We start from the raw sequence: 144,179 nt of genomic DNA on the forward strand, positions 1-144,179 counted from the left end.
CTCACCATAAAATTACTTGCTATAATATTTATATTTTATTTCCTTTTTATTATGGTAATTATAACTATATCGATTATTCTGTGCCATAAACACAAGATTTGATTTATGAATTGGTTATGATACTCAAAACAGAGCTCCTTTATCTGTAGAGGAAATGTTCAAGGCACTGAGTAGATGCCTGAAATTTCATATAGTACCAAGTATTTCTTAATCCATTTGAATGTAATCCAATTACATAATTGAACTATTTATATTGTAAGCATAAACATCAACATTACTGTTATTAATATCAGTGACAGGGTAATATCAGTAAGCCAAAATTATAATATCAGTGTTGCTTCATTTATTAAAGGAATATTATGAGATGAATGTCCCAATTGACTCAAGGACATAAAAAAAATTTATATATATATATAATATATATATTATATATATATATGATAAAGTTGAATTTATAAATAATGCACAGGAAGAAATCAACAATAATCAATAATAAAATGGAATAATTATAAAAAATATGGTAACAAACATTATGTGGTTTATCTAAAAATATTTTCCTGTACTCTATGCATCCTTCTTCATGTGATGATGTGAGATGATATAATGCCCACCTGATAAGACAAACTGAGATAGATGCTTTAGGTTTGTGATGTAGTCTTTGTCTACTACATAATGGTTAATTGAACAAAAATTAATTTTTGTTCAATTGTGGTACCACAACAGATGATTTCATAAGCATGATAGCTTCTAAGTAATAAAGGAGAGACTTGCATATAGAGTGTGTATACATTAGACAAAGGGAAAATCCACATCCCAGGTAAGACAGAGAGAAAAGGAAGGTGATTTCATCATGCTATTAAGAAAAAACATACAATTTAAAGCTTATGAAATGTTTATTTCTGGAATTTTCCATGTAATATTTCTGGACCAATAACAAAAAAAAAAAAAGTCAAATAACAAATAAGGAGGAGCTACTACATCAAATAGTGATTCTATTTAGCCAGAAAGTCAACCAATTACTTTATGAATCTACATAGGAAACCAATCAAGTCCCTGATTTTTATCATTTTTTCCATACAGAAGTCAAAACTGCAATAGAATGATTGTGACATAAAACATGAAAGTATGAGTTTTATTTTAGAGACTGTGTCAACTCACTCTTTAATTTCTCTTACATTTTCAGTCTGTCTTGCAGTTTATCTATTGCCATATTACTAAATCTAGCCAATGGCCCGAGAGCAGAAATGACATATATGTAACGTTGGGACTGTAACATTTGACGGTATATATGCTTTGTTTTTTTTTCTTTTCCTGTCTTAGAAATATTGATGATTACAGAGTCCACACAAAGACTGGGTTTTCTGTGACAATGACGCTGAGATCCAGCTTAGTGAAAAGGATGTTTCTTTGCAGTCTACACATGGGTGGGAAGAAAAGGAATGGAAAATGGGCTAAGCAGAGACAGACTGAAGCTAAGATTCTGGCACTTAATAAACCTTTCTGGCAGATGAAGAGATTTAAATATATATGGCATATTCATTCATTTCACATTATACCAAAAGAACAGTACTTCAATCTTTAGAAGACACAACCTTCCTTGAAGGGAAATATGGGAAGGGTATCACCACATCTACCACCTTCCAGAACCACAGCTAAAAGATGCACAGAGGTTACAGTGGCATTAGGACTAAGCCACTGAGCTTTCAGGACTTTTGTGTTGGTTAAACTGCTTTGATATGCTCCTAATAAAAGTATAACTTATAATGTATTTTCCTTCTGAATGAATTCTAATATGTACTGAGTCATTTTTAAAATCAAGTCAGTTTTATTTGGGTCTATTCTTGCAAGAACACATTAAATAAAATATTGTTAAAGAAAGATAGAAAAGCTGTTAGCATCTGAATTTTATCATAGCTAAAGCTCAAGCTGAGACTTCTCACAAAGATGTATTTTCCCAGGGTAGATCTTTTATTTGGTATGGCAAAAGAAATGACTACTGCTTAACGAAAATCACACTATTATCATACAATAACTAATGGCCATTCACTTTGCCTGTGTAATAGAATTCAGTTTCCAGTTTAAACAATACAGAGATATAGGATTAAGAACATTCGTGCGAATTAAAAATAGCTAAAACAGATATTGGAAGGTAAATCCATTCAAATTGAGTACTGTTAGCAGATCTCCAATTACTGGTAGTTAGATGCTGGCTTTAGTTGTTAACTAAGCAACAGTAGTATGAGATGATTTCAATCTTAAAATGGCCACATAGCCTGAGTGCCCAGTGTGGATAATATTTCCCAAAACAATAAGAAGAAATTTGGGGTGCAGTGACTTTTAAACAATGGCTAAATAAGGTTATGATAAAATAAATCAGAGAAGTGAGATGGTTTAATGGCTTTTTAATGAGCCTAATGTTTTCCATTTTAATGAGCCCTCTTACATCAGTTTTAATCATTTTATGAGAATGAGAATGAGAAATGATTGAGAAATGGCTTGCATTAATTCAATTTTCCGTTTGGTCTTCCCACAAGCCATTATGGCACAGTGGCTAATGGGAGTCAACTTGGATAAGTAGGAACTTAGATAAAAGGACAAGTCTCAGCTAAATTTAGCTAGACACTTGATATGTTACCTGGTGATAAGGCTATATTTCCTCATTTTTCAAAGCGAGCATACCAAATGCCTGCATGGTGTTTTCACACTATATGCCACAAGCAAAAATTAATTAGGATAGTTGAAATGATCTATAATTTGTTCTAATGAATTCTACAGAATTGTGTTAAAATACCTACTTTTTTTTTATTAGTGGTGTATTTGTATTACCAAACTGTGTAATAAATACTTTTGAGAAAAAAAAATGGTGCTTACAATCACATTAAGCCTTTGTATTATAGAACACAGGACACAATTTATCTACTATCTATATCAATGGTATGGAAATTCTTTAGCTATATGAAATTATATATGCAGAATACCCTGAATCCTTATGAATATTCATGAAGAAGTAGTCAGTAAATACAAAAATATAAAATTAAAAATGATGGCAGGCTCTGATCTGTCAATGAGAGTTATTTAAAATGAGCCAAGAATCCACCTCTAATTCAGGTTAAAATATTTATTTTTAAAAATATAAGCAACACTGTATGACTCATAGAACTAAAAGGTAAATTCAAGAATTAAATATCGATAGTGATAATTTACTGTACCTTTTTCAGAAAGGTTAAAAGAAAATATTTTGAATAGTTTTACCAAAAGGAAATTATAATTATTCAAATGTAAATTATTATTTATTTGAACACTACATAATATGTAAATGTATAGGAACATCAAAAGGTGTGCCATAAATACATATCATTTTTTTGTACATCAGTTAAAAAATTCAAGAACAAGATTGAAATGCATAAGAAAAATTAAAAAAAATACACAGAAAAAATCATACCCAACACCTATTCCATGAGGACATCCCATCCAATAGAAGTCTGGACTCTAAAAATTCTGACTGTTCTGGGCAGCAGTCACTGCTGGTAGACCATAGCAACAGAAGTGCCTAGAACCTAGAGGTTGCCACCATCATTACTACCCCAACTGTCAGAATAGATTCTCTGCATTCATATCATTTAATACATTTTTTTACATGATATGTGATTACAGTAGGTTCTTTCTGAAAATTTCTTCCTAGGCTAGATAAAAGACAACTGCAAACATAGGCATTTGCAACCTAGTTCATCAGAGGCAGATTCTCCTCCCACACAAATTTATGAGGCAGAAAATACTGCCAGAGACAAGAAAAGAAATGATTTAGAAACTTGGAAAAAAATTGATGGATAGACAGATTATAGGATGCAGATAAATAGCAAAAGGTTAATATACAGCAATTTTAAGAGGCAAACTTTCAAAAATCTAAAGAAAAAAAAACTTTATCAACTGAATTCAAATGGAGTGTACCAGCACCATTATGTAATAGATATCGTGTTTAGCCCTATATGATGAAGCAAATGGAAGGAACGTAGAACTAATACTTTTTAAAATCTATTAAGTGATAATTATTTACTTTATCTTTTCCAAAAGCATTTGTCTTCAATGATTTGACAGTTTTGTTGGGAGACAAAATTGCTCTAGTCTTCTAAAAGCAAAGAAAAATTATAATGTAATATCTTCTAAACTCTCATAAAAATAAAAATAGACTGTGTTCAAGGCAGGTGATACATATATATTTGTGGACATGTAAGTAAAAGTTGTTTGGGTACATAATAAAATGCAAGAGACAATAAAGATATTAAAGCTATAATAAAAAATTATTTTAAAGATAATTAAAAATATTTGTTATATGAAAACCTTACCTCCTAAGAACTCTTCACCATGTACATCCCTATCTTCACATATGTGTTAAATGTTTATCCTAGTAGCCAGCTACATATGAAGAATCACAGCAAAGACAAGTAAGAAAAAACAAAACAAACCAATCAAATGAAATAAAAAGCAAAATGAAGGCAATGAAGACAAATAGCAAGGCAAAGAAATTGCAAAGCACCTGAGAAAAGTTGGCAAAATACTGCAATAGATGACTTTGTTTTCCAAATGCAAAATGTTTGAATCAATCAAAAATTAATCAATAAAAGTATTCCCTTCCCATTCTCCTCAACAATAATTCCAAATATTTATTACTCTTTATAGCCCACAGCTTTTTCAATTACAATATAGAATTTGCCCCCTATTTCACATGAAAATTCACCCTAAAATGTTGCATGCTACTACTTTGATCTAGTCTTCTAAAAGTTCCTTTCAATGTTTCAATCCCATCCACTCCTTTTTCCCTTAGGACTCATTATTCTGGCCTCCTGCATTGCCTCCTAAAAACAGTGCCTATAAACAAACTTAACTGCTTGCATTCATTCTCCACTTTCCCATTTCAAACTCTCAGTACCGGTTTTCTCCTCAGTTCTTAAAATTTGACTTCACTGACCACAGGTTTTTGAAAATAGAATCATTAAATCTTCTAATCTGCTCTCAAATACCAAGTTCAGTAGCAATTGTTTCATATTTCTCCCATGGGGCTTACTTGACACATCTAGGAAATGTCTATAACACCATCTCTAGTTGCTTAGTAAGCTTGAACTGACATGGGTTTCCTCATTGACATTAGTATGTTTTCATTGCTTTCCTGACTTCTCTTAAGTTCCTTTTCCTGTCTACCACCACTTGACACTGTTTTTATTTGCTGTGATTTCATACTCCATTTGTTGTTCTTATTAAAGACTTACTGAATGATTCTGATTCCATATATAAGTTTTATATTCTCAGCTGCTCCTTTTTCTGAACGTTTTATATTATACTTAATTGCTATTTCACCTCTGTTCCTGATTTTTACAGAGATGATACAATTATTCCATGTCACAAACAAAAGTCAGCACCTATTTCTACATCCTCCTCCTTCTTCATTCATGTTTGCATTAGTGCCACCAATGAACATACAATCACAAGTCATCTCTCTGCATCCTTTCCACACTGTTTAGTCCACAAGTCCAATAGAGTTGTCTAATAAAAACTTTTTAATGTTTTTTTTAGTTGTAGTTTGACACAATACTTTTATTTATTTATTTTTATGTGGTGCTGAGGATTGAACCCAGTGCCTTGCATGTGCTAGTTGAGCACTCCACCACTGAGCCACAACACCAGCCCCTAAATATTTTCAAATCCATCTTTTCCATCCTCACAACCCTGTTATATTCTATTCCCTCATTACTTCTCTCACTGTCATACAAAAAGATTCCAAAAGTTAACAGTGAATAATTTAATTTATAGTTGTCTATCCTACTCTATAGGCAACAGAACATATAAAACATAGTAAATGTAAATAGCAAATTCTTTTTAACTGTGTAAAAATTGTTTACTACAAGTTTAAATTTTATAAAATCTGAATTCGTATTAATGTATTAAAATAAATGAGGCATTTATATTTTAAAACTCTGCTCTTTTAATTAAGAAGCTTTTTAAGGAACATTTTTGAAATTAAGATCTATGAATATTAGTGATCTGAAATAAATTAATATCCATTTTTTAAAAAATGCTAAAAAATTAAATAAACTTGAGAAATAACCAGATAAATGAAATTTCTTTCCTACAAAACCTAGTAGAAACTTTATTATGCTAACATGTATTAAGACTTCTAAGAGGAATATATCATCTTTATTATTTCATAAGTATATTTCACCAAGGAGTCTCTTTATCATAGTATAGTTATTAACAGAAAAATAACACCTTTTAAAAATTTTAAAAACTGAAGTGTAAATAAAAACAAATTATGCTTACATATAAACAATATGAAATTTTAGGTTGTATAAATCAAAATTAATTTTATATTATTAGGTTCTTCGCTGAAAACAAGTTTCCAGTCTTTTCTAAATATACTGATTTATGAACAGCAAATTAAGACACAGAGTATGGAGAGAAATTGAGTTTGAAATCATTTTGCATATAAAGTGTGATTCCCTTTGGAATTTATTTAAATCCTTCTGAGATATGCATCCATAATATTGCTAAGAAATACAGGATTAGGCTGGAATAAATTAGCAAGATGATTAATTAAACCAGAAATATTTATCATTATTAAAAAGTGATATCTCAAGGAATTTAAAAACCTATCTTATTGGACTCTTGCTAAATCTAGACTAAATTCAATATACTTTGTATATTAAACTCTAGTTTCTTTGTAAAATACAGGAACAGGAGTTTAAAAAAGTATATGATGTGGTTTAGAAAATGGCATGTGTGGATTTCTGAATTCATGTATAATCTCTCATTTTGTCCTTCATTTACAGAAACAAAATGATCATGTGAAGTCTCCAGGAGTCTTTGAAAGGTGCAGAAAATTACCAGATAAGTGAGTCTGGTTTGCTTGATGTTTCTGTAGATATCATCTGAACCTACACTTCTGAATGTTTCCTATCATTTTGGTAAAGATGGAGAACAGTTCAGGTGACTACATATACATTATTCCTTTACATCCAGATAACTTTTTTTGAAAGATAGAGACCTGTTGATTTTCTTTTGGAATAAATTAGGCCCAAGCTATACATCAAAAAGTATAGAATTAGTAATAATGCAATGGTAGGAACATCTCAACTCTTCAAAAAAAATTACATGGGACAAATTCCTTAAATATCAAAATTTTCATGGTAAAAGTGTACTGATGACTTTCATTATAAAAAATTCCAAACATGTGTAATAATAGAAATGGTATAATAAACTCCCAAGTACCCACCTGAAAAAACTTGTGGTAAATTTTATTTCAAGAATGTCTCTGATCCTTTCTGGAATCTGAATTTTCTGGGGTAAATATAACACATTTTATCAATTTGCCTGTAAATATTTTAAGCCCATTTCTAAAGAACAGAATAATTTTATAAATGTAAACAATACATTAAGTGCTTCATATCTGTGAATTCCACATTGATAGGTTCAGAGATACAAGATGGCAACCAATCATGGATGGGAAATATTTAAAAAATAAAAAGTGTCTGTACTAAACTTTCTAAAAATAATTTTTTAGTTGCAGATGGACACAATACCTTTATCTTATTTACTTATTTTTATGTAGTGCCTCACATGTACAAGGCAAGCACTCTGCCACTGAGCCACAATCCCAGCCTCATGACTGAACTAAATTTGTAGAGGTTTTCTTGTCATTAAACCCTAAACAATACATTGTAACAACTATTTGCATAGTGTTAAGTATTTTAAGTAGTGTGGAGAGGAATTAATGAATACAATAGAATATGTATAGTTATATTCAAATACTACTTTTTTCATTTTATATAAAGAACTTGACTATCTGTAGATTTTGGTAATGTCAGGGGGTCTGAGAAGCAATCCCTTATGAATACACAGGGAAGACTTTACTACTGCCCCTCTTTTAAAAAATAAATAAATAAACATAAAGATTCTTCACTATCATGAAATACGAAACAAGTGTTCAGATTTCATGATTATGTTTCAAATGCATATATTTAATATTATAGTTTGCTTAGAATTGAATTTTAAAAGTTCATCAATTGCAAATGGCTAATGTGTCCATTAATTACTTTGTTTCTTTACCAATGCTCTTTTTCACTAAAGCCTCCACAATAAACTGAGGAGGATTGGAATGAAAGCCATTTATAAAGATGGGGAGAACTGAGAACAGAAAGCCATTATTTGGTATCCAACTTCACCATCTGCTTAAGCACTCATTTTGCTGTGCTAATTCTGTGACTATAAGAGCAAGGAAGAAGAGAACTGGAAAAGGGGTGTTGGGAGATGGGGAGGCAGAGCTGTTGAGCAGCTGAATTTTATTTGTTTGTTTGTTTGTTTGTTTATACTGTTTGGAGGACTCAAGGTATGTATTTCCCAGGAATCAAGAAGACCATGTAGGAGGAACAGAACTAAAGTTCCTCAGTCATTGTTATGCACAAAATGGTTACACACTGGGACAGAGAGCTCTACTGGCAAGAAAGCTAGAGAGATGGTTCCTTATGAAGGTATGGAGCTCCTGTTGGAGCTGAGGGAAGTATGGAATTCCACCATTGCCGCAGTCTCTCGGCTGGGCACAAATCACGAGTCTCCACACAGCTTGTAGATTCAAACAGCAATTCTTTATTCCCGAACTCACACCGGCCGTCTACAAACACGTTCTGGGGGAATCCAGGTTCTCTGCCCAAATCCAATCCGCCCAAATCCACTCCTGCCTAAATCCACTCCGCATGGGCTTCTGTCTCCCAAAATATACTGTCTGACCCTAAGCACTCAAGAGGAACTCAGCAGCAGGATACGCCCTATTCCAAAAGAGGAACACCCTACTCTCCTATTATACTAAACCGCCCTATTCTAAAGGGGAAACACCCTACTCTCCTATTATGCTAAACTGCCCTATTCTAAAGGGGAAACACCCTACTCTCCTATTATGCTAAACACGGATCCTGCCCTGGTCCTTGATCAAGGTCACCTTTCAGAAGTCCTTCCACTAGACAGCATGGGAGTAAGCTGGCAAGGAATTTGTCATACCTACTTGGCTGATGGCTCCCAGCACACCATGACCCTTCTACATTTCTAACCTATGCACTATTAGAGCAAATCAGCAACTGGGAAGGGAGGAAGAAGTGGTGGACCATACTACAGTCAAACAGATCATACATTTGTCTCTTTCCCTCTCCTTTCTCAGGCTGCAAGCACATTAAAATAAGGAGGTCTTGAAAAGAAAGGAGGAGTGTTTCTGGAGCAGAAGACATCTCCCTCTTTCCCCACCCTCCAACACTCCAGCAGGACATGGCTCTCAGCTCAAGTCTATGTGCAGAGGTGATATTCAAATGAGATGATACAAAAAAGTCTTATAATGAAGTGGATTTTAAATAACCAGAGTGAATGAAAAGTTGTGAAATCTGTCAGAGATGTCAATAAGAACATTTTGACAGATTGCAGTGGAAGGCAGTGATTGTAGAAACACAAATTGCTTCATGTTTACACCCCCCACTGAGTTGAGACTACTCAATAAACCAGTTTGATGTGAATTTCATAGCACATGGTCCCTAAACACAAGTTAATTCCTTCTGGGGCTTACCAGAGAAAGAGCAATCTGTTTTAGTTTTGGGAGGAAACTGCCAGTGTCAGCCTTGCTGAGAGACACTAAGTCTGTCTGCAACCTGGAACCCTCCTAAGGAATTTTCAATAGCAGTTTTGACCCCAAACGATGTTTTCCTGCATGCTTTCGTGTACCATGCATACCATTTGAAAAAAGCACACTCATGCATTGCTAGTGGGACTGTAAATTGGTGCAGCCAACATGGAAAGCAGTATGGATATTCCTTGGAAAACTGGGAATGGAACCACCATTTGACCCAACTATCCCTCTCCTCTGTCTATACTGAAAGGACTTAAAAACAGCATACTAAAGGGACACAGCCACATCAATATTTATAGCAGCACAATTCACCACTTGAAAATTGCAGTTTCTTGAGGACACTCTGTACATGATTCTCAATTTTTTTCAGGAAAATTAAATTCATAGTATCCTGGCTTTTACTTGCCTGACACATTGAACTTCCACAACAGAGAATATTCAGAGCCAAGGTAGTTAAAAACTAAGAATTATCATCAGTGTAGCATTTCCTCAGTGAATGTTTTAAACTTTATTCCCATTTATTTGATATATTCTGGTCATTTGTTAAGAAACTGTTTTCACAAAGATATTATCCCCAGAAAATTAAAGATATATTCTTCCTTCTTACTCAATGATGAGCTTTAACATACTTTCCTTCAACTCACCTTCTTCACACTGAGAGTTGAAGTGCTGGTAGCTGGATATTTTGGGGAAGGGCTCAATATCATAGTAACTGGTCTTAAAACCCTAGAAAATTCCCAAGGATGTATAAGAAAATTGTTAAATTTCATGTTCTCCTTCAACGGTCCACTTATCCATTAAGTAAGCATGGGACGATAAGGTCATGCAAGGTGTCTCAGCAAAAGATAAGTCCATTGTGGGAGGACTGAGTAATCTTGGTTAAACCTGAGTGCACAAGGTTTAAGGTAGACTAATATGGTTTCAAAGTCCTCACAAAACAAGGGAAATTAGTATACTTGCAGATGAGTCCTAACCATTCAACTCATACGGTTATTGCAAGGTCTTAATTGGGGGATCATACTTTGAAATATTTTGTGTAGTGCATGAGATCTCATTTAATTCTCTTTGGGACTTAATGCAATGCAAAGTAAGCAATAATGGCTTCTAAACTGTTTTATCGAATTGTGCTATATTGCCATTACCTTTCCCATAAAAGAGCCTAACGTGCCTAGTTTAACTTTCTAATTAATTTACTACAATGATAAGAACAAATACTACACTTGATCTTAGCCAAAAGGCCAAGAAGCTATCGATAATCTATTCATTACTAATGGGAATTAACAAACTGAGACAACCTGACATGTTAGAAGTACTTTTCCTTAGTATTTCTTTCAATGTTATAAAATATCTCAATATTTTATGCAATTAGGATAGGATTGAAAATCCATTTCAAAACTTCTTCATTGAATTTGCAGAAGACGCATACCCTATTCCGCAATTCAAAGAGCATCTGAGTTTTTTAATCTTTTTTAATTTTTTCCTGTGGAGGGGGTACTGGTAAATGAACTCAAGGACACTCAACCCCTGAACCACATCCCCAGCCATATTTTGTATTTTATTTAGAGATAGGGACTCACTGAATTGCTTAGGGCCTCACTGTTGCTGAGAGTGGCTTTGAATCTGTAATATTCTGCCTCAGCCTCTAGAGCCATTTGGATTATAGGCATGTATCTCAATTCCCAGCTAGTTTTTTTTTTTCTGCTCTATTTTATATATTTTTTTATTTTTTATTTATTTTTTTAATTAATTTTTATTGTTGGTTGTTCAAAACATTACATAGTTCTTGATATATCATATTTCACACTTTGATTCAAGTGGGATATGTACTCCCATTCTATTTTATATTTTATTTTTCCCCTTTTTAAAAATTTTTATTTCATTTTATTTATTTATTTTTTTATTGTTGGTTGTTCAAAACATTACATAGTTCTTGATATATCATATTTCACACTTTGATTCAAGTGCGTTATGAACTCCCATTTTTACCCCGTGTACAGATTACAGAATCACATCAGTTACACTTCCATTGATTTATATATTGCCATACTAGTGTCTGTTGTATTCTGCTGCCTTTCCTATCCTTTACTATCCCCCCCTCCCCTCCTCTCCCCTCCCCTCTTCTCTCTCTACCCCCTCTACTGCAGTTCATATCTCCCCCTTGTATTATTTTTCCCTTTCCCCTCGCTTACTCTTGTATGTAATTTTGTATAACCCTGAGGGTCTCCTTCCATTTCCATGCAATTTCCATTCTCCCTCCCTTTCCCTCCCACCTCTCATCCCTGTTTAATGTTAATCTTCTTCTCATGCTCTTTGTCCCTACTCTGTTCTTAGTTACTCTCCTTATATCTAAGAAGACATTTAGCATTTGTTTTCTGGGGATTGGCTGGCTTCACTTAGCATAATGTGCTCTAATGCCATCCATTTCCCTCCAAATTCTATGATTTTGTCATTTTTTAATGCAGAGTAATACTCCATTGTGTATAAATGCCACATTTTTTTTATCCATTCATCTATTGAAGGGCATCTAGGTTGGTTCCACAGTCTTGCTATTGTGAATTGTGCTGCTATGAACATCGATGTAGCAGTGTTCCTGTAGCATGCTCTTTTTAGGTCTTTAGGGAATAGATCGAGAAGGGGAACAGCTGGGTCAAATGATGGTTCCATTCCCAGCTTTCCAATAAATCTCCATACTGCTTTCCAGATTGGCTGCACCAATTTGCAGCCCCACCAACAATGAACAAGTGTACCCTTTTCCCCACATCCTCGCCAGCACTTGTTGTTGTTTGACTTCCTAATGGCTGCCAATCTTACTGGAGTGAGATGGTATCTTACGGTGGTTTTGATTTGCATTTCTCTGACTGCTAGAGATGGTGAGCATTTTTTCATGTACTTGTTGATTGATTGTATGTCCTCCTCTGAGAAGTGTCTATTCATGTCCTTGGCCCATTTGTTGATTGGGTTATTTGTTATCTTGTTGTCTAATTTTTTGAGTTCTTTGTATACTCTGGATATTAGGGCTCTATCTGAAGTGTGAGGAGTAAAGATTTGTTCCCTCTTTACCTCTCTTATTGTTTCTTTTGCTGAGAAAAAACTTTTTAGTTTGAGTAAGTCCCATTTGTTGATTCTAGTTATTAACTCTTGTGCTATGGGTGTCCTATTGAGGATTTTGGAGCCCGACCCCACAGTATGTAGATCGTAGCCAACTTTTTCTTCTATCAGATGCCGTGTCTCTGATTTGATATCAAGCTCCTTGATCCATTTTGAGTTAACTTTTGTGCATGGCGAGAGAAAGGGATTTAGTTTCATTTTGTTGCATATGGATTTCCAGTTTTCCCAACACCATTTGTTGAAGATGCTATCCTTTCTCCATTGCATGCTTTTAGCCCCTTTATCAAATATAATATAGTTGTAGTTTTGTGGATTGGTTTCTGTGTCCTCTATTCTGTACCATTGGTCCACCCGCCTGTTTTTGTACCAGTACCATGCTGTTTTTGTTACTATTGCTCTGTAGTATAGTTTGAAGTCTGGTATCGCTATACCACCTGATTCACACTTCCTGCTTAGTATTGTTTTTGCTATTCTGGGTCTTTTATTTTTCCATATGAATTTCATGATTGCTTTCTCTATTTCTATAAGAAATGCCATTGGGATTTTGATTGGCATTGCATTAAACCTATAGAGAACTTTTGGTAATATCGCCATTTTGATGATGTTAGTTCTGCCTATCCATGAACAGGGTATATTTTTCCATCTTCTAAGATCTTCTTCTATTTCTCTCTTTAGGGTTCTGTAGTTTTCATTGTATAATTCTTTCACGTCTTTTGTTAGGTTGATTCCCAAGTATTTTATTTTTTTTTAGGATATTGTGAATGGAGTGGTTGTCCTCATTTCCATTTCAGAGAATTTGTCACTGATATACAGGAATGCCTTTGATTTTTACGTGTTGATTTTATATCCTGCCACTTTGCTGAATTCATTTATTAATCTTTCCAGGTCCCAAGTATGGTTTACTGAGTTCTGGGTATCTGAACTTGGACAGAATATTAAAATATGACGATATGTGTCATAATATTTTCTATACAAAAGAACATTTTTCAAAATCTTAAAAGAAGTCTCCAAATTAAGCCCATATGATATTAACATAGACAGACCATATGAAGGAACCTGGTATATTAACCTAATTTGGCCCCAAAGAGGTGACATTAAATACTACCTTGTTGGAGGCTGTGAACGTCTTGGGTAGAGTAGGAAAAGGAGTCCAGGAAGGACACCTTGATACTATCTCCTGCTCCCAGATTGGTTCCTTATGTGTTGATTCTCCATTTCATTGTTTGAGAACATCTCTAGAACCAGACTTTACACTGCTCTTTCTGTTCCTTGTCAATACAATGCTGATGATATTTTGGTATGTGCTCCGTGAGCAGGGCCTGTCTGCTTGTGACATGGCTCCTGGAGGCCATGGCATTCTGAAAAGTGGCAAAGTCCCAGATTCCTGTGCCAGGTCTAAACCACCTGCACAACCCTAAGGAAATACCATCATTGTGACCTTAGTCAGCCACAGTGGAATTACACACAACCAAATGAGGAAATCCCTGTATATGCAAGAGATTCTTTAAGTAAATTAAGATTCTTAACTGTAATTTTATTTTTATTAATGGAAATAACAACAACCAATAAGACTCTTGATTATCTGTAACTTAGTCTAAAAATTGAGCAAAAGACAAAGAGTCTATAAAAATCTTTCCTGATCTCATTTTAACCTAAATCCACACCTTTGAAAAAACTTAATGAATCAAATAATCAGCAAAACAACTCACATAAAGTAATGTAAAAGCTGCTGGTACAGAATGCTTATGGTTGGGTAGGAATTATCAGCATCAGAATCTATCACCATATAAAAATAAAATAGGCTTAATTCCTAGGTATAAAATGCATTAAGTTGTTGAGATACAGAAAAAATAGAAGAAATGGGAGAAGGCCGCAAAGAACCACATTCTAAAGATCAAGACTCCAATTTACATTTGATGCCAAATAACAGAGGCTCTGACTAAGGCTGAATAAGCTGGCACTCCAACCATTCCCAGGGAAGGAAAACTTCTGTGAGTCATGTTGGAATGAGAAAAGCCATGTGTTATAAGTAAATGTATCCCACTGGGATGAAATTAAAAGGGGATGGACCAGGATTAAAAATACAAGAACTCAATAAACCTTTTAGAAACTAAAAGCTTCTTATTTTTCCAGATCTGATTGTGCAATCAGCTAGAGGTTTGTAGACCCACTAATATCAGAGTGGGCTGTACTTATCTCTAAGAAGAAAAACTATGGGATTAAGAAATGGTAGAGTTAATTTTCTAGCACTAGTGGTTTTTGCTATATGGAATGCCTTACCAAATACTCGGGGAATTATTTTGTTTATCTTGTCTGCCTTAAGTTGTCACTGAGAAATGTCAAGCCTAAATCCCCAAAATAGAAATCAGAGTCAATGTCCAAACTACTAAAGGAAAATTATTTCTCTTGGAAGGCCAAGTCATAGAAAGATTCTAATAAGCTCATTTCCTCTTAATAATCCAATGTTGATATTTTGCCTGATCACATAAATTTTCAGTGAGAAGACATGTATAATTGAACAACAATACTTATCTATTTATACTCTCCAAATGTGGTTTGTGTTAGGTTTTAGTTGCTACTATATAAGAGATCTTAAGAATAAAGAGAAAGGTGATAACTCCTTTTATTCTAACACTGATATAAGTAATCCCTCAAATTATTCCTGAAAGGGTTAACTTTTTCCTAGTTTTATTCATGCTTAAATAAATTTTTCACATGACGTTTATGAGGGATCATCTATGGCAATCATCAGGTAATACAACAACACAGCCCTCTCTTTTCAAGTTGCATACATATGGGTAAAATGACAAGTGCTTAGAGTGATTCAGTTAATGGTCCATGGCCTTAAAATTTGTGAAATATAATCACCTCATTCATCATTTGCAAAAATAAAATTTTTATCTTCTGTAACAGGAAATTAGGTGGCTAAAGGCTGAAAGTACAAATCCATCTTCAACTAATAAGGTATTAAGCGGCACTAGCAGACAGTACACTAGCTTCTCCCAGACTAGGGACACAGAGAAGTGATAAGCCACATGAAATATTCACCATCAGGACTTTCGAGGTAGGCAGATTCACAACAACAGCACAAAAGCTTTGTCAGGAATTGTTGAGAGATTGAAAGCATACTTAAAGGATTTATTAAAGCAATAGAGACAACCTCGACTCCAGTTACCGTGATTGCAGGGATTTTTATGGCCATGTGTTTAATCTTCCTGTGTTGTAACAGATAAGTTATGCTTTCCGCTGATTTGTGTACAAAGAGTTTTCTCAATCTTTTCTAGTACTATATAGTACTGAGGAATAGCTTTTTGACTTGCTAAGTGAAGCATTAATAGGACTGTCAGCAACAAGATAGAACAGGCAATAAATATTAAGGTTTAATGTTAAAATGATTTATGCTGTAGGGAATATCATCCTAGATTATAAGGTATGATTATTATCTTTCATAATAAGAAATGATGGGAGAAATAGAATGTTGGCAAAGGAAACTTTCTTAAGCTCCCTTCTCATGAAAATATTTTTTACAGGAATATATATGAGATAAGATCTAAATCTTCCAAGAGTAAAGTTGATTCAAATAGGTGCTTAATAAAATATTGCTGTTCTACTATAGGATTTTTGTAAAGGTTGACACTGGTCTTTTAATACTTGACCAATTCATTCACTGAAACTATTTCATAGGAAAAATAATTTGTAGAATGTTTTATGAATGAACTACAGATAGTAGAAAATCCTTCAGGGAATGAAGACCTGAATAAAGGCCCATGATCCTATTCAAGACACCAATGTAATGACAGGTTTATTTATAGACTTAAGTGAGCTCCAGCATCTTCCCCTCCCTGTGTACTTGCATGCTATTTTCTTCTGCCTTGAGTGTTAGTTGCCTATGGGTGTCAAACAAATTGTAGTATCCTGAGATTTATATTAATCTCACAATTACTATGTATCAAAAATACAAGCCTAGCTGAGTAGGTTGGCACATGCTGTAACCCCAGTGACTTAGGAGGCCGAGGCAGTAGAAGGGCAAGTTCAAGGTCAGTCTCAGCAACTTAGACTTAGCAGGGCCTTAAGCAACTAAGTGAGACCCTATCTCAAAATAAAATAAAATAATAAGAAGGGATGGGGATATAGCCCAATGGCTGAATATCACTGGCTTCAAACCCTGGTACCAAAAAAAAAAAAAATCCAGACTTAATTATGAAACTGCTTATGATATGGCAGTTTTCATCCCCTAGTAAAAGATATCTGACAGGGGGAGGATGACAAAGAGAGTATCCATGATGTGTACTCCAACCTTCACATATCTCAAGGTGCAAGTGGCATCCCGTGGCTTTTACAGAGTTCGATTGAACAGAGCAGCCTATGCGGAGAACAGCCCATATTTTCAAGGGCTAACTCACCCTATGAAGACCAAGAGGTACTGATCATTTGGGGTCCCACTTGGATGCCCTATTCTGCCTTGCAGTTTACCCTTACTATATCCTTCCAGTTATATTGAACTTGTAGTAAAGGGATGTTAAAATCTGGAAAGATTTGGCTTCACCCAAATAGTCATTCCAAGTTATCTGAAGCAGTACAAAACAATCCCTACTTTAGGGAGGTCCCTTTATGTTCTGGGCACAGTATCTGTAAAACATTAAGAAAAACAAGGTATGGATAAACATGTTGTTCTGATTTCCTAAGTGGTTACAATGTTCACTCTTTTGCCCATTTTTCCTCCTAAGTATTCATGTTTGTAACCCTCTGATCTATTTTGGATTTAAAAAATATATTCAGCAGAGTTACCTTTAGGAATGCCACCCAAAACAGTAAGCTTTTGAGGAGAGTGGGTCTTCTTTTTTAAAAAGCTCTAAAGTTAATTTGGAAGGGCATAGAAATAAATGGAGTGCAACAGTTGGTGTCGCCAAGAATCCCAAAGGGAAGGGTTGTGTGATAAAAGACAGTTCGAACTTCTAAGATGGCATTAAACAGAACTGAGAAAAACTTAGAAAGTGAGAACATGTTCCTCTGATTTTTTTCCTTTAATTTTGGATAAATGCTATTCAATACATAGATTTTCAACTAGGGAGGCACTTTTTTGACTGTTTACTACATTATTCTTTGATCACTAAAATGCATATCAACAATCAATAAAACTGTAACTTTCTCAATTCTTTAAGAGATAAGATCATTTATTAATCTTTTTGTAGAGCATGGAGGTCTGGAATTCATTGCTTTTCTGTTATATTTTCCCATTAGAACAAGATTGTGGAATCTTGTCTATCAGAAGTAAATAAATGCTACTTAATTATTTTATTATAGAGAACCTCCTATTCACTTCAGTTTGCTATAAATTTAATCCAATTTTATTTAATATTGAATGCCTTAGAATTTTGCCACAAAAATTAAATACAAATATTTAGTGTCCCATGTCATTAGAATTAATTATGAATATAAAGCTGTATTAAAATTCATCTATGTACACAGACACACATATTTTATACTCTCTAAATAAAAATATATATATGGCTATATATACTTAATGGATATAAAATATCATTAAGATATACAAAATTGCAAAACAGCACAGGAAATTAAGTGGTGGAGGCTTAATATGCTTTTTATTTAATAAATAAGCTTTTCCATCTTGTACTTGGAATCCATATGTTGATAAATTTTACATCAAAACAGAAATTCTGTACCTAGAAAAGAAACAGTCACATAAAGACAAGTTTTTATGCTAAATGAATAATAAATTATAGGTTTTGTGTTCCTTTGATTTTAGAAGATGCATAATTTAAAATGATAAATAATTAACATATCAAAGCATTCTAATTTAACTGATGAACAAGAACAGCTAAGGCATAAAGTTGGCTTGCCACTTTCAACACATCTTTATAGTAGAGAAATGTAACAGCTTTTTATTACCAACAATTATGCTTCCAAAGGGTAATTTCAGTTTATCACTTTAAAATATTAGGAAATGTCAAAAAGTTCCATTTCTTATTTGGGGTGTGTAAGTACACCGTGGTGAAAGACAGAAAGAGAGGCATAATTAGCTGTGTGCTATTAACAACCAGCATTTAACTTGGCCTACTTCACTGAAGCATGATTTCTGAGTGGCATTCTCATTTTCATTTCCACACATATTCCTCCTCCAATTTGAGTCTACTCTGTAAACATTAAAAAAACACTAACCCTGGCTTTGTTACCGTCCATTTGGTAGATACTAAAACAGTGCTCTATGGATGTGGTGTGGATGGACATCAATACATTTGTTTATATTTACTCTGGGGACAATCAATAGAAAAACTTCTGTGCTTTTGCAAACCAGGGATGAAGGTCAGCAAGCTAGAAACCAGGCAGACTCTCAGAATTTTTAGCTTGAAGGTGCTAACTAACATTGATTTACCTGGTGTTCTTTATATGGAAATCTCTGTGTTATTCTGAAATATAAATGTTGCTGCTACTAATTCATGCAGATTCTTTTGAGATTAAAGCAGTAATCATAGTTTTCTTTTTAACTTTTGCTGAAATACTGTTTCCTACCCTTTAAACAAAGAGCTGGTAGAGAAAATAATAATTATTAAAACTCAAAGAGGTAATTATTAGTGATAATGCTGTCCATCATAGCGCAAATGAAAGTTAGAAGAACAGGACAAAACTGACCAGGTACTATTTTCCAGGCTTAGACCAAATCTGTCAATAGTTTGGTTTTTGCATGTAGAAATACAATTTGAAGTAGAGCTCTTCCAGCTCTGATTTGTCACATCAGCAGAAATTCAAGACCTTCTATCAAAGGTCCAGATGGTAACTCTGAATAAACATATCATACCTTACAGTAGCACATGTCAGTTTAGATAAGCCACCTCGGGAAAATGAAGCTTAATGTATCGTAAGAAATATAGAAAAAATGGCACCAAAAAGCAATAGATTTCAAAATAAACTGTGCATTTAAAATATTTTCTTCTTTCCACATTTTGATGCCATTTTAAATTCAGAATTATTAACAAGTTGGAAAAAAATAAGATGAGTAATTTTACCAAACACATATAGAGTAAACCAATCCTAAAATTCATTTATCAGTTTTAAAAGCCCAAAGGAATTCAGAAACAGCTAGGGTTACTGGTACATAGGTTCTCTGATCATAATGGAATAGAACCAAGGATTAATAATATAAATTCAGTAACTTAAAAATTAATTTTATCTTTCTAGGTAACTAAAACACATTCTCAAGGCTTGAACTTATAGGCAATTCTTAGGAAATTTGAAAATACTGCGTTAGAATTTCTGAATGTGTTCAAAGCTTCAATTAGAGGAAAATTCATAGTGTCAAATCCTTCCAAATCAACACATAATGTAATTTTAGAAAACACACACACACCAAAAAAATAAGGCAAACAAAAATAAAATAAGAAAAAGAAGATGGGGAATTACAGTGCAAAAGAAAAAGGGAAACTGATGACACTATGAATTTTTTTTTAATTTACAAATCTAATTAACAAAAGAAAAAAAACACAAGTATAATAGCTTTCGAAAGATAAAGTGAAATAACAACTCTAGATTTAAAAAAAGTATCATATTTAACTTAATGCTAATATACTTAATGCTTAGAAAATCCTAAATGAAAGACTTGGGTAGAATAATTGACATTACTAAAATCAATTCAGATTGAGTACAAAACTAATGTATAATATCAATAGCTTTGTCAGAATCACAACAAAATATTTTTCTTTCCTATAGAGTTTTTTATAAATATTCTTAGGGAAAAAGTCCACTGATAACTCATTCCTATAATATAGAATAATATTTCAAAGCACGAGGAAAATGTAATAGTGTTCTTTATTTTAAAGATAACAATGTCATCATAAAAATTTTTGATGTTCACATGACACAAAAAGTAAATAATCTGATTTTCATTCATAATTTAAGTACAGATGTCCTAAGTAACTCCTTTCAAATGAATTTGTCATCATATTAAAAACACAAAAATGGGATCAAGTATGTTTATCCCAGCAAAGTAGAGTGATGTTTAAAGACTTTAAAATAAAAGTACATGTATAAAGACATGCATTGGCATGAACATACTTTATATACAAAGATATGAAAAATTGTGCTCTATATGTGTAATAAGAATTGTAATGCATTCCACTGTCATATATTTAAAAAAAAGAAAATCAATTAAATAAAAAAAGAAAATATATATTTATCATATCCAAACTTTAAAACAAACAATCCATGTCACAATCTTGCTAGACAGTTAAGCCTGTAATATTAAAATGTATATATGACTTTATAAATAAGTAAAATCATTTTTTAAGAACTAGAAAGACCTTTATTTAAAAGAATGGGATAATTAGCTGCAGTTATGGCTCAGTGGTTAAGCACTCAACCAGCACCTATGAGGCACTGGGTTTGATCCTCAGCAAAAGAAAAGAAAAGAAAAAGAAAAGAAAAGAAAAGAGAGAGAGAAAGAAAGAAAGAAAGAAGGAAGGAAGGAAGGAAGGAAGGAGGAAGGAAGTAAGGTTACTGTGTACATCTACAATTAAAATATATAAAAAAATAAAAATGATCAAATAAAAAATTATATTCTTCCTCATTAGCCTTCTATCTTCATCTTAAATCCCCTCTGTTTTTCATAAAATATAATATCTAACAAAATATGATACATATAATCTGGACAGTTATTCATAACATTGTGTAGAAGAAATGTATGATTCCTGTTTATCAAGTGTGTCCAAAGTTGAAAGCACTGTGCCTGACCCCAGCATACTGTGAGGTTAACACAGGCATCTGACCTAGGTCTCAAAGTGTTTTAAACAAACTGTTTCCAGAAAGACAAACAGTTTTAGTTTTTTATAGCATTTTAGGTTCACAGAAAAGCTAGGCAGTAAATTCAAACTTCCTCCACACCTTCTGCACAATCACAGCCTCCTGCCCAAATTTGAAAATTTACACTGAGCTTCACACTTGTTGCTGTAACTTCTATGTTTTTTGACAAATATATAATGACATGTGTTCAACACTGATCCTACAGGATGGTTGCATTGTGCCAAACATCCTCCATGCTTAGTTCATCCCCCTCTCCGTGTTTCCCCTGGTAACCACGATCATTTTACTGATCCAAAGATTTGCCTGTTCCAGACTGTCATATCACTGGAATCATTTCAGATTGGATTTTTTTTCACTAAATAATTTCTTACCTGTCTTTTGGGAACATGGATAGCTCATTTCTTTTGAGCACTGAATAATATTTTATTGTCTAAATGTATCACAGTTTACCTATTTACCTACTTAAGGACATCTTGATTGCTTCCAAGATTTGCAATTAGAAATAAAGTTGTTATAAACACCTGTGTGCTGTTTTTGTGCAAATAAAAGTTTTGAATTTATTTAGGTCAATACAAAAAAGCGCGATTGCTGGGTCATGTGTAAAAGCATGATTAGTTTCTTAAGAAAGTGCCACATGATTCCAAAGGTGGTTGGATCATTTTATATTTCCAACACTGATTGAAATTTCCTGTAGTTCCACATCCTTGTCAGTATTTAATGCTGTCTATGTTTGGAAGTTTAACCATTCTGGAGTGGATATAGTGGTATATTACTGTTTAAGTTTCAATTCTTTAATAAGATGTCAAACATTTTTTCATTTGTCATCTGTATGTATCTGTGTTAAGGCACTTGCTCAGATGTTTGCCCATTTTTTAGGCTGTTTTCTTATTGTTGAATTTTAAGAGTTCTTATATAGTTTACATAATAGTCCTTATTGAAATACGTTCTTTGCAAATGTTTTCTATCAGTCTGTGGTTTGTCTTCTCTGTTTTCTGATAGTATCTTTCAAAAATACTGAATTCTTTTTTTTATTTTAATTAAACCCAGATTATCAATTATTTCTTTTATGGATTGTGTCTTTGGTGATGATCTTAAAAAGTAACCAACAAACCTAAGGTTATCTAGATTTTTCTCTTATTATTCTACAAGTTTCACATTTTTAAAAATTTTATATTCAGATTAAGCAAATTTTTGTGGAAGATGTAATGTCTGTATCTATTTAGAGCTATATATTTCTGCATGTGGATATTGTTACACCTAAAGCATTTGTTGAAACAGTCTTTTCTAGTTTGTCAAAGATCAGTTGACTATATATACAAGCTAGTCTATTTCTGCACTTTCTATCCTACTTCAATGATCTATTTGCTGTTTCATAAGTATCACCATTGCTCTAATAGTATAGCTTCAAAGGAGGTGTTAAAGTCAGGTTGTGTCAGTATTCCAACTTTTTTTTTTACAAAAAAATCTAGTATTAGCTCTTGTATTTTCCTCTCAATACAAACTTTCAAATGAGTTTGTCAACATTCATGTAATGACTTGCTGGGATTTGGATTTTGCACTAAATCAATACATCAATTTGAAAGGAACTAATATCTTGGCAATATATCTTTCCATATGGTTATTTCTTCTTTGATTTTTTTTCATCAGTTTTATGGATTTATCACACAGATTTTGTACATTTTGGCTTTAAAAAATTATTTCTTATAAACACGTACTAATTATGCTTATTAATAGGGTCCAGTGTTATATCAATACTTTCATAAAACTTGCATTGATCTAACCAAAAAATCATTTATTTAACTTCCATAAAACACACCCTTCCCACATCCTAGTAATTACTATTCTTCTTTCAGTATAAGAGAGTACTTAGAATACATGTCTTCCAGTGTCTGACTTACTTAAGTGTCCTATAGTTTCATGTGTGTAGATACAAATGATGTGCTTTCATTTTTCTTGTATGGGAGAATAATATTCCCTTGTGTGTATATATATATATATATATATATATATATATATATATATATATATATATATATATATATCATCTTTTCTTTGTTCCCTCATCTTTTAATGGGCAACTAAGTTGATTCCATATTTTAGCTATTTTGAGTAGTTTCCCAATAAACATGGGTGTGAGGTAACTCTTTCATATGCTGATTTCATTTCTTTTTGATATATACACACAAGTTGCATAGCTAAATAACATAGTAGACCTATTTTTAGATTTTTGAGACACCTATACTAATCTGCCAGTGTTTCTTTTTACTCTACACCTTTGCATGTTTTGTACACACACGTATGTTTATAATGGCCATTATAACTGGGGTAAGAGGTTAGATAATATTGTAGTTTCATTTCTGCTTCCCTGACAATTAATTGTATTGGGTATTGATTAGATACATTTGTTAGTTATTTGGGCTTTTTTTCTCTTGAGATGTGTTCATTCAGGTCATTTGTTCATGTAATTATACATCCATCTCTTATTCTATTAGATATATACCTGTGCATTTCAATTTGGGGAGCAAATGTATATTGTATTATACTTTCATTTCAATATCCACATGGTCATTGTTGGTATTTAAGAAAGTGATTGGCTATTACTTTTTAACTTTATAGCCTGCCGTCTTGCCACAATAACATGATGGTTCCAGGAGGCTTCTATTGTTGTTGTTTGGTAAATTCTTTTTGATATTTTACATTGATAATCATGTCACCTAAGACAATTTTCTCTTTGTCCCAGTTTATGTCCCTTTTATTTCCTTTTCTTTACTTTTACATTAGCTAAGATTTATAGTACAACGTTGAAAAAGTGTGGTGGGAAGGGACATTTTTGTCTTCATCCTGTTTCATTGTAAAGTAGGATTTAGCTGTATTTTGGGGGATACGTTCATTAATACATTGAGGAAGTTCCCTTCTCAAAGTAGCTAGATTTTAAACAAGGACATGGATAAATGGAATATAACAGGTATATCAGGCATTAAAAAACATAAATTCAAAAGGTTCCAAAAGTATATGTTTAAAAATCTCCTGAATCAGAGAGATATGGAAGGAAAAGTGTTAGTAGGAAACAGCAAGGCACTCAATGAACTTTACTTCCCCAAAATCCAGTTGTTTACATGTACCTTAAAAAAAATCAGTAAATAATATTTACTTCACTATTTATGCAGGCTAGTGAGTCAGGAAATTTTAGATTGGCCTTAATTATGTTCATAATGTTTTGCTTTATAAACAATTTTGTAATTTATATAACATTTATCCTGTGTATATTTTACTGTAAATGAGTCCTAGAAAGGTAAATAAAACATTAGGATATGTCTACCTAGAGTATCATATCACACTGAAAGAGGGATAATATTTCATTCCAAATATTTCCTTGCTATTTTCTTCCTTGAATTTCAACAAAATTGCACTCTTTCAGATATCTCATAGAAAGCTAAAGAAACTACTCATTGTACAAATTCACATCAGAAAAGAACAGAAAACATCACATTATGCATAAGATTGAAAGTAGAAGTCATTGTTATCTCTATCTATACCAGTCCCTCAAATTTTTGTTAGTCCACCTGTACATCGCTGCTCATTTCTATCATTGATGCTCCTTTGACTTCCCATCCATTCTTTTATTGTTGTTGTTGTTTTGTCTAAAGAATCAAAAATAACTTGTGACTCTGCCCTCTTCCTCTCCTCTCTCTGCTCCCTTTTTTCTCATGCTCTCTGCTCTGTTTTTCTCTCTGCTCTCTTCCTCTCCCTCTCCGTCTCCCTCTCTGATCTCTTTCTCTCCTTCTCTTATCTCTCCCTCTGCCTCTCTGTTCTCTTCCTTTCCCTCTCTGCCCTCCTCCTCTCCTCTCTCTCATCTTTTCCTCTTCTTTTCTTCTCCTTTGGGCAGCCTCCCCTCAAAATCATGTTGAGTTGATTTTCTTTCAAGAAATGGATGACCAGATCCCATGATTTTAGAGACTGTCTCCTTTTTAACTATCTGCTAAAATATTCCAAAAACTTCAAAACATCATCAGAAGGAAAGCAATGTCTGGCAGGTAAAAAATAGTTTTTAATACTCTTCAGTGGCTTCCCTTTCCACCTGGAATAAATCTACATTTTACTATGTCCTAAACATTTCTTTCAATCCTTCCATCATTGCCTCATTTGTTCACAATTCTTCAAACATATTGGCCTATTTCATCTTGATGAACATACTGTACCTGTTCTCATCTTGAGAGTCTCCTACACATGATTTTATTTGCCTGAGTCACTTTTTCATATTCCTCATGGCTCAGTCCATCTTCTCTGTCTAGTCTTAGCACAGGTTTCAATTTCACTTCTTTTTTCTCTTTAAAAAGTTCAGCTTAATGGCTCAGGAAAGGCTGGATAAGAGCGTGAGCTCCATAATAAAATAACCAAACTAATGTTATTCTGTCCTCAATCATTGTGTGGTTTGAGCAACTTATTTACCTTTTCTGTACCTCAGTTTCATGATCTGTAAAGTGAATATAATAATACTTTATATAGTTTTTATTTGTCATTAACTATTTAATAAATAAGAGTACTTAAAACTGTCTAGGACAGAAGAAACATCCAATAAATCTTTATTATTAATATCTTAGCCCTCATTTGTTTCTTCCAAATTTGTTATAACTACATGAGTTTCTCTTTCAAAATCAATTTTTTGACTGCATATCATGATATATTTTAGGGTTTCTGAGAGTGGGGATTTTATTAATCTTCTTGCATGCTTGTTTGTCAATACTAGTAAGGCACATGGCATGCAATAAGGTTGATTCACTCTTCAGAATAATGATGAATGACATAATTGGGAGGTATGTCTTGTCTATGAATGATATAAGCTGGTGAATACCTTCTCTTTTGCCTCTAACCAATTAACATTTCTATTATCATTCAGCAGCATTGTTCTTTATATAAGAAATTTTATAGAAAATTACTCATCAAAATAAAATGGGTAAGGCAGTTCTTTTTTAACACAACTAGCATTTTTTACTGCATGGAAACACATGCTTTTCTGTCTCCATATATTGGTCCAGGTATATGACTAATGCTTCTAAGTGGCATAGCAAAATTCATGTCAAAATGGCATTACACAGTGCTATATCTAAAGAAAGGAAACAGTTGCCATAATAAGGAAACAGTTGCCATAATATCCATTAATGACTTAGAAAATGAACCAGGTGGGCCATAGAACTAAGTGGTAGGGATTATCTTAGCCTTTATTGTGTCCCTCTTAACCAATGTTTGTTAAGTTCTTCAAAACAAAGGAACTGATACTTGAGCAAACTGCTATGAAAGCAGAAATGGAAGGACAGTCTACTTCTTGCCCTCATTCTGCAATCTATGTTGACAGATGTCCCATGATTAGGAATCTTACCAGCCTCAAAACCCAACTGCTTTTGGACTCTAAATCTTAATGGTTGTATAGCTCAACTTTAACATGACAGCAGATTCAACTGGAAATAAATTTGGTATCCTGCCTTCTAGCAAGAAACAAGCAGCCTTCTACCCACTGAAGCTATTGTTTTCAGAGTCAATGGATTAAAACAGAATCTCAAAATGAAGCTCTTGAGATAATGGATAAATTTTAGGAAAGAGAAAATAAAAGACTGATCATAACAAAAGCAGAGGTGATGGAATAGGGAGTAATAACAAATGTTCTGAAGCTTGAAGATACATCAAATGAGATCTTGGTTTTGGTGACTCAACAAAGGAATGAACTGGAAATAAAAGGAGTGGAACTAGAGTTCCACTCCAAGTCATTGGAGAAAAGAAGTATTTAAAGAGAGAAAGGGAAAAAAGAAAAAAAAAGACAATGCAAGTCTGGTTGATAGGAACCTGTGAAAAGTAATCCTTCAGACCTGGACTTCCACCAACAGGAAGGGAAGTGTGCTTCTCCTAGGAGGGGCTTCCTCTCCAAGGCCAGGCAGTATCCAGCCTGGAGCATCAGAGACATGAAACCTGGCAAGTACAGAATTAAGGCTTCAGGATGAACAACGGGATTTATTTAGAATATATACATATAGTTTCCTACTATGCTCCTGAATATTTGATCAATTCAAAGGACTGTGATTTCTTAGCATTACCCTTTTTCCAAATGGCACTTTCACTCAGCACTATATCATCAGTAGGTTGAGTAACTGTTTTATAGATCATTAGAATATGAGGATTGACTTGTAATGGCTTATATCTTAAGGGACTCCCGAGGCCCATATGCTGAAGGCTTGGTGGCCAGTTGATAGTGCTGTTGGGAAGTGGAGGAGCCTTTAGGTGGTGGAGCCTAATGGAAGGTTACTGGGGGTTGCCCTTGAGGGAATATTGGGACTCCAGTCCCTTCCTCTCTTTCTCCTTTTGCTTTCTGGCTGCCATGAGGTTAATAGACCCCCTCTACTACATGTTTCCTGCTTCACTACAGGCCCAAAGGCTATAGCGCTAAGTGTCCATGGACTAAAAATTTGAACTATGAATATAATAAATATTTTCTACTTTTATTTTATGATCACAACAAAAAGCTGACTAAAGAAAAAAAATCCAGTGCAAGATTTCCCAAGGAAAGATTTCCCCAGGAAAGATTCCCAAAATAGTCATGTCCTCTAACTGTTAGAAGATAGTAGATGAGACTTTAAGAGGGTCCCTTTTGGCCAATGATATGTGTAAATTCCACATGTGAAAATTCCACATATAATTAAACTTACATGAATTTATGTATCTATTAACCTATCCATCTATACAGATCTGTGTTCATGTATGCATAATTTAAGTCATTTAATGAGTCATCTGAAAAGTTCTTTTGAGGAGATACCTCAGCAGGATTTGTACCCTTTACATTCTCTCTCTTTCCTGGGTTCTAGACTATGGATGAAAAGTTTGCAGTTGCAGTGACAAACTTATAGCCATGAAGCAACTATGTAAATGAAAGACAAAGAGAAGGATGCTGGACCCAAAAAGTTAGAATCAATCAACAAGTGTTATATAATTCTACAATTCAAGTTTTGATTTAAAAAAAATACCTACTTTATTTAAGACACTATTATTTTAAATCTCTCTATTAGACCCAAAGATATTTCCTAATTTCCATTCTTTCCAGTAGATGCCAGATGAAACTTTATGAATCACTGTTTAGAGATACACAAACTGCATTTCATAATTTTCTTTTCTAGTACTTTTTAAGAATTGAAAGGTGAGAGATAAGTTGGCTAGCTTATAATCATAATGATTATACTTTCTAAAAATTCCAAATATCTAGGACAATGTAAGTAGGAATGATATTTGTTGACTTTATATCTATTATAGCAATGTTATGTCATCATTATACCATACACTAATAATTTTAAGATAATGAGTATGCCGTTATACATTTAGAATAGAATTCATTTTGCTACACCATAGTTAAATAAATGGGTGTTCACATGTGTAAATATGTCCTGAGTTTCCAACCATTGTTTAATCGACTCTTTTGTCATTGTGACCAAAAGATCTGGCAGGAACAATTTGAGAAGTTAAAGTTTGTTTGGGAGCTCTTGGTTTCAGAGGTCTCAGTGTAAACACAACCAAATTTATGGATCTGAGCCTGAGACAAGGCAGGCAATCAGGCAGAAAGGTGTGGAGGAGAAAAGAAGCTCAAGACATGGCCACCAGAAAGCAGAAGAGAGCTCTGATTACCAGAGACAAAATATATACCTCAAAGTCACTTCCCAGTGAACTATTTCCTCCAGCCACATCCTTCCTACCTAAAGAAACCACCCCATTAATCCAGTCGATCAAATCATCGATTGGCTTACACCTCTCAAACCTAAACATTTTACCTCTTAACATTCTTGTATTGTATCACACATGAGATTTTGAGAGACAACCTAATATCTAAAATATATCACACATTCATATACATAGACCCAGACTTACATAGATGCAAGTAACTTATAAATTTGATAGCTTTGTTACAACTCCAGTTGTTTTAACAGATTTTTTCTGAAACCCTAGATTTTGCAAATTACATAAATCTATTAGGCCGTCACAGCAAGTTTACTTTCTAAAGAAGTGACAGGCTTGATTAGTAAGTATGCCCTTTATCTGTAAGGTTCTTATTTGTCTACCATTTCACAGCAAGCAATTCTGATGAATAGTGCAATTAAACTTTCTGTTATTAAAACAATTAATTGCAAAATTAAAGACATGATAGGGACAAAATATTAATGCATAAATTATTAAGTTCAGAAATTATAATTATTAATCCATGTACAGTAATTGTGGCATAAACAATAAACAAATTGTATGCTAAAATTTATGATTAAATTTTTTTCTATTCATTTCTTTTATGAACAAAGAGGTGAATTTTACATTGAGCATGTAGTTTAAAAGAGAAATGGTATTAGCTAAGTGCTATCAATAGGCAAGATATGACAGTAATGAATTAATACTAATTAGCTACTAAATATAAAAATCTATACACAAATAGGTGTACTTTTTCAAAATAAACATTGAGAATATATACAAATGATGCTCTGTTAATACATTCCAAAAAAATTAGGATAATTTTTCCTGGATCTTGCCTTTTACTGTAATTTATAGCTAGAAGGATAAGAATACATATATGTTATGATAAAGCAACTACTTATGATTTAGCACTAAAAGATTGAAGTTCCTAATTTTGTCTTTACTATGTTATAGAATTACTTTTTTTGAACACTGGGCTTGGAAATAACAAAATAACACTTCCAAACTTTCTCTTTTCATTAGTTTTATAATAAATAACTAATAAATGAGAAAGAACACAAATATGAAAGTATTACATAAAAGGGAATTGATATTTTTATTTAACAAAAATATTACTTTCAGTGAAATGTTGTATTCTTTGCTGACCAAAATGGTAAACATGTGTTACTCTTAAGCTCTTGAAATATGGTTTGCCTGACTGGGAATTGAACTTCTGATTCTTGTAAAATCTAATTAATTTAAATTTAAATAACTATAGCTATTTATTTATCTATTCATTTGCTTTTGTTTGTTTATTTGGTTGGTTCTGGGGCCTGAACTGAGGAGTACTTTGCTAATGAGCTACATATTCAGCACTTTTTAAAAATTTTGAAACAGGGTCTCTCAAGTTGCCTAGGCTGGCCTTCAATATTTAATCCTCCTGCCTCAGCTTCCCAAGTAGCTGGAATTATAGGCATGGACAGCCCTGTCCAGCTCTATTGTATGCTCTATACTTTTCTACCTCCTTAGACAAAAACTAGAATTATGGAGTTTTGTTAGAGTAGATCACTGACTGGACTATAATCCACAGGCCTGCCTGATTATCATGTTTTCAAAGGCTGTGCATTAACCAACACGCTAGTCTTTACACCATTTGTGTTCCTTTTGCACCAACAAAAACCTTATTAAAACAAAGCCAGTGTCAATAATTCCTAAGTCTCCTGTGTAGAGAATCAGATGTGACTGCGTTACTATTACTGTCCTTGATGGAGTTTGCCTGCAAACAGGACAAGAAAGGCAACAGCGGACATGCTTGAAAATGTGCCATCTACTGTCCTTGGGAGGGCCTGCTCTCAAACGAGGGGCTCCTTCAAAGTTTAGATAAAGTTACAGCGGACATGCTTGAAAACGAGATGTTTGCTGTCCTTTTGAGGGCCTGCTCGCAAACGAGAGGCTCCTTCAAGGTTTAGATAGGTAACAACAGACATGCTTGAAAACAAGGTGTCTGCTGTCCTTGGGAGAGCTTGCCTGCAAACGGGATGTTCTGCCAAGTGGGCTTGGAGGGCGCTGAGAAAAATTTTTTATCTGTTCTAACAAAGAGCAGAGCTCAGCATACTCCAGGTCGAGAGTAGATTAGCCATGAGAAGCGGGTCACTTCTGATTAGAAAGTAAAACTTCTGTGTGCTATGTTTAATTAGTTGAAAGACCTGATTTATTGATGTTGGAAGGCTGCCTTCTTTGTTCACAATACTATAGAAAGATTGCTTGTACACAATAAAGGACTTTTTTTTCTGCTGCTGCTTCGCTTGCTATGCTTCTTCTTCTTCTTTCTTTTCCCATGCTGACCTGCAAGTGAATTACTGCAACACTCCTGGGCATGATATTGTTCCTGTCTTGAAGACTTTATCTGCTATTGATTTGCACATGAAAAAAGTTTTTCCATCCTAAAAATGTACTCTCAGGATTGGAAGTCTTAAAAGTGATCATATATATAAAGTTCAATTCCATATAGGAGCTAATTTATAATTCAACCTACTGCAAGAGAAATAACTATTTGCTATAGTACTATTCAAATACTTTACAAGACAGTCATGTCAAATTTTGATACCGTTCAAAATGATATGGCAATTTTGCAGTAATAGTGCTTGATGATTTGTTTTGTGAAAGGAAAATAGGATGAAAGAGCATTTTGAGTATGTGACTGGAAATATAATAGGCTTTATAAATAGCATTTTTAGTAGGTAAAGTGCTGAAGTATTGCTGAAATATCCAGGTAGGTAGGTAAGTAGGTAGGTAGATAGATGACAGATAGGCAGGCAGGCAGATGATAAGCTGTGTTTTCATTGATATTCTAAAAGAAAAAAATCTGTATTTTATACTGAATAATCTAACTGGATAAAGTTAGTTAATGGAAATATTTGATAATTTAACTCAACCTTTTTAATCTAGTTACATATAGGTACTCAACATTTGTATTGATTGACAAGATTAATCTTTCAAGATGATTCTCAAGTTTTCTCATTTTTTTTGGTTATTTATACAGTAGCCAATGTGCAAAATATATACAGCAATTCATCAAGTAAATCAAGAACATCTAGATTAATAAAACAGAATATTCAACAGTCACCAAGGGTTATAAATGCAAATGATAATATTTCATTTCAGACAGGAATTATTAATTTACATCTGATGGCCTTTTTGATGTGTGATCAAAAGCAGTTGTTACTCAGTGCTTTAATTCTGGTGAAGTTTTGGTGATGCTGGGAGGAGAGACAGGTGGAATGTATGGTTCCTGGGGCTTTTTATTCAATGATGTGACTCAAACACAGAAAAACTTTGATCTGCTTGAATTGGTGAAACTATACACTGAAAAGGAATATTTGTTATTTCCTTTTAAGTGGAACATATTAACAATACACTTTTAAATCTGACAGTTCAAGAATAAATGAATTGTATCACATTTTTCCTTCTAAAACTAATTACCAAAGAGTAAATGAAGATAAAATTCACATTTCTAGTTATAAAAATAATCAAAATTATTTCTTCTACACAGTTGAAATTTTATTTAGATTAAGATTTTATTTTAGCATTAGACTGATTTAGAAATAAAATTAAATCACTCAAAATCTTCAATAGTATCTATCTTCTTGTCAGTAGTAATTCCTTCCAGCTTCCTTCCCTGCAGTGAAACTTTATCAAATACCACTTTTTATCACTAAAAGAAAACTTACTTCCATAACAAAATTATTTTTCAGAAATCATTCTCATGTAAACTCCTAGCCCATTTGTTCTTCAGAAAATGAGACTAATCATAGTAAAACTAATACCAACCTGCCTGTCACTTCCATGGCACCTTCAATGAAAAGTGAAGCAAAGTTTGCAGAATAAATCTATGGTATTGCTTAAATTCACTCTTAGTCAATGTTCTACAGAGAAACCAAATCTACAATCTACCTATCTATCTAACCATGTGTGTGTGTGTGTGTGTGTGTGTGTGTGTGTGAGAGAGAGAGAGAGAGAGAGAGAGAGAGAGAGAGAGAGAGAGAGAGAATTTTAAGGAATTAGATTGTATATGCAGTTGTCCATTCCTGAAATCCCAGTTACTTGGGAGGCTAAGCCAGGAGGCGCTCAAATTCAAAGACAGTCTGGCAATTTTGTGAGAACCCATACAAAAATAAAATAAACACTCTGAGGATATAACTCAATGTAGTTCAGTGGTAGAGTGCCCCTGGGTTCAAATCCCAGCACTGCCTAAATAAAATAAATAAATAAATATGAGGCTTATGCTAGTGCAGAGGCTTAGCACAGCGCATACAAAATGATCAGGGTGGACTAGGAGGGTGAAGACCCAGGGAAATGCTGTTGATCAAGTACAAAAGAAGTGTATTGGCAGAATTCCCTCCTCTCTAAGAGCTCCAAGAATGGGATGAAGCCCAGCCACAGTATGGAGGATAATCAGACTTACTCCACTTCTACTCATTTAAATGTTAACCTTATTTTTAAATATCTTCAAAGAAATATCAAGACTAAAGTTTGAACAATATCTGAGTTCTGTGCCCTATCCAAATTGACACATAAAATTGGCCATCACACATCTAGAACATTTGAACTTAAATAAATCAGAGTGCAAAAATAGCCAGATGTGGTTAATGTCACTTAAAAAGTTTTAGTTTTTAAAATACCTTCATATTCCTTAAAATAAATGTAAAAACACTGAGTTTCTATCAATAGATTATTTTCTCAAGCACAGGAAGAATTACTGGTGCTTGTATATTATAGGTTAGATATGAAGGGTCCACCAAAAGTTCATTTGTGAGACAATGAAGAATGATCAGAGGTGAAATGATTAGGTTATGAGAAATGTAACCTAATTGATGACTTAATCCACTACTATGGATTAATTGGATGGTAACTATAGGTTAATAGGGTATGGCTGGATGAGATGGGTACCTGGGGGTGTGCCTTTGGGGTACATATTTTGTTCTTGGTGAGCAGGGCTCTCTCTGCTTCCTGACTGCCATGTCCTCAACTACTGTCCTCCCCCAAAACCCTTCTGCATCAACTCAGGTGCAAAACAATGGAATTAATTGTCTATGGACTCAGACCTCTGAAACTGTGAGCACCAAATAAAATTTATTCCCTTCAAATAGATCCTATCAGGTCCTTTGATCACAGTAACACAACAGCTGAGTAAAAACATCACATAAGCTTTCCTTATACCCAACATGATTTGCAACATGTTTATTAATCAAATAAGGCAATGGGTCAACATTCCCAACATTGATCCTACCTTTTAAATTTAACTTAATATAGTTAAAATTCCAGGATAATTTCCCAATTTTTTTAGGAATTATAAATATTCAATTTTAACATACCAGATTTACATCTAAAATAAATGATCCAGTATTATACCACCATCCTGTCAACTAAAATTTAATACTAAATTTCTCAAACATCATCCAAGTATCTTATAAATATAATTACTCATTGCATCACAGTTCTAACACCTTATTATCTTCTTGCAAAGGAAATGTCAATCATATATATTTATTCATGTGATTTTAGTTTTAAGTTCACTAATAGGATAAAGAACACTAAAGATTTTAAAGAATGTCACTCATTACAGGCAATAGTTGAAAAGTATGCCATGATTAACATTCTACAAATATGTAATCTCATTACATTGTGAAATGCTATAGGACTATGCCCTTTTCTAAAATACAGTTTACTAGATCATGGCAAAAAGAAGGCAGGAGGCCAAGAACTAGAACAGGCAATTACATAATGTAAGTTATTTTTCTCATTTTTTAAAATAAAAATTTCTTTGACTTCTAATCTGATCTTTATCATAATATGCCATGCCCAATACCCACACTGAAATAGAAAATTTAATAGTCATGCTTTACTGCATCCATCTATTTAATTGTTTTTCCTTGGATAGTTTCAAAAATTTAATTTATATGATTTTTCTAACTGTTAACTGAAATGAATTGAAGTTTATTTCTTGTATTTTTCTTTGTAACTTCTGAAACCTGACTGAATACAGTTGTTTTAGCAAATGTTACATAGCTGAAATAATTTCCATATTTATTGTATTTATTGCACATACCTCCAATTTGGATTTTTCATTTAGGATTGGTGGAGATTATTTATCTGATTTTATGAAAACATCCATGTTGCTTATAAAAGTAGCATTTTCTTCTTCCACTTGTCAAGCTGAAATACCTGGGCATTGTGAGCTCTGGAATGTCACTTGAAACTAGAATAGCCTCATATAAAGACTCTACTGTGCTAACTCAGTCATATCTGGAGCTCAATTAATTTTAAAGGCGATTTTTATTAAAGCTCTCCCTTTTTCATTAAATTTTGAGAAGTATTCTCTACAAACTTCAAATGTTAGTTTTTCTTAAATATTTACTTAGTGTAGCATTTAAATTACCTTGTTACAATTTTCTCATACTTAGGGACAATTTCCATTCCATCTCAGAAAAAAATTAGGTGCTTCTATATACCATGGAAAGATTGACTAGATTATGATGATACTGTTACCTGCATTAATAGAGTAGGCTATTTGTAATTAATGAAGTCGTAAATAAAATCAGGTTTTTCCTTATGTCCTATATTTTATTCATGTCTTTAGTTCCTAATAAATATGATCAATATAATGAATATAATTAATCAATTTTTAGAGAATTACACATTATACACACATATACAATATATAATGCATATATGTATGACACAGTACATATATGTATCATATATGTATGACAGTACATATATGTATGACAGAGTACATATACATGACACTTATGTATACATATGTGTTTATAGTATATACATTGCATATGCTATATAACTGTATATATGCATTGCCTAAAAGAATGAAGGCTAGAAATCTAAAATATACTCACATTTATTCATTTTCCCTTTATTAGTAAAATATTTATTAAACATACTTCTTGTGCCAGTGAGAAAACAGGTACTAGGGTTTAAATCTTGGGTCTGCTCTCATGGGTACTGGAAAATCCCCAGTAGAGATTTCATACAAAAATCATAAGTATCAGAGTCAGATCAGATCATAAGAGCAAAAAAAAAAAGTATAAAAAATACAAACAAATGTAACCATAAAGTTGTTTAGAAATCTAAAAACAATAAAAGCGTATTGCATCCATGTTATATATTGCATCCATGCAATAATCTAATGAAATATTTTTGTATCTAATTATCAGTCTCTGGGAAGTAGGGTAAGCACAGCATCTTTTCCCTCATCTGTGTCATGTCCTTTAGCTTCTCTACGTGTGTTTATAATGTCTTATTACATGGTTTCTCCCTAAAACATATAATTCATCATGCTAAATGATGCTTTCTAGTAAATTGTTTTTGCTTTGGGTGGGTTGTTTTGCAAACTATTAGCAGAAGTGCCAATTTTCACTTCCACATGATCTTCTTTGAACACTTACCCCAATCTTCTCTGCCCATTGTAATGCTGAGGAGGTGGTTCTATTGTTGTGGAGCTTGCACTGGAAACTATACATCACAGAATCCCCTTCTCTACTTGGTTCCAAGTCTGAGATTGATCAAGTGAAGCTGCCTATGACTTGCAATGTTGTAGAGAAATAGCAGACATGACCTTGGTGGTCAGAGGTGGTAAAGAGGCACAGAGATGCTAGCAGGTTCAATGTCTTCAGCATTTCTTGCTCTATGCCCAGGTATTCCCAAATGTAGTCCCTATGAACCAATAGTGACCGCAATTCACCATCCCAACAGCATGGTTATGAACTCAAGGCAGTAGCAGCTAGGAAGCCCAGCAACCTTCCCTAGACTTCCAGGAAAAGATTGAAATAAGGAAGTGAAAATACTTGAATTCTCCCTGGGCCTTACTAAAGCAGAGAAGAAAATTCTACCTTAAGATTATTAGTCAGAGTTTTAGGGAAAGTAGTTGAAAGAATACAAGCCCAAATGAAGGATCTTCTTAAATGAGGAAGTCTGGACAAAAACAAGACCACATTTGGGTTTATTTTGAGCCTGAGCCAGAGACTCACAGTATGATCCTAACAAGGAAGGGAGTGCACAGAAGGATTAGTTATACACAGCTCACCAAGACCAGATTTTGCCTTTTCAGTGCAATGAACAACTTAGTTTTAATACAGAATAGTTATTAATTAGAGGCATAGGATTTAAAAACCTTAAAGTTCTATCTTGACTATGACTAAGTAACTCACTATAGCCTCCAGTAGCAGAAGGAGAACATTATAATCACTCAGCCAGAGAGACACAAAGGGGTGGGAAAGCTTTAGGAGCCTTTGATGAATAGACATTTTATTTTACATATCCTCTCTGTAAAGAGTTGAATTTGCTAAGGAAGCTGCTTAAAAACAATGACTTTATTTTGTACATAAGTTTTTGCAATTACTTAAAAATCTAGCTTGACTGTGACAATAACAATATGGAGGAAATTATTTTGGATAGTTTGCATTTAATTTACCATGCAAATGTAAAATGTTCAGAGTCAATAATCCCTAAAGGGGATTTATTTGATTTTTAAAAATCAATTCAAAACAAGTTATAAGTGGCATTTAAGTACATTATGGTTAATAATCCTTACAAAAATTATGCTATATTTATGCAATACTGTAGGTCCTAGAAATTTTGTGAACTACTAAACAAATTGTAAGATAACATATTTATGTTTCACAACTGATAATGATTACATCAGTATGTTCTATCTAAATTCAAAAAGTGAGACATAAATTTTACTATTTTGTGTTCTGTGGTTCATACTTTCTAAATTGAATACTTAAAAGCTATAGAAGTAACTTATGTTATAAAATGATAGTCAACATCATCAGAATTATTGGTTGTTTTATCTACTTCATCAACCTTTGGAATATTGGTAAAGTCTCATTATGGAAAAGTAAATATTGGTCATAATTACTTGAACTGCTGTAGCAGTGCTATCCAGGTTTACCCTTGGAATGTTCCATGATGGATAAAGTATAATTTACCATCTATTAAACTTCGGGAATATACATACGAATTTTTTTGAGCAGTGGGATATTAGATCTGATGCAATGACAGTTTAAAGTGTGCCTCTTATGGTTGTCTTGCTTATTTCCTATTAATAAGGAAAGAACATGTCCCACTGGTTTATTCATCAATATAGGCTAAGAAATTTGACCCCAGTCTGTACTGAGCCAAGCTGAGGTCACTATGTTAAGGAATACTAAATGACAGTGAGTTGTGAATTAGTAACATAGCAAGGTAACAGGGTTTCTTTGAATTGTGTTTAATAAACAATCAAGTAACTTGTAGAACAACAACAGGTGTGCTATCCCAGAGAAGAAACAGGTGGAAACAAAGGGAACTGATTAAGAATTGCATTAAGGGGCTGGGGCTGCAGCTCAGTGACAGAGCTCTTGCCTAGCATTGGTGAGGCACTGGGTTGAAGTCTTAGCATCACATAAAAATAAACAAAATAAAGGTATGCTGTTCATCTATAACTACAAAATTAATTAATTAATTAATTAATTTTTTAAAATCACATTAAGAAAGAAAGATCAATGTGACTAATTCCTGACTGGGTCTACCTTGGTCATTACAAAGATAGCATTTATGACCATAAATTTCTCAGTACACTTCAGAAGAGAAATTTCATTGATTACATAGGTGCACCAAGAAGTCGTCTACACAGTCTTTGATCACAGCCCAGTAAAATAGGATTGACTTGTAGATGAAGCCACTCTGAACACAATGGCTCCCATGAAAGCTCCAGAGAGGATGAACAAGGTTCAAAATTCCCCAGCCTAAGGGGAAGGAGGAGTTGAACATCTGCTTGATAAAGACTGCAGAGAGTGGAACCCAGTTCTGATAAACATTAAACAGCAATGAATTTGGAAGTAGCATTGCTTCCTTTGTCATTCTTCGCTTAATGACCACATATTCTCTCTCTTGAGAGAATTCTCTACTTGAGCCTTACTTCCATTTCACTCATATTAAAATTCTCTCGCTTACTTCTCCTGTCACACCTTAGTTTATCAGGACAGAAGAACTGGAGCTTCAGTTCACTGCTTTTCTATGACAACTGCAGCCTGGATCCACCAACACACAGCCATCCCCAACACATGTGTACAAGGATGCCAACTGAATTCTCTGCTGGTTTGTTAAATGCCATTGTTTAAATAATTTTTTCGCAAAAATTTTTAAAAATCCAAATATATGGCATTGGTTTTAGTACACATAAAAGGTAACTAGAAATAACTACTAGAAAGATAGAAGGTTGATGAAGGAACTATAACATGAAGATAGAAAAATGGTGACACATTATGCAATGTGGAAAATATTTATTTTAGTATTCAACTGAAATGATAATTGACAAGAAAGAAAATCCATCCAATTTTGGAGTTGAGGAAGGGTATTTCGAGGCTAGCTAAATTTGAGAAAATACTCCAAGAAAGCAAAAAACTTAGAAGTGAATTATTTCATGAGTCAAATTTGTCCAGCCACTTGCAAAGTGGGTAAGGAAGAGTTCTTCACAAAATTAAAAGTATTCCTGTTGTATCAACCCTACACCTTTTCCAGTAGATGTGTGTGTGTGTCTCCACGCATGTATGTGTGTGTGTGGTGTGTTTGGCACATCTACTAAGGGAACTATGACAGGTTGTCCTGCACAGTCACTTGACTTGCTGATCAACTTTAAGCAAGTGACTTAACACATGGCTGAGTTTACTCATTTCTAAGCTTGGCAGAACCTTCTAGGATCACAAGTCTAATGGATAAAATCCCAAGTAACAAGTGGACATTGATCCTTCAACGATAAGAACTTTCCAGAGCCACCTCATGGAACCGGAGCTAAAATCATTTTCATCCAGACCACAGTTTTGACCAACACTACTCAATTATGCAGTCTTCTCAACCCTGACCCAATACCCAGAATTAGACAGCCTGTCAGTAAAGATAGGTAAATCAAGTCAGGTTGGATCAAGGAGGCCAATTTTGAGTGAGTCTGTGAAGCTGGAGACAGTCTCCTGAGAGATTGAAATGTTAATTCCATCTGAGCCCTTCCTCCACCTTTATCAAGAACGTGCCCCTGCTCCAATCTTTGCTAAGGTAACCTGTTCCAGGAATTGCCCCTCCCTTACAGGGAGCTATAAGGTTAATTGGTGTATCCTGGTCTGCACCAGCCTGCCCTTTCCCATTCAGCCAACATGTTTCCCACCTTTTGGCCATCCTACTTTGCATTCCTGGGCCTAGTTCCATGTAGGAAGCAGAGAGATAAGGGGAAGAGGGCAGGAGAACAAAGGAATCCTAGGATATATAAAAAGAGCAGAACACCTTGCTTTTGGGGATACCAGGATTCCAGCTATGGCCCCCTCTTTTATTTTATATTACCTCTTTTTATTAAACCCTGCTTTATATGCTTGTCTTGGTGTGCTTCTGTAATGTTCAAACTTCAACGTGTGAGGAAGCAGAACTTGTCACTGATAATCAGCAGTATCAACAGTAACACCTGGAAAACAGGGCTGAGACATTTGATCTCACTTTCCCAATAGGGTCATATTGATTGAAGTTCTTTAGTTACTGCCACTATTACCTTTTCTGCTTGGTTTTTGGGGTGAGTGGCCTGACCTTGGTTCTTGGGACTCCAGGAGGCAGGCCTCAGGCCTAGAACTCCAATTATAAAATGGTTTGTTTTTCCTCTCATAATGCCTGTACTCTACAAGGACCAATTCTGAGTGTACCCATCCCACCTGACTGTTCTTATATGCTAATAGAAAAAAAATAAAACCTAATAAGTTAAGGGGAAAAAAAGGAGAGCTGGGATTGTGTCAAGCACTGGGTTCAATTCTCAGCACTGCATATCAATCAATCAATCAATAAATCAAAATAAAGACTCACTGACAAAGAAAAAAAGGATACTAGTGAAAGAAATTATGAGTGCAGCAACAGTCGGAAATTCTTTATGGACAGTTCCACACTTGTTAGTCATCAGAGATTTTACACTGGAGAAGAGCTTTATGAGTACAATGAATGTGGGAAAGTAGATACAACTTGAACCTCATTAAACAAGAGAATTCACAATGGAGAAAGACTTTATGAATGGAGTTCATGTGTGAAGGTCTTTAACCAAAACTCTACCTCATTCAGAACCAAAAAATCATACCAGATAAAGAACAGATAAAGGACTTAAAAATGTTGAAAGACTTGAGACAGAAGTATGCTCTGATTTGTCAATGGGAATTTTTTTTTAAATTCTAAAATGTCAATAACAAAATTTATCATTATTACCATGAAGAGTTCATTAATTGTTCACATTGTGCAATGAATGTCCAGAAGTCCTTTCATCTTAAAAGATGAAGACTTTATACCCTTTTAACAACTCATTTTCTATTACACTTACGCCTTGACAACTACCTCTCTCAACTTCCTTAGTACTCCCTATAAGGAAAATTGTTTTGATCTTATTATTTTATGCCATTTTTTACTTATGTCTTCAAAATTATTAGAATTTTCTTTTTTAAAGACGAATCAAATTCCATTATAGGTATTTAAAAAAAAAGAAAAAGAAAACTATGACCTGGGTGAAAATACTTGAAATTGTGACTGATGAAGTTCTTGTACATAGAATGTGCAAAGAACTCCAAAAACTTATTTAAAAAATTAACCCTCCCTGGAAAAAAATGGTAAAGATTTGAATAAGCACTTCTTGAAGTAGAGTTTTGGTTGGCAAATAAACACATGAAAAGAAGGCAAACAACATTGATCATTACAGAAATGCCTGTTAAAACCACAGTGATGGACCACCGCACATCTCTTGGTATAGTTAGGATTTTAAAAACCCAGCTTATGTTGGCAAACCAGCAGAAACCCCGAAACTTTCATTCATCACTAATGAGAATATAAAACAGCACAACTACACTAAAAGCATGTGTATAGTTTCCAAGAAATTCAAAGATACACCTGGAATACAAGCCAGATATGACCTTTCTAGGTATTTAACCAAGAAAGATGAAGGCATACATCAATACAAAGGCATGGACATGAATGTTTATAGAAGATTTATATTTAACAGGTAGAAATGAGAAACCACCTTAATGTTCATTGACGTCAATAACTTATAGCAGGTCTAAATAAAGAACTACAAATCAAAAATGAAATAAAGTGAATGCTTAATACATGCAACACTTGAGTGGATCTCAAAATAATTATTCTGAATAATAAGATCATGATAAAATAATACATGTTTTACATACAATTCAATTTATAAAATTCTATTGAATATAAATAAAACTATAGAATTAGAATTCAGGTCAGGATTTTCCTCAGGAGGAATTAGAGTGGAAAAGAGGGAAGGGTGGCATAGGACATGGGGAATCTCAAGGGGTGATGGTTATGCTCACTATCTTAAATATGAGGAAGGTTTCAGAGGAGGATGTCAAAACTTAACTACTTATACATTAAAATATACAATGTATTAAATGTCAATCATATCATGGTAAACTAATACACTTTAAACAAGCCCTCTATTTTTAATGCAAAGAAATATAATCGAGGTGTGGTCATGAAAAATATTTTGCAGATAGAAAGCATTTGGAGTTGTTAAAAGAAATTAGAATAGAAAATTTGAATTAAAAGAGAAAAGACAATGACCATGATAGATCAATTCATAAAGCAAAAAAAAAAACAAAAACAAAAAAATAGAAGTAGTTCATACTTCTACACATGACTTAAAATTTACTCGTGAAGGTGAGTGGAATTTAAATAATGTGTATAATTCAAATAACACATACCTGGGGTACAAGCGTTTTATTATTGTTGTTTTTTTGTATGGTAGTAGTAGTTTGGTGAGTGAGAATATGCATTGTTGGAAAATTGAAATTATGATCAATTCCACTTATCCTCATATAATCTCATCTCTTCAATAATATAGATGACACTGGGAAACAGCTTGGGCATACCCCAGATCATAAGATCCCAGTGTCATGAGAAATCATAATCAGGCACAGGCACTTTCTTGACTCAACCTTCTCCTGACACTTTATCAAAGGGCACACTGTAGAACTATAGGAGAGTCAAAATCAAAGAAGGTAAGGGAATTCCAGTCATGGGAGGAGAGGAAAATTATTACAAATTAGGCCAAGATCTCTTTCAGGTAAATTAAGCCATTGTTATCCAAGTCAGTAACTATTCATGCCAAGTTCTGCAAGCCCAGAGCCTTAGAGTAGTAGAAATGGGTCAAATATTTAAAACATGTGTAGAAAATTAATAACTCTGATGGTATTTTCTTCAGTAAATTGTTAAGACTTGTGGTGAGATCTTGACAATTTTTCTTTCTCCCTTCCTTCCTTCCTTCCTCCTTTCTTTCCTTTCCCTCCCTCCTTCTCTTTCTTTCTTTTTTTTTTTTAACAGATGTTCTTTTAGTTGACTTCTGCTATGAAAATATCACAGAAGTATTTTCGTTGAGCTTTGGAAATTTTCATTGTAGCTATACCATTAGATATACTTCACATCTTTTTATGTGGAGGGGATGTGTCTATCTGAGTTAAAAGAAATGTTATAAAGACCACAAAGCAGTAATATTAATTACACAATGACTTTTTTTTCTACTTCAGTATTTACCTGGAGGTAGATTTTGCTTCCAAGAAGATATTTGGCAATGAAAGGAATTTTTTTATATATATACAAATAATGACTAGAGGGTCTACTAGTATCTAGAGATGCTACTAAATATGTTGTGACACACAGAACATCCTGTCCTCTTCTCCCAAGTAATAATAATAATAATAATAATAATAATAATATCCAATGCAAATATCAATACTGTTAAAGCTGAGAAATGCTGTTCTTTTCATTGACTATTTAACACCATGTATAAAGCAGTGTAATGATAAATACAAAAAATCATCACATCCATAGAGCTGACCTATGAAGGATAATAGAAAATAAGCAATCATGCATATTAATAAATAAATCAAGTAGTGGCAAGAGCTATAAAAAAGAACATAGAAAAGGGGGATTTAAGAATGACAAGGTACAATCTGGATAAAGAATTAAAACATCTAGAAAGCAATTGCTTAATTTTAAACAAAGCTTAGATGAAGAGGGGAAATGGATCATGCAACTATTTAGAGCAAGAACATTTCCACAAAAGGACAAGAAGAAGTGCAAAGTCCCTGATCTGTAACTTGTTTGTAATGCACAGAAAGAAATGCCAGCCAAGCTGACAGAGTGAGCATGGTGGTAAAATACAATGATAGAGAGGTAGACACAGTCATATCATGTAATCCTCACTCTAAGACAAAGATTCCTTGGTCCTAGATATTTTTTCTAACTGTGAGGAAAGTCAATGGATACTTCTGAGGAGGAGAATGCTGTAGTATAACTAGCATTATTAAATGAAAATGTCCTGATTCCTTCCTGGAAATCAGATGACAGAGAGTGGGGTGGGTCAATGTTAGAAGCACGAAAGCCAAATAGGAGTCTACAGCTTCAAATGCAAGAAATGCATGCTAATGAAGAGTGTTGGGTTCCCTATTCCCTGGGAGGCACTGTTATGCACGCATGTCATGAAGACCAAGAGACAGACATGATATAACAGCAGCAGAATGATTCATTTAGTTGATGTTGCTTCTAATTAAGGAAGAGAAAAAAAAAGAAAAACACAAGAAAGAAAACCTATGAAAAAGAGAAAGATAAAAAGAAAGATGAGAAAAAGAAGAGGAAGAAGAACTGTAGCTATCTTGCATGTGGACATATGTGCTTTGTTCTTTGTCCACATCTAAGAGAGATCCTAGTCCATTATTTCTCAAATTGAAGCCAATAAACCTGCATTTATCTGCTACTTACTACTAGACCTGCAGGTCCAGTTATCTGAAGATGCAGAGTAAACATAGCTTTATAAACAAAAAAGTCACCTTGAACTACATAAATAATGAAATTAGAAAAACAATAATTTCTTCAAAATAACAGCCTGAGCATTTTCATATAGGTTTTAAATTTAGAATCTTCATTTAAAATATTAAGATGTATTATTTAATTTTATAATGAGAATAAGTTCTAAATTTTGAAAAATAAAATTTTATACCTGAAAGAATAATCCATAACACTATGACGATATTTTAAAATTTCAAAATATTTTAGTGTTTTTTTCTCTAGGTTTTAGGTTTATATACAACATTTTTAAAGACCAAGGTCATATTATACATATGTATTGTAATGCTAATTTTTCTTATATTATTAAAATGAACATTTAACATGGCTTTAAATATTTTAATATTATTTTAATGACTATAAGAAATCATATCTTTCATATATTCCACATATGTCTGTTCTCCAACATTAAATTATGTATTTTTTCAGCTGGGTTGGTGGCCACATCTTTAATACCAACTACTTGGGAGGCTGAAATAAGAAGATGCTGAGTTCAAGGCCAGGCTCAGCAATTTAACCAGACCCTGTCTCAGAATAAAAAATAAATTAAAAGGGCTGGTAATATAGTTGAGTCAGATCACCCTTTTAGCTTCAGTCTCAATATCACAAAAAATTAAAAAGAAAATACTTATACTACTTTCTAGTATAATAAGTACTTTCCAAACATACTTCTTCTAATCTCTAAATACTTCCTAAGGATAAGAATCCATAAATAGGGGGCATTTTTAAGAGTTTTGGTGAATACTGAAAAATTCTTACCTGAGAAATGTTACAATTCAGACACTCACCACAGTGAATTAAGTGCTTTCATGCTGGTTCTATGAAAATACTAATTGTTATTTTATTTTGTTCCTTGTCAATTTCATCCAAATTATTTCCAATAAACTTTTACAAATGCTTAATATTTTTAGAGCATGAAAGCATTATTTTTCTTGATTACAAGATCTAAGTCCAAACATAACATTAGACACATATTTTGATGTCATTAGAAAAAGGAATTTTAGTAGATTTCAAAGTTTGAAAAACAGAACAATGGATATTAGAACTTTTCTACAACAAAAAGCAGGATATACATTTAATTATAAAATAGGGCACCTTTGATTCATACCAGAAAAGGTGACAGGAACATTAAACTAATGCATACATGGGCCAATGTTACCTAAGCACTAGTTTACACTGAGAACACAATGAAAGTATGAATTTTCATTGTAGAGGACTATATTTTAATCTTGACATGAGCATATTAAAAAGGAGAATCAATATACCTGGAGAAAATCTTAATCATTTAGGTAACTCAAAATCTCACTATGTCTATTTCCAGCTATAATCTCTCCTAAAACTTTTTACAGATTTTTGGAGGCTTACTGCCTAAGAGAGAGACTGCCCTGAGATAATTCTCCCTATTTTTGTGACTAAATTGCTGACTCTTACCTTATATATAGTAAGCTTATATGTGTATTCACACACACACACACACACACACACACACACACACACACATATATATATATATATATATATATATATATATATACACACACACTATATATAGCAAGCATATATATAATCTATAAAATTGTAAATATATGTGTAGATTTTATACTATACATGTGTGTTTATATAAATTTATAAAATTATGCATGTATGTTTATAAATTTGCACTATATATACATATTCATTGAGTCATAAAATAAATTAGTTTAGAACAAAAAAGAGCATTAAAAACTTCATAAATTTTCATAATTTTTGGTTTCCTCTCTGTTTTTTTGGTTAACAAAGCCTTTTATTCAAATTAAGTCTTACAGGAAGTCCTTTTTATACTAACATAATAGCTGAGAAAGTAGTAGAAATAGGTAAATGGGATCTTGTAGGACCCTCGCTTCCCCATCCTAGGCTGAGCAAGAATTCCCTTACAGAACCATTGTACATATTTGAAAAACATGCCCTTCCTTGGAAACAACTATTCTATTGGTGGGAAACTTGTGTAAGATGCTGCTTTTGTTATAAAATTACCTAATATTATCTCAAATATAGGCAATGTATGATAAATAGTGGCCCTGATGTGCACTGTGAAGCCTGTTACTAGGTTTGGGGATCAATGGGGTTCTTGGTTGTATGTCAAGAGCTGCAGACCTGGTTAAGCTTGCATATTTTTTTTATGATGGAGACAGTTCAGTTCCACAGATATAAGTGTCACTTCCTTGATAGGACTGCACTGGGAAGGCACATACTCTGGATCTTTACTTAATTTGTGTTCCATAATATCTCTGTAGATTTTCACAGAAATAAGATTTCACAGAATAAAACAACTTCAACATACACAACAATAACCTTCAACAGGGCTAAATTTCATTTTGGGGTGAACTGCCATGAGAATCACTGATGAGGCACACGGGCTTTTTTGGCTCAAGCGAAAGAATGGGGTACTTGAAAACTGAGTGGTTGGACAGCTAGGAAGGAAACAGAAAGTGCACAACTGTCCTGAGTTAAAGGCTATGCATTCGAACAATAGCAGTTGAAGAGCTATCATGAAAAAGAACCATCATGGATGTACAGTTCAGGAACCAGTGAGTAGAACACTGGAAACGTAGCAGACACAGCAATACCTGCACTTCAAGGCATTGTGCTTTTCTGAAAGAGAGTAACTGTAATTGGAGCAAAAATGTAAATAAATTACTTAGTCTATTCACTTTGGAGATGGGTGAGAAAATGATAATGTTTAACAGAAGAAATGGCCAGGTCCACATTTTAGTCAATAATGTCACAGCCTTTTCTATGATTGCAAAATAAATGCAAAGGTAACTGGTGAAAACAGGTAAGTACAAATGGGGAAAAAAAGGAAAGAAATCAACAATAAAGACCAAAACAAAATAAATAAACAGAAGCCCTAAAAAGTAATGGAGATGTTTGAGATTACTCATGACCATGGTATATAATCCAGAAAGATTCTGTAAAAAATAAATTCTTGCTTAGGGGGAAAACAATGAGACTGTGAAGAGCACAGGAAGCAGAAGAGGACAGAGATTTTCAGAAAAGCACCAGCAATCAAGGGCCCCACTAGAGGGAAACCTGTCTAAAACAAAGGGAAGAGAAGAGACAAAGTAGAAGAAAATATACTGGAATATTGGTGAGGAAAAGACACAGAGGAAGGAATCCAGAGACTGAAAAGGGGAAGCTCATTAAACTATATACAGAAGAGGTCAACCGCCGCGGGCGAAGGCGGCGGGATTGGCTGTGACGGCCGCCTGTCACCGAGGAGAGGAGCACGGACTATGGCCAGTCCCCCGAACCGCGACCGGCGCGCGGCTCCGGGTCTCGCAGTCCTCCGCCCGCCTGGCGTCCCCAGCGCAGCCTGGTGGCGTCCTCCGCGGCGGAGGGGGCGCGCGGGGCTGCGGCGCGGGGACACTGGACGCGAACGTTCGTGCGTTCCAAAGCGCGCGCTCGGGCTGAGGCCGCAGGCCTGGGCGGGCGGCTCTCGGGCCTTGGGCCCAGCGTGGTGCAGCACAGCCAAGTGGCCCGGTGCACGCCGAGGGCGCGGAGCCCAGGGCTGGGGGAGGCCGCAAGCGCCCCGCGCCCCAGGTGCCGGAGTGGGCGCCTAGATCTGCCCGTGCGCCCACCGACAGCCTCTGCCGCAGACATAGGCCCTGGGGAGGCTGTGGTCTCTCAGAGTTTGAGGACTCGCAGATTTTGCCCTAAAGCCCCAGCTTCCCTTCTCTAAGCAGCCCGGCCTGCGCTCCGGCAGCCTGAAAGGTGCAGTTCGCCCACACAAGGCTACAAAAGTTTTTCTAGGGTCTCTGTTACTCGTGACCACAATGAAAAACGTAGGCGGCCATGATCTGGTAACTGCCACACTTCCCAGAGTCAAGAGCGCAAAAGAATGGTTGGAACCACAGCTTGCCTTCACGGAGGTATATTGAGGTTCTTAGGCTTTAGCTAAAGAAGATATTGATGCAGCTATTCAATCTATCTTATGTAGAGAAAAGTATATAATTAAGGAATTTGATAAGTATTTACAACATCATGACTTATTAAATATGAGAAGAAAAGAGATGTTGTATAAAAGATGGGTTGACCATGTGGCAGATCCTCTCCAGAAGAAAATTATAGACAAAGTTTGTTCACATAAGAAGATTAAAAAAAGGAGACAAGAGGAATCAGATAGTTTTCTGAACTACGTAAATAAAAAAGGGAAATGCATTTATACAACATTATGATCCAAAAGAATATGATCCTTTTTGTATGAGCAAAGAAGACCCCAACTTCATGAAAGTTATCATCCCACCGTTTCGTGACCCTCTGAAAAAAGCACAATGTGACAAGGATGATGAAAGAAGAACTCTCCTTCAGTGTGAGACTGGCAAACTATATACAATGAAAGAATTTAAAGAAATTGAGAAGATCCAGTCCAGATTCCCAATAATTTCTAATTCGAGGCACTTTATGACTCCAAATGAGTGGCTGAAACTGCCTACAAGATACATAGAAAGTGAATTTTGTAAAAGGAGCAGGTTAAAAGTGAAAGTGAATGTTAACGCTAGTAGTCTTGATTTGAAACCCTCGGCAAGAGTGCCTCATCTGACCGGATACCAAGAAGAAAAGTCAGTCACTTACAAAAACAAAGGGCCATCCTTTCCGGAAAAAGAACCTCTCTCTTATCAGGAGGGAAAGAACCCAAATACTACAGAGGCCAACTCCGAAGAACATTTTTCTTCCTTAAATGTCAACCAGGAGGCAGAAAAGGATGAAGACCAGGATGGGCGAGAGCCAGGGCAGCACACGGGGAGCCATTGCAGGCACCACCGTCTGAGCAGCGGGGAACTTCGCGGTGTGGTGGGCTTCCGAGAGGAGAGGAGGCAGGGGACCACCTGCTCTAGTGGGGGGTGGGACAGGAGAAACTGAGAGGCGGTGTCCTGTACTCAGAAGGAACGGAGACTGTTGGCTGCATCCCTGCAACTTGGCAGAGCTGCACATGGAGGTGCCGTCTGTTGGGGGGCCTGTGCTGTGCGGGATTTCCCTGGCTCCCTCTCCTGAGGTCCCACCTGTCTATTTTCCTACCAGTTCTCTACTATTTGCCACTTAAACCCAAGCCAGGTCAAAGTTTTGTTCCCTTAATTTAATCAAGACAGAAAATTTTCCAAAGGACCAACACTAAATTAAAGTAGTAAAATTTAAAAGTAAAAGCCCCCGAATGTAAACTGTATAGAAAATATAGGTGTCCACAGAGTTCAGAGCTCTCCTAAGAGAGCCACAGTGAAACGTGCTGGACCTTGCCCAGACCAGACTGCTTCCAGGACTGGGCGGAGCTCTTCCTCAGTTCTCTCCACCAGCTGTCCCAACTTTCTGGAGACAGCCTCTTTTTGGAGTGGCTTTAGAGAAGTCAAAATGCTTCCTCCTCCTCCTCCTCCTCCTCCCCTCCCAGTTAGAATTCATCAGTGAGCACGCAGCTCAGAAGAGGTCAAGGTGCGACTTCCTTTGGTTGCCCTTAATCATTTATCTGACACCAGCCGGTATGTGCCATGCTGCCCAGGTACAGCCCCATCAAGATCAAATTTGTGAACCTGAGGTGTACTGATGGCCCCCAAGATCAGCCCCCTGGGTCTGTCTTCAAAAATGTTGGTGGTGACATTGCCAAGCTAGCTGGTGACTGAAGGGCCTGGGAATCACAGTGAAACTGATTGTTCAGACAGGCCCAGATCAAGGCTGTACCCTCTGTCTCTACCCTGATCATCAAAGCCCTCAAGGAACCTTCGAGAGACGAAAGAAATGGAAAAACATTAAACACAGTGGTATTATCAATTGGGATGACATTATCAAACTTGCCCAACAGATGTGGCTCTGCCTTTAGCTAGAAAACGTTCTGGAATTCTTCAAGAGATTATGGGGGCTGGCCAGACTGTAGGCTGCAATGTTCATGGCCGCCACCCTGAGGATATCATAGATGACGTCAACAGCAGGATGCCCAGCTAGTTAAGAAGTGCGAAAGACAATATTTCAACAAAGGATCGCCTGTGGAAGAAAAAAGAAAGATGGAGAAACGTGAAGAGCCTGTGTCTCACGTGGTGATCTGTCCGTCTGACTTCTTTCCTGTCTCTCCATTTCCCTACTCCCCAACAGACTTTTTTACTCATGAAAATTTATTAAAATTTCAAAAAAAAAAAATAAACTATATACAGAAAATCCGAGCACCCAAATAAGAAGTAACAATTGGTCTTTGAGAGGAGTTTTAGATTCACGAAAGGAAGGAAGAAAGAATAAAAAAGAAAAGGAGGAATAAAATGAGGGAGACAAGGAGGGAAAGGATGAATGCAAGGAGGGATGGAGGGAAAGAGGAGAGTAGAGAACACATGGATGAATAACAATCAAAACAAGAGTCCTGAAAATGACCTCACTAAATAATCTGTCCCCATGCCCTCCCTCTGTGAAGGAGGCTGGGTGGCCAAAGCAAAACTTATTATTCAATGGAATGTTGGTAATTAGTTGAAATGTTTAATTTAACGGTTTAGTAAATTCAGCTAATAGTTTATCTCAAGTGTGTGATTAAGTTATTCTCAAGGAAATTCTTTTTTGTTCTAAATCTCAATTAAGATTTCCAACATGGGTTAATTCAAAAATAACTTAAATCCCCGCCCCCCCCCCCAAAAAAAAAAACAAATATGGATCTGTATCTTAATCCTTGCTAAAAAATGCACTTCAGATAGATAAAAGATTCAAGTAAGAGAAATAAAATCAGAAAAGTACAAAAAGCAGCAGAACATATTGTCTTAAATTATCTTTGAATAGGAAGGAACTTAAACATAAATTCAGAGCCATAAAAGAGAATCCTGATAAATTTGTCTACTTAAAATTTTAAAAAGTCTCATTTACAAGAAAAACCTTGAATAAATAAAAAAGACAACTGAAATTTAGAAGTATGTGTAATGTATAATAGACAACATCCTACTTTGTTAGTACTGAAAGAACTCAAAATAATCAAAGAAACAAATAGAAAAATGGGGAAAGTCAGATTATGACTACAGAGAAAATTATATATCAAAAGCTCTTTAGTCCTTGAGTTAATATTTAGACTCACTCACTGTGAAAATACAAATTAAAACTAAAATCCAATATCATTTTCACTTACCAAGTTGGCAAATATCAAACATTAGATAACACAATTGGAGGAAGAGAAATATATATATCTATATGTGTGTGTGTGTGTGTGTGTGTGTGTGTGTGTGTGTGTAAATACGGATAACTTTAATATTAAAATTTATTAAAAATGCATATTTGTCTCCATCTCTAGAAATTTTTCCTTAGACTATGAAATATCTGAAATTTTTTACTACTTTTGGTGTAGTAATTATCCTGTCTTTATACAAGCAGAATATTAGAGACTCCAAGGGCAAGAGATACAGAATACTATTGCTCATGAGATATCAAGCAGCCTGAGATTCATGTGTTCCTTAGTTTCTTTTATCTCATCAAGTTCCACATGGGCAACATGGAGGGATGCACATGTAATGAGTTTTCTTCACAACTGGGCAACCCTGAGCCCAGGAAATTGGTTATCTTTTCCACTTGCTAGTAAATAAATCAGCTTTCTTTCTAAAAGGGGATACCATCTCTGTCTTCAGCTTTGGTGGCTGAAAAACCTTAACTATGTGCTTAAGATCTAATATTTGACTTCTATTTTGTAGTCTAGTTGAGAGAGTAGATGGATAGATTAACAAGAAAGTCAAATAGCTTAACAGGTTAGTTTAAGTCTCTTAAGAGAATGATCCAAATACAAAAGGATCATAATAATAGTTTGTATTGGTTTATTCTTGTAAATTAGAACCACAGAATCTAATTGCCTAGATGTTTTATATTCCAGAACAAAAGTTGACTATAATCCAGAGGCTTATTTTATAATTTTTTTATCAGAACATGACCACAATCTTCACTTACATATTATCTGTGGCTTTAATAGTCTAAAGTATTTAGAATCTAACTTTCTACAGAAAAAGTTGGCTGACACATGTTCTAGAGATTCTTTGTGAAGCTACAAAGAATGAAAAAAAAAACAGGATGTTTCTGTGAGCAATACAGAGGAGTTGGATAACTCTCAGTATCAGGACAACAAATTACTATAAGTCTTTTGTCAGGAAAGAAATACAATTTTTATCTGAAAATATATTCCTCGAAAGAGTAACTACTTACTCTAAGGTTAAGTTAAGGCACAACACCTGGACTAAGAAACATCTATTCCTTCTCAGAGACAATCACTTGAGATAATATCTTATTTATTCAAGAAGTCATTTTCCAATCGGACACAATTCAGACTCTAAAAATAGAAGGAGACTGCAATTTGCCTGTTCTCGGTTATCTTTAAGTTATTAAAGCTTAATAGTCAGATCCTCCTTGGCAGAATATCTCCTATTAAGTACTGATTATCAACCAGAACTGTCATATGCCTCACTTAATGATGGAGCCATAATTTTGAGAGATACACTGGTAAGACATCAATGAGATTACATCTATACAAACTATGGTATAACTGGGCTATATAACCTCATGAGATGGAAACTGTTTTTGTGGTACCATTGACCTAAATGCCATTACGTGGTACACAATATACATTGATGCTTCTACAGCCAAAGCAACATAATATGTTTTTCAGGTCCCATAGACTCCCTACAAATCAAGGTAAACTCAGACTGTGATACTGATATAACCACTCTAACTATAAATGAAGGTTCCACTTTTCTAGTGTGTTGAGTGTGTAGCTACCCATCTACTAAAATCACAACTCAGGTTTACAGCTCATTCATTTGATTTGCTCTGGGAGATCTGTGAAAAAAAAAGAATTTTAATCAATAACAACTTGGCTGTTTTTTTATAAAAATGACTCAAAGGTAAAATATTCTTTTGAAATTTATTTTATTCATACCATACATCCCTCAGCCTGATTGTAACTCATACACTTCTTGTCTCTGTTTTATGAAATGATAATATTCCAGGCAGTGGCTCAGAAATGCTTATTTGCCCCTGGGTCACACATCAGAGGTTACATACATACTGATGGGTAGAAGGGTAAGCTTCAATTTGCTTTAAAAGAATATGATAAAAAGAGAAAGGAAAGTGAATGGCATTCTCAGTTGATCAGTTTGATCACTTTTATAGATTGCTTCTCAATGGGGAAAAATATCATAGACATTACTTCAAGTTTTCAAAGAATTAATATTGGACTAAGTGGTTCCCTAAACCCCTCACCATTCTACCTCCATTATTAGACTTTTCTGCTCACAAATGCCTATCACTCCCAGGAGTTGTTCATTATCAAGTCAAAGCATTTTTCTTTCCAAACCTCAGATTGCAGCATTTCCCAAGGCTTATTGATAGTTTTGAGGGGAACCAAACTTTCCAGATAAGATATTTTATACTTTAAAAATCCTTTAGCCTCCCCTGTGTCATATCTAAATTGCAGGGAACCTGGCACATCCCATCTTACCTGCTGGCCTCCAAAGCATGTGCAGCAACAAATGGCACCTAAAAATTCCTTCTGCCACCGTTATCCCACCTGGTAAACCTTCCCATCATCGTAGCATGTTGTTCCATCTACATGTAGGCACAAATCAGAAGCACATGTAAGACCAAGAACAGCAATGCAGACTCAGCTTGATACAAGGGTGGGTTCTATTTTATCCTAAATTTGTATCATCAAAGTCCAAATTACTCAAATTTATATGAATCATCATAAGAGAGGTACTACTTCTCAGATCTTAAGGCAGCATTTCCACAAACTAGATCTAATAGGTTCAATGGAAATCATATTTTAAAAGTTGAATTGACAGACCAATAGAGACTTCTTCCACCATTTTCACTGCACATAATGATCAAAATACTCAGAAAAGTGCTAAAGTGGCCTGTAATAACATTCCATCATGACTCCTTTTTCAGGCTCACCTCCACTTTTCCAAATCAAAAGATGAACAAAGCCTCTGTTCAAACCTCAAGGGGACCTAAAGTCTCCAGTCCATCCTGTGAATGGGCGTTACAGCCCCTAATGGAAGTGGGTGTGCCAATAGAGCTCCGGAAACCATCTCGCCATTGTCTGCCCTGCGAGTCCACTTCTCCCCAATCTTGTAGTTCACATCATTGTCGTAGCACCATTCTATGTGGGTGGGAAAATCACAGGCAGAGTTATTTGTGTTCTGACTCTCAAGAGAAAAGCACACTGGGATATAGAATTTTAAAATCCACATATCTGGAAAGAATGACAAGTTAAAGGTCACAATCCCTACTGTGAACTGATTCTTCAGTTGGACTTAAAAGTACAGTTTCTACTATTTATTATTTTCTAGGCCATTTTAAGGCACTCCGCAGTAATCATGTCATAGCACTTGGTCAATGATTTCCATTTAAATTTTCATTAAGGTTTAAAATTGTGGTGAATGAAAGCAGGATCAGAGTAGTCTTTTAGGAATATATATATATATTTTAAAGTCAGTTTTGGATTTGCAGAGACCTTAGATACAAAGAAGTGCAATGAAACAGATCAGCATTTTCTTTCTGCCATGACCTCTTGCATGTAAGTTGAAAGAAAGAATAAACATAGATGACAAAACAATGATAAACCCTGGCTATCATCCCTACAAATAGAGACCTGGTGCTGAAGAGGATCCACAAGTCCTATGCCTTTACCATATGTAAAAGATGACTTTTAGTCTCTGAGATTTATACTAAATAGAACACACTTAGGAAGTTTACATCAGAATGCATTTTTTCTTCTAATTTATAAAATCAACAATTCAGTCTTCTCAAATTGGAAGAAAAGGCATTAAACAACTATGACATTCAAGCAAAGAATATGTAAGTTGATCTAAAGACACTCATAAACAACCCTAGACTTCTGCTCCCACAATTGCACCTAATAGTTACGCAGGCAAAAAAACAGGCAGACTTTTAGAAAGTAGTTCATTTTCAGAAGTTAAAAACCAACCACCTCATTGCTGCCACATGTTAGCACACCCAACTCTACCGCAGTGCACGCCCATACTTCTGCTCAGCCTCCCAATTTTATATACCATTTTCAGGTGGCCAAGCTCAGAAGTCTACACTGTAAAAATCAGTTCGCTTTTGAATTTCAATCTGGATTAAGCCATTTCATGTATACAAGTCAACTAATATACTTTTAAGAAATCTTTAAAAATCTGTTCTGTTTTACTTCCATGAATATGATTTCTGTAAAAGTTGATAAAAGGCTTGTTTATATGGTATAATGGTTAACACTTGTAAAAATGAACCAATGGTCAATAATGATTATATCTCCTAAAATCGAAGGATAAGTGAAAGGTTATAAATTCTAATAGTAACTCTCAAAGCACAATAGATAATCCTAGGATCACTGTAATTTGAAACATTAAAATCTCTATAATTTGAAAATCAAATATATTTTGGTGAAGTGGCTTTTAAATTATGGACAAGTAGTATATCTGTACATTTTCCTTTACATTACTAGCAATATTCAAACTATGTGGCTGGTGTGTGTGTGTGTGTGTGTGTGTGTGTGTGTGTGTGCACATATTCAATGTGTGTATTTGTGATGTGTGTGTATAATGTGAGAGTGTGTGTGTACATGTGTATGTTTGATTTGTGCTAAATGAGTATGAATATGAATCATCATCTTGAACCACATTCAACACTAAAGATTAAAAGAGAATTGGGGTTTCTCTGACTGGTACTCTCAATGAGAACTGACTCCACTGAGTTTGACTTAACAGAAAATTTCAAAAGCATCACCAACAACTTGCTTTAATCAGTAGTTGTAGTAGCATACGACTTGAAATGAAGCAATATTCAACAAGTAAAATTTCCCACCATTTTTCAATGATGCAAAATGTTACTTTGAGTCCAACAGTTTTCTCAAATGTTTGGAAGAGCTTGTGTCTACCAAACATGACTCCTTGGTACATTAATGCGAATGTATGGAACTGGAGGAGATGGAGGAAGAGTGGATGGTCAGAGCAAGCTACTCTACTCACTAGATGAATCGCATCTGAAATGCCCACTGCCAAAGCCCAAGCACTGGCATGTGAGTTTAAAACCAGTTTCAGATATTCGCTCCCATTCGTCTCCAATGTCATAATGGGAAGCCAAGTAGGGGTCAAAGCAGGTGTCATCAATAGGTTGGTTTGGGCCTATGAGCAAAAGGAAGAAAAAGCAAAAGAGACCTATTATTTGTGGTTTGGAAGAAGAAGAAGAAACCAGAACATTATATACAATGACTTAATCTAACAGAAAAATTCCGGTAGCTCTAAAATTCCATCTGCTCCATGGATGTATCAGCCACTCTCATAAATGATGTAAAGGTGTAGCCAATTGACACTTGCCACCAGCATCTGAAAAGGAGACCATCTTTCACTTTTGTCTTCAATTGTAAAAATGATCAAATCTGGTAAATCTACTTTATAGAACACGGAATCGACCTTGAGGCAATTTAAGCCAGGTAAGAAGAAGGGTAGCGATGCCTCTCCATCAGGACCTGAGTGACCTTGAGTTAATTATTTAACATCTCTCTCACGAGGCCAAGAAGCCAATGTATTGTCCTTTTGCCAACCTGTAGAAAGTGCTCACTAAACTAAGAAATATTATCAGAGGCTACCTTCTGCTTATGATGCAAAGGTCTTAGCATTTTTATATACTGTTATAATGCAGTCTTCACTTTTATTATTGCATTTTTTTGCATAATAGTTTGGAAATCCTAGATTTTGCAAAATAGTTATTATGATAGTAAAACTGATTTTATTAATAAAACCAACTGTTTCAAATAGGAGAAATCAAATGGGAAGTACATGAGTTAGGACTAAGTAACAGTCTCATCATGTGACCGAAGATCTTGTCTCTTTATGTTTTAGAAAAACTTGTTTTAAAATAATTTGTGTAAGCCAGGCATGCTGGGTACACACCTGGAATCCCAGCGACTCAAGAGGCTGAGGTAGAAGGATTGAAAGTTTATGGCCAGCCTCAGAAAAATAGCAAGGCCCTGTCTCAAAATAAAAACTTTTAAAAAGGACTGGGGATGTGGCTCAGTGGTTGAATGCCCCTGAGTTCAGTCACTGATACCAATAGCCAAATTCAAGAGACCCTGGATATCATGAAGAACACCACTGCCAGGAATACGGAGTAGGAAAGAAAAACAGAAAGAACTTAAGACGGTTAAATGGGGATTCATTATTCCAAAAATTTTCAGGAGTTAAAATTCTATCGTAACTAATGTTATGGAGATGGAATCTTTTAAAGAAAATAAAAAGATGTGGAAAAGCACAAAAACCTTTATGCTCTCAAAAATTCCTTTCACACAACAATTTTGCCATTAAAGCCACAAAATGCAATACCTAATAACAAAGACAAAAGAACCTCCCCGCAGCCTGCCAGCAGTTAGCTGCTATAATTCACCAAAGTTTACACATATAAAATAGTAGTCTTTTGTCAGATGAAGAATAAGGCTGAAATTATATAACTGGACCCTAGGATGGAATTCTGTCACATGGCATAGACATGACTTACCACTCCTTTTTGGTGTGGAGAGAGACCCTTCCAATGGGAAGATTCAGGATTCAGGATTCACGATTTTGATTTTTTCCTACCTCATGTTCCTGGGTGAATAACATCAGCTGTTGCAAAGTAAAAGTCAGATGGCATGCTACTGGCTTGAAAGGACTTGCAAAGTGCTACAAAGAAGAGTGAGTGGTTGCCGGGCACAGTGGCACATGCCTGGAAACTCAAGCTACTTAGGAGGCTAAGGTAGGCCAGCTTCAGCAATTTAGCAAGGCCCTAAGCAACTTAGCAAGCTCCTATCTCAAAATAAAAAATAAAAAGGGCAGGGGATGTAACTCAATCCCCAATACCCATTCCCCACCCCACAATAAAGTCAATGGTCATTTAACCTTTATGATGGTTTTACACCTATATCATCAGGAGAAAAAAAGTGAAATAACTTTAGAATTAGGAAGCTGTTTGGATAAAAATGGGTTGCAGAGGAGAACTTCCCATTAGTTTTGGTACTAAGAATCACTCTAGGGGACCACAGCATGGTGAGAAGGAAGGGGTACGGGAAAGTATACCAGGAAACCAGTGCCTCATATCAACTCAAGACACTGGGAAGGATTCAATACTTTTGGGCTAAAAAACTGGCCTGTCATCCTAACACTGCATGTGTGTTGGTGAGGACACTTAAAGTTAAATGAACTTAAGGTTGCTCACGTACTTCATATTGATGGTAGGCACACTTCCCACAGTTGCAAGGCAACAAGCAACAAAGGAACAGTCACTAGGAAAAGCCTTCTCTGGTGCAGTCCAACAAGGAGTATGTGCCTAAACCACATGTGAATTTACATACCAGGGTTGCCCACAGTCACAACCTCCTCCAGAACCTTGTGCCTCTTCAGGTTTTTCATTGCCTCCACTAGGATGGTGTAGGTGGCCCCTCGGGTAAGGCCTGTCAGAGTGGCACTGGTGGAAGTTCCAGGAACTCGGAACTGCAATTATTGGTACAGCCAAAATGGGGAGAGAGCATTATAGTAAAGAACAGATGCGGGCTCCCCTGGTCCCTTATCATTAACCCTCACTGTTTAAACAAACCAAAGGGAAACTAATAAAGACCAGGGGTATATAGGAGTCCCAACTGGCCAAGGAGAAAAATGGAATGAGCATGGAATAGTCACTTCTCTCAGATTTTCCTACCCAAAGTCTGCCTATGTGCTCCATAGTTAGCAGGAGCCCTCAACGACACTAGCCGCCTCTTAATCCTACTAGATGTGGCTCTGTAGAAGCCCATGGAAGCCCTGCATGATCCTTTCACATCAAGCACAGACACTGCTCTCTGTGGAGACAGGCAGGCCATGCACAGTGGGCAGTAGACCACAACACAATACAGAGTCCTTAAAACAATGGCACATCCTCAAACTCAGGTTTCTAAGCTCAGGAATCTCCCACAACATAGTCATTTTAAAAAACTGTGCCAGTGGGACAAATTAAAGGATGGGGTTTTAGTAAGAGAATCCATTACTTCTAACAGCTGACATGCACAGCTCCTCTTACATTCATTTTCCTTGTATATACTACAGATAATGGGATTCTTCAAGGACAAACTAAGAATGGTGCACAAATGTAAATTCAGTGGAATATCTTTCTTCTTTTCTAAGATCATCTCTTTGTTCATCTTACTATGGAGCCTCCAATGTGTGAAGATAATACAAATGATTTCATTCTCTACTGAATAAAAGCTAATGACGCTCTCTGGTACATCCTCCCAAGTAGAGCCATATGGACTTTTAATAAATGATCAGTGCTTAAATGTGCCATCTCTCTAAAAGTTCTAGAAGTAGCCATTTTACATCAGAGCCTCTTAATCCTACTAGTAAGAAGCCCATGGGAATTGATAACCATTACCAATTAGTAACCATTATCAATTCAGGCAATGAAGACTATTTATCAACCTGATCAAAGCCCCTGGGGAAATCAGCAATTCTCAGATTACAAAACACTTTCCCAGAAGGAAAACTTTGTCACTTCTTTCCTCTAATTTATTCCTTTCTGAGCTTCCCAGCCACAGGCAGGGAGGGAGCTGATTACCTGTAAGGTTTCTTCTGTCGTGCCAATGGGCTGACATGAAATGATATACTCAGAACTGTCCTGGAATGGAGTCCAAGAGATGGTTGTCTGAGAGAGAACTTCTTGTCCTGTAGAGGCATTTGGATTGAGCTCCCTAATGTGAGGGTAGAGGTGGTAGTCTACTTCTTCCCTGGGGACATGAATCTCATCTATAGTCGGCGAGTATGGTCTTGGCCTATGCCTTACGGGGGTGACCGCTGTGGGTAGTGTGGTTCTCCTAAAACCATGTTCCTCAATGACCATTTGTTGCCCCAAACTGGGCTGCCGATGGCTTGTGCCAGGAAGCTGAATACCGTTTCCATTGTCAACCCCAGGGCTGGTGATGAATGGGGTCTTTGGTACTGTGGAGGGAACATCCAAGATCTCTGTTCCTTGAAGATTGGGGTGAGGAAGGGTTACCAGTTGGGGAAGCTCATCTAGCCAAGAGAGGTTATAGCAAAAAAAGCAAAGTGCGTTAAGTTTCAGTAAGTAGCAACCATTATCAATTCAGGTAATGAAGATTGTTTATCAACCTGATCAAAGCCCCTGGAAAACCAGCAGTTCTCAGATTACAAAAAAAACCCACTTTTTCCCAGAAAGAAAACTTTATGATTTTTCTCAAAGGTTTCTTTATAGTTTAGAAAGAAAAAAAGTGTTAGCATGAATTTATTAGAGACACAAAGCTTTGAACCATTGAGCACCACAGAAGCTGCCTCTGTTCAAATTAAGCCTAATGAAACTGCAATGTGTAGTGCCTCCCCACCCCATTCTCTTCTCTCTTTAAACCTGAGAAACAAATTATAGGAACTAGAATCCACAGTGATCATGTCAGTATCAGAAGTATGAGAATTACAGAGGTTTAAATCAGAAGTATGAGCATTGCAGAGGTTTAAATCAATAGTTTTCATGGTTGGAAATGGTAAAAAAGAGGTAAGAACACATATTTGTTTTGAAAGCTTTCCTATTGCCATATGTACAGCATTTTCTCCAAATTGAACTAAGACTGAATGACAAAGTAAAACATTATTTAGTTCCAAATTTCAGAAATCAAATAATAAGACAATGGGAGGGGTTTCTATGCCTCCTTTTTTTAAAAAAATAGTCAACACAAAGTATAGAAGAATAGCAATAACAACTTGGTTTTATATTTCATATCAGATTTGAATTTTTGAAAGGTAATAACAAGGTTTTATATTGACTGGCCTTTTAATAAATAAATAAATAAAATGGAATTCTACAGAGGATGTTCAGTTATTCCTCCTGTCAGAGAGTACAAAATATACACTGGGCCATTAGAAAAAACATCCATGAGATACGCATCAAAACATGGAGAAACCCTTTTCACAATGCAAAATCCATCATTCATTAGTTTAGTCTTAACGTTCCTCTCATTACTTGGAAAGTGCTTTTACCTGTCTTTTTCCTCCCAATCAGGGGCTCACTCTTCTGGTTGTTCTTCAGGGCAATGATGTAGATTGTGTACTCGGTTCCAGGTTCTAGGCCTGATGGGCAGAATAGAATGTCATGTCATATGGAGGGTACTGTGTGGAGAATGTCTTTTGAAGTGCAGGGCTTCCCTTTCTCATGATATAACATCAAAGATACAGATGGAGTTTCAAGACTTAGACTGTCAGAGGGAGTAAAGAGGAAAGGGAGGGAGCACAATACCAGTAATAGTGGCCTCTGTGACACCAGGTTGGGGCCGAGGGACCACTTCTCTGGGAGGGGACCCAGGCTTTTCATATTTGATGATGTAGCCAGTGATCTTGGCACGGGGTGGTTGCCATGCTACCAGCAAGGAGTCAGGGGTGGTAGTCAGGAAGCACAGGTTGGATGGTGCATCAATGGCTAAAAGAAAGCAAAACTAAGTCTCAGAAATAAAAGCCAAGGAAATTCTCCCATATTCCCGCCCCCCCCCCCAGCCCTTTTAATCAGACATAAGAGAGTGAAATTCTGTAAGCTCTTCCCATGGTTCACAGGGAGTCATATTACAAAGACCCTTCATTTGTTTCTTAAGTTCATGTGTCTGATTATACTACAAGCCAGTGGTGTCCCTCAGCACAAAGCAGTTACCAGTGGAGGCATTGATGACCACGGGGGAGCTGTGGGCATTGTCATTCAGGGTATACAGGTAGATCTTGTAGTCCGTGCCGGGTTGCAAACCTGGGATGTGAGAGGAGATGGTTTTTATGTGTTCTTCTTTACTAGGAAAGTTTTCAAGCACACACCTGCAATTTTCTTGGCTCATCTACCCACCCATGTTTATACAGACCATGGAAGTGGTCTACCTTTGAACAATAAAGTAGAACATAATGTGGATATTAACTGTTATTGTGGAGCATACTTAAAAGCAAATCACTAATGCAGCGAAGGACCTCCGACTAAAATAAATTTTTAAATGCAAAAACGCTACTTTAGAAGCAGTCCTCTTGGAGAATGAGGGGTGCCCCACTGAGTGTACTTTCTCTATAGGGTAATTAGGTGGTCATTATTTGGTACCTGGAATCAGAATTGTACAGCACAAAAAGACCTAAATTGATCTATTTTATCAAATTCCCTCTGAACTTTGACCTTTATTAAGTAATGTTGTTTGTCTTTATTAATTATGTCTTTTTAAAATCTATATTAATGCTAAGAACTATACACCACCATTTCATTTTTTTTCTTTTCTATTTTCATTTTTTTGTGCTTCTGGGGATGGAAGCCAGAGCTTCACCATGTGCTTTACCATTGAACCGAATCCTCAGATCCTATTTCTTTTGGTTTTACATTATTTTACTTTTTTTTTAAATAAGAAAGGGCATAGGGATGAAAGAACAAATCTGATAAAAAGACATTTCTCTGAGGCCACACACTAGACCAAAATCAGAGATTCAAAGGACAAAACTATTTTGGTTATGGTATAAGAATAACTGTTTCAAGCTTTGTTATCATAAAAAATTGGAAATAAATTGAATCATATAAGACATAGAATAACTAAGAAGCTGGTTTACATTGTGAATGTTGATTGACTGTCACTTGTGGTGAAGGTGGTGGGTCCCCTCACCTGTGATGGTATAGCTTCTGACATCTGGGCCGATGGTTCTCTGAACTGGGGTCTGGCCATTGGCTGGGACAGCATCAACTTGGAAACCAGTGATCATCTCAGTCTTGGTTTGCCAGTTAATGGTGATGGTGGTCTCAGTAGCATCTGTTACACGAGCCCTTCTGGGAGGGCTGACATCTGCATGGGATTATAGCTAGAGATTAGTGCCTGCCTGGCCCATATAGGTGAGATTTCGATCTTTTAAAACATTTCTTTATGTTTTAAAAATGCATCCTCTTCAGAAAATACATTGATTAAATAATTTGTAGATTATCTCCCTTGGCATTCAAAGAATGTTCAACAGTAATTAGGAAATATGGAAATAGTTACATTGGGTGCCTTTTTCTTTGAAGAACTGAAAAGCTTTATAAATACTACCAGTGGTTCCCAGGTCTGACTTTATAGTACCTACAAATACTTAAGTAAGTATTAAAATGATTAATTTACTGTACTGTAAAAGTGTGTGGTAGGAATTATAATAGCATGGCCAGCTAGCAATTATATGTATATATAGCCAGTATTATTGCTAGTATTTCATCGTTTTTATAGGGCTTCATATCTTTTCTCTCAACAGAAAAGATTCCTATTTTATCTCTATTTTATAGATGATGGAACTTTTGACACTTTATATGACGGCTGAAAGAGCGCACAGCAAGTTATTGATGGAGCAGAAACTAAAATCTGGGCCAAATTTGATCCCATACTTATGGTGCTGTTAAGATACAGTAGAATTCAACATGTCCTCCCCAGACCTAACTCCAGGAAAACAAATTCTAACAAGCGGAGCATAAAGTAGCTGTTAGTCCTAATCTTTAACACCAATGTTATACCATTATGAAAGGATTTCATTTTAGGTATCAGTGGAATACTTTCTGAAGGGGCAAAAAAGGTAACAGTCAAAAAGATAGGGAATCCCACCAATTTCCACATTGGGATTCATTCCACTTTTAACTTAGTGACCAGAGAGATCATTTATCATTCTTTGTTTATACAGAAAATTTTGAGACTAGAAAATTGGATTACTTACTCTCGAGAATGGTGATGATCCCCTGAGCTGGTCTGCTGGTCAGTGTGTCCTTAAGACCATAGACACTCACTTCATATTTGGTAGCCACCTAGAAATAAGGGCTTGGTGAGCTTTAGCAGTGTCATTGCAAGAAGCCCCGGGAGTTTCACCATGGCTTAGATAATTCAGTGGTTATTAGTAAAAAAGAAATAAACTAACAAATCTCACAACACTGTCAATTCCTAGATTAATTTCATCTCTACACTACAGATGACCAGCAACAGACTGAAATTAAATGAATTTTAAAATGCTCTTATGGGCTTATGCCCAAGTAAGCTATAACTCACATTTTCATGTAAAACTGATGATGAAAAAATAAGAAAAATGGGTAATAGCCTATTTTTTTTTCTTTTATGATATGACAGGTGTAAATCAAGAATTTTTATGGTCACAGACAAAGATAATTTTATTTTCTGTCTCTGAAACCCTTTTCTGTAGTTTCCCTGTAACTGGTCTTAAGATATATATTAATTCTCTGGTACTCTAGCTAGTTTTCCATATATAAGTCTAGAAGGATTTAAAAATTTTTTAATGAGGGTAGGGTCAAGTTGGTTGGTACAATCTGGAGAACATTTCTTGCCAAGATGACATCACTCAAAAAATGTATAACTAAATGAATTTATGTACTCAGCCTACTGATATGCAAATTGCCCCCACATATATAGAATACTTCCAAAAGAGCTGCACAAAATCTAAAGCTATTTATAAAATTCTGTTCCAATAGTCATCTGGAAAAGCTTAGGTCAACAAAAAGCAATTCTCTTGATACAAAAATCACAATAAAATTATTCGACAGGAGAGGAAAAGATCAGTTGGATAGAGCATGAGATTATGTTTCTACCACCTAATAAACTATGTAAGAGAGGCTCTACTTTATTCCAATGACAGAAGTCACTTCTTACCATGAGTCCTGATACAACCACAGAGGTGCTGTCAGGAGCAAGGTTGATTTCTTTCATTGGTCCGGTCTTCTTGTCTTTGTGGGTCACTCGTACTCGATATCCAGTGAGCTGGACATTGGGTGGTGTCCACTGGGCACTAAAGCTTGTTGGTGTAATCTGAGTAAACCTCAGGTTGGTTGGAGCAGGGATGGCTGTTGAGTTGGTCATTGGTCAAAGGTTATCTTACAGGAAGTGGGGAGAAGGGAACATAGAGTGAATTCCAGAAAGTAGAAGGGATAGCTCTTGTTGGATTAGAGGATTCCCTGGTCCAGAAAAGATTCAGTAGGAGAACGTAACAAGAAGGGATACAAAAGGAAGAAAGTTTGCTGAAATGTGTGTTCTATATCTGCCAATTCTCAAATCCTGAAAACACTTTAAATACTTGAGCTCAGTAGTCTCTGTATCACATTTGAAGACCAGTGTTTAAAATACTGTGGGAAGTAATATTTTCAAGTGTTTCAATGTTCAAATAGTCCAGTTCCATCCTGTATCTCTCAAAGTAAGACAAGATCTGCCCACTGTCAAGTTAAAGAAGATACCAAAGAAGCTTTCTGTGCCCAAGAAGAGACTAATTTTTCAACAGAGTTAGTGGTGATGATGCTGGACATAAACTTTCTAAAACTGAAGACATTATCCTGGACAGATCCAATGCAGGTAATTCTTTATGAATTGAGAACTTTTGAAAATTAATAAGAATTCAGTGTTCATTTTATTTAACCCAGATTCAAATTATTTAACCCTTCTGGGACTTCCAGCAAATTTTTATTTGAGTTGAAATATTCACTAATTCTATTTAATAATATACTCAAACAAAATTGTGATATATCAACTTCCTTTTGGGAAGTCCTTTTTGGACTATGAAGAACTAAACACACTAAAATAGGCTTTTTTTAAGGGAAAAAATTAAAAGCATTCATATTTAAGAAAGAACATACTGTCTAATGAAAAGAAATGTCCAGCAACTCTAAAATAATAGAGTTTTTGAGATATTCTTCTTGGGAGTTTCATTTTGTTGTTTTGTTTTTGTTTTTCTGTTTTTTAAAGCATAGACAGCAAAGTTTCTGAACTAATTTCAGTCCACTGTGGAAGCAGGAGTAGAATGTCACTGACTGAATTGCTAATTATAAATCACTAATTGTTGAGTGAGATGTCTTTTAATTTTCAAGATCACTGAAGAAAAAGTAATGACAAGGCTTCCCACACCATCATCATCACAAAAGACAAGGTGTATATTTAGAAGTAGTGTTTCTTTTTGTTTTTTAAAATCGGTAGGCAAGGGCTACTTGATAAGCATGTTGCTCCAAGACTCACGTGTTTCCTGTCTTCCTTTAAGAGGTATGCTCTCATGGTGTTCGTAGACACTGGAAACACTGACTAAATATTCAGTCCCAGGCAAGAGGTCTGAAGAGGCAAGTGAGACCCATTTTACACTTGTGCTTGAAGGTAGGAAAAACCAAAGTACTCCTGGGACTATTTCAACCGATACCATATACAAGCTTTCAGTCCTGCAAACAACTTACAACTATATAAACATGGATACCTGGAGACGGTCTGTAAGCAGGTGATGATGAAGGGTCACCTTGCCCTGAGTCCTCTCCAAGCCCTGTCCTAAGTTCTTCCTCTGTATGACTTAGTTCTATCTGCACCTGACAGTGTGACCACTGGGAGCACAGGAGACAATTGCTATGGTATCATGGGTGATCACTGAGCCCTCCCCAAGACTCTACATGGTGGTTCACTATTTTCTAAAGCAGTTTTATAATGACACAATATACTGCAAATATTAATATATGTAGTTTGACAAGTTTTGACATATATTTAGCTTACAGAACCTTCACTACATTCAACATAAAAAAATATAACCAGTACCTCTGGATGTTTGGTTGGTGACAACCGCCCCCCACTTTACAAAGAAGAAAGCTGAGGCAAACAGAAATGATCATTTTTAAATGACTTGCCCAGGATCATTCAGTGATTGACCCAGGTCAGGACCAATGGTCTTAATAAGCTTTATTGGAAAAGGGTCACATGATAAAGGGATAGCAATCAATTGAGCCATATTAATATATTTTAAAAGTTTAGCCTACATCCATGAGTAACCCTTTCTCCCATTTTGATATAACCAAAGGGTACAGAGGAAGCTTTCCAACCTTTGAACTTCTGCTCACTATACCCTCATTCCCCTATATACTGTTGACTCTTCAGTCTTTCTGCAGAGGGTCCTGCAAGGTTTGGAAAAGGACCAGAAGGGAGGCTAGATGCTGGAACTTCACATCTTCCTTCCTAGTTGCCAGAGGCAATGTAACTTAACAACTGGGGACCTCAGTTGTTTCATCTTTAAAACAGGATAATAATAATTCTCTAAGGGGGAAATGGCTACCTTGAGGTCATAGCATTAGGACCAGAAGGTCTTAGAACACATGAACATGTAATAGGTATTGGTTGAGCAGGAACCAACATGCAATGCAGGGTTTAGTGTATATCAGGTGATGAGGTCACCAATGGTTCCAGAATGCTCTACAACAAAAATAGTGCTGTGGACGCTATCATGCAAATATAAGGATGTTCTCTGTCACCAGCCAGCAAGTAAGAAATCAAGATCATGGTCACACATAGCTGCCTTTCTTTGTGCTTTGCTTTCTAGAACATGTTGGAAAGGAAGAGGATGTTATGAGACCATCATTTAGGAATGTCCCTAAATGTAAGCCATTTCTGCTTATGTGGAATCTTTGAGGTTCTCACACATTGTACCACAATAGTGAAATATAATAAGAAATGTTTATGTGAAACACAGCACCTCATTGCAGCCTACTCTTATTTTCTTTAAAAAAATATTCTGTTTCAAAATGGCAGGGACTAGAAAGAGACAATTTCCATAACCTGTTTAATGTCAGTTGTTTTCTAAGACCTCAGCCTTCTGAGAAATCCTGCCAACAGATGCTTTTTGAAGTACAAATTAAACTTCTGTCCTCACAATATCCTGATCTATCCCAAGCAATCAGTCACTGTTTTTAAGTTTTCAAATGTTAAGTAGATTATCTACTGATACTTTAACAAGAAAAAATGACAACACAACAGATATGGGGACACTATTTTCAATCTTCATTTTTTTCTCTTCTAAACACTTAGATTTAGTCAAATAATTTCTCTTGAAATTCACTTATTTTATGTGTTTAGTTGAAAGCAGAATGTGTTTGAAGTCTTGGAACATTACTTTTAGGGTTTTCCACTAAAGTTGTAGATATCAACAGTATATTGAGATAGCAATAAGTATTACGTCTTTCAGAATTTACAGAAGTGGACTTGGGACTTTAGTTTGGAGCTCGTCTGCAGCTCTTCTGCGTTAATTCTCTTTGAGAATTAATACATCTGCTCCAGGCTAGTGTTTATTCAACAGATGTACCCGACTGCTTACTTGTTAAGACCACTGCATTGTCTGATGGAGAAATCGACAACTCTGCAACATCGTCCTCGTTTTTCACAGGTGAGTAGCGCACCAACAGGTTGCTCAGCTCAATAGATGAAGGAGGTGCCCAGGTGACGCGCATAGTGTCTGGACCAACATTGGTGAATCTCAGGTCCATGGGAGGAGGGACAGCTGGTTTCAAATAAAAAGGAAGATTATATTAATATGATTTTTAAAGTCAAAGCTCACAAATCCACTGAAAAGGTAAAAAAAAATCAATATTTCATGCATAAAGGAAACAGAGTCATAATCATGCAAATAGTCTAATCTAAATCTAATCTAAGTCATGGTAGACTACTGTTAAAAAATTAAACACTACATTCAGTACTGTTAGGCTCCTTTAACCTTTCTGCCATCATCGGTGTGTTCTAAAGAATCATTTTAATCTACTTTTAAATAGGTTGATTTTTACATACATGATGAATACTACTTAAGATTCTTTTATCCCAGGCCAAAGAGGCTTAAGTTGCCACACAGCAAAAAGAAACATAGCGGGTACGTTCCAAAAAAAACAAACACACATGCACACAGACAAAAGACAAGAAGGTCCTAAATGTCCCCCCGACAAGAAATATCTATGATCTAATGGCATAGCCACAATTTCATTCCATGAATTCTACTTACAAGTGAGAAGGGTTCATGCAAATTGGTTCTCAGTACATTTCTTACCATGCAGGGCAGAGAACCTTTAAGATGTTGCATGCTGGTCCCCAGACTGTGGTTAAAGAGGAGTTCCTTTACCTTATGATAGCAACAAAATCTAGCATATGTTGAAGTTTATTTTTCTTGTACATCAAAACAACCCCTTCCATTCTACTGTAAATTTTGATGGCTTTATAGTCAGCTACAAAAAAGGAACATGGTGGAGTTTATCCAGAGGTAGAAGGAAGAGTGTAATGGCATATTCTGGAAGTACCTTTCAGCAATGAACTGGTGTTCATCCTAAAATTTGGTATTTATGTTAGGAATTTAAAAAAAAAATGCTAGGTCTACAAATTTAACTCACCTCTGCTGCTTTGTATTTACTAGATCTGACATCTAGATTCCTCTAGTTTTATGCATACTTGCAGTTTAAATGAAAGTGCACTTAAGACTCTTTGCATACCACTTCAATTAGTCAGGCATATGCTTTAGATTCCTTAGGCTCAATCCCTCCCATCTTCATCTCTGTGGCCAATTGCTGGCTTCTCCCTTGAAACATCCATATTTAACCAGAGTGGCTGTTGGCAGCATGCAACACCATCCATGTGTCAAACACAGAAGTTTTTAAAATTCACCCGTTTGCTGTGTCAGTGTAGTAGGGGCACTCTCTCCGCCATTAATGAGAGTGATAATGCTAATGTCATTGTCAATGCTGGGTTCCAGCCCTGTAACTGTGTAGTATCCTACTGAGGAGTCCACAAAATCTTCAAAAATAGGGATCCCTTCTCCTGCTGCAACTACTGTGATGCGGTACCCAATAATGGTGGAAGAGTTTAGTGGGGTCCACCTCAGGCCAATGCTTGAGTCGGTTATATCAACAAAGCTTAGGTCAGTGAGTTGGGCACCTCTATTTAGTTACAAAGCGAAGAGGGGGCAACAGGAAAATAGAAGCAAAAAAAAAAGAGGAAAAAATAAAGCAGTGTATATCAGGTTATCTATAGTCAAATTGATAGACTGGTAAAGCAATGATGGTAATATGCAATCTATTTCAAATGATCTGAAAAGATGTCTTAAGTATCCTGAATAGTTTGCTTTCCTGGGAAAATAAAACAGGTTACAATATTCTTTTAGGGATTTTCTTGCATTTTGAAAATGTCCCTAAACAGTAAAGTTTGACTTCTCAGATTCCTAAAAATCATAGGCCAGTTTAGGATGTCAAAACCCAGACACAATATCCACATTAAGTATCAGCAATGATTTAAAAAAAATCTCAAGCTGTCTCAGTAGGAAAATCAAAGCTTGCATGAAGGTTTTAAAAAACTGGCTGATAAATTGGTTTTTGCCTCATACAAAACTCATGTCAACATCATGGTGATAATACTAATGCATTATGGATGTACAGTGTGAAATGTGCCTTTCCCAAAAAAGCACATTCAGGCCAAGGACAGACAGGCTTGATTCCAAGGCCACTGTCAATCTTTTAATTCATAATCAAAGTTATTTAATTAGCATTAGTAAACACATACCAAACAGTGCCAAAGAGGACACAGTCTGTGCAGTAATTTCATTCTGTCATCATCCAATTTTGGACAAACAACGAATGTATCCCTAGATAGGTCTTTTCTTTCAATTCATAAGAAGGAATGCCCTGTGGGCGTGGCCTTGATTTCCTTCTTCATTCTCTTTTCCCTCCTCCAATTTTAAAAAAAAACTTTGAAGTTGCAAGATAAGGAACTGGATATTGTCAACCATACATTACATCTGTGCTCACACATCGAGACAAAAAAAAATATTTTATAGATGGCTGCTAAAAGCAGAAACTGACTGTAAAATCAGGCACAGATGTCACGATGGGATGCATTTACCATATTACTTTTAGGCCGTCAGTACTGAGTACAGACACATGACATTTTAGTAATTTCCACGTGAGCAAACAGTAGAGAGTTCATGCCACTGTTGCCACTCCATTACATACTCATAGCAACAAAGAGCATCCCAGTGAAGCACAGACAGTGAAGCAGTGTTATCAGCAAGCCTTTGTCCAAACTGTCATTTTGACTGCGTAGTTTTGGAAAGTGTGGTTGGGAGGTTGGCATTAAATCCCAAACACACTTGACACACTCAGCCATCTGGGGATTAAGATTCTAATCCCTTCTTATTGAAACTGCCACTCTGAGGAGAACAGCTTATTTTTCTATTACCTGGGATGATGGTATCAGAGATAGGGACACTTTCCTTGTCATCTTTGACAGTGTAAACACTGACATTGTATTCCAGGCTGGGACTCAGGTTTTCAAAAGTGCAAGAACGCTGATCCGCACGAACCATTTCTTCCAAAGCATTACCCTGCTGTCCGCTTGTAGGGGTGGTGGTGATTCTATAGCCAGTGATACCTGGAAAGAACAGAAAGGAGGAAGTTACCACAGAGCATTGATGACCCACAGACGATTAAACAAGACTCCATGGTGGACTGACGAAGGAGATTGAATGTTTATTAAGGATTCTACTGCTATTCAACCCTTTGAGGTTGACCAAGAGTTTGAGTACGGTCAAGAAAATCTTCTGTTAAATAAAATAAGCTCAGGACAGAAATACAAAACTGTGTATTCTCATTCATTTGTGGAAATTATAATGTTGATCTTATAGAAGAAGAGAGTAGAATGGAGATCACTAGAGACTAGGAAGAGTAGCAAGGAAGGGAGATACAGAAAGGTTAGATAATGGGCCGGGCACAGTGACAGCCAGTTTGGGAGGCTGGAGGATCTTAAGTTTGAGGCCAGCCTCAGCAATTAAATGAGGCCCTAAGCAGCTTAGTGAGACCCTGTCTCAAGATAAAAATTTTTTAAAAAGGGGGCTGATGATGTGGCTCAGTGGTTAAGCACCCCGGGCTTAATTCCTGTTACCAAAAACAGAAAGAAAAAAGGCAGGAAGGAAGAAACAAGGAGGGAAGGAAGAAAAAGAAAAAGAAAGGTAGGTAGGTAAGAAAATGGTACCAGAATACAGGTAGATAGGAGGGATTTGTTTTAGCGTTCTACAGCCCAGCAGGGTGACTATAGTCTACAATGATTTATAATATATCTTGAACTAACTAGAAGAGACTGAAGATGCCCAAAACACACAGAAATAATAAGAGGAGATGGAGAAGCTTATTTGATTATTACAGACTGTATCTATGTATTCAATTATTTTACTGTACACCCAAAATATGTACAAATTTTGTGGGTCAACTACAAAAAATAAAGCTACCTTTCAGTAACAACAGAAAAGAAAGGAAATCTTGAAAAAAGGGGAAATGATGACCAAATTCCTCTCCTCCTACCACTCTCCCCAGCTTTCTCTTAATGATCAAGTCTTGGTAGGACTGTTGAGGGCCATCTCATTTTACTTGCATGGTACAAAACACTCTCTCGACCTATGGGATTTTCAGGAAGAGAAACCAAGGTGATGCCGTTCATTCTAGAAAAAGTCTATAAATTATTTAAGACTTCAGGAATCATGGAAATTGGGCAGTAAAAGAATTGATGGAGATAAGGGAGAGATTCAAGTAGATGGTGACAACTAGAGATCTTCAGGACCCGAAGATAAGAGGTGGAAGAGTGATGATGTTAAACTTTCCAAAGGACAAGGAAACAAGGGTCTATTTTATCATTAGGAACAAGGTGAACACTAAAGTGTTATACAAGGAAATCCAACTGGATGGGAAAAAAATATTTAGGTCATTGCATTGGCTTGTGATCATCTGATGAGGCCATTGAGACTGGAGATTAATGACTAGCTGCCAGCCAGCATGAAACTCCCCAGCAGAAAGTTTCAAAACCAGAGTAACTCAGTTGGAAACTGGGTAGCTTTGGCTTAAACTATGTGTTCATATATTTAAAAACAAACAAAAAAACACCAAAATCATTCTAGACTTCAGAGGGAGATTAGAAAGGATATTTTGAGCTACTTTTACCTTGTGTGATTGTATAAACTGATCAGACTTAGAGATAATTACCTCAGTTTTATACCCACATATCAGTAGAGGTATGCAAAAAATACTTCTTACAGATTTTTATTTTTGTACCAGGGATTGAACCTAGGGGCAATTAGGGGCAATGTACCCCTGAGCCACATCTGCAGCCTGTATTTTATTTTTTTCTTTGTGATCCTTGGGATTGAACCCAGGGCCTTATGCATGTGAGGCAAGCACTCTATCAATTGAGCTATATCCCAGCCTCTTTATTTTGTTTTTAATATTATATTTTATTTTAGAGACAGGGTCTTATTAAATTTCTAAGGGCCTCACCAAGTTGCTGAAGCTGGCTTTAAACTCACAATCCTCCTGCCTCAGTCTCCTAAGCCACTGGGATTGCAGGCATGTGCCACTGCACCCAGCTACTTCTTACAAAAATTTTAACAGTAAAATAAGTACGAGTTAAGTAATAAACTAGATATATTCCTCAAGTTAAGTATAGCAGGTATGGATGCAACCAACATTAGCTGAAACTTTGGTTTAGTATAAAATCTTGGTTTTTGAAACCCTCCGACTGGTCCCAGTCCTACCTGGGGTGGTGCTCCTCTCCCAGGACACAGTAAGCTCGCCAGTATCAGGGTTGGCCTCCAGGTGCAAGTTGGTCGGTGGAGACAGTGCTATGCAAAAAGAAAATGTTAAATTAAAAATGAGAGCTCACACAAAGTACTTGGCCAGAGGAATGTTTCTTCCCCTTCTTTCTTTTCCCTTTATCCCTCCCAGCCTTCCTTCCAGAATTGGTGAAATTATAGAAGTCACAGTATGAAAACATGGTGCACAATTATTTTGTACTACTAACGGAATTATTTCCAACTTTCCAGCTTGCAAATACTCTTGACATGGAAAGAACATATCTTATGCCCCAAAATACCTGGTATGAGTTGGATCCGCTCTTCCAAATTTCTAAATAGTAAGTCGGAATAAGATTTTCCCCCATACTATTATTATAAATAGTGCTATTGACAGATTTTTAAAAGTAGAACAGTTTGAAAAGCTAAAAGAAAAGGAAAAAACACAAGAACTCTCCCTACGTGTCACCACTCTGTTGACAATCGGCTGTTCGATTTCTTTCCCATCTCTCAGGACTTGGACGCTGTAATCATATTCCACTCCTGGAGTCAAGCCTGACACGACAATGCTTCCTGAGTCTGAAGTCACTTCTTGTGGGGCCTCACCTCCCTGGCTTGGTCGCACACCCAGCTAGAGGGAGGAGAGCACATAAACACAAAGGACAAGCATTTCTGGTTAAATAATAGTTAAATTATAATCTAGATACATGTTGAGAGGTTGTGGTTAGACTTTATATATCATGGCTCCTCAGAAACACACAATATACTGTCACTGGGGAGGCATTTGGGACGTGCCGTAGCTCTATTTCCAACCTCAGCTGGAAATTCCCTAGATTGGAGCCAGGGTGGAAGAGGTATCGTCCAAATGGCACTAAGGTATCTTCCAAATGGCACTAAGGTAGTTTGTGATGGATGGTTCCAGAAAAATGCCTGGAACCTTCTATTAAAAATGCTGATTTGCTTGATAAAGGACCTTCTGGTATAAACAGGGGGCTTTGGGCCACATGATACAGTTCACTTCTATTTTCTTTTGTGTGAGAGGAAATTCCCTAGGCACTCTATTAAATGAGTTATTTATATCTAGTTCACTTTTCAGTTGCCATTTCAGGGCACCAGCCTCTGTAGCACCTCTTATTAAAACTCACACACACACACACACAAAAAAAAAAAAAAAAAAAAAAAAAACCCTCCTGTTGAAGACATTATGTTCATAGTTTCAGCTGCAGGATATGTTCCAAAAGAAGAATTAAAATAAATGTGCCCATAGTTATGGTGTTATGAAATGGTGTTAGACCTCAGAAAAATCCTTCATATGCTACGCAGCATCTGAAGGTTAGATTGATGCCATTAAAGGAAATCCACAAGGTACATTGGCACACTTCAAAAAGGAGTCTCAATAAGTGGCCTAATAATCAATATGGCCATTACATACTCAAAAAGGAAATTACCTCTGGCTTATTTTTAAAATAATCCTGGGGGTTTAGTCTTAATTTCCAGTCTTGATGAATTATTTCTTCCTCCATTCTCTACATAAACAACAAAAGTAATTCTTTCAAGCATATTCATTTGTATTCATCATTTCCCTAATATCATTACTTAAAAGAACATGAATCCAGATATCTACAGGGGAGACCTCAATCTTAACCTCTATTAAAGAGATTTACCCATGGGGCTTTGAACAAGTCAAAAGGAAACTGATTGGATGAAAGTGTGATTTTTAAATGACTCCGAGTTTAATTGTTCTCCCCAAATTGGCTTTTGTGAACTGCTTGGCACCCATTTAGAACAACATATCAAATGGAGTTCTCCTACATTTTTCTTAAATGTAGTTCCCTGGGGGAAAGGATAGAGAAAATAAAAAGAGCAACAACTAACAGGTCCATGCTAATGTTTTCTCCTTTGCAAAGCACACACACACCCTCAGTCCATCCTTGCAGCAACTGAACAAGGTAAGCAAGGGGATCCTCCAGGTGTGAACAGAGGCAGGTGACAACACCCAGGTCTCCTCTCCTGAACAGCTTCTATCTACTGCATGCAAAAATAGGATGGCTCTATCAAGCCTGCATCACAAGAATTTAGGAACATTTGCAGTTTACCTTAATCCCAATCCTTGGAACAGGGATCCATGTGATCACAATGGTGGTCTCAGTGACCTCTGTGTTGAAAGGTGGAATGGAGCTCGATGGCTGCACTGTGAAATGAACCAACACATGTGTTCAACACCTTCAACTCGTAAACGATGGTAGAAAATGTAAAAAAAACAAGTATCTTTATCTAGAACTTGAGTTTAATGAAACAGTAGATGGAGAAGGAGTTACTTCATCAGGTGGGAAGAGCAGTGCTTCTCAATGATCAATGTGCCACACAAATAACCTGGTGAAAATCCAGGTGCTGATTCTGGAGGTCCAGCATGGGGTTGAGGAGCTAGCTTTTCAAACCTGCCAATGATGCCAACTCTGGTCTGTGAATCACACTTGAGTATAACAGGTGGCTAGACAACACTTTCAACTCCTTAGATTCTGTGATTTGTGGCTTTTCATTAATGTTGGGATTTGAGTTTGGTGACAATAAATTTTCTTATAACAGAATAAAGTCCCTTATAAAATATGTAACTGGTCACTGCAAACAGAGAATCATTTGGTTTCTTAAACATTAAGAACAATGGTAAAATTACAGATGTGATCTAAAAATAGCTTTTTGCTGAATTTTCCACAATGGTGACTATATTTTTGGTTGTGGTAAATGATGCCATATAAAAGTTAAAAAATTCTGAAATCATGAATGCATTTTAATTGTAAAAATTCATCCTTTTAATATATGATTGTTCATTCATAAGAACTCTATAGAAGTTTAGTATCCTACCACTAGAATTAGAAATCATAACAAAGGTTTATTTTGCATCTCCTAGCATCCTAGCACCAGTTATTTCTCTTAGTGAAAATATTTTTTAAAGCAAGGGATTAGACAAAGGGGAATGAAGGGAAGGGAGTGGGGGTGGGAATAGGAAAGACAGCAGAATGAATTGGACATAACTTTTCTATGTTCATATATGAATACCACCAGTGAAACTCCATATCCTGAACAACCTCAAAAACCGGAATTGAATTAGAATAAGTTATACTCCATATGTATATAATATGTCAAAATACACTCTATATCATGTATATCTAAAAAGAACAAAAATTTTAAATGTCTTCAAAAAAGCGAGGAGGAGAAAGAGCATGTGTACACAGTTAAGGCAGGCACTCCCAACAGCCTTGCAAATTTTTGTTATAAACTTAGAAAGATGAGGCTTTGGAAGCCAAGAAGTTTGAGTTGGGTGAATTAAGTTCAAGGGTTTGGAGCACATTAGTAGCCCTGGGTTATGCCTTCACAGTTCCTTCCATTTTATGTCCCAACAAAACTCTGTTCTCACTGGGAAAAATAACTACTGAAAACATTTATTCTAAATCATGAATGGCTAGTGAGACAAAGAGTCATCCTCCAGAATTACACCAACAGAGATTAAAAAGTCTTCAGACTCTAGTCTATATAGCTCAAATCAAATGTTGTGTTTTGTTTTTTCTGTGCCATGTGGGAATTTAGACTCAACACTGCAATTCTTCCTTTTTATCCCCCCTCAGTCTGGATTTTATTGTCTTACTTCTTATTTTTATTTTTAAAATACTGTGTGGGAAAAAGTCAAATATCTGTGTGGGCCATTTTGCAGAGACTGCTATAATGGCTGAACTGAACTAAGGTTTAGTGAGCTATTTTGTTAAGTATATTATTCTGGTGGCATTTGGGGAAATGGGGGTGGGTGATCCTTGGTGCTCTCCAGCACCTCTGAAATCATACATTACGTGGCTGTGGCTCACTTTGCCAAAATACCAGGGCCAGCAGGGAGTCACCATTTTTAATGACCCACAAGAAACAATTTAGAGAACAGTCAATTTCTTTTATTGAACATCTGTGAAAGCCACAACTTTTTCACAAATTACATTCTCTCCAACAGTCCTGGACTTTAGAACTGGGTATTTTCTATTGCTTGAGCTAGCCAGGGAAAATCTTCCCAAGTTTAAGATGATCCTCTCTGTCTGGGAAGACCATTACAGGAAAATCACCAAACCACAACCCCACAAACTGATGTCAAACAACGAATGTGACTGTTAAGTATGAGTTACAGATTCTGGAAGGTCTTGTTAGGTGAAGAACTGCCTGGCTGTTAAAGAAATAAAATATGCCCTATGAATAAAGGAATGAGCCATATTTTCCCCAGAAATAGCTGCTTCTTCCCACTTTTCTCACATTTGCTCTTAAGAATTCAGCACAAGTTATAAAACTCAGGAAAGTTATTCCCAGAATTCAGCTTAGTAAGACAGTAAAAAAGCTACAGAAAGTTACAAGTAATTTCAAAAACAGCTAGCTCTGCAGATGTTTACAGCCACAGGAGTATTTGAGGTTTAAATGAAGTTGTATAACTCCTTGTTTACGTTGGTTTATTTAAATATAAGCTGGCCTGAGTGGTTCTCATTATCATTTCTTTCTCAATCAATCATCTCAACAAATGGTTTTTGAAAGTATACTCTGCAATGTACTATTTTAACCTTTACATAATAAATATTAATTTTGCTATTAGCATTTAATTCAAATATAATTATATTTAAGTAAATATATGTATATATGTGTATATATATAAACATATTCAAGAAAGCAAAAAATAGCATTTCCAATAAGTATATCAAAGTTCCCCCCGCCAAAAAGTTCCTGTACTGATCCCCTCACTCCACTTAATTATTGTTATCTTCACTAAAAATTCTCTTTCATTTCATAGGCACTCTACTCTATCCAGCAAAAAAAGAAAAGTACATAAAATGTCTCATGCTAATGAAAAAGACAACTATATAATTCTACATTTCAGTAAAAAAGGTTGTCTGTTGAAAGGAAGCAGGCACAGGACTTTCCATTCTAACTCAGTGAAGGCCTTTCTTAAGAAAATACAAAGACAATTTCATGAGAGTAGATTTTAGACTCTCTCAGAACCAGATGACATAAAAGAGTGAAATTGTAAGGTGAACTTTCTTTCAAATTAAAAGCAAATTTCATTTGCCTGTGATTAACAATCATTTAGGAAAAAGCCTTCATTGGCCAGCCACCAAATTTAAACGGAAATAAGTTTTTGGTGAAGTAGGGATTCTTATGGGGAAACATTTATAGAGAGATTTCTTTGGGAAATAAATTCCAGAGTTATGTACAAACTAAGGGTTGTCTTGATTTTTTTTTTGACTGCTTTTGAATGTCTATATTTTTAAATTAGTAAAAGAGGAAGATTTGTGGAAAGCTTTTGGGAAATTGAAAACTAGTACATGGTTGCAATATATGCTGAAAAAAAGTGCTTATGTTAGATGTGTTCATAATTCAAAATGTCAAGTTGAAAATAACAAATAATATTCGGCTAGCAATAAGGAGTCTCATAATACTTTGTAATGTAAATGGAATGTACTTAGTGGAAATCAGTTTGTGAATAAAGGCCTTTATTGTGATGTGTATATATAGAAGATTTAAGACCATTTACTCTAAAATATTGAGCAAAAGTAGAAACATGACCAAAATTTATTAGAATTTTCACCCTCTGTGGAACTTCAAGTGTTTTTTTAAGGAAAAGAAAAAAAAACAAACAAAAAAAATGAATGAAAGAAAAGAAAGTTTGTTTTTGTGTCCTATAGAAGTACTTAACGCTTTGCTGTCAACAACACTTGGGAGAAAAAATTTCCTCAGCTTCTTGGTCTATTGGCTGGTTTTCACTCAGTCCCTAGATATTTTTTATTCTGCTTGTATGGCTATCATTTGATGCCCACTGTAATAAACTATAGGTAGAGATGCTGATTTATTTTGTCTTAACTATTTGGTAAATTTATTTTGTCTGATACAATTTAATTTTTCTAATTGCAGGGTCATTATGCTACTCAAAGTGCTAGCCTAGGAGGAAATAAGGAACTTGGCAATGTATGCAAAAAAAAATTTTTTTTTCATTATTTTGAGCTACTATAGATCAAACCCAGGGCTTTGGGCATGCTAGGCACGTGTTTTGCTGATGCAAAACATCACCAGCCCTCATAGAGAAGATCTTTCTTCAAAAATTGTATCAGCTAAATGAAATGGCATGTTTTTGAATTACATTCTGGCACAAGCTCCTTGTCTTGTAGCAGATGAATAATAAACAATTTATGGCCCAGCAGCCAATCCGTAGAGCACATTTTTAGTAGCATTGCTTTAAATGATGTACTAAGTTTTTAAAGTTAACCTTTAAAAATAGAAGAACAGAGACTGCAAAAATACAGTAAAGAACCTATGATACGGCTGGGGATACAGCTCAGTTGGTAGAGTGCTTGCCTTACATGCACAAGGCCTTAGGTTCAATCCCCAGCACCATTTAAAAAAAAAGAACTAAATTTTGGCTTACATGTAGTGAAGACTCCAGTGGCTTTGGGGCTCTCTTGGTCGCCTTGGATACCTACGAGGGTGACAGTGTACTCAGATGCAGGCTGCAGGTTCCTCAGGGGGTACTTGGAGACAGAGGGCCCCACGTTGTACTGCTTGGGCCGGCCCCCTCGGTTCAGGCCCAGTGTCAGTCGGTACCCTGAGATCCGGGCCCAAGGTGGGGTCCAAGTTACCAGGACAGTTGTGTCACTTTCATTGACAAATTGGAGGTTAGTGGGAGCATCCAGTTCTAGAAAAAAAGATGAAACGTGTGAAGAAATATTTAGATCAGTAATTATCTCATTGGAATCTTAAAGCTTGACTAAACAGTGTTGCGTTTCTTCTACTCAAGGTAGAAACTAAAGGAAAAGTCAAAACTCTGGAGAAAATGAGCCTTTAAGAGACAGAGCACTTTGTACAACTGTGCCTAAACACTGTGTCAGCCATGAGAAATCCTTGACCTTTTCCCCTTGAGCGTTATCCTTTGGACAGTCTCATTTTCAGCAAGATCTCCCATCACACTCAGAAATTACAATTACATTAAAGTGATGGCATTTTCTTAAAAAAGCAAAACAAATACTTGTGAACCCCACAATTTGCTCAGAGCCAGAAAGGTTATGGGAAGAGAGATAAACTCAACAGAAAGGACAGCAAGACAGAAGTTCCCTATGGATCAAAGGAAGAGTCTATGCATTTATTAAATGAATAGTCCTATGCTGGAGAAATAAATGTTATTTTTGCATGGTTCTGAGTAGACAATAATTATAGTTATTAGAATAGGCTCAGAACCTCAGATTCTCAGTAGGACATGGGTGACTTTGTACTATTTGAAAGAATAGTACATTCATTGGAATGGAAACATCCATTGTGGGTTTTCTTCTTGAGTATGACAACTAGCAGTTTCCCCACAGAATTCTAGAACACATTTCAGATACAAGAAATCTTTAGGAGGTGGCTAGGTATAATTGAAAACAGGGAGTCCAGAATCAAAAAGTCAGGTTTTAGAACCAGTCCTATCTCTTCTTAGCTCTATGACCTTAAAACTTGCAGAACTTCAAAAATGTTTAAGTTTCTTTCTGAATCCAGTAGAGATAATAATATTTTCCTTTATAAGATTAAAATGAAGATTAAATATGAGTAGAGTACTTCGCTAGAACTGAGCAGACAACTCAGTGTTCAAAATAGTAGACACTTATTCATTTCCACATTTTTTTTGCAGTGTTGGAAATTGAACATATTAGGTAAGTGTTCCACCACTGAGCTACATCCTTAGCACAGCAACTACAATTCTAAAATTCTACTATAAAAGTGTTAGTAGTTTACATTTTAACTTAGATCTAGATATATTTATTAAATAAAAAATGCACTCAAATTACTTAACCATGTTTCCATTAGCAAAGGAAATTAGGTTCTCTTAGTGCCATCCCCCTGAGTATTGGAAATGGATTACCATTTACCATCCACAGAGCTTATCTGAATTTTCATTCCAAGTTTAGTGAGCTTTACATTCAATACACAGTCTCCCTGTTGGGCATTTTTCTACTGCTAAGCTGTAAACCCAGGAGGTTAATAGAAGAGCAAGGTTGCACTTCCACATAGGTCAGATGTGAGGATGGAGAAGCTGGGGGTGGGGCAGACACAGGTAGGAAGAGTGCATACTGGTTGTCTGTTGTGCAGTCAGAGGCTTGCTCTCCCTCCCCTGGTTCACAGCAAAGACCTTGAAGTAATAGGTGGCCCCAGGGGACAATCCCATGACTTCTGCAAAAGTGTTCCTGTTAATGGGCAGCCTCTGCCCATGCTCCCCAGGCAAGTTGACGGGGATCACATCCACACGATAGCCGGTCACTGCACTGTCAGGGGTGTCCACATGATGGTGACCTTCACATCTGTCATATCCACAAACTACAGGTCTTTAGGAGGGGGAACTTTATCTAACAGACAAGAAACAGCAAGTCATTCACAATTCCAACTTTTTTTTGTACTGGGAATTTAAGCCAGGGAAACTTTACCATTAAGCCACATCCCCAGCCCTTTTAATTTTTTTTATTTTGAGACAGGGTCTCACTATGTGGCTTAGGGCCTGGATAAGTTGCTGAGGCTGGCCTTGAATTTGAAATCCTGCCTCAGTCTCTCAGGTTGCTGGGATTACAGATGTGCACCACCATGGCCAGCTGAAAACTGTCTTTAAGGCCATTTTCCTGGACATGTTAGGCACTTCATGGGGCTACCCTCCAGAGCACTGCTAAATTTTGTCTCTTAACCAGATAATTGGCTTTTTTGCATAGATTTTCACAGTTCAGTCATACTGCTTACATTATGAAATTTGAAGTTTTGTGTCTAAAATACATAGGTAAATGTATGAGTTTACAACATAAGAGGTATCAATTTGGAGAGAGAAGTTAAACATAAAAAAATAGAGTTTAAGGTAACTACCCAAAAGATAAGATGGTCTTATCTTACTGAACTATTTTATAATAATGAAGAGCAACAGATAAAATGACCCTAAGCTTCTGAGAAAAAAAATAAGAAAAATTGGTGATAAAATTGTTTTTTGACTAGTAGTTCCAATAGCTGTCTTTGATAAGCTCCCTAACTTGTATTGTGGACACTTCAGCGGAATATCCTTAGTTTCAGATGATTTGAATGTAGGAACTTCTGACAGAAAACAACCCTCTCTCAGGGACAATCAACCCTTTGTCTGTGTACTCCAGTTCTCCCCAGGAGGCTAATGGAATGAACTTGATCCCAGGAGGTCTACCTGTTATCTAGCTGCCCCAGGGGAGAAGACACAAGGGAGCATTACCTGACCGTGGGGTGCCCTTGGTTTCTTGCTGGATGAAGACAGGAGTACTCTCCTGGTTTTCTTCCACTGCATAGATGGTGATGTTGTACTGAACTCCAGGCTGCAAGTCACTGAGGGTGACAGAGTTGGCAGTCTCAGGGAGGTTGATCTCAGTGCTACTGCCCTCTTCTGATGGTGCATAGACTATTCTGTACCCTGCAGGGTCCGGAGAAAAGTATGAAGGGCTGTTTTATAAAACAGAGGCTAAGAAAATCATAAATCCTCCCCTCTCTAGTCACCCTTACACCTTGCTTGATTAGTTAAGAATCAGCAAGATTGTTTTTGATTCTTTCAATGCTACCACTTCTAATGACTATTCAGCACAAAGATAAAATAAGAAGAGCCATACAAACTTTTTAATAATAAATATCATCCTTGAAGACATGAGATACTTAATAGCTGTCAATTAGAAAAGCCAGTAGGTGGAAATATTCATGCTAGGCTGATTTCTCTTCTTTGAGCTCTGGATTATGGAAGCAATTAATGAACCAGCCTGAACACAGAGCTCTCAAGCCCTGTCTGTGTCTTTGAGGAACCTCTATTATGAGGCTGAATAGGCAACTTAGCTCTTCTTTAAGTCTTAGTGTAAGGTTTTCAGAAATGCCACACCTCTGCAGCCCTGGAAATGCTTGCTGTAATGGCCAATGAGATGCCTTTGCAGGGGTGTGTGTGTGTGTGTGTGTGTGTGTGTGTGTGTGTGTATGTGTGTGTAAGGAGTTAGTAAAATGGAATGTTACACTTATCCACAGTATGAATCTGCTCTTGCCACACTTAGCCATAAAGATTAACAAAGAAGCCAAAGAACAAGGCTAAGCCCACCTGTGATTGGTGCCTGGGGTCTGCTCCAGCAAACAACAATGGAGGTGTCATCAACTTGGCCCACAGTAGGGTCAGGAGGGGCATCAGGAGCTAACAAAGAAAGGAAGGAGGAAGTGAGGCAGCTGGGCAACTTTGCTGTAGTCCTGCTTGTACAAAAGGATTCCTTGAACACCACGTAGCACACAGGTACCTGTTGTCTGTGAGGTAGACAGGATCAAACTTTGCTCCCCGTCTTCGGCTATCTGATAGACATTTACAATGTACTTTCAGCCAGGAAGCAGGTCAGGGATGCTCACAGAAGTGGCCGTGCTCGGGAGTTCTTTGGAATAAAAAAGGAAAGGTCACTGATCAAAGCAAACCAATGCCTCCACAGCTGATACAAGAAGAATGACATATCACAGGGGGGAAAAGACTAGAAGGAGATGTAGTAAAAGATCATCAGTGATTATTAATGTACCATGAGATATTTCTTCTTTCATTTTTCCAAAATCTTCTTCTAAAGATGCATAGTCTTAATAATGCACCCCCAAATTTTTGAAAATAGCTCTGTGTGGTTATAAGTCCTAGTAGCAGCAATGTGCAGAAAGTGATGGGAGTTGGGGTGGGAGGGATATTCTTTGTCTTGACCTGGATGCTGGTCCCATGAATGAGTTCAACAAACTTTGTAAAAGATCTCTAACCAGGGGAATCTAGAAAGCATAAGCAAAGGACCTGAGCACTCTTCAAAGCTACAATCTTCAGAGGTAGTCCTCATATACAATCACTGCCATGAGAAAATAGCTTCTGTTGGGCAAACCTATGTCCAGGCAAATACTTGGTGCTCAGTGAAGCTCACATCAGGGACCAGGACAAAGTGTCTTTGCTCACAGGAACCCAGCCAGTTCTGTAAAGGGTTAGCCCCTCCCTGACTTTTATCAGAAGGGAGAGTGTTCAGACCACATGCGATGCCCTGTCCCCAGGGGGTCTAACCATCACCCCTCCAAACCTGTCCTGAGACAATGTGTTTAGCTTACCCAGGTACCATGGCTCATCTCCCTCCTCACTCAGCTCATACTCCACCCAGAATTCAGAAACAGTATCGGAAGCTGAGACCCATGAGACCACAAAGCTGCTGGCAGTGATTTCAGTCACAGATTCAGATGTGGCCACTACCGGTGACAAAGGTGTCATCTCTCCGGTCACAGTGTTGCCTAGAGTGCCACAGAAAGCAGGAGAGCAGTCCTTGAGTTTTCTAGAATGTTCACCCTTCTTGTCTGAAGAATATTTTAATTTAAAAAATGTAGGTGCCATTCACAGAAAGAATTGAACTGAGAATGAAGCAGGTCCTGCAGGGAGCCCGAGTCTGGGATACCCAGATGTAGACACGAGGATGCTAGTTATGTACTGGTCCCTTTGGGGGTGCTGCTGCTGGTGGTGGTGAAGACAATGTGTGTCACTTCTCTGTGGCCATACTGCTGAATACTGATGAGCTGCCCCTCATATATCACTCCTGGGGTCCGGCCTTTAATGACGTAGGAGTTTAAGTGACCAGGAATGGTAGCTTCTTTCCAATGGCCCACAGAATTTTTCTGAAAATTTAAATGAAATTTTAAAAAAGAAAAAAATCACACAAGAGTTTGCAAGGATGCACATTCAGAGATGAGGGTGAGCAATTTTCAATGACAAATGAGGAGATTTTCAGCTCCACTCTGGAGGATGATCGTGGAAAACTGAATTCAGAACAGGGGCTAGTAGTAAAGTTTTTGATGTTAATAATTGTATTATAAGTATTATTTATTGGGAGTTTATAGCTCTGTGCTGTTTTGCTTGTTTTCTCCCACTGATCTTCACCTCCCTGCATCCTACTCAGTAGTGTTGGTATCACTGCTCTCATTTTACAGGTGGAAAAACCAAGAGTTATGTGACATGCTGGAGGTTATGAATTTGCAAGCGCTGAACACCTTTGCTTTGGTCAGAGCAATTACTTAATATTGGTGAATACAATTATGATATCCTAAATGTTCATCTTGCCCACTTTTTTTCCACTTTTACAATAAGCAGAGATAGCTTCCTTTCTAAAATGGGAAATATGTTCTATAATCTTTTAAGTTGGTGGAATACAATTCAAGTTTCTTGCCCTGCAGAAGTGTCCAAAGGCACCATACTGTTTTTGTGATTCAGATTCTGGGGACAACACAAACAAGATTCAACTGGTCTGGTTTTGTGACTCATTCTTGGATACAAACTATCCCATCAAAAGTGGTCAGCCAACTTTGGGCAAGACTATAGAAGAATGTAATTTCAGTTTATTTAATCTTTTGCTCCTGGTTTACATTTTCACATCCTGTTCAACTTCATTAATATGTCATAGATCACAAAGCTCACTGCAATAGAATGTGTGGAAAAGAAACACCCTAACTTCAAACAAGACGAAATCCTTTTAAGTATAAATATTCAAAGTAGTATGAGTATCAAAATACATTTTGTATCCCCAGTGATTTTTCTTTTTAATTGCCCAATCAACCAGTTTACAGATTTAATTCAAATGCTCAAGTGCCCATTTATATTTTGGGGATAAATGAAAGTGATCTTAGTATCCTTTGAATTTAAATTTTAACTTAAATACACTGTGAAAAATTTTGAAATTAGTCATTAAAATTAGCTCCAAATTGGTAGTAAACTTGTATTCAATGTGAGCTTTTAAAATTAGCTATCAGAAGAAAAGATTAGAAAATATACTCATAAGGAAACAATTGAAAAGTTTTCATTTTAATAGACATTTTCTCCTGTATTTAAAGTACTGTTCCTCAAATCATGTTATGAACTTAAAAGTTGTATTGGGGTAGGTTTGAGAGGGTAAGAAAAACTAAAGATTAATGGACATTACCTTCCTTGGTATGGTTTCTTCAGTTTCTAGATGTTTAGAAAATCACAGGGCTCATTCTTTAAATAAACCAACTATCATCCCTCATCTGCACCTTCCTCTCATCATCTCTTTCTCTTCTATCTAAATAACCTTAGGAGATAAAATTAATGCTTGAAACAATGAATCTTAGGCTGGAGATGTGGTTCAGTGGTAGAGCACTTGCCTGGCATGCAGGATGCCTGGGGTTTGATCCTCAGTACCACACACAAAACAAACCAAAAAACAAAAATATGGTTTAAAAAGTGAATCAAAAAAGAAAGGAATTAATTTGCAGGACAGATTCCAATAAGTTCTTCCTTTAATAGAGTTGAAAGACATGCAAAAAAATTAGATTATCTTCCCACATTGGGCAAGATTAAGTTTATGCTATCATTTCTAATTCCTTGCAAAGATCATTTGCAACATAAATTTCTAAATTCTAAATACAAAAAAAAAAACAGTCAATTTGATTGACCACATATTCTCACTAAGAAAACATACTGACAGTTAATCAGATCTGTTGACTCAAAAGCTAGAAACAAACAAAAGAAACATATCAGAATTTGGTGAGGTAGGGATACTCAATGTTCAGGGTTTCTGGATGGATACTCACAGGTCTCCACCTGAGAATGTACTTGGTGATGTGAGATGGTTCTGGTGCATTCCAATGGATGGGGTGAGAGTTGGGCTGACTGGGGGTCTCAGTGATAATTACTTGGACAGGACCAGATGTACCTAAAAATTTTATAAGATGAGATTTGGTTATATAGAGTATCCACTCCAATTTAAAATTTAATGTTCATGGATGTCATCATTAAAAATGGATTGCTTATCAGTTAATATTACTATAATAAAAATGATCTGGGCTTGGTTAAGCCTTTCACCTCCTGACACTGGAAATCAATGCAACAAATTCTTTCTTAGATGATTATTATTGTTCTTCAATTGAGAAACACAAATGTTTATAATAAACATTTTTTTAAAAATCTCCTTAATCTGTTTTCTTCTTTATTTTCAAAGGAAAATTGTGAAACAATTGTGAAATTGCTTTAACACAGACAATGTAATTCAGAACACAAACTTCATTTACTGATTATATTGTTTCCTTTAAAGAAAATTCTAATTTGTGAAAGTTTCATTACCAAAGACTCTGCTATCTGAGAAGAAAACAACATTCCAAAGGCCATATGACATGATGTAAAACAAACACATTTCTAAATGGTGTCGAATCTTAGGCAAATAGACAAAGGTAATAATTAAAAACCCAGTTTTATTTCTCATCAGCCTAAGCATTCTGTCAGTTTGGAAAAAGAAATCTAGCTTTATTTCTATTCAAAAAGTATACTCTAAAATCACACCACTGGGGGATCCAACATGGCGGCCGGCGAGGAAGCAGCACTTTCAATATCTCCACATTAACGGGATCAGAATCACCCATTAAAACAGCTACATTCTACCTACTGAGGATCTTCTAGCAAAATTCCGTTGAAAGGAGACCTGCCGAGAATTAGTAAGTTTATTAGACGTGACAGTTTGCCCCAGACAAGTGAAACTTGACCGGCAGCGCGGGCTCAGAGTCCAATCCCGCGGCCACCCGCCGCTTCTGCAAGCGGCAGGCGGCCCAGAGCAGTGCGGCAGAAGGGTCCCCGCCCGGCCAGCAGACAGCTCCCGCCATCCCGGCTACCCTGGCGGCCCTGCTCTCGTTCGGCGAACAGCCACCCCACCCGGCTGGTTCTTAGCCACGCGGCTGCAGTCACCCGGCTTTACAAGCGGCCCCCGGCGGCCCTGCTCGGCGAGAAGGGTCCCCTCCCTGCCGGCAGACAGCTCCCGCCATTCCGCTCTTGCTCTGCAAACAGCCACACCGCCCGCCTGGTTCTTAGCCACGAGGCTGCAGCCGCCCGGCTTTACAAGCGCCCCCAGCGGCCCTGCTCGTCGAGAAGGGTCCCTGCCCGGCCGGCAGACAGCTCCCACCATCCCGGCACTCCTGGCGGCCCGCCCGCTCTGCGAAGGGTCACCCCACCCGGCTCTTAGCCACGCGGGTGCCATCTGCCTGGCTCTGTGGGCGCCCCCGGCGGCCCAGCGCAGCCAGAAGGGTCCCCGCCTGGCCCGACAGAAGGCCCGGGCCCTTCCGGGTCTGGTAACGGCCCTGCCCACCCAGGAAAGGGCTCCCCCCCTTGAGAGGATGGGAAGGAAATCTAACCAAGCCTCTATGAATTAGCAAACTGGGATCTAAAACCAGAGATTGTGTCAGACCAGAGACAAGCCAGTTACACCTCTCCCTTCGGTCACTCCTGCAAGGAGCCAGGGGCCCGCCATAGCAGAGAGGGGAAGTCACCAAAGATCGGCCAAAAAGATTCCTTCCAAGCGGATTCTAAATTAGCAGGAGCGGCGAGGGAGCCGGCCGGAGCTGGCGGGAACCGCGGCAGCGGCACGGGAACCGGCGGGAGCTGAGGCGGCACTGACGCAGGAGCCGGCGGGAGCCGCGCGGCGCGGGTCTCCCAGCTACCGCTCCCACCAGTGCTGACAACTGAGGTCTCTTGCACCAGATACGGGGGTGTGGCTACCAGAAGGTAAGCAAATTTGCTGGGGGTTCTCAGCCCCAAGCTCTACAAACTTAGGGCCTGAGGGAGGCAAACAAGGAGAGTGTGCCCAGGCACTAATGAAACAGCTGCTCCACGCGTGTGCAAGGTAGGCGGAACCGTGACCACCGACAAAACAGGCCCAGTGGCCCGCCAAATACATCGCCCCGGTCGGGGGAGGGGCAGAGCCGCCACCAGCGCCTTTTAGGTAGACAGATCTGCAACGGACAGAGAGAACAGGCCTAGTGGCCAGCGGAGGGGCAAAGCCGCTGCTCACGCCTGCAAGGTAGGCGGACCTGTGACCACCGAAAGAACAGGCCCATCGAAAGTACAGGTACAGCGGCCTCCTGGCATGGAAGGCACATTGCCTCAATTGGAGGAGGGGCAGAGCCACCGCCAAAGCCTGCGAGGGAGACTTTGCAGCTATACAAGAGCAATATAAATATATAGGGGGAAAAATCAATAACACAACAGTTTCACCAAGCAGAAAGAAACGCGATCAGTATGAAAAGACAAGGAAAGAAAGGACCACAAGCAATGCAGGTCAACTCAACTTTAGAAGAGGTAATATCTGCAGCAGATGGAATGTCAGATAAAGAATTCAGGATATACATGCTTCAGATGATCTGGAGTCTCAAGGAAGACATTAGACAGCAAAATCAGACAATGAAAGACCACTTCGACCACTTCGACAATGAATTACATAAACAAATCCAAGAAGCAAAAGATCAATTATACAGGGAGATAGAGGTTATAAAAAACAAACAAACAGAAATCCTGGAAATGCAGGAAACAATAAACCAACTTAAAAACTCAATTGAGAATACTACCAGCAGAGTAGAACACTTAGAAGATAGAACATCAGACAATGAAGACAAAGTATTTCAACTGGAGAAGAACATAGACAGCTCAGCAAAGCTGTTAAGAAACCATGAGCAGAACATTCAAGAAATATGGGATAAAATAAAGAGACCCAACTTAAGGGTCATGGGGATACAGGAAGGTATTGAGGTCCAAACCAAAGGAATGAGCAATCTATTCAACGAAATAATACGAGAAAACTTCCCAGACTTGAAGAATGAGACAGAATCCCAAATCCTAGAAGCCTACAGGACGCCGAATGTGCAAAATCATAAGAGATCCACACCTAGACACATTATAATGAAGATGCCCAACATACAGAATAAGGAGAGAATTTTAAAAGCTACAAGAGAAAGGAAGCAGATTACATTTTGGGGTAAACCAATCAGGATAACAGCTGATCTTTCAACACAGACTCTGAAAGCTAGAAGATCCTGGAATAACATATTTCAAACACTGAAAGAAAAGGGGTTCCAACCAAGAATTGTGTATCCCGCGAAATTAAGCTTCAGGATGGAAGATGAAATTAAAACCTTCCATGATAAACAAAAGTTAAAAGAATTTGCAGCTAGAAAACCATCTCTTCAAAACATCCTTGGCAAAATATTACAGGAAGAGGAAATGGAAAATATCAATGAAAACCAACAGCGGGAGGTAGTACAGTAAAGGTGGGGGGGAATAATCAAAGAGGAAAACAAACCATGTTTAGTAACATAAATAAACAAATATGGCTGGAAGAACAACCCGTATCTCAATAATAACTCTAAATGTTAATGGCTTAAACTCACCAATTAAGAGACACAGGCTAGCAGAATGGATCACTAAACAAGACCCAACAATATGCTGCCTTCAGGAGACGCATTTGATAGGAAAAGACATACATAGACTGAAGGTGAAAGGTTGGGAAAAATCATATCACTCATATGGACTTCGGAAACAAGCAGGAGTGTCCATACTCATTTCAAATAAAATAGATTTCAAGCCAAAGTTAATCAAAAGGGATGAAGAGGGACACTACATACTTCTCAAGGAAACCATACACCAACAAGACATAACAATCATAAATATATATGCCCCAAACAATGGTGCAGCTATGTTCATCAAACAAACTCTTCTCAAGTTCAAGAGTCTAATAGACCACCATACAATAATCATGGGAGACTTCAACACACCTCTCTCACCACTGGACAGATCTTCCAAACAAAAGTTGAATAAGGAAACTATAGAGCTCAATAACACAATTAATAACCTAGACTTAATTGACATATATAGAATATACCACCCAACATCAAGCAGTTACACTTTTTTCTCAGCAGCACATGGATCCTTCTCAAAAATAGATCATATATTATGTCACAGGGCAACTCTTAGACAATATAAAGGAGTAGAGATAATACCATGCATATTATCTGATCATAATGGAATGAAATTGAAAATCAACGATAAAAGAAGTAAGGAAAAATCATGCATCACTTGGAGAATGAGCAATAGGTTACTGAATGATCAATGGGTTATAGAAGACATCAAGGAGGAAATTAAAAAATTCTTAGAGATAAATGAAAACACAGACACAACATATCGGAATCTATGGGACACATTGAAAGCAGTTCTAAGAGGAAAATTTATTGCTTGGAGTTCATTCCTTAAAAAAAGAAAAAACCAACAAATAAATGATCTAAAACTTCAACTCAAAATCCTAGAAAAAGAAGAGCAAAACAACAGCAAAAGAAGTAGAAGACAAGAAATAATTAAAATCAGAGCTGAAATTAATGAAATCGAAACGAAAGAAACAATTGAAAAAATTGACAAAACTAAAAGTTGGTTCTTTGAAAAAATAAATAAAATCGACAGACCCTTAGCCACGCTAACAAAGAGAAGAAGAGAGAGAACTCAAATTACCAGCATACAGGATGAAAAAGGCAATATCACAACAGACACTTCAGAAATACAGAAGATTATCAGAAATTATTTTGAATCCTTATACTCCAATAAAATAGAAGATAGTGAAGGCATCGATAAATTTCTTAAGTCATATGATTTGCCCAGATTGAGTCAGGAGGATATTGACAACCTAAACAGACCAATATCAATTGAGGAAATAGAAGATACCATCAAAAGACTACCAACTAAGAAAAGCCCAGGACCGGATGGGTATACAGCAGAGTTTTTCAAAACCTTTAAAGAGGAACTAATACCAATACTTTTCAAGCTATTTCAGGAAATAGAAAAAGAGGGAGAACTTCCAAATTCATTCTATGAGGCCAACATCACCCTGATTCCTAAACCAGACAAAGACACTTCAAAGAAAGAAAACTACAGACCAATATCTCTAATGAACCTAGATGCAAAAATCCTCAATAAACTTCTGGCGAACCGGATACAAAAACATATCAAAAAAATTGTGCACCATGATCAGGTGGGATTTATCCCTGGGATGCAAGGTTGGTTCAATATACGGAAATCAATAAATGTTATTCACCACATCAACAGGCTTAAAAATAAGAACCATATGGTCATCTCGATAGATGCGGAAAAAGCATTCGACAAAGTACAGCATCCCTTTATGTTCAAAACTCTAGAAAAACTAGGGATAACAGGAACATACCTCAACATTGTAAAAGCAATCTATGCTAAGCCTCAGGCTAGCATCATTCTGAATGGAGAAAAACTGAAGGCATTCCCTCTAAAATCTGGAACAAGACAGGGATGCCCTCTCTCACCACTTCTGTTCAACATAGTTCTCGAATCACTGGCCAGACCAATTAGACAGACGAAAGAAATTAAAGGCATAAAAATAGGAAAAGAAGAACTCAAATTATCACTATTTGCAGATGACATGATTCTATACCTAGCAGACCCAAAAGGGTCTACAAAGAAACTATTAGAGCTAATAAATGAATTCAGCAAAGTGGCAGGCTATAAAATCAACACGCATAAATCAAAGGCATTCCTGTATATCAGCAACAAATCCTCTGAAATGGAAATGAGGACAACCACCCCATTCACAATATCCTCAAAGAAAATAAAATACTTGGGAATCAACCTAACAAAAGACGTGAAAGACTTATACAATGAAAACTACAGAACCCTAAAGAGAGAAATAGAAGAAGATCTTAGAAGATGGAAAAATATACTCTGTTCATGGATAGGTAGAAGTAACATCATCAAAATGGCGATATTACCAAAAGTTCTCTATAGGTTTAATGCAATGCCAATCAAAATCCCAACGGCATTTCTTGTAGAAATAGAGAAAGCAATCATGAAATTCATATGGAAAAATAAAAGACCCAGAATAGCAAAAACAATTCTAAGCAGGAAATGTGAATCAGGCGGTATAGCTATACCAGACTTCAAACTATACTACAGAGCAATAGTAACAAAAACAGCATGGTACTGCTACCAAAACAGGCAGGTGGACCAATGGTACAGAATAGAGGACACAGAAACCAATCCACAAAACTACAACTATCTTATATTTGATAAAGGGGCTAAAAGCATGCAATGGAAGAAGGATAGCATCTTCAACAAATGGTGTTGGGAAAACTGGAAATCCATATGCAACAAAATGAAACTGAATCCCTTTCTCTCGCCATGCACAAAAGTTAACTCAAAGTGGATCAAGGAACTTGATATCAAATCAGAGACATGGCGTCTGATAGAAGAAAAAGTTGGCTATGATCTACATACTGTGGGGTCGGGCTCCAAATTCCTCAATAGGACACCCATAGCACAACAGTTAATAACTAGAATCAACAAATGGGACTTACTCAAACTAAAAAGTTTTTTCTCAGCAAGAGAAACAATAAGAGAGGTAAATAGGGAGCCTACGTCCTGGGAACAAATCTTTACTCCTCACACTTCAGACAGAGCCCTAATATCCAGAATATACAAAGAACTAAAAAAATTAGACAATGAGATAACGAATAACCCAGTCAACAAATGGGCCAAGGACCTGAACAGAAATTTCTCAGAGGAGGACATACAATCAATCAACAAGTATATGAAAAAATGCTCACCATCTCTAGCAGTCAGAGAAATGCAAATCAAAACCACCCTAAGATACCATCTCACTCCAGTAAGATTGGCAGCCATTAGGAAGTCAAACAGCAACAAGTGCTGGCGAGGATGTGGGGAAAAGGGTACTCTTGTACATTGCTGGTGGGACTGCAAATTGGTGCGGCCAATTTGGAAAGCAGTATGGAGATTTCTTGGAAAGCTCGGAATGGAACCACCATTTGATCCAGCTATTCCACTACTCGGTCTATTCCCTAAAGACCTAAAAAGAGCACACTATAGGGACACTGCTACATCCATGTTCATAGCAGCACAATTCACAATAGCAAGACTGTGGAACCAACCTAGATGCCCTTCAATAGACGAATGGATAAAAAAAATGTGGCATTTATACACAATGGAGTATTACTCTGCATTAAGAAATGACAAAATCATAGAATTTGGAGGGAAATGGATGGCATTAGAGCAGATTATGGTAAGTGAAGCTAGCCAATCCCTTAAAAACAAATGCCAAATGTCTTCTTTGATATAAGGAGAGTAACTAAGAACAGAGTAGGGAAGAAGAGCATGAGAAGAAGATTAACATTAAACAGGGATGAGAGGTGGGAGGGAAAGGGAGAGAGAAGGGAAATTGCATGGAAATGGAAGGAGACCCTCAGGGGTATACAAAATTACATACAAGAGGAAGTGAGGGGAAAGGAAGGAAAATATAAGGGGGAGAAATGAATTACAGTAGAGGGGGTAGAGAGAGAAGAGGGGAGGGGAGGGGGGAGGGGGGATAGTAGAGGATAGGAAAGGCAGCAGAATACAACAGACTCCAGAATGGCAATATGTAAATCAATGGTTGTGCAACTGAAGTGATTCTGCAATCTGTATATGGGGTAAAAATGGGAGTTCATATCCCACTTGAATCAAAGTGTGAAATATGATATATCAAGAACTATGTAATGTTTTGAACAACCTACAATAAAAATTAATTAAAAAAAATCACACCACTGGCCAAATTATTGAAAGATCAAAAATTTTTTTTCAAAAGGAGTTAACAACTAAAATGACATTATGAAGTACATAATAAATTCAATGTTTCCACATCTTGGCATGTGTGACTGTTATGGACTTGGTTCTTTTGTTTAAGAAAAAGGAAAAATAAGGAAAAAGGATCAATTTATTAATACAATAGACTCCACTTAGGATAAAACAAAACAGTCCTGAAATATTTAGGTTTATAGAACAGAAAACTATCTTTCTCTTAAACTCTGTATTCTCTATAATGTCAGCCAATGTTCAATTTTCTAGAAATAAAAAAAAGTTCTTTGTAATAAATAACCTTTCCAAGAATTTTGTATGTTTAATAAAGCACTTCACCGGATTATTAACAGATTTAAGTTTCCTGAAAAGTCTCAGGGAAAAGTATATTTATTTTCGAATATATAGAAACTTATTTATAAATGTATTTAGTATCTTAGCCATTAAATTATCTTTGAAAACAAAGTATTCTCTACCAGAATAATTATCTAACTTGTAAATCTAGGTATACTTAAAAGTCCTAGAATAATACACTGACTCTCATGCGGGTAAAAATTCAAAGTTGGTTGGAAATCCAAATATTCTTTGAAACTTAATTTCATTGAGGGTACATATTTCCTGACCACATGGCTATCAAAGTTCATGTATAAAATTCACAGTTTTCCATTCTAAAGTGACATATATTTCACAGAACATGCAGGATGTTTGCTTTAATCAATTGGCATAAGTTACATGACCCTCTTTGAAACATTCCTCTGTTCATGGAGATTCTCATAAATATGAATATGTTTTTAAAGATAAATATTTAAGAAAAGTTTTAGAGATGTGAGTATTTAAAGTACTTTCATATAAGTCCGTAAATAGAGGAATATCAGATCCTTAAGTTATTTATGATAATTGGCATTAGGTTTTATAAATATTGATCCTTGAAAGAAATCCTACTACAAACTCTTCAGAGAAAGAGACACTAGGTATACATTTTATTTAGGGTGTCAATCATGACTTTGAGGTGGGGGAAGTGTATGAAGAATGAACGTATATGAAGATAGTTTTTAAAAAGACAATACAAGTCACCTTTAAGAATAGTTATACTGCCATGTCCACAAGGACACTAGGAGGAGGCTGACAAAGGGAAATGAAGGGATATGGGAAAAGGTTACCATGATGGTTTGACCCTAGCCAAAGAGAAGCACACTAGAGTCGCACTTTTTCCTTCATTGTTCTGAAATTCTAGGTTTTAATGTTGAGGTTTATGCTGTGGCACACCTTTAATGGAATTGCACTGAATAACAAATGGGGACTTTGCATATTTTTGCTCAAGAAGCAAAGAAACTGTGTCACTTATTTGTGAAGTCAATTAAATTCCTTTTAATCACCACACTCTACTTTATACTACATACAATTCAGATACCATTGACAATTTTTAATTTTTGACCTTTATCTATTAATTTTTTTTTTGGTGATGCTGGATTGAATCCAGGGACTCCCATGTGCTAATAAGCAAGCTCTCTACCAATGAGCTACATCACCAGCCGTTTTTAAATTTTATTTTGAAACAAGGTCTCACAAAATTTCCCAGACTGGCCTTGAACTTGAGATTCTCCTACCTCACCCTTTACAGTAGCTAGGATTACAGTGTGCATAGCCACGCTGGATTTGCTCATTCTTTTAATATTGGCTGGTTGGCACAAATTCTCCAATTAACCTCTCTGGCATATAGTAGCAATATACTGCCAATAATTCACCACCAAAATCTTTATTCCCTTTCTTCTTTAGTATGATCAAATAAACAATAAAGTAGTTAAGATAGACACCAGGTCTACCCTTATAAAAACAGCTTAAAATAAAGTCAAAATGAATAATTTCCAGTAACGGTGACCCTGTAGAAGGTAAATATTCATGATTTTTAGATTCAGTCACTTTTTCCTCTATTTAATTTGCTAAACTCTGTGTTCTCCTAGTTGCTTATTAACAAACCAAAAGCCATGTATCTTTTGCTAGTTTGAACAACTCTAACAATCCTCTGTAGGAGGAACAAACACAACAGGGCTCAGAGACTATCTGTTGGTGATCTGTTGTCCCTTTATTCTTTCCACACTCTTAAAGCACCACATGCTTCACATGAGCCATTGAGCAAAGAGATAAACACCTACGAATAAGGCTGAGCCCCTTTCCCCAAGGTCTCCCCTGCGTAATGGATACCTGACCCTCCTCTTTTTCAGATAACAGAAACAAAGGCATCAGGTAAAACTACAACCAAAAGACTCCTTTCCACCCCAATTACATCTCTAACAGATCCACCTAAATGCAAGCAAGCAGGTGTGTGGACAGGTTTATTTAAAAAAAAAAAATAGAGGAAAGATTTCTGTAAATCACTCAGGAAAAAATAGTTTCCAACAATTGCCACATCAATTTCAGTAATCATAAACATAAAAACAAGAATATTTCTTTACAAGGTTCTATCCTCTGGTTGCATCATTTAAAATAAACTCAATGTATATTTTCCGAAACTATAGTGCTTTTGTAATCAGATGTAAACTATATTAGTTTTTTGTTTACTTTTTTTTTGATACCAGGGATTGAACCAAGAGGTTCTTAACCACAGAGTCATATCCCCAGCCCTTTTTTATTTTTTAGTTTGAAACAAGGTCTCACTAAATTGCTGAGGCTGCTTTGAATTTGAAATCCTCCTGCCTCAGCCTCCTGATCCACTGGGATTACAGATGTATGCCACAGTGCCTAGCTAAATTAAAAAAAAATTAAGGTGATTCTTTAGCCTAAATCTATCAAGAAACACAACTTAAAGGGCAGGTGGGTCTGTGCCCTGAGCATATGCAGTCACCTTCTCCAGACCTGATAATGTCTGAAGATTGGCAAGAGCTAAATCTCCCAGGGTCATAGAAAGGATGCAATGGTGAATGTTATTTAGGATCACAAACTGTCAGATTATTAGTGTGGAAGGAATTTTGAAGGTAATTAGCTACAATCCCCCCTGTTTACAGATGAGGAAATGGAGAACAGAAGCTTGACTGCTATCCCTTTGGTAACACATAGAGTTTAGACCCAAGGTTTGGCTAATGCTGCCTTTGGCCAAATGGCTCCCATAGCTCATTCCCTGTGAGAGAGACTCTGTTATCATGTTCCACAGAAAGAAAATCAATTAAATTTTAATTTCTGTCATATACAGATTCTGACACCCCTAAAATATTTTTCTTTCTGATGTGGGCCATATTCTCTCTAAAATTAATAGAGATTTGGGAGATTTTATACCTCAGATTTTGCTCACAAAACTGATGCTGAATAAGTAGACTTTCATAATTGAATGTTTTATTATAATCACTCAGCAAATTTTAAAAATTTTAAATTTCCCCCAAATGAATTCATAACACCTATAGTTAGGCATGATGTCTTTGTGTCCTGAAAAAAAACAGCAACAACATTTGAGGGTGTTTGAACTGTGTAGGCAAAGATGACCAAGTTACTCAACTCTTGGCCCAGGATACTTTGTTCTACATTCTAACTGATCAAACAAATGAAAGCTTTACACCAAGAGGGCCTAGGTGACCTGGGGAGCGAACACATGCCCCGTGTTGCACTTCATCCCCTCTCTAGGCAACTTCTCTGTCAAGAACCAGGATAGAAAGCCCCAAACCTCCAGCACCACTCACTCCATGGTTTCTGTTTCCATGAATGGGTATGAAGATAAAATGAGTCAGTGTTATAACCTAGAGGAGCGTTCTACTATATAAAAAAGAAAATTACATATATATGCCTGTTCAGAGTCTTCGTACCTTTCACTGGATAGATTGGGTGGGGGAGAAAGGAAAATCATTTTATTCAAAAATTTAATCCATTTTTAGACAATGATATGAGAAATGGATGGAAAAGAGAGAAGCCCGCGCCTTGGACCTCAGAGTATGATGAGTACTAGTGCTGCTTGCGGTTTTATAACAACTGACAGTTCCCACTGACAGTTACAGAGCTGCTTACCTGGATAGGCCTGCAAGGGCTGGCAGTGCCACTCCCCAATGCCACGGCCATAGCAGTAGCACTGGTACCTGATACCATGCACATGTTTCTCCCATGAGTCTCCAATTTGATAAAATGTCTGGGTTTCTTAATCCTGGCAATGATCTAGAATACAAGCAAGGAAAAGATAAATAGCCTTGAAGATTTGAGTCTACCAAGTAAATTTCAGGGTGCTAGAGCATGCATTCTTGGAAATTTGAATAAAAATGTCCAACTCTCCTTATAATTATATGCAGTTAAAAAACACTTTGTTCACATTCTTTGCCTTACAGAATTATTAGTTTAAAAAATATCCATTGGAAGGAATATTTAGTTTTCTTAAAACGGATATGTTTCTGAGTAAAAATGAAAAGAATAAGATCAGTATCAGTCTGAGCATTAATTTCTTTTAAAGAGTGAGAGAGTGAGAAAGAGGAATAGAGAGAGAGAGAATTTTTTAATATTTATTTTTTAGTTTTCGGCAGACACAACCTCTTTGTATGTGGTGCTGAGGATCGAACCCGGGCCGCACGCATTCCAGGCGATCGCGCTACCACTTGAGCCACATCCCCAGCCCCTGAGCATTAATTTTTTAAAAATTACATATTTTATTTTAATGATATCAATGTAACTGGCTTGCCATTTGAATAGCTAGGATAATTTTGCAATAATTTCACTTTATATACTTCCTTAAAATCTGGGGGAACTACATTTTAACTACGAGTACCCACTGAGCAGCTTCTAAGAAAACCTTCCCAGCTTGGTCAATCTTAGTTTGTTTTCATGGTGAGCAACTTGCTTCTTTCACTAAAGAAGTATTAATGAATTACCCTAAACTTTGGAGCACTAGGAACACAGCTCTTTTAAGATCCAACCTTTCCTCTTTGCTCAGTGCTAATTTAAAAGAAAGCCAAAAAATGGAGTGTTCTAGAAGGAGGTAGCGCTGGCATACTTCTTTGCCCATATTAATGCACGTTCAGCAAATAAAAGTGCCTTTTCCTAACATGAGTCAGAACTAAAGAATTAAATTTATTGAATTAAAATAGATGATTACCACTATTGAGACAGAGAAGACTTTGCAAAGCTCTGTAAACAGCTGGGCAAACTCTGGATCAACTTCCGTCATGTAGCATTGAATAGCTTTCCTTATCTAAAAATGACTGGCCATGATTCATACCCAAAACCATCCCAGGAGAAGGGCTACTCACCAATGGGATCACACTGCCATTGGCCTCGGCCCTGACCAAAGCAGGTACAGTTCAGCATGTGTCCCTCTTCATGTTGCTTGTGGAATGTGTCATTCACGTTGTAAGTGATGTCATCAACAATGCACTGATCTGTTTAGAGAATAGTTAGATGGGTGAGGAACTTTTAAAATCTCACTGACAAAACAAAATGAATTAAACTTTTCAAAGCATATTCCCCCCTCTTGATTATTAACAGATTGCATGAGAAGAATTTTCTACTGGTATAGAATAAACTTTTTTTCAAAGCTTAGTCAGTACTATAATTTTTGCCCTCCCCCAATTTTCTCTTATAGACATAAATGTTCAAGTTTATAGCATATACAACTAAATCCAATTTTTAAACAAATACGTGTCTTAGTTTCTGAAAAGAAACTTGCTCAGGTGATAATTTTCTTTAAATCTCTGCTTGCCATAAGAAGATGATTTAACATAATATATAGTACACAGCACAGTGTTGTGATCTGGTCTCTGGAATGGGGAGAAGGGAGGAGACATTGGATTAGGGAAATAAAATTACATCAATGAATCTTTGTAAATTAAATTAAATCAACTCTGTGAGAGATCCTGAGAAAATCACTTGATCCTGAGAAAATCACTTTGCTTCTTTGGGTCTCAGCGTCTGCATTTGTAAAAGGAAGACTTGGTTTGCACACCATACTAAGTAAGTAAGGCTCCTTTTGGCTCTGCCATATCATATGCAATTACTATTATTCCTGGATTGTGTATCCATTCAACACCACAAAAGGAATAAGCTCAAGCCAATATCTACTCACTAGCTACTATTATGACTATTTATTAGCTCAGAGTTCTACCTAAATATTACTTTTCAAATCAAAGAAGTGGAAAACTGAAAGTCTGAATGAATCAACACCTCCTCATATTGAATCTTTGGGTTCAAAGCGGGGAAAGTAATCTGAACAAAGGAAATGAATCACTCCACGTATTCTTAAATTATTCTTAAATTCAAATCTACAAGAGTCTGATTTTAGAATGGCAGTGTTTGTTCTTTGTAGAAATAATTCAATCTCTTTTAGACACAAATGCTGTGGTATCATGTAAAGTTCGGAGGATCAAATGTGTTCTTGCTTTTGAAGCCACCCTTTTGGCTCAGCCTAAGTTCTTCCATCCTTGGAATACTTCAGAGTCTTAGAATTACTGTGCCGGATCTTACCAGTTCATAAACCGCACAGGCATTTTGATTCCAAAGTTAGAGCAAGACCCAAGCCCAGTCTGACTCTACTGGGTTTTATCTTCTTGGGGGAGATCTAGAGAGTTGGTGCATGTCCTCTATTCTGAGCTGATATCACCCAATGTACCTCTTTCAAGAATCAATTATTGGCCAGGTACATGGTGCACACCTATAATCCCAGAAGCTCAGGAGGCTGAGACAGGAGGATCACAAGTTCAAAGCTAGCCTCAGCAAAATTGAGGTGCTAAGGAAGTAAGTGAGAACCTGTCTCTAAATAAAATACAAAATAGGGCTGGGGATGTGGCTCAGTGGTTGAGTGACCCTGAGTTCAATCCCTGGTATTCCCCCCACAAATATAATCAATTTTCCCCTCCTCTGTCCTTCAATGACACAGAGCAAATGTTCACAGACATTCCACTTTACTGTGCTTTTTCTCATTGCTACTGAGATGAAGAAAGAGAAATATTAAAAAATGAAAAAATCACAAAGATCTATAAAGTTTTCCCAAAATCTTCCTAAAATCTTTTCACTGTGATAATGTCCCATCAAATGTAATAAATGGAAATCTCTTTGAGAAAAGAAAAGAATCATCATGCCAGCTTTTACTAACTGGCTGCCCCCCAAAATGAACTTCTTCAGCATAGCAGTCTGACTAATGGAGTGGCATTGGGGGCTGCTCTGCTTTAGGCAAAGTACAAGTTTTCACATTAAAGTCTCTCTGTGTACCCTTTGTTCTCTCAAATGCTTTGGTTAATAAGGCGACATACCTCGGAGCTTGGAGTAGGCGACAAATGTCCATTCTCCACGGCCATTCCCAATACACGTGCACCTCATCATGTGGCCCATATCATGCTGCTTATCCCACTGATCTCCAATGCGATACATGACTCCTTCGTTGGTTGTGCAGATTTCCTCATGGGCTGTTTTGAAATGGAGAAGCAATGCATTTGATAAACAATCACAGGTTCAAGGCAGGTGTGCAAACACCATTATCAGTTCAGTCTAGTCTTCCTAAGAATTCTCACTTGGAAAGACTTGTATGCCTCAAAAATACCTACAGCTCTAAGGCAGAGGCAGAGTGTTCTGAGCTCTGGAGAGAGGAAGCATCATCCAAAGGGAAAGTGTGATTTTTTGTTTGCTTGTTTTTTTATTTTTAATTTATTATTGTTGGTGTATTAAAATATATATAATAGTGGGATTCACGATACCATATTCATACATGCACAGAATACAATTTGGTCCCTTGGTGGAGGTTGTTAAATTAAGATGATACCTGAATGTTCACTCATCTACCAGGCTTTAGGTAGAAGCCTGGATTGAGTACTGCTTTTAATTTTCCTAATTCCAGTTTATTCTAGTTCAAAGGAAAATTGTGTTTGGGTGTTGAATTGTAAGCAAAAGTGAGTTTTCCTTTTAAACTCAATATGATCTTTTGTTGCAAAGAAAGCAATAAATGCATGGGTGGTTTCCTTGAGTCTTGTTCATGGTTGACGCTGCAGAGTATACAAGTTCTTGGTTCTACAACCAGAAAAATCAAATGTACAGTTTGGAACTCTTGAAATTTGAAAACAAATAAAAGATACTGGTTCCCCTTTCTCCATATAAACTGGAGATTTGATAAATAATTCCCGATTGTCAAAAACAAATTTTCAGATTTGTCTCTATCACTTTGGTATTTAATAAGTGTTAAAGCTAATTCCAGCCAAACAGTCACGTGTCAATACTACAGCTCTGTGACTACAGCAGTCAAGTTGTTTTAAGTGACTCAAGCACACCAAAGTGTGATCTTGACAAAAGTTAAACCTTTGCAACTTTATATTTTCAGATTTCTAAAAAAAAAAAAAAAAAAAAAAACAAAAAAAAACATTTTCAATTGTCTTTGTGTATTTTGGACATTAAAACATGTCAATGAGATTTTTAAATGATTCAGATAATTATATAAATCATATTTTTTTTCAATTTGAATGTATATGATGTAACATGTGTACACATATATCACATAGATTTTTCTTCTCCAAATTGTCTTATTGGGTGAAGTACGAGTAAACAGGACACTCATCTGTCTCTGCTCTCTGAATGGTTGTCCACATGGGCAGCCCAGAGGGCTTCCTCTTACCAGCCATGGGGCAGAATCCAAACTTCTGGTCAGCATCATAGTTCTGTGTGGTTCTGCACCATTTCATGTTGTCTCTCCTGCCCTCAGAAGTACAATCGGTGTAATTGCGGTTGTTGTACAGGAAGGGGAAGTGGCACAAGGCACCATTGGAATTTCCACCTCGAGTTTGAACCAAAACTGCCCAACACACAAATAGAAAGGAGATTACAAATGAGCTTTCCCAGGTACACGGGGGAATCACTACGGGGTCATTCTGAGAGATCCAGGGTTCTGCATTAATTCCCAAACAGTCTATCTCAGAATAAAAAAGGTTGATAATTTTTTTTTAAAGAAAGAGTGAGAGAGAGTGAGTGATTGGGAGAGAGAGAGAGAATTTTTTTAATATTTATTTTTTTTTAGTATTTGGCAGACACAACATCTTTGTCTGTATGTGGTGCTGAGGATCGAACCCAGGCCGCACGCATGCCAGGCGAGCGCGCTACTGCTTGAGCCACATCCCCAGCCCCAAAGGTTGATAATTTAAATGCACTAAATTTCTTAGTGTATTCACCTTCACCTTCAAATCAGAGTTAAATCCCATTGTCACTCATTTTCGCAGAAAAAAAAAATAAAAGATAGATTTGAATAAAACACACTTTTAACCAGAAGATAAGGAAAGGCATTCAGATAGCCATCCAGAGTATTTTTCAGCTCAGTGGGATCATGTACTGATTTCAAGATGTATCTTTAATCACATCATAATCTCTATGTATCAGTATAAATGACCTAGAGGGCTTTTCTCTAAGCAGCACCGGGAAATATGGGGAGATACCCAGATGCTAAGTCACCATATCTTTTGGTCGAAGAGGATCAAAAACAATGTTTCTGGTGCAACCTCACAATTCATGGTTAGACTGTTGGCAAATAAGATGGGTTTTTCTCACTGCTGTGGTTTCTCCTGGGATACTCACCAGTATGGTCTGTATAGAAAGAGTATTTCTGATCCTGTTCATAATTCCAAGTTGTGCTGCACCAAAGATGCCCATCCTGTCGCCCTTCTGTGGTGCAGGAATAGAAAGTCCTGCCATTGTAGACGAATGGTAAGACGCACGGCTCCCCGCTCCCCGTTTGAATTGCCACCAAAGGTCTGGGTTACTGCTATTAGCATAACAGAAAGAATTTCAGTTAAAAGAGCTCTCTCACTAATGGCAGCTTATTTATAGCTTAAATGAGAGATTGAGCTTCTGCCCACAAAGAAAAAAGCTGGAAGGACAGATGATCATCTGATTAATTTCAGTTAAAATGCATTATTAAGTAAACCACGCCTGCTATGGATAGAACCATGACCTGAGTTCTCTGCTCACATCCTTTGTTACCTCTTCTGTGACCATGCCTTGGTTTCTCTATTTATAAAGCAATATTTATACAAGTTAATTAAAGATGTGGCTCAAAGATGCTGAGGGGATATGTATGACTATGTCTTTCCCGTAAGAAATAACACTTGAGGCTATTTTAAGGCAATTTCTTTTGAAAAGGGTACCAATTTATTATTACTATAGTTGCTGCCATATTTGTAGCCCAGAAAAGATGCATTAGGTTATTGAACAATGTTTGCATCACAAAGCTGATGAAATTTGAGACGCAGAGTATAAAATTTGGATGCTTAGTTATTCTGAAAGCAACCCTCTTGTAACAATATTTTGGGCAAATAAAGATAATGCATAGCAGTTTGAGCCCCACAATAGGAAGGAAATACATAAATTTAAAAAAAACATTGGAAGAAAACACATGAAATGTTACCCCAATTGTCTTCACAGAGGAGTGAGATTATAAGATTTTTCTCATTTTATTGTAGTACATATTTTGTAAATGAAGATATTGCAAAAAATAAGTAACAAAGTCTGTTTTTTTTAATATTTCATTTTTAGTTGTAATTGGACATAATACTTTTATTTATTTCTATGTGGTGCTGAGGATTGAACCCAGGGCCTCACACATGCTAGGTGAGAACTCTACTGCTGAGCCACAACCCCAGCCCCCTGAACTGTTTTTTTGAAATGATAATGCATACCTGTCTCCTGACAGCTGATGCCATTGCCCAAGCAAGTGCAAAGCATTTGCTTGTTTCCTTGTGTCTTCAGCCATTGCATCCCCACAGAGTAGATCACATCACTGTCTGTGACACAGTGACCATAGGGAACAGGCTGGGGGTGAGTCCGGGGCTGGTAAATGGCTTTTCGGACATCTGTGATGGAGCCAGAGCCTAAGGGCACAAGAAATGAAAGTTACAAAACTGGATAAGAGAAGACAGTGAACGAATTCTTGGAGTCAGAATCCTTAGGATCTCACAGAGATCACTCTGACTTCCACGTGTCACTGGTCTGGAAGAGAAATGTCCCTTCCATTCTGCATTGTAGCTTTTGCATTCAGTCTAAGAAATTATCCACAAAACTTTACCAAATGGTCTCCATCTTCCAGTTCATCTGTGCTTCTGGGATTATATTTTTAAATTACAGACATCATTCTGCCATTTCACCTAGCAGATACTTTAAACAAATACCCACTCGGGCCAGGAAACTCATAGTCCTTGAGTTTCACAATCCTGCATTTGGCTAACTTCCTGCCAGCCTCACTTCTGGTCACTTTCTTCTCTGCTCTATGCCTTAGACCACTAAGCTCTTCATCCCCAGTATACCTAGAATCACGTGCTGATGTTTTCCTCATGCATTTCCCTTCACCTTACATGATCTGCCTCACCCTTCCTCTCTTAGCAGCCACCATAAGTCCATGCGCTTGGGCATTGTTTCTTCTGACACTGATTTTAGGGGCCTCTGCCACTGTACAGCAGACCTCTTGCCATCCTGTAACTGCACTCACTGATGAGTACCCTGGGCAGCCATACTGGATTCCCTACAAGCTGCCCTTACTTTCTGCATCTTGCTCTTCTGCAGGATTACTTGTGCTATTTTTATTTGTTTTTCTAAAATTAATTAATCCTCCTTAGACAAGTTTCCTTCTGGATTAACACAACAGAATGTGCTTATTTTTTCTTGCAACTTTGGGTAATATGTTCTCCTGAAGGCCAGGGTTCATAGCAGAGTCAGAACCGAGGTTAGAATGACTGGTAGACTGAATTCCGTACACTAGAGCCCAGAGATACTCGACAGAGAAAGGAGCCCAGGTCAAAGACTAGGAAGATGGCCCTGTCTCGTACACCCCACACTGAGAATCAGGAGGGAAAGGGACATAAAGGATCTGTGCAGCAGGTTTCATTTTTGTTTAGCTCAGTATTTCTCAAACAGTTTTGAACAGGGAAACCTTTTTAGCATAGAATTAGTAATTAATGAAAATAGTTAATATTCAATGAGTCTTTATACCCAGTTAATTTCCAATGACCCCTTTACTCTATTTTAGTAGGCAATTGTGATTATTTTTTGTTTTATTTTTGCTTTTTTGTTCAGCAACAACTTTATTGAGGGTGATAAAATAACTCAACAATACCATCAAGTTTTGTTTTGCTCATATTTATAAGTGTTAGATCAAAATAAAACCTCATCAAAAGGAAAAAAATCCAATCCATTAATATTTTTAGCTAAAAGACTGATAGCTAAGAAGCTAAGTAACAACGCTGGCACATTAACAAAAATGTACTAAGAATAATAGCAGAGCAAGTGTACACCCTTGATAACTATATTTCTTTCTTCAGACTCTTACAAAACATCTGTGATGCAAAAAAATCTTTTCTCATACCAGAAGTTACTAAAATTTCTTTTTAAAAATATTAAAGTTATTATTATTGTTATTTGTTTTCCTGCTGGGAATTGCACCGGGGGCCTCTACAAGGCTAAAACATGCACTCTGCTCCTGAGATACACTCCTATCATGTTTTTAAATATGATATTTCCCCCCACTAAGGTCTGTTTTCACTTCATCTTAATTTTCTTCCAAAATTTAAAGCCTGATAGTAAAAATAGTTTTTAACAACTAAAAATCTGTAAATTATCTCAGCTTATTACTTGAAACTCTGCAAATCCTTAAATGGCAAGTCTAGGGAAAGGTGGGTTTGCAGAAATATTTCTTGAGCCACTTCCCCATTCTTGGCCCTAGTCATCCTTTGTCTCACCAGAGGACGTGGCCTGCAGAGATGTGTGCCTTTTGCACTTCCACTCCCCTCTGCTGTTGCCTGTGCAAATGCACTGCAGCAGGTTTCCTCGATTATCCTTCTTGCTCCAAGTATCTCCAGTTTTATAGGATGACCTTGTGTCCTGATCGTTGCATCTGTCTGTTTCAGAAAAGAAGCATGTAAGTACATAAATCAGATCGAGATTGGCAAGGGATCAATTCGAACCTAACAAAGGAATATAGTTTAACGTTTGGTAGACCACATTTCTGTAACGTTTATATTCAGCTCTGGTGCTGTAGATATTAAATTTCTACAAGATGAGACTGCATTTGCTAAGTGGATAAGTAGAGCTATGTTGTTCCACCTAATTCTACCTTTCTGTTTGCCAAAACTTGATCATCATATTCTATTTTTTTTTTGGCATGGGGAGTATCCAGGATTGAACTCAGGAGCACTCTGCCACTTAGCCACATCCCCAGTCCTATTTTGTACTTTATTTAGAGACAGGGTCTCACTGAGTTGCTTAGCACCTCACTTTTGCTGAGGCTGCCTTTGAACTCAAGATCCTTCTGCCTCAGCCTCCTGAGATGATGGGATTACAGCATGTGCCACCACACCCTGGCAGCATTAATCTTTTAAAATAGCTTTCACGCTATTCTTTTAAACAAAATCATTCTCAGATATTGTATTATATCATTCTCAGGTATTGTACTATTCTGTATTTTTCCTTCTCCGGCTCTCCTGGGCCTTCTCTTAGTAATAATTATGGGCTGCCTTTCAATAGAACTTTCTTTAGAACAGGAAGCCCTGAGGGTCTCCTGGGTCTCTACCAATTGCCCCAAGGAAGCTATAAAAATAGAGTAGGATCTCTTTATCCATTTGTTACGTAAAAATATTCAGCAGAGGAACAATCTCTGACTAAAATGTTCTCTTACTCTCCCCCCAAATACCTATTTAAAATTCACTAACTAAATAACCTCTTTTGAATTGTTCACTATTACCACTCTAAAGGAAAAGTGGGATTATTCATGTAAAATGGTAATTGGTAACTAAATTACCATTAGTCTATGTGCTTAGTTATCTGGCAGATAGATCATTTAAATTATAATCCAGCTTCATCCATATGCTACAATGTGAATATAGAGGATCTGTTTGTGAATCAGATACTACTACAACTGTTGGGTTGGAAAAAATAATAATTAGAAAGCTGGTGTAGGCACACACAAATCCACCATGGGATCTGCCAAGAGAATGGAGATTGAACAAAGGTACTGTTGGTTAGAACTTTCCTCCAAACCCCAATCAAAAGCCATTCCCTGACCCCCACAATTCTGTTTTCAGTATCTTGGGGTCAAACTCCTAACATTGGGTTATGTAAGTGGTAAGTACATATAATCCTTTCTCATCTCCCTCACCTACTAAGTGCTCTTAGAAGGCTAGGCTAATGTTCAATTTATATTTACCTCTTTCCTCTACCACCATCTACAAAGTATGTACTTATAAAATCTCATGGAATAAATAATCTTTAAGAAACTTTTGCCAACTTCCTACTAGAAAAGTTTTAAATAATAGATAAGAATTCGAGTTAGATTTTGAATTTGTCTTAAGCTAAAATGTTGCCACAATGGCCTTAAAGGCTGAGAATCAGAATATTTTAAGTATAAAAAATCTAATGAACTAGTAAGTTTCTGAGAAATATTTGGTCAGAATATTGTCATTTTATATGAGACTTATTTTTTTTTGTTGTTGTTGTTTTTAGCAAAGAATTTGAATTTGAAGATAATTAAGTGTTTTAAGCTAAATTAGTAAAATAGGTGCAAGATATTTATATTTGATTTTAAATTCAGTTATAATCTATAACATCAATAGTTAATGGTTGTTTTGCTGCTGCTGGTTTGAAATTCTACAAAAGGGGCCCTGAAACAAAGGCAACAATTTATATTTCAAACAATTTAAAAAGGATCATTAAAGATTCCCAAGGCCAAATTTTCAATAGCACTAAAAAGTTGGGTAAGAGACACTATCTTTGTTGCCAGAGTTGACAACTTTTTTTTTTTTTTCAGAGTTGACAACTTTAACCTATGGGATAAATACTTTTTATTTTTATCAATTTTGCTCATAAATCTTTTAAACCTAAAAGGAAACCTAAACCTTTAGAGCTTGGTTCATTTCCATGTCAAATGCATCCCATGCCAAAAGATATATTGGTGGGCTATTTTTAATAATTTTTTTGCTCTTTTTGAGATACTTGAAAAACATCTCAGTGACAATTTAGATCATTCATAGAACTAATCTTCAAATCTATGACACATTTAGCATCTGAATAAATATGAAGATTTTTTTTCTTAGTAGCCATAGCATAAGACCTCTTGAACAAAGACTCTTGTTTTCTACTTATTTAGTCTTCTCAGATACAGAAAACAGTGGCTATAGAACTTTTTCTGACATCCTAAACTCTGCAGGGCTGTTATTGTATTGGATGTATTCTAAGAGACAGATGTCATATTATAATTCTCTCTAGGAATTCCAGAAAACAGTAGCTAGCCTCATCATCAACACAAAGACCTAACACATACTTCTAGAGGTGCAAGTGATGCGTCCACTGCCTTCTCCCAGGCAAGTACAATCCATCATCATCCAGCTTTGATAGGGCTTTTCCCAGGTTTCCCCAAAACCATAGGAAGTCCCAGCAGCATTATCAAAACATTTCTCAGCTGTAGAACAATTTGGAAGAAAGAGAGAGAGAGAGAGAGAGAGAGAGAGAGAGAGAGAGAGAGAGAAGGTTATTTTGAATTGTACTGTCTCCCTGTAATTTAAAGTGTAGTGTGTTAGCAAAAAAAATCCAGCCACATTTTTTTAAGTGGCACTCTCTTTGGAAAGAAAGGCACACCCTGGACCTAAGCACAGAGTAAGCAGCCAAAGCAAAAGGAAGCTCCAGTCAAACTGGAAGGAAGAGCTTCTGTTCTACTAATGAGCACATGGACTGCACATTTTCAGCCAGTCTCAAGCTTCCCACCAGCGCTTGGTGTGAAAAGTATGTATGTATCTAGTCTGTGGGAAAATTCCAAACTTAATTATGAATTATGAATGGCCTGAATAAGACGACAAGAGACCTCTTTCAAATTTGGATTTCTGTAAAAACAACATAAACCCCCCCAAATTAGAGAACAATAAGCAAAGGGAACCAAAAAAACTTTTGGACTTATATATGAGTTCAGGTGAGGATTGAGACTAAGAAAAGCTCACAAATTTTTATTGTGAAAATAAATTGCCAACGTGCAACAAACAGCACATGCCATTTTATGTTCCAGTCCAGTGCATTTCAATGAAATGTGTCAAAAGTGTCATTTTTTTTTGCTTTTGAATAATTTATATCTTAACCAATGTAGGATCTGAGATCAAATGTGTATTTTGGTTTTGTTTTATTTTTTTTGTTTTGTTTTGTTTTGTTTTGATTTTGCAGTGCTGGGGACCGAATCCAGGTCCTCATACAAGCTAGGCAAGCACTCCACCACTGAGCCCCATAGTGCTATAGTCCTGAGTTCAAATATTAACAAAAGAAGGGCCTTCCTCCTAAATCTTTCAACTCTATCTTGTGATTTTGAAACAAAATGAAGACTTCTGTATATGGTTAGTACTTTATGATCTGATTTCCTTAAGAAGATTGCAGATCATGTAACATTTCATTAGTTAAAATAAAATTCCCATTTCACTATTTTTAAAATTCAATTCAGATCTCCAGTTCATGTACATGTGATTTGGGTTCGACTCAATATTATAGCTCTGCTTGGTGCCCCTATTAATCCGCAAAAGCCACACACCTATAGGCTTGCAGGTCCACTCTCCTTTCCCGTTGCCAAGACACACGCACTCCAACATGTAACCACCAGTCTCATGAGGTCTCCTCCAGGTGTCACCGATCTTGTAGGACTGACCCCCTTCATGGCAGCGGTCTGTTTAAGAAAGAAGGCAAGGGTTGATAGAGTGGGACAGAGAATTAAGGAGGAAAAAAAGTCTTGTGTTCCACCTAGAACAGGCACTTATGTAGTCTAAAGTGAGACACAGAGAACAGTTTCTGTGTCCTACTAGAGACACAGAAAAGTTAACAGAGCTGGTCACTCTGGGTGAATTCAATTGAATGTCTTTGTGCCTAAAGTTCAAAGGAAACCACAGAGAAATCTGAATATCAAAGAAAAGGTGATAAATCCTGATTCCCCAGAGAGATCACAGAAAATTGGGTCCTAACAGAAAAGAAAGGTGGGGAGGCTTGGCCTCCACCCTTGCACAACTGGTTGAGCCTGAGACCACTCAATGCAAAGGCCACATTTGGTAGAACATTCCCATTTTCAGGTGTACAGAAAGCCTATAATTTACCCTAGGATAGGTATGTAATTTTGGTGGAAAGCAAATGGATACATGCATATAAAGTGTGGGAATCCTGATGCTTCTCTAGGATATTAAATCCAATAGCAAATCCAAAGGCTAAATTGTTCACTAGATAGTAAACACTGTAGACCACTGATCTTAAGATCTGCCCATGAAGTTTCAAAAACTCTAGCTTAAGTGTGGGGAAAGTTGATTTTGTTTATTCACAAGGAACTAATTTGTTCTTCTGGATGGAAACATTTCAGATGACTTTAATATAAATGATTAAAAAATACTATTAATAGAAAATACTGGTAACTCAATGAATCATACTAGAATGATTGCCTTAGCTTCACTAGAGCTGATGAGAATCAGCCCAGTCCCCAGTATTCCTTGGGCATGCTACTGGGTTAATCATTTTGTATTATCTCTGGGAATTACTATCTCAGGGATCTGCTTCCTGGATTAACCTATGGGTCACAAATAAACCAGACCATTTCTGATATGCAAGAGGTCTCTGCATTGCAAACAAGAAAAGCAGATAAGATATGACTGACTCACTCTTCATGAACACCCTTGCAATCACTGGGCTTGAAGATGCCCAGGTAATTTAAAATACTAACTCCCTTAAGCACATCCTACTGAAATGGAACTCAAGAGAGCAGTTTGATTACAACATGTATATACACGCACGCACACAGGGACATAAACACACACTTATAAATTCATACACATTAAATACCCTTTCCATCAGTGCTTAGAACCATCTTCTAGAAGCACAGAACCAGTTGGTTGGCCACACAAAAGTACCTGGTCACCAGGGGCAAATCCCAAAGGGAAGAATAGTCCATCATGGGTAATAGAGAATAACAGTGACATTAATAGAGAAATTCACATTTATGACAGTTTATCATCATTTTACAGAACGTATTCCTTACTTGCAATCGTGCAGCTTATTCTCCCTCACCAGGCCCTGATGCAGGTACAATCCCAGATCATGGAGTATTTAGGGCGCTCATAAGTGCCACCCACTCGGTAAGTGTTCCCAGTATACTTGTCAAAACAAGTCTCTTCAGCTGAGGAGAGAAGAAGCCCATGTGAGCCTCACATATATGCAAGCATTTCTGCCCCACTAATCCATCCAGAGGACAATGCGCTTTTCTGCTTGAACAGCTACTGCAAGTTTTAAAATGAAGTGCAGAGTTACAGACCCTTGGCACAAAAAAGGTCACAGTTTTTTACCACTGACAAGTTCACAAATTTTCTGTAAATATTTCTATCAGAAAGAATTCTCAGGGGAAAAAATTCATACAGAGTAGTAGCTTACAACAGGCTAGACTGAAGAAAGGGATTCAGATTCTAATCTCTGAGTCAGGGCCATATAAAAAGCAGTTTGAAGACCCCCACCTCCCTCTAGGCACTGACCCTTGTTAATTCTACTAAGTATTTCCATTTGAGCCTCATTGGTGCTTCTCTGAAGGCATTGCTATAATTTACTAGAAATACATTAATGCTCTGAAGGTATGAACACTTTGAAGTGGTTAGTGGTTTTGCATTGAACCACAGCTGACAAATCACTTTACAATATAGTACCCTAAAGTGTTTTCTGGCCCATAATCTTATAGTTCAAGATCTGAGATTACTTTCTAATAAACTTTTATAAGTTTTGTTTTGTTTTGTTTTGAAGGAGGACTCACAGAATCTTTCATTTTTATCATTAAAAACTTTGGGAGAGTAAAAGAAAAAGACGACTCTGGAAACAAATTTGGAATATATTGTTTAAAGGTAAAAGTGTAACATGAAAAGCCCACATAACCAGCTTAGAAAGAAGAAATAATAAGCAATTCTATTAGAAAAATGGTGCGTGTATTTTTATTTAGTGCTAAATTTTCTTTTTTTTTTTAGAGAGAGAGAGAGAGAGAGAGAGAGAGGGGTAGAGAGAATTTTAATATTTATTTTTTAGTTATTGGCGGGCACAACATCTTTGTATGTGGTGCTGAGGATCGAACCCGGGCCGCACGCATTCCAGGCGAGCGCGCTACCGCTTGAGCCACATCCCCAGCCCTTAGTGCTAAATTTGAGTAACAAGACTCACTCATTTATTAAAAGACTCTAGTGACATCCCTGCCTCCCTGCACAACACTTACGCTCAGGTTTGCTCTCGCAGTTGAAACCTCAACTCCCTCCATAACAGGTACACACCAAGGCATTGAATAGGTAGGTGTGCTCCCACTGTTGGTTTATCTGATAGAGTTTTCCATTGTCAAAACAACCAGCTGTACATGATTGAAGGAAAAAGTCATTAAATTTCCATTCCTCCTTTTGTTCAAATTATGGATTTTTTTTTCTTTACACACAATCAAATTAATAAGTCTGGGCACCAAACAGACAAAGAACTTAATCACCAGAATGCCAGGAGAATTAAAAATAATATTCTACTAAAATATAGACGTAGAAACCAGTTATTCAAGGAGTTAACCACAATTTGTATAGGTGGATATTTGAATTTATTTTTCTTTTAACTTAGCTAAAATGTTGTGCAATGATGTCATTTCCATCTGGCCAAGGGTCTACATCAAAGAAATGGAACAATTCTAAAAGGTGGATAATTGAAATTAACATTTTGAAATATGCAAGGAACTTCAATACCCTTTTGGAAAAAAGAAGTCAGGAAAGGCAACTTTAAAGTTTCCTTTTGCTAAGGGAAAGGGAGGGTGTGTCTTTGAAGAACTGGAAGAGGAATTCCAATCTCTTCTTGCTGAAGAATCCCAAGGGGCCTCAGAGCAATCTGAACCAATTACAGATCTTTCAAGTTAGTAAGAAACAAGTTATTATCTTCTCACCTCCGCTTGGAAAATATTTAACAAGTTATTTAGTAACAAAGAAAATAAGGAGCAGATGGAGAACTGATAGGCACACATGATCTTTCTCTTTAAAAGCAAGTTTTGATTAATTCATAGAAGGTCACTCTGGACGTGTAGAATTGATTAGAACAGTGGAGGACACTGCAGAGCCCGTGTCCTCCAATGCATTATCTCCTCTTAAGGCCCCTAGAACCCTATTGCTCAAACCAAGAGCCTTTTGTGTCCACAGCTGGTTTCTCTCAAAAAAGCGCTCACTTACACTAACACACACACACGCGCGCAAAACTTCAGCCACAACTTTACTTAGCGTTAAGGTGCCATCCCGGCGACCGCCTGTTTTCAGCCTGCGGTCAGTACTTAGGCTTACTTTGAGCGACAGTCACGGGGGATTGGGGTTGCACGATTTGCTGAGCCTGCCTCTTGCCCCAGTGGAGGGCACCGCTGTCCCCAGGCACAGGACAGCCAGCAGCAGCAGCCGGGGCCCAGGACCCCTGAGCATCTTGAGTGGGTGGGGGGAAGCCGTCGTCACCAGAAGGCAAGTGGGCAACAAGTTGGGTTCCCTTCGCAACCTGCGGGAAAATTCCCTCCCAACGCTTGTAAGAAGGTGGGGGCCAGAGGATGGGGAAGGGAACCCGTGGAAGGACCGAAGAGGTGGACAGGGCGGGAGAAGTTGTGGCTGCAGGTCCCTTGTCCACCGCTCGCGCCAGGGGTTCCTTCTCCTCCCCCGTACAGCGTGAGCGACAGAGCCCGGGACGCCCTGGCTTATATAGGACGGTCCCCTCCTCCCCCTGCGAGGCGGGGGGGGGGGGGGGGGCGCTCTCCCCAGCCCTCCCACCGCGGCCTCTGCGGCGTCGCAGCGGCCGACCGCGCAACGATTGGCCTGGGCTCCTGGTGACGTCACGGGGGACTGTGGGTTCGCCCCGAACTAAAGAGATGCTGATCGCCCGCCAGGATTGGGGCAAGAGAACTTTTTATTTTTGGTTTCCTTTGCGGTCGTCGTTTCCTTTGGGCGATCGGGTGGGGAGGGATGGGAAGCTACTGTAAAGGAGTAGACTGGGAGGAGAGGGAGGGGCTGGAGTTGGGGGAAGCGACGGGCTTGCAAGGCGGCCCCCTCTTCCGTTTTCTTTCTTTTTAAATTGGGGGTGGTGGTGGTGTTTGAGAACATTGCGTCACCTCTGGGGGGAAAAAGTCTGTATTCACAGGAGTGCATTTTGTGGGGGAGGAAAGACCAAAAAGTAGCCACCACCTTCCAGCTGTAGGAATCCAGACTTTGCAGTCCCAGGGCGGGGCTGGCTTTTTTTCTGTTGCCTTTCTTTGGTCTAATGTGCCCTGTGTTGGGACATCCTTTCTTTGACTTCAAGGGCGTCCTGTTCAGACTTCTTTCCTCTACGCTGTACCTACCTGGATAGGAGAAAGGGCCAGCCGGGAAATGGTTGGCGAAGGGGAAAGTAAGCCTTTAATGAGTTTCTATTAAGTGCCAGGAGTTCTTGGGGGTGGTTTGCAGATTTGGGGAAAAATTGAGAGAACGAAGCGGGGTTTTGTTTGAAAGGACAAAACAACAGTTTCCTTTTTATATATGCAAGAATATAAAATATAAAATGAATATAGATCTTTCTTCCCTGGGGATGGGAGGCCCGTTTCTACTGGAAGAATCATCAGTAGTGAACAAGCTGAGAATTAAAAAGTCTGACCGGTTGTGGACTGACAGAAAGATCCGTGTCCTTGCCACGTTCATTGCCCTTTACTCACACAGCAGAGATTTTGTTAGAATCACTAAAAGCTGGGGTGGTAGTGGTGGTGAACTTCTACAGTCTTGCCTTCCTACAGCCCCCAGCTTGAGTTTGCTTGGCATTTTCTTTTTTTTTTTTTTTTTTTGCAGAAATCAGTTTCATCAGATAATTCCCCACCCCACCCACTCGGAGTCCCCGCTGCCAGATTTTTATGTTTCAATTGTTATTTTCTCCAAGAATGTGGAAAGTTCCCATATAAGACTTCCTTTGTCTTTCCTTCTAAACTCGAGTGTTGGAAAGGGAACCTGAGAAGTCTCCAGGATTTAGCAGCTCATGACATTGGTCCTTTTTTTTTTTTTTTTTCCTCCAGGCAAACACAAGTTTACTTGATTTTTAAAGGTTTTCAAAAGGAGAAGCCCACAGTTTTCACAGTAGTCCCTGAGAGATCTACACTCAAAGCTCTGTTTTCTCCTTAGGATAGGAGTGCAGAGGTCCCCTTTGCTTTGAGAACATATTAAAGTTACTAGCAAAATATGTTTATTTCTGCAAGGTATGTGTTTTCTCCAAAAGTTCCTCCTTCAGAACTTCCATAGGAGTAATTTGAACTCCATGGTCTATAAAATCCCTAACACATTAAAGACACAAAACTAACATTTGTTTTTGTTGATGTAAGGAATTAAAAACAAAAAACCACAGCAAACATCAGTTTCCTGCAAGTGGTGTAGAATAATTCTTGAGGAATCTTTGTGACCAATACTCCAAGTTGAATGAGTGCCATAGATTTCCCCAAATTTAGAATCCCATCTGGGTTAGAGTTTTTTGTTTTGTTTTGTTTTGTTTTCTCATCACCGCTAGACAAAAAGTTTTCTCTTTCGAATATAAAAGGGCTCCTTGTAAAACACTTAGTAAATTTCTGGGAAGCCCAGTGTTCCTTCCAGAGGAAAGGATACCAGGAAATCAGGATGTAAGCAAGATAAACCTGAAGCTAAAGCGGTTTTAAAATACACAGCTTCTGGAGGAAGGAAATAAGTGGTCTGAAAAGTATTTTGTCAACCAAAACATGAGGGTTTGTTATATTTATTCTCAAATTACATTAGAATAATATACCTATGAAGGCTTGGGAGTGGAGAGAAGCCCACTGTACTTTTCAGAAATTTTTGTATTTCAATCTCATAGAAATAAAATTTAAGAATCTTTAAAATTTCTAATGTCTCACAAGCAAAGGCATAATATTTGTCGGAATCTTAAAGGAATCTTGGGAGTTTACCCTTTTACTTAAAAGTTGTTTTTTTCTTTTTGTAAAGTTGTTTTTTGTTGTTGTTTTGTTTTCTAACTTTGGAGATTGAAACATTTTCTTAGTTAAGATAACAGGGCTCTACAGCATTCTTTCATTACCCAAATCCCTTGTAACTCTGTAAGTCTGTTCTCTCTAACTGGGAGATGATTAAATCTTAAAGACCACACTAAGGCGACTGAAGTCTCTAGTGCTCAAGATTTCCTTAAGAACTCTGAATAGTTTGACAGGGTAGGTTCTTCTTCAGTGAATAGTGGCCTTTGACTTGTAGGAAACACCCTTGGGTTTCTCTCATTAAATAACAAATAAACAAGCAAACAAACAAAAACTCCATTTGGAGAAGCAGCCATTACAAAAAAAAAAAAAAAAAAAAAAGAAAGAAAGAAAGAAAGAAAAAAAAACCAAACCAGATAATCCATAGCAACAGAAAGTGCATTGGTGGGTATCTGGAGCTGGGAATGGGAATTAACTATTTTAATACACACAAAAGAATTTTACTAGGGTGATGGAAATAAGTGTTCTAAAACTAGATTGTGGAAGTAACTGCCCTGTTGGTAGTTCCTAAAAATCACAGAGTTGTGCACTTAAAATGGGTATTCTAATGTAAATTATACCTTAATGTAGTTTTTTTAAAAAATTGATTTTAAACTGCATTTTTAAAAATTCTATTGTATTTTTGACATCTCCTGATTTTGTTTTCAAGACTTGCTCCCGAGCGATCACAACATACCCAAGGTGCCTTTATTTCTCATTTTTCTAAGAGAAAGTTTGCCATGACTACAGGAGATGTTCTTATGCACCAGTGGTATCTTATAAAACCTAGTCTTTGTGTGATGGTTCATCATGGCAGAGACAGAACAGATTGTCATTGAGGACTGTGTCTTGTTTCTTATGGGAATTGCCTCAGTTGATAGAATTTTCTCCAGCACTACAAACAACTCTGTAACAAGAAGGGACAAATATATTTGTGGGTGGGTGGGGTGGAAGGGGTATTATTTGAATGATTTGTTATTGGAAAGGGTTAATGAGGAACATAAGCAGTTATGGAAATCTGAGTTGAACTGGCTTCATTCAAGTGGAAGACTGGCAATGGAGACATTTGGTTAAGCAACAAAATAATTTATCAGATCCACCAACTTAGAAGAATTGAAATTAAAATACATTCAGGGATGAATTTTAAAAGGTAATTTTTTTCCAAGCCAAAAAAAATCAGCTTTTCTTTAAGACTGATAAGCACAATTAGGACAATATTTTTTCTATTAAATCCCTTCCCTATTGGGAGAAAAACTTTTTCCCTGATAAGATCTACTTCTTGACCCCAAGGGTTAAAATTAGATGACAATGGACCATTTTTCCTGAAAACCTTTGGCATTTGTTCTGCTCTTAATCTCGGTCCTGCAAGGGGCAGGCCATTGAGTAGGTGATCTCTGGAACTTTCAGTCTTAAAATCCTGTGGTGTACTTATACATTTCATAGATTTTTTCTAGGTAAGTTAAATGGAGTAGTGTTTATTTCTTATCTTGATTTAATTATTTTTGCATGAAATTCTTCCCTTCTTCCCTTGAAATGGGCCAAGTTTGCAAAAATGCTACTCATTAAGCACAGGTGTGAGAAAGAAAAGAAAGTGCCCCATGGGGGGCCACATAGGTAGAATGTCTGACCAGTTTGTCTAGAACTGACAGGGTGCCTGCAACCAGGCAGAAAATACTTGAGAAGTGCTTTAAACTGTGCCATGAAAGCTACCTCATTTTCACTTAGCAAGCATTTTGTTTATATTTTAAGTGACTTTATTTTTTTTAATCAGCACTTTTAAAATCCTTAATCTACGCCTTTTGCTTCTTAACAGGAGTACTTTTTTTCTCATTAGAGTGATGTAACTCCCAAAAGGCTTTGTGAAGGAATCTAATTCATCCAGTAAAATAGAAATAAACTACTGTGTAGCTGGAACACACCACCAAGATTGTGTTATAGGACATTTCTACTCCCCAAGATAGGTGGCACTTTCTTGGGGAATTTTAATTTTTGTGTTTTATTGCTCATTTTTCCAGTTTTGCACTATTTTTGTGGTACTTTGTATTGAAAGGCTGCATTTTTCAATATTTTAATTATTTTCTATCCTTTTTACATTCACATATGTTAAACATCCACATACAGCCAGTCATGCAAGTTGAAGTGAATGCTTAAAACGAAACATAATGTTTAAAATAAACTTCTATGCTAAAAATTAACTTGTGATATAGGTGGTTAATAATCCCTTTTTCTAATTAATTATAGTAAATTAAGGAATGCTGAATTTAATTATAAAAATGAAAGCATAGATATATAGTTAAAATACACTGAATCATTGTCTTGATAAATTTGGCATATTCTTTCATTAGCTATGAAAGTTTTACTGAGGTGGAATGGACATTGAAAATCATTGCTATCTTAAACATAGAAAACAAAGGCACAGTTCACAAACACAAGAATAACAAAGTGCAGAATCACAACAATTACAGTCCTGGAAGAGAAGTAATTAAATAGCTAGATTTTATGAAGCACTGATCTGAACCAGATGGAGTACACTAAGTACTTTAGATGCAATTTTTTAAATTCAATAAATAACAATTCCTTATCTGCAGAGCTGGGAATCAAACCTGAGGCCATGTACATGCTGAGCAAGTGCTCTACTGTTGAGCTACATCTCCAGCCCCATCAACAGCTTTTGCACCTAAGTATTATCATCTTCTCATTCTTACAGATGAAGACACGTGGCTTAGAAAAATTGCAAGAATGAAGTTTGTCGAGTCACCAGCCTTGTATGGGCAAAGCAATTGGCTGAAGGATCACAAGTTTGAGGCCACCTTGGGAAATTTGCATCTCAAAGTAAAAAAATTTTAAAAAGGCTGGGATGTAACTCAACAGTAGAGTTCCCCTGGGTTGTTCAATCCCCAGTATAAAAAAAAAGTGGAACATATGTGTCAGGGACTCTCCACTAGTGTGATGGAGGCAGTTTCTCTTGTTTCCTTTGTATGCCCAGCACTCGGGCACAGTGCACCTGGGTAAGTGCTTGGCAGATGTCAATGAGTGAGTGAAAGGAAAGAGGGCAGAGGATAAATCCTCTATGTACATGTAGTGACACCATAGTAAATGCTTTGCATATGGTTTTTACTTTATCCTCATAGCAACTTCCAGAAATGGATATTAATAGCTTCATTTTACTCTTTGAAGCTGAGTTTAAAGATGATCCTTCAGCTTATCCAGTAAGAGAACGACAGAGCTGGAATTTAAATCAAGGTCCTTGACACAAAATTCATGTTCTTAACCAAGACACACCCGATTTTCCCCCAAGTGATTTTGCAGCACAAAAGTTATAAGAAGAGTAGGAAAACTCTCTGGTAGTTACTTTTTATCTTCATCCAGATCTTGAGCCAAGGGCCTGATCCTTTGGACTATTCAGCTGGCTTCTGTCTTGCTGGTAGTTACTTTTTATCTTCATCCAGATCTTGAGCCAAGGGCCTGATCCTTTGGACTATTCAGCTGGCTTCTGTCTTGCAAGAGGCCAGAAAACTTCTTTCCTACTCCCTTCCTGCTCTGGGCTTCAGCAGACAGTTCTGATGGCAGCTGCTCTCTCTACAACATGCATTCTCAGTGGAGGAAATATTGCCCCAAGTCGGTGAAAGTTGGTTCTTGGTGGAGATGGAGGAGTGACTAAAAATATCTTTATCCTACTGGATAAAAATCTTATTCTTTGGTTGTTAATCTCTCTCATTGATGGCAGCCATGGGAGTGACAAAACTCCCTACCTTGCTGGTCTTTGGGAACCTCAACATCCTTCCTCTGTTTGGGCAGAGGCCTATGGAACAGTGCATTCCCCAAAGTCTTCCCATGGAAATCACTTGAATTTTGTTTATTGCTGAAATCCTGAAGATCCAAAGTCTAACAGATCATGACATGAGCAGCTTACAGACGCTATGATTTTAAGTCTTCAATGTTAGCGCAATAGATTTAAGATCCATGAATTTTTTTTTCCAAACTTAGCAACTAGTATAATACAGTGGTTTCCCCATGCATTCCCCAAGTCTTGAATGGTCTGATTCTTTGCTCTCTGCTGAGTGTGCCTTCCCAACACTGCATCTTTCCCAGAGTAAAATGCTATGACCCAGTTATCATAAAATTACAGAAGAGAAACCAGTATTTTATTTTTAAGTATATCGTGTTTGTCTTAACTTCTTAACTCCCTTGAAAATTATTTGATTTGTCTACCAAGTAATTTGGTTCATGCAAAGAAGTTGGGATCAGCAGCCCAACTACATCAGAAACAGAGTTGATCTTTAAGAGTGCCTCATAAATCTACCAATGCCATATATGTAAAAACAAAATATTTCTATGTATCTTTTTGCATGTACAAAAAAGCAAGTTTACTTCTGAGTTAACTTGAGATAGTGAAATAATTTAGCTGAGGGCTTGTGAAGTCAGGGAAGGCTTACTCAGAACTACTGTACTTCAGCAAGCTGCAAATTCCCAGGAATTGCCAATATTTAGTGTAGAGAATTCCTTATGTAAATATAAATACTTCTTGGGAGATTCAATAGACAAACACCATTTTATTTCTTTTAGAGACTCTCCATCAAATGCAAACATCTGTCATATCTTTAATCTTATAACACAATATGGTATTCAGGAACACAAATATCACTTTTACAATACTTTGAAACTCCTCAGAGTATTCTGGAGATATTTCAACTTACATTACTCATCCTTTGAAAACTAGAGAACACATTTATTTTGGTGTTGCATTGGAATTTAAAAGTAATGTCTTTGTTATTTATGTGGGAGCAGTAATTTCTCTACAGTCATTTGAAAGTGTTTGATAGTTTATTGTCTATTACATAGTATTCATATTTTGGTCAGTTTATATAACAGTCTGGAAGATGCCTAATATTTACCAACTTACACATTAAATTAATCATTCAATTTTCTATAGCTGGTAAGTTTTGAAGCAAAATAAAACAAATGTCTATGGACCCAAGTTATAAACCCATTTCAGGTTGGGGACGATGGTATATGCCTACAATCCCAGCAGCTCTGGAGGCAGAGGCAAGAGGATTGCAAGTTCAAAGCCCACCCCAGCAAAAATGAGGTACTAAGTAAGTGAGACTAAATAAAATACAAAGTAGGGATGGGGATGTGGCTCAGTGGTTAAGTGCCCCTGAGTTCAATCCCTGGTACCAAAAAAGAAAAGAAAGAAAATTTCAGTTTAGAAAATTAATAGAAAGTAAATATAATATGAAGCTATAATTAGAATATCAACTATGTTCTGAATTTTTTTCTTTCTGATGAACTGAAGTTTTCGCTTAGGCATACTAAAGAGTAATTAGAATATGTATATTCTAATTAATATACATATATATCTTCTAATAAGGAAAATTTTCTTAAGTTATCTGTTCTTTTTCAAATTCAGTTTTTATTTGTGGACAAATTAAAATTGTCTAAAGTTACAACTTATAAACCAACTCAAATATTTCAGCAGATTGTTATTCTGGGTGTTCTCAAATCAGGGTAAGGCATTCAGAGGCAACATGATTAGAGCATTAGAAGATTTTTAAAAAATGGCTGTGTTGTTTTTTCTAAAATGCTCCCCTGATTTTATAACAGCCTTTTTCAGATATAAGTGCATATCAAAAGATGCTTAAGGCATACAATTTGATAGGTTTTTACATATGAATACACTTAGGAATTGATCACCACAATTAAGATTGTAGACATGTCCATTACCCCAAACGTTTTTTTGTGTTCCTTGGTAACCCTTCCCTCCTACCTTTTTTATCTCCAGACAGTCTGTTATCCTCTTTCTTTCACTATGGATTGATTTGCATTTTCTAGAAATTCGTATACTCATTTGTATCTGGCTCTTTCACTCAGTATTACTATTTTGAGATTCATCTCTGTTTCTTGTATCAATAGATCATTCTTTGGACAGACACATTTTTTTTCTTATGTCAGCATCTAGGACTGAAAAGACTGAATCATATGGTGTGAGAATTTTGAGCATTTTAAGACAATACCTTTCTTATACCATTTTGTACCTCCCTAAGAATATATGGCATTCTGGTTCACCAACATCTTTATCAACACAATATGATTGTTTCACATGAAAACTGAATGTCAAAGACAGAAATTGAAGGAAAGTTTAAATGAAATCCCATGGTGAATTTGAAGATGCAAAACCCGAGAAACACTACCTCAATTCAAGAGACCAATGTGAAGATAAATAATGAATAGTCATATCCAAAATTCATCCTCAATGAAATGGTTCCATATTGCTTTACTCTTAAAAAAATTATTTTTATTTTATGGTCTTCTTCCTCCAAACATTTTACTTTGGCTTAATCACAAAAAAAGTTCAAAATATACTCAAAATATATTACTCCTCAACATGGTCAGGGTTATCAAAACCAAGTCTCACCTGAGAAGCAACAATGAATAAGAGCCTAAAGAATATGATTGTTCTATGAATGTGGAAGGCTTAATAGGATTCTAATAAGAAGATGAACATAAGGTAAAAATGAATATTTTAGTCAGTGTTTTTGCTGCTGTGACTGAAGGACCTGACCAGCACAATTGTAGAGGAGGATAGGTTTATTTGAGGGCTCACAATTTCAAAGGTCTTAGTCCAAAGAAGGATGGTTGTCAGGAGCCACTCTGGACAGGAGCTATGTACACATCTTTAAGTCCTGAGTAAAGAAGTACTGGATAGGTATTGTACACTGCAATACAATTTGGAGTTTACCTCTGCTTGGATAAAGAGGTGCAGTTCCAGGAGTGGGTGTCACCTGATGGGGTTGGATTACACCCACTTGTTTGTTGTAACCCTATCCCTTGCCACATTTGAATGGCTTCTCCCCAATAAAACCCAGGTTCAAGGTGTGCTCCTCTTTCTTGTCTGTCTTGCCCCCATTATGGGTGCTGCAGCTGAGGAGCTGTCACTGAATTCAAAGAAAAGTTACTTTCTGTGTCTGTGTCTTATTTAGTTTGCCAAATTCACTTGGAGTGACCCTGACTGGTTTAGTCATGTGTTGTGACAAATGGTTCCATTCCCCAGGCTCGAGGTGAAGCAGAACATCATGGTGGAAGAGTGTGACAGAGGGAAGCACTCCCATGGTGATTGGGAAGCAGAGAAAAACTCTAGTGGCTAGATACACATATATACCCCAAATACATACCCCCAGTGACCCACCTCCTCCAGCCCCACCCCACCACTTCATTACCACCTGTTAATCCTTGTCAGGGGATTAATTCACTGATTGGGTTAAGACTCTTATAACCCAATCATTTCTCCTTTGAACCTTCTTGCATTGTCTCACCCATGAGCTTTTGGGGGACAACTCACATCCAAGCTATAACAATGAATAAATATAAAGTATTGACTCATTAGTTAAAATTCATTGGGTAATATACTACAAATTCAGTAATTGTGACAAATGTAGCATTCTAATGTGAGATGTTAAAAACAGTGGAAACTTAGATATGGCATGCACAAGAACACTCTGCCTAATAACACTGTACATCTAAAACTAAAATTTAAAATAGAACTATAAAAAAAAGAAAATAAGCACAAAAAAATGTCCATAGGGGAAAAGAGCACAGAAAATAATGCTAGCACCATGGCTTCCTGAGGTGGTGAATTAAATGGCTATTAACCTAATTGGTGGATAATTACAGGATATATTATCATTTAATATAATTAGTATGTAAATAAGGTGATATAAATTATGTTCTGTGTGAAGTTGCTGCTGATGGTGACTGTCATTTTTCTTCTCATTTTTCTTATACTTACACTTTTCTCCATGTACACTAGTAGGTTATTATAGCTCTTTAAAATTTTTGTATGCATTCTTTTCCCCCCAGCAGTGGTATGAATTCTGATGGAGGGCACTGACTTCATTCCTACAAGGAAGAACCCCCACCACTTCCACTGAGGTTATTTAAGGAGTACAGTGAAAACACCTAGTTTTCTGCCCAAATCATTCTCTCCTTCTGTGGTTAGTCCCATTGTAAACCACTAGATCATTCTGCAGCCTCCACTGGAGTTAAGTAAGGCCATAGAAACAGTTCTTATTAGTGGACTCTGGGACATGGTGTTTCAAAAATGGATGGAGACCTAATTCTTTTTTTTTTTTTTTTTAAATCTAATCTTTAAAAAATTTTGCTCTAATTAATTATACATTAAAGTAGCGTACACTTTGACACATCATACATAAATGGAGTAAAACTTCCCATTCTTCTGGTTGTACATGATGTAGGATCAAACTGGTCATGTAGTTATATGTGCACATAGGGTAATAATGTCCAATTTATTCTATTGCCCTTCCTACCCCCATTCCCCCTACCTTCCCTTCACTCCCCTTTGCCTAATCCAAAACAACTGTTCTTCCCTAGCCCCTCCCCATTATTGTGAATTGCATCTGCATGTCAGAAAGAACATTCGGACTGGCTTATTTCGCGTAGCATTATATTCTCCAGCTCCATCCATTTACAAACAGATACATCATTTCATTCTTCTTTAAGGCTGAATAGTATTCCCTTGTTTATATATGCCAAATTTTGTTTATCCATTCATCTGTTGAAGGACACCTAGGTTGGTTTCATAGTTTAGCTGTTATGATTGAGCTGCTATAAACATTGACGTGGCTGCATCACTGTAGTATGCTGATTTAAAGTCCTTTGGGTATATAAACCAAGGAGTGGGATAGATGGGTCAAATGGTGGTTCCATTCCAAGTGTTCTGAGGAATCTCCATACTGCTTTCTCTAATGGTTGTGTCAATTTGCAGTCCCACCAGCAATGCATGAGTGTACCTTTTCCCCACATTATTGTCAACATTTATTGTTGCTTGTATTCTTGATAATTGGAGACCTAATTCTTCCCTGTGCCTCCTCCAGTTTCTTTTCTTTATTCACACCAGCTAAAATGCAGACAAGAAGACACCTAGCTGTTAACCATGCAGATGACAAAAGTGTCTTGGAGAAGCTTGAGACCTGAAACACTGTAAAATGTGGAACTTGACCACTGACCTGGGACTGTTGCATAAGATGGAAAAAACCTTTCTTCACTGAGTCTCTGGGCTGCTGGGCACCTTTGTTACAGCAGCCCAACTTTTACAGTTGCCTGTCACTCCCTTCCTTCCATGCCCAATGTTCAAGATACCCTCCTGGGGAAGGCATGTGGTTTGCTTACTAACTTTGCCCTGAAGTTTGCGATTTTGCACTGGAGTTTTCTCTTTTTTTCTTGACTCTTCACATGCACATGCAGAATTTTAGCTTCTATGCTAAAATTCCCTGATATTTTATTTATAAATCTAGGTCATCCATTCAGCAGCTTTGAACATCTGCTAAGAGCGCTGTTTAAATGTTGAAGCCCCAACCCTCAACACCTCACAATTTGACCTGCTTTGGAGATAAGGCCTTTAAAGAAGTCATTAGATTGAAACAAGTTCATTAGGGTAAGCTCTGACTCAGTATGACTCCTGTCCTTACCAAAAGGGGAAATTTTAAGACATTTACAAAGGGAGGAGGCTAAGTAAGGACGAAGGCAGAGATCAGGATGATGCATCTACAAGCCAAGGAACACCAAAGATTGCCAGCTAACCAGCAGACATCAGAGGAGAAGCAAGGCACCGGTTCTGTCTCAGGACTCTCAGACATCTTGAATTTGGATTTCTAGCCTTTAGAACTGTAGGACAATGCATTTCTGTTGTTAAAGGCACCCAGTTACATTGTTATGGCAGGCCAAGCAAATTAGTCCAATGCTTAGAGTATTTATGACAAGAAAAGTGTTAGCAATGAGTTCTGACTAACAGATCTCTGGAGTCAGAGTATGATATGCCCAAAGGTGAACTTCTAGTAGAAGGGCTGGGATGGCTGAGTTTTTTGGTACATGCTCTTTCCTACAGATGTTTCAGAGAGTCAAGAGTTAAGTCCTAAACTTATAGAAAGTACAACTTAGTAGGGAAGAAGTTTGACTTATACAATATTAGCAAGTGTGCCAGTTGGAAGAAGTTATACAAAGGTTTGGAATGTAAGTTGGTGAGATCTTTTCACAATGTTGACATTTTGACAGTAATTAAAATGCATATACCTAAAAGATCGTAGACCGAACACATGATTTTCCTCTATACCCTCCTGAAATCACATGGCTATGATAGTTCAGGTGATGAAAACTATCTAAACCCACAAGAATAAAGAATGTAGGCGGATAAGATATTGATAAACTTTTAGAATAAGGAAAGCAGATGGAAAAGTAATAATAAAGGCAAAAAAATGCATGCCCTTCCCCTAGTCCCCCCAGTCCAGGACTGACTTCACCCTCTCCAATCTTTCTCAAGTAAGATTCAGGAGTTTTACAGGAAACCCCCAAACTCAATGTTGGGGAGAGTGGTAGAGGTATATTCCTCTTTGTCTTCCTCCTCCCCCTCCTCCTTCTCTCCCTCCTCCTTCTCTCCCTCCTCCTCCTCTTCCTCCCCCTCTCCTCCACCCCCTCCTCCTCTCCCTCCTCTTCTTCTCCCTTCTCCTCTTCCTCCCCCTCCCCCCCTCCTCCATTTCCATCTGGTCTTGAACTTCCAGTCTCTAGAATTGTGGGAAAATAAATTTCCATTGTTTAAGCCACCAAGTGGTATTTTTAAAGGACAGTACAAGAAAACTAATATGTTACATTAAATAAAATTAAATGGATGCTAACAGAACATGCAGTTGCTTTTCCATATGGTAATGTCCCATTTTTCTTTCTATTCTTAAAGACACCTAACTTAATTGGCTGGCAAATCTAGAAGCCAGATCTAGTCTATCCTTTGCTTTCATGCAGCCTATAAGCTAAGAATGGTTATAAGATTTTAAATCATTAAAGAAAAATTTAAAAATATTATCCTATGATGAGAATATTATATGAAATTCAATTTCAGTATTCATCAATGAAGTTTTTAAAAATATAGTCATGATAATTTTTAATGCCTTGCTTATGGGTGCTTTCCTTCTTCAGTGGCACAGTTGAGAAGACCATATTGATATATTACCCACAAAACTGAAAATATCTGCTGTACATCCATTTAGGAAAAGTTTGCTGACCCCTAAGGCAGAACATCAAGGTGAATATCCTCCTAGATTCTTCTAATATTTTACCCAATCTTTAATAGTTGTCTTGCTGAGACTTTATTCAACAGCAATATTTTAAATGTCTTAGTTTCATTGAGTCTTTCCAAAGAAATTGAAATTGTTTTTCATGAAAATAATTCTTTTACATTTTTATATCAAAGGCTCAAAAAACTCTGAACTAAATTATATGATTATAAAAATAAGTACAACTGGTATAAACATTTTGGTACCCGGTTACTGCTTGTTAGTAAACATATAAGTCAACCTCCAGGAGCAGAAGAGCATTGGTGTGCATTCTTAGGGCATACCATGGGCACCTCCAATATGTTTTAATGGGGGAAAGCAGAGCATGGGTTAATGTGTTAGGTGGGTTTGAGAGATTTTATGTTACAATTCTAGTCTGGCTATTTTAAGTGTTTGGTTGTGTCTCTCCAAGTATTATTTTTCTATTTTTTTATTCTTCTTCTAAATGTGGAGCACTGAGTTAAGTACATTATAAATATCCAGTAGTTATCTCTTGAGAGGTTAGATGATGAAGTTTTGATGAGCCATAGATGACAATTTCTGAGGTGAGCCAGCTCCCAGACTTTAGATGTGTACTATTCCCCCAGAATGTCATGTGTGAGACAATGCAAGAACTTTCAGAGGTGAAATAATTAGCTTATGAGAGCTGTGATCAAATCACTGTATTAATCGACTGATACCGATTGACTGGGTGATATCTTTAGGAATGTAGGATGTGACCAAGGAAGTAGGTCACTGGGGGCATGCTTTTGGGGTTTATATTTTGTTGCTGGTGAGTGTAATGCTCTCTGCTTCCTGGCTGCCATGTCCTGAGCTGCTTCCTTCTGCCACACCCTTCCACCATGATGTTCTGCCTCACCTTAGACCCAGAGGTTTGGTGTTGGCCAACCATGGACTAAACCTCTGAAACCATGAGCCAAAATTAACTTTTTCTCCTCTACACTGTTCTTTTCAGGTCTTTTCATCACTGAGATGCAAAGTTGACTCAACCACTGATTTCAGACTCAGTCTGTTTTGGTTTGAGACACTGTATATTTTTTGCCATTCTCCCAAAGGATGCATTGGCTTTCATGATTCATTTTTATGTTTCCTTGCCTATCAGCTTCAGTATCAGATTTTGCCTAAGCAGCAAAATTCAAATAAATCTTTCCTGTCAGAATTGCTGATGTAAAAGAAGATGATAAGATTCACATGAACTCACAATGCAGAAAACAATGAGAATGAAAATGGGATAATATTTATTGTTAGAGACAAAATTGAAGACAGTGTGACAAGCTTGCTCAATGTTGGGTGGGATGGAAGTGCTTGCTGCAGATTGCCTAAAAATTAATTAATATTAACAGAAAAAAGAACTGTCCTAAGGCCAATTATTACATATATGTTATGTGGTTCTTGCTTTAACCTTTTAGCTACCCAGAAGTGTGATGAAGGATGTGTAGTAGTGCAATTCAGTGTAATTTGCCATATTTTTCTAAGAGCAAATTACTTTTGATGGAAATTCACCCAACATTTTGTAACATCTTGGTTTATGATTACAATCAAATACTAAATGTATGTGATCTGGTGTAGGAAGTACTTTAGTAATTAACTGATTTATTAACCTTATTTTTTATTTACCTTATGAATATAGTTAACATACTTTTAAATAACTTAATCACCCTTTTTGTAAAAGCTGGATAAAATATATCTTGTCCACCCACATTAATAATATATTGCCAAGGTGCACAGGAACAATCTGCAAAGTGGCACTTGTGGCTTTGGGTTTCATGATATTTGTCAATTAATATTTTCATATAATCGGCACTCTGGTCCTTGTTCTAATGGTATATGTCTGTGTTTACTTGGTTTTGTTTAAGTCTTTGTGACTTAGATTCTGTTTTTATAACAGAAATGTTTTGAACTAGATTATCTCTTATTCCTTGGACTCAAAAAATTACATGATTTTTAGAATTTTAATGTCCATTGTAATTTTTAATTCAGTTTAAAACATGCTCAAATATATAATAATGATATTTTTTACTTGCTGAGCATTCAGATATATTTTTTTGTATATACTTAGAATTTTGGAACATACATCTTAGCAAGAAATATAGTTTCTATCCTAAATTTACTTTTGTTTCTAAGTAAAGGTAAAGAATTGAAACTTTACCTCTAGTAAGAAAAAAGACTTTGTGTAAGTAAAAGATCTCTTACTCTTTTGTGTTAGTCAACTTTTCTTTGTTGTGACCAAAATATCTGACAAGATTGATTTAAAGCAGGAAAAGTTTACTTTGAGCTCACAGTTTCAATGGTTCAGTCAATGGGGGACAAACTCCGTTGCTCTTGGTTTGAGTTGATGCAGAATATCATGGCAGGTAGAGAAAGGTGGCACAAGCCTATAACCCCAGCAACTCAGGAGGCTAAGGTAGGAGAATCTCAAGTGCGAGGTCAGCGTCAGCAACTTAGCAAAACCCTGTCTCAAATTTAAAATAAATAAATAAATAAATAAATAAGAAAAAGTACTTGGGATGTAATTCAGTGGTAGAGCTCCCTTAGTTCAACCACCAGTAGTAAAAACAAAACAAAACAAATATCCGCTGTGGCAGGAGAACATGAAGGAGGAGCGCTGCTCCATTCTTGGCAACCAGGATGCAGAGAGGGGGAGGAAGGGTCTGTGTAGGGAGGATTTCCAGAGCACTTGTGAATGATCTGCACCCTCCAGCCTTCATTCTACCTGCCTACAGTTACCTCCTAGTTAGTTCATTCAAAATTGGATGGACCAGTCAGGTTACAGCTCTCATAATCTAATCATTTCACCTTTTGCATTAACCCAGGAGCTTTGCAGGGGGAGGAGAGGACCTCATATCCAAACCATGACTCTCCATGATTTCCCACTTTTGGAGTCCCTAGAGGTATTGGCGCAACACATAAAATAGCACCTCCTTCCAGGCTGAGTTCTAAACTAATAACTGGTGGGAACCAAGGTGGAAAAAATGACTCAGTGGAGAGTGAAATAGGACAGCGAGGTGTGCCCAGACCTAGGGAGTCCCTTCAGCTCATCTACCCGGCAAGACTGATCTTTGCTGGACATGCATGTGATTGCTCCAGCCAGGCTGGCTGTATGAACAAGCAGAAAATCAATGTAAACCTCAGTGAATAGGCTTCCTACCTAGAGAGAAGGAGGGAGCATTGAGCAAGTATTAGTATTATGTATTAGTATTAAGTATTATGTATTAGTATTAAGTATTAGTATTATTAGTATTATGACAATATTAGTTTGGAAGTCTGGTCCTGAGGGTTTGCTAAGTAGAAGGGTTGTAGTGAATTCTCCATGGTTTACAAATTAACCACAGGCTCTTGTTATGCAGGAAAGATCAGCCTTGATATACAGACCTTGAAGCAACAAAGATTAGAGGGTGCAAGTAGCTTCTTTCATTTTTAAATTTTTTATTATAAATATTTTTTATTTTTAGTACATGGCAGTAGAATGTATTTTGGCAGAATATATATATATGCATAAAGTATAACTTATTCTATCAGGTTCCCACTCTTATGGATGTACATAATGTGGAGTTACCCTGGTTGTGTATATAAATACTAGGCTAGGAAAGTTATAACCAATTAATTCGACTGTCCTTCGTATTCCTCTTCCCTCTCCCCTCCCTCCATTACCCTATATACAGTCCAACCTATTTCTATTATTTTCCTCCCCAAACTCCCCTGTTTCAGATTAGCAGATGAATGGACAAAGAAAATGTGGTGTATGTACCTGACTAGTTTCTTTATTCCATCTTACAGTTGTGCTCCAGCAGAAATCAGTTCACTGATTTGATAATAAATGTCCTACCCTCAGTGACAACCAGGAGGAGCTGTTTGGTCTCAACTCTGCCTCAAAACCATCTCTGAGGGATCAAAGAATCACTCCTACTTGTATTGAGTTATCTTTTGTGTCTTTTGGTCTACATATGTAAAGGTTAAAGAAAAATATATGGCTTTTTAGTTCTGAAAAAAAACCACAAATGCTGGATGCTTGGAAAATGAACAGTTTATGACAACGGCCATTGTTCTTTGTTCTCTGGAGGATTTTGTGGGCCCTTTGTGGGATGACTTGTTGAATTTTCAGCTCGGTCATCATCCCTGGGTCCTGTTTGTGTGCAAGAGAACTTTTGGAGCTTCTTAACTGCTCTTTTAGTTTGAAGATAAAGAGTTTCAAAGTCTCAATCTATGGTCTAAACTGAAAAACAGCTTTCCTTGTGGTGTGCTAATAGAAAATCCCCTATATCTTTCTGCACAACAGAATCATTACGTATTTTCATTTCACAGGGCCAACATTATAAAACTGAATGCTCATTTATTAATTAATATAAAAACATTATACTGAAAACTAGTATATGGTTTCTGACCTCAGATACTTTAAGATCATCTTTGAGAGCAGACACAAACCAATAGGTTCACAATTGGTAGCAGTAGCACTTAGAAATAATAGGATATTGGGTGGAGGACATTTTTTCTGGTAGGACTGATGGACTGTCTATATATTTTTTGGTGTGCACAGTTTGGAGAGTTAAAGGACAGGAGAGTGAGTAAAGTCTACGAACATTAATTAATTTTTAATTTATTTTTTTGCAGTGCTGGGGATGGAACCCAGGACCTCAGGCATGCTGGGTAAGTGCTCTATCACTGAATGACACTCAAACCCCTAAACAATTAATTTTTGGTGTCTTCCTAAGAGGTCAAGTCTATAAAAACCAATTAACCAAATAACATGAGCCTGAACACCCCTTAAATAATATTAGATTGAACCAAATAATATTATTTCTGTAGGTCACAATAGTTAATATTGGAAATTGAATATGGCTTAACCTAATTTTTAAAAAAAAAGCAAGCAAAACTCTGTGCTGCATTAGTTTTCTGTTGCTGTGTAATTAATTACCACAGTTTTAGCAGCTTAAAACAACACTCATTTTTTTTTTTTGTCTCACTGTTAATAGGTCAGAAGTCTGGGGTGGACTCCACCAGTTCCCAGAGACCGGTTTAGGGTCTCACAAGACTGAAATGTAGGCAGGGCTGGTTCTTATATAGAGATCTGAAGAAGAATCTGCTGCAAGACTCAGAATGCTGGCAGAATTCAGTTCCTTGCGGCTGTTGCCAGGGGTTTTTCTCAGAAAACAGAAGCTACTCTCTGGCCCTTACATATGTTCCCCTCTGTCCAAAAGCCAGCAATGGTATGTTGTTGATTCCTTGAGCTTTGAATCTCTCTGACTTCTCCTTTGTCCCTAGCCTTAGAAAGCACTTTGCCTTTCAAGAATTTGTGTGATAACATTAGCCCTACCTATCTAGTTGCCTTCTGATTAACTCAAAGCCAATTAATTAGTGACCTTATTTGCATCCACACAATCCCTTTTGCTGTGTAATGTATTTAAATCAAAAGTACTGTAGGAGGCAGTGATTTAAAGTGGCTAAGGGTTTGGGCTCAGGGATTGTACTGTCTGGGTCAGGCACGGAGGATTACAAGATGGAGACCAGCTTGGGAAACTTAGACCCTGTCTCAAAAGAAAAGATAAGAAGGGCTGGAGATATAGCTCAGTAATCAAGTACCACTGGTTGTACTCCCCAATAACACACTCAAACCCCAAAAGATTAGAATCATATGTCTGGCTTCAACATAATGCTGATCACTAATTATGTGACATTGGACAAAGTATCTTAGCCTCTCTGTAATTCTGCAAATCAAATATCATCTTTAATACCTTATTGATACCTTGCCAGATGGATTCAATAAGACAATTCATGAAAAAACATTTAGCACAGTGGCTGTTTATAGTAATTGTTCAGTAAGTAACACATGGTTGTTGGAGAAAAGGAAAGATGTGTCCAGAAGGCAACAGAAGGAAATTGACCGAGTGAAGACAGAAGGAGCTGGGGCTTTAAATGAATTTTTAGAGTTAGAGAAGACTGTCTTCATTCTAAATTATATCAGATTTACCAGTGAAAGGTTTTTACTTGGTATAAATGAGAAATTGATTTTATCTGCTTATTTGGACAGGGAATGAGACTAGTGGCAATCCATGCGTTCTGCCTTTTGACAAACACCAGGCCTGTACAGTTTTATTTTCTTCAACAATAAGTAAACACACCAGCCGACCGACAGGACTCACTGCATTGAGCCACTGTCCTGTTTTAGATAAGCAGATAACCAGCTTGTTCCTGATGCATGAGAACTTACCCTAGTAATTTGATAAAATGTTATTTTTTTTAATATTCAAATAGACTAGGGAGGAGATCTATATATGCTTTTTATCATTATGTGATCAGCTCAAATGCCTTGATCAGTCTCTCCCAGCATAATGCAAGTTTTGGTGAACTGAGACTAATGATTAAAATTTCATCTCCAGTTCTGTGAAGGGACAAGATCCACGATTCCTTAGGCAAATAAGCTGGAGTCTGTCACCCTAGTCATTCTGCTAGCAAGTCACTGCTTATATATTTTCTCTTCAAGGAGGAATACTCCAAGGCTGGATCTAGATAGTCAATCATCAGATCAATTAAAAAATAATTAGTTAATCAGCCATCACCATTTTTTTCTAATGTATGACTTAGTGATTAACAAGAACACCTCAATCAATCATTCATTCTTCACTTTCAATGCATGATCTTTAGGTGAGCTGATATCAGGGATGGGATGCCTACCCTGAATAGAGTAGGCAGAATATGGCAGTTCCATAGGCTTTGTCATTGGATCATGGATGGGTTCCCAATCCAAATAAGCCAATGGACAACTTGTCAGAGACTTTTCTGGAATTAATAATAGTTGAGTTTCCACTTGGGGTTGTGCTTTAGTCACAGTGACCAAAAGACCTGACAAGAACAGTTTTAGAGGAGGAAAAGTTTATTTGGGACTCACAGTTTCAGATGTATCAGCAGATAATGGTTAAGGCTCTCCCAGAATAATGGAGATATGGCTCTCCCAATCATTTCTCCTCCCATAAGGCTCTCCCAATCACTTCACCTCTAAACTTGCTTGCATTGTCTCACACATGAGCTTTTGGGGGATGCTTCATATCTAAAACATGACAGGTTGATTAAATGATATAATATAGGTAGGAAGCTGCTGGTGGGTAACTTTCCTGTAAGGAGAAGAGCCTGCCTGAAAATGAAAACAACCCCCAAAAGATGAACTGAGACATGGAAGCATTCAGTCCTGAAGATGTCATTTGAGCACTATACCCAGCCATGTTGGAAACATCTAAGGTTCCAAGCTAAAGAGCCAAGGAATATTTTGTTTAAGCACAACTGAGTTTGCATTGCTGTTATTATTAACAAAGAGAGTTCTAACAAAGTCAGTCCCCAGAGCCTCAGACTTTATATCTCCACTTTAACCAAGTTGTAGAACACTGAAAAACTGTCTGCCCCTGGTCCAAGCAATTGTGTTTATCATCAAAGAGTCTCACAGAGTACAAACAGGTCTGTTGTTGGGGCCTACCTTGGTGGGTAGGTGAGGAGGTGGAGTTGCCATCAAAGAGGGACAGATGTGTACCTCCTAAAAGTCACTCGATTCAAATATGTGTGACTTCATAATCAGAGAATAAGAATACTTATTTAAAAAGAGAGAAGTGTTACTCTTTTATTATATTCAGTGACTGCCAAGAGTTTTTTGTGCCTCATATAATTTCAGTTAACATTTAATTCTGGAAATCCAAGCAACAAAAATGTTTACTCTAAGTCATTTGAAAAAAAAATAGTGCTCAGATAGATGTGGAGAGCCAAAACCCATTTTGACATTTTTCCTTTACGTGCTTCATGGTCTAACACTCTTTAGCCAAATTCCTACAACCAGCTCCTGTGATTTGTTCTCAGTCTCTAACATCTCTCTCTCCTTACAGGACACTTGTTTCACAGAAACAGTAATGTACTGCTAAGTGGACCGTACAGATTATTCATACCAACTTTCATTTGGAATGATACATTTCCACAAAGTTGAGAATAGTGAAATAATTTTTTAAAAAGTAGGGGACCTAATTTTATTGAAATTCCCTAAACAACTTGATATTAAATGTACTTTTAGTTCTAGCTCAAATATAGATAGTTGAGTCCTCTGTTTCATAGACTTTACTCCTAAGGAGACATTTGTCTGCTCAGTAAATATAGGTTGAAAGAGATCTTGGAAGTTATCTAGTTCAAACCATTGTTTGACAGAGGAGGAGACTGTCTCAGAAAATGGCATCCAGTGGAGGCCACGAAGCTAAGAGAACATTCCAGGAAGGAAAATAGCTAGAATAAAGGCACTGATGTGAGAATAGAAAAGCCCAGACAAAATCTGGACTTTGGTATTTCAAATTTGTGAACATAAAAGGAAAATTAATAGGTCCAAATTATAGGAGGCTTTAAATGTTAAAGGGTTGTTTTATAGCTTTATAAACCACACAGAAGTAGAGTAAATCCAATAACCAATCCTATGTTGTTGTCACTCATCTCACCCATTGATGAATGACCATATCCCATCTATGCCTCCCTCTCTTCATCCCTCTCGGTCTTCTCTCTCCATTCCTCCCTCCATTTCAGCCCCAATTATTTTGGAGCAAGTCTTGGTTATAATATCATTTCATCAATAAATAACTTAGTGTATATCTCCAAAAGATAAGATCCTGGAGGGTTTTAAACTATGTTCTAGATAAGAGGAAACCAGCCTTGGAGTATTTTTAACCTGGGGGACTTCATGTTCAGAACTGTTGAGGGTATTCTGGCAATTACAAGTGGGATGGATTGAAGCAGGAAGAAGCAGGGTAAGCACTTAATATTCCATAATACCATTGTCACATAAGCTGTGTTAAAATTGTTTCCTAGTTTCCAAATCTAAAATATGCTTTATGGTTTCCCATGCTGCTATTTGAGGGCAGAAGTAATTTATACATTTTTGGTCCATGGATATATCTATGTTTTAAAGGTTTTGTCATCTTTACATTTCAGTTTATGCTTTGTGTTTTATTCATTTAGATGCATGGCAATAATGTAAGTGTGAATTTTTACTTTTATTTATATATTAAATATTCCTCTTTTATTTTATTATATTGCTCCTAAGGATATTCTGAGTACTTGCTAGATGTTTATGGGGAGAAAAAAGCTTCCTTAGCACTAAAAAATTGACTTCTAAGTTCCTCATCTCTATAAGTAGCAAAATATACCACATAAATTATTCAGGCAATGTAAAAAGAAAATAAATCTATTTCAAGTGGCTATCTAAGATAGAGATCACTTCTCTGTGAGTTTTTTTTCACATATACACTGCAAAACCATGCAAGATTGCAATATTTTCTGAATGAGAAAACTTTCAACATGATACGCCACACAGGGCATTGCAAATAGAAACTAAAATAAACCCTGTCTGGCCTCGGGGTTCATGTTGAATATTTAGTGTTGGAAATACTCATTTCAGGATAAATTTTTCTTTAACCCAGTCATCCCAGAGTAGAACAACAGCACTTGAGAAAAGATAAGAGTGTCCGTCTGACCAGCTGAATATGCTGTCCTTCACACTGCAGAAAGATTTGTAGAGATTGGTAGAAGTTTCTAGATCTTGAAACCATACACTACATCTTCTGCTTTTAATTTATGCCTTGAAGATTTACACAAAATAGAAAGACAAATAACTCACTTTCCAGTTACAGTGCTCACATTTTCCATCTGGCACGTCATTATGAATAACATGTTCTGCATTACATAATAGTAAATTTTTCATACCAAGGCTCATCTGCCATCAATTTACAATCAGAAATGTCACATGATATATTGACATGAAATCAGAATTACACATGGTGGTTACATTTGAATTCTTATATTTCTTACCAGAAGCTTTTTCCTTCTCTTTAGTGAATCTTTGTGTGGAATCGTTAAAAAAAAATTCCAGGTAGAGTACTAGTTATTTCACAGACTTGTTAAAAAAAAGGAGGAGGGGAGAACCCTTTGACTAAACATCACATTCCAAATTCTTCCATTTATCTTTCTAGATACAATTTTTAAAAATCAAAACACAAAATTAAATAGATGACAGACAATCAAAGATTTTCATAACCAAGCTCTCTTAGTGCTTGAAATTTCAGACAGACCAGCGGGAAGTCATGTGAGCAGGTGCTGTAAAGGGCCAGACGGATATATCACACTACCTAAGTCTGTTTTTGTGGCAGTCATGCAAGATTTCTGAAATACAATTCTAGTTTCCCAACAGGATTTCAGCCTGAAAAAGTCATGCATGTGCCCAAAGTTTTCCCAAACTCTTCTCATTAAGGGGGAGAAGAGGCAGGAAGCCAGAGTTCTCATTACCAGTCTTCTACCAGGGTGTTGTGCCACATTGGGCATGTGGCTGGTTTCTGTTTTCAGTGCTTCCGATTTCTTTTATTTCCAAATACGAAAGAATTTGAACTATCAGAACAAGTTTCAAAGAGCACACATGTGTAATAATTACTATTATTTTTATTTATCTAATTCTGAAGAAGCACAATTGCCAAGAATCACTCAGCCACAAACATTTATTGAATGTCCATCATAGGCCAGTATTATTCTCGTTGCTGGAGATTTAGTAGAGGACTGGACAAAGTGCTCCACTGGGTCTAGAGTGGGAGAGTCAGGCATCAATGAAAATGATCTTAAATGCCATAATATTTCAAAAGGCAGAGTAAAGAGCTCTCTCTGCAGGAGTGACTCATAGGGTGTGCTAACCAAATGCAGAAGTCAAGGAAGTCCTCCTAGAAAAATTGGTGCAGAAGTTTATCAAAGGATAAAGTGGGTGAAAAGATGAAGAACAGTATTCTGGTCATCGGGAATGTCATGGCTAAAAGTTCGGGAGATGCTGGTACTCTTGAGGAATTGGAAGGAGATCAGATGACTGGACTAGAGCAGTGCTTCCTGGTATTTTTCATGTTATTGCACATGAAAATCAATGGACCAGCAGTGCCTCCAGTAATCCCAAGGGCCTCAGTATGTTGGCATGTTTGAAGTTAATTTGCAGAAGTACTTTGGGCTTTGGCAAAACAGTTAGGAAGCCCTAACGGTATTGAGAGAGCCATTGGCATGAGAGGATGCTTGACAAGGGTAGATTGAAAAGAGCTGGGTGGTGAGCGAGAGGTGGGAAAACACAGACAGCATATCTAAGATCATCAAAGATCAGACAGGATTTTCTGAGTGTACTGGAATAGACTGAAGGCAACGGGGAGCCAAGGAAGGGTTTTAAGCAGGACAGATGTCTGGGAAGGGGAAGACAGATCCTGACGCAGCTTCAATCCACTTGGATGTGTTAAGATCTGGAGTTCAGGGAAGGGTCCGACCCCAAGCTCCATTCCCCAGAGTCATGCTGATTCGCAGAGACTCTGATTTTATTTTAATATATTATTTCCTTATCAATAATAGCTATAATTGGTTGCTATTGCTGGTAATGAAAGAATGCTAACAAATGCAGCAGTGTGGAAATTGTAATAAGGAAGGTATTGATTCTTACCAGATAGACACTCAACTTTGTTGCATATGTGAATTATCAGCATAAAATGGCTGGAGTTTATCATATTGCATCCTTGTTAGAAGTTTACTGAGCTCTCTGGTTTGAAAGAACTTTGTGAGCAGTTGAAAGATTGATTAGACATGCATTTTCTTCAGGGAGAAAAGAAATGTAAAATGTTCTTTTTAAACTGGATCATATTATAATCAAAATAATGGAAATAGAAATAACTGGCCTAAACTTTGCTGAAATCTGAAATCTGACTATAATTATCAGAACAGCTGTCTTAGTGAAACCCTCTGTCCCAGGACCTGGAATAAGTAGGGGAAATGTCAAAAAACTGATACAGATGAACAGAAACTCGCCAGAGAACATTCAGTTATGTATATGAACATATCAAAAATTGAGTAATAATTTATGGTACTCTCAAACTTGGATTTTTAAATTCATTCAATAAAATAATTAATAAAATATTCAATAAAAAATTACTGAAATGGATCATATTTACTATAATTAAGAATAAAGATTCTATTAATTATATATTGTATAGAAAAAGTTACAGTGGAAATACCAAGTTTTGGACATTGTTAAAAAATATTATTGCTATCAAGTCATATTACTGGACATGAAGTTAAAATATTATCAGGCTTCTGTCCCTTTGTTATAGTTAGTAAAATATTTTTTTCTGTGTATACAGGGAGTCTAATTTATAGTTTTAAAATTTTACAACTATCATTTGAAGGTATGGATTGACCAAAAATTAGCTATATGCTCTCCCTACCATAAATGATGTCATTTTATTTGACTTCTTTTCTGTTTTAGCTGAATTTTTCCAGTTATTTTGATAAAGAATAGAGACAAATTTCTTCTCAACTTCTTCTACTTAGCAAATTAATTTGTTTGTTTTAAGACTGAGAGAGCAGCATCCCTTATGAAAAATCCACTAGACGTTTTCACTTGGAAACATATCACAAAATGGTTTTGCTAAAATTGTGAAGTGAAGCCATTTGGTTTCATCAGTGATTTTCAGATGTAGTTTCAAAACCTATTGGCTATTTTTAAAAAAAAGGAAAGAAAGAAAAATCAACAAAGTCACTTTAAAAAATTGAGAATTCTAGAAGTTATACAATTTACAAATCATTTCTTTTCATAAATTCAGATGTGAGTGTAACTTATTTCTACTCCCAGTTTTAAATAAATTCATTCTGTTCTAGGCATGATGATATGGAACCAGTTTAGACATATTAATAATTAAACAACCAATTTCACAGTTAAGTGAGTGGGCTATGTTTAGATTTCCTATTGGTCTTTTAAACTCTATTGTTTCCTTTCTGTGTGACCACCAAATATTTACACAGTGTGTACCCTATTTCTGAGATATGGCCTGGTGACTCTGATCTTAGTGGTCAATATTCCTAGAATTCCCATACCCTGCTACTCCACATGCTTCTTTTGCCCTAGATCAGCTATCTTAGTGTTACAATTGAATTTTGATAGGTGTTTCAGTTAGCATTTTGTTCCTAGGATTAAAATACCTGATAAGAACAAGTTAGAGGAAGAAAAGTTTATTTGAGGTTCACAGTTTCTGAGATCTCAGTCTATAGATAGCTGGCGCCATTGTTCTCAGCCCAAGGTGAGACAGTGCATTTTGCAGAAGGGCATTGTGGAGGAAAGCAGCTCAGAATATGGCAACCAGAGGCAGAGACAAACAGCTCTACTCACCCTGGACAAAATATAAATACCAAAGGCAGGCCCCCAGGAGATCTGCTTCCTCTAGTCAAACCAGTTACCACCCAGTTAATCCATTCAAAAGGATCAATTTCCCGATTATGTTACAGCTCTCATAATCTAATCATTTTAGCTTTGAACATTCTTGCATGAGCTTTTGGAGGATACCTCACACCTAAAAATAACAGAAATTTCCTAAATTTCTTTAGAAAATTCTTCACTGGATGATAGGCATGTTTGTATTCCACCAATGTTAATGAGATTACCATGAAACCATGGGACTTTCCCCAAAGAATAAGTGTCACTCTTTCTAAAAGTGCAAATATGAACTATCAAAGTTCCTGGCATAAGATATTTTAAATCAAATACATATACAAGTATAAAGAAAATTTTAAATGTGTTGCACCAAAGTTCATGGGTTGGAAAATTAATCCCCAATTCAATAGTGTTGGAAGGAGGTTCCTAATGGGAGGTGTTAGGCTATGAAGCTTTGTCCTTATGAGTGTATTAATGCTGTCATCACAGGAATGGCCTTATTATCTGGTTAGTGGGGTGCTTATAAACGTTCCTGCTCTTTCCCTCTCTCTTTGGCCTTTTGGCATGGTATGGTACTTAGAGCAGGTCTTTGCCTGATGCAGGTCTCATGACCTTGCAATTCCCAGCCTGTAGAACTTAGGAAATATATCTCTGTTCTTTATAAATTACTCAGTCTGTATTATTTTGTTATAGCAACAAAAACAACAACAAATGAAGTAGTCACTGCATTGGAAGGGGGGGTATGGGGGGAAGAGAGGGAGGATGGGAATGGGAAAGACGTAGAATGAATGGGAAAGACAGTAGAACATA

General features: G+C 36.8%; 1 protein-coding gene and 3 pseudogenes across 1 annotated transcript; 2 read left to right on the forward strand and 2 right to left on the reverse strand.

Moving 5' to 3' along the window:
- Positions 1-10,703: 10,703 nt before the first annotated feature.
- On the reverse strand, positions 10,704-10,905 carry LOC143411131 (U2 spliceosomal RNA; annotated as a pseudogene).
- A 38,027-nt stretch (positions 10,906-48,932) lies between these two features.
- Positions 48,933-50,638, forward strand: LOC143409696 (protein FAM228B pseudogene; annotated as a pseudogene).
- Positions 50,639-50,668: 30 nt separating this feature from the next.
- LOC143409697 (large ribosomal subunit protein uL11 pseudogene) lies at positions 50,669-51,306 on the forward strand (annotated as a pseudogene).
- A 2,674-nt stretch (positions 51,307-53,980) lies between these two features.
- On the reverse strand, positions 53,981-116,463 carry LOC143410789 (fibronectin-like). The gene is given in 43 exon segments (XM_076871509.1): positions 53,981-54,007; positions 54,669-54,775; positions 55,230-55,331; positions 57,202-57,357; positions 57,572-57,580; positions 59,559-59,697; positions 60,794-61,248; positions 62,224-62,313; positions 62,480-62,659; positions 62,885-62,974; positions 63,858-64,034; positions 64,924-65,011; positions 65,865-66,061; positions 67,215-67,304; positions 69,319-69,501; positions 70,647-70,916; positions 72,213-72,404; positions 74,554-74,640; positions 75,052-75,220; positions 76,686-76,780; positions 81,032-81,298; positions 82,708-82,908; positions 82,911-82,979; positions 83,852-84,046; positions 84,710-84,799; positions 84,900-85,028; positions 85,723-85,899; positions 86,094-86,277; positions 88,207-88,328; positions 100,064-100,207; positions 101,290-101,418; positions 103,285-103,437; positions 104,634-104,810; positions 105,584-105,731; positions 105,733-105,770; positions 106,684-106,875; positions 108,736-108,894; positions 111,312-111,449; positions 112,557-112,688; positions 114,039-114,176; positions 115,248-115,376; positions 116,326-116,388; positions 116,391-116,463. Coding segments are annotated over 43 exon segments (6,150 nt in total).
- Positions 116,464-144,179: the final 27,716 nt, after the last annotated feature.

This window comes from Callospermophilus lateralis, chromosome 11 (genome assembly GCF_048772815.1).
Source record: "Callospermophilus lateralis isolate mCalLat2 chromosome 11, mCalLat2.hap1, whole genome shotgun sequence".
Taxonomy (NCBI): domain Eukaryota; kingdom Metazoa; phylum Chordata; class Mammalia; order Rodentia; family Sciuridae; genus Callospermophilus; species Callospermophilus lateralis.